At 31.9% G+C, this 115,048-nt stretch overlaps 3 protein-coding genes and 3 long non-coding RNA genes across 14 annotated transcripts in view; 2 read left to right on the forward strand and 4 right to left on the reverse strand.

The window, feature by feature from the left end:
• LOC127700372 (repressor of RNA polymerase III transcription MAF1 homolog) overlaps positions 1–3,756 on the forward strand; it is a 16,289-nt gene extending 12,533 nt beyond the window's left edge. For both annotated transcript variants that reach the window (XM_052203818.1, XM_052203819.1), the window contains one exon: positions 422–3,756. In XM_052203818.1, the coding sequence (XP_052059778.1) occupies positions 422–443 (22 nt within the window). In that variant the 3' untranslated portion in view covers positions 444–3,756. The remainder of the gene's footprint in view (positions 1–421) is intronic.
• Positions 3,757–8,679: 4,923 nt separating this feature from the next.
• On the reverse strand, positions 8,680–55,302 carry LOC127700353 (ubiquitin carboxyl-terminal hydrolase CYLD-like). Its single transcript, XM_052203784.1, has 13 exons — positions 54,757–55,302; positions 48,963–49,256; positions 47,364–47,502; positions 45,406–45,633; positions 38,851–39,092; positions 35,480–35,904; positions 31,746–31,837; positions 30,942–31,008; positions 28,390–28,525; positions 20,666–20,774; positions 20,011–20,126; positions 16,448–16,688; positions 8,680–13,032 (listed from the first exon to the last, which is right to left on the reverse strand). The coding sequence occupies exons 1-13, from the start codon at positions 55,216–55,218 to the stop codon at positions 12,842–12,844; spliced, it is 2,742 nt and encodes a 913-aa protein (XP_052059744.1). The 5' UTR covers positions 55,219–55,302; the 3' UTR covers positions 8,680–12,841.
• An 8,014-nt stretch (positions 55,303–63,316) lies between these two features.
• Positions 63,317–64,639, forward strand: LOC127700382 (uncharacterized). The gene is made up of 3 exons (XR_007981567.1): positions 63,317–63,437; positions 63,894–64,001; positions 64,231–64,639. It is a non-coding gene; the product is annotated as an uncharacterized LOC127700382 (long non-coding RNA).
• Positions 64,640–78,396: 13,757 nt separating this feature from the next.
• On the reverse strand, positions 78,397–93,139 carry LOC127700369 (uncharacterized). Of its 8 annotated transcripts, XR_007981556.1 has the most exons (16): positions 93,022–93,139; positions 92,417–92,434; positions 89,652–89,729; positions 88,504–88,551; positions 88,051–88,074; positions 87,452–87,547; positions 87,000–87,017; positions 86,488–86,592; positions 85,522–85,773; positions 84,111–84,140; positions 83,611–83,637; positions 82,729–82,758; positions 81,246–81,284; positions 80,307–80,348; positions 79,043–79,068; positions 78,397–78,497 (listed from the first exon to the last, which is right to left on the reverse strand). XR_007981556.1 is itself a non-coding variant. In XM_052203814.1 (15 exons), exons 1-15 carry the CDS (start codon positions 93,122–93,124, stop codon positions 78,477–78,479), a joined length of 873 nt encoding a protein of 290 aa, XP_052059774.1. In that variant the 5' UTR covers positions 93,125–93,139; the 3' UTR covers positions 78,397–78,476. The 8 variants fall into 8 exon arrangements, 6 of the variants coding, with proteins under 6 accessions (XP_052059774.1, XP_052059771.1, XP_052059775.1 ...); XR_007981557.1 differs by lacking the exon at positions 84,111–84,140; XM_052203814.1 differs by lacking the exon at positions 81,246–81,284 and having other exon boundaries at positions 86,533–86,592.
• A 1,794-nt stretch (positions 93,140–94,933) lies between these two features.
• Positions 94,934–97,938, reverse strand: LOC127700376 (uncharacterized). The gene is made up of 3 exons (XR_007981558.1): positions 97,846–97,938; positions 95,887–95,901; positions 94,934–94,996 (listed from the first exon to the last, which is right to left on the reverse strand). It is a non-coding gene; the product is annotated as an uncharacterized LOC127700376 (long non-coding RNA).
• Positions 97,939–111,442: 13,504 nt separating this feature from the next.
• LOC127700379 (uncharacterized) lies at positions 111,443–113,174 on the reverse strand. The gene is made up of 2 exons (XR_007981565.1): positions 112,411–113,174; positions 111,443–112,343 (listed from the first exon to the last, which is right to left on the reverse strand). It is a non-coding gene; the product is annotated as an uncharacterized LOC127700379 (long non-coding RNA).
• Positions 113,175–115,048: the final 1,874 nt, after the last annotated feature.

The raw sequence follows: 115,048 nt of genomic DNA on the forward strand, positions 1-115,048 counted from the left end.
TTTAAAATTAACACTTATTCTGTAAAATGAAAATGATTTTACTAGTAAATCTTTCTGTTATTAGATGATACATCGTCCATTTCTGTAATCAGTATTGTATTACATAATTCTTTTATTTTCCACAGTTATTCTTTATACTTTCCACCCCATTATTTTCTATTCTTTATACTTTTTTCTCATTTTTCTATATTCTTTTTTTTTTTTTTGCCTTTATTCTCTATTCTTTAAATCCCATCCAGACCCTTTAATATGGCTATTGGAGTGGGAAATTTTCATTCAAAGCGCAATCTTCTCAATCCTGATGTGTATTTGCAGATTTGGTGACGATATTTGGCATATGATGGTTTGATGAATAGCTATAAATCTCATATGACTTTTCATAAATTTTTTTGAATTATTATTATTGATATTATGATTTCAGGTCTGAGGTGAATATGGATTAAGAATAAACAAACAGAAAAGACACATAAACCAAGCCTCCTAATTCAGTTGATGCATGATCGGAGGAGGCCTTCTACCTCTTACATCATGAATTTTCATCGATTGTTTATGTACATAGATGTTTCAATATTACTATTTTTACATCTAGTGCTGTTATGATTATATAAGTTTTTTTTGTATTTCAAGTTGTTAATTCCTTTTTATTCAGTTATTTTTATTTTATTATGCTTAATGTCAGTCTAAGAAGACAGATACACTATGTAACAAAAAGGAAAGAAAGGATATAAAATGTTTTTTTTTAAATACCGTAAATTCTGAAATTATTGTGATTTTGAAATGACAAACCAAAGTTTGAGATAAGTTATAGCAACTTCAGGAAAAGCTGCATACAGATATTTGTATCTGATATCAAAATGCAAGTTCTTAATATTGAATTATTCACATTAATAAAAAAACATCTCAATAGTTTGATTAATTCTTACTTTAAATGTATTTAAAGTCCCTGTTATTTGTGAAATGATTAAAGAGTATAAATCTGAAACAATTACAAAGAAAATGTAATAGATATAGAATATCAAGACAAACACTAATTGAGTAAAACAGGGTTGGTTCAGAGGGAGTTAATAGTTCTAAAAATTTCACCCCTTTAATGGATTGAAAAATAGTAAGTTTTGTCTTAAATAAGTGAGGAAAATGAAAACCATTTTTGATATGCTATATAGTAGGTGATCTCTAAATGAAATTCCTGTATCACCTCTGTGAGGTGAATTTTGATTCCGGTGTTAATAGTTTGAGGTATGGAATTGATACATATACAGTAAACTATTAAACACAAAATAGTTGTAATTTATTAACCCTTGTTTTAGATTTACCTATACAGGTTTTCTCATAAAAATCAGCAATCTATCAATTTAATGAAGCATACATTCTATAAAATCATAATCATTTATGATAATTATAAAAGGAATGTTTTTTGAAATGTTATGTAGAAAATTCTACTTTGTTCCAGAATGGAAGGCATGGGGGAATGGGAGACACTTTTTTAGACCTCAACCACCCATAAAATAAAATTGTTATTTTATTAAAATTCTAAAACAAATGCAACCACCCACAATAAATTAATTTGAAAGTCTCCCATCCCCAAATGCATTTAAATCTGGAACAGCCCTAGAGAAGTTTATGTTACATTCTTTTGAATAGATTCTACTAGATACTTCAAAAGAAGATATTGTTTCTGAGTAAATCAGTTTTCTTAATGATATGAAAAATCTTGTTTCCATTAGTTTGATGTACATTACATATAATATTAATGCTATTGCATCAAAAATATCTGTTATATTGTCACTACAATTGTGATTGTCAACACTGAGGTTGTGAGTTTGAACCCTTGTGGCAGGTACATTCAACTCTTTATTAACTTGGACTGCCAGTTGTCCTGCCAAAGGTCTCTGGTTCTCTCTGACACTCTGGCTTCCTCCACCAACAAAAACTGGTCGCCAAGAGTGCTGAAAGTGGTGTAAAACACCACCAATGGTGTTATTTCTGAATGAGGATTATGAAGGCTGTGTGTCTTAGAAGATAGTGTTGCTATTTAAGCTGAACATATGTTTTAGTGCATCAAGGTAGATGTTTTTATTACATATGAGGAACATGAAGGACATGTGTCTGTTTAGATGTGAGAAATGTGTAGGCTATGGTTCTATTTCTGTATGAAGAATGTGAAGGCCATTTGCCTTAGAAGATATTTTGCCATTTAGGTTGAACTTATTCTAAGCACATGTTTTTAGAAGTATCTCTAGATATAAAATGTAAAAATGTTCAGAGCTTTTGATGAGATATATTCAGGTTATGTTACTTGATTAAATTTATGTATCAGTGTTAAAGTTAGAGGGAACATAACACTGTGAGTTAGTACACATATGCATAATTGATGGCAGTATGAATTACATTCATAATAGTAAGAGGTCACATTGAAATGAAAGTTTATAGTTTATTATGCAGAGAGGTAAAAGTATAAGGATTCTGTTTTGTAAAATGTAGGCTAATATTTTATGATTTGATGTAATATGTTTTGTTTATGTACCTGTAATACCTATGCTAGATATATATTGAGTTGCTTTGTTTTGCCTTATACCCAGATGGTGTGGCATGTAAATTTATATCTTTTTTGGCAAAACTTCCTTTTTGACCCCCTTCGTGTATGTCTGTGCTTATTCTATCAACAGAGGGGGTTTCAAAGGAAGTCTTTTCCCTTTTTTTTTAATAATCTTAATGTTGGAAAATATTTTAGCATAGTCTTGCATTATTCTTTTATCTAATCTTGTAATGACTTTTTATGTTTTCAGACATGCTGTACAATTTGTTTGAAGTATCTTGTATAATGTATGACAGTTTTTAATATCACAAGTATTCAAAATGAGAACAACAAAAAAACTGTCAGAATTCTGACAGCTTCTTCCTAAGTCTTGAAACTACAAGTGTTTCTTTCAAATATCATAAAAGTGTTTCTATGAAAATAGAAATAAATGTTTTCGTTTGTATTATCTTTGTTTCCATGTTTATAAGGAAGTTATCAAATTAAGTATAAAGCCTAAAGAAACATTATTTTCCTGGTCTTTACTTTTATTTTGCAGCCAAGTTAAACAACTTAAAAAGAAAAGTTTTAAGCAAGGTCAGTTGTTTCAAAGGAATAAGCCACAATACAAACTTTTGATTTTCATCTTTAATATATATTACACAAAATTTTACATCAAATAACTTTAAAAAAATGGAAATACATACATTGTAGATCGGTTATTACTGGTTAAGCTTTGAATTATGCTTATGAATTTTCATTGGACAAAAAAAATCCAGTTTTTAAAGATCTCAGTATTGATGATATTAAGTTTCTATTCCCATTTGTAAGATGTGATTACCACACTTTCAAGACATTTATAATAACCTTTTGTAATACCTGTATACTGGAATGTCACTTTGGTATTGAGAGATTAAAGGCCATGTTGATTTTATATTGTACCAGACTACATTTTACAGTGCCAAGCAGAAATTAATTAACAAATTTTCTCTATTAAACCTACTCGGATCTTAATAAGTTATAGAGAAGTCTGTTCTCTGGATTGAGCATGGCCTTAAAAGAACTGTCTATTATTGTACATAATTGTATATGTTTTATTATTATGTTTAAGTCATGTATATGAGATTTTTAGTTCAGTTATATGTAGTTTTAGTTATCTTCACAAAAAATCCATTCATGTTGTTAATTTTACAGTTTTCTAGATGACACTGTTTTATGTATAATAAATTGTTTTATTTTGACTTACAAACTATCTTAATTTCTTTCTGAACAACTTTGGGCATTACAACATCTGTGTGATGGTATGCTATACTTTGATTGGTCAAAGATGAACAGTTGATAAAAATGTCCCAGGTATAAAAGACAGAAATAAGAAATAACATATCTACATTTGTTGGAGATATAGATACTGTTAATTCAGAAATTATTGCATACATTTATTATTGCGATTTTTATACTCCCGTTTACGGGACGTATTATAGTATACTGTTGTCTGTCTGTCCGTCCATCCTTCGTCAACATGTCGGACATTAACTCAAAAACACTTTAACCAATTTGCATAAAACTTTGGTGAATTGTTTGTATCTATTGACGTGAGCTCCCTTTCATTTTTCATAAATTTTAGATTTTACATTTCCAAGTTATGTGGTTTTATTCATTAAAAAAAGGGTGATTTTCCAGTTTTCATACGCCCGTTTACGGGACGTATTATGGTATACCGTTGACCGTCCGTCTGTCCGTCCGTCCGTCATCAACATGTCGGACATTAACTCAAAAATGCTTTTACCAATATGCATGAAACTTTGGTGAATTGTTTATATTTATTGACGTGAGCTCCCTTTCGTTTTTTATAAATTTCTGATTTACCGTTTCCGAATTTTGGAGTTTTATTCATTAAAAAAGGGGGGATTTTCCAGTTTTCGGACAATAACTCAAAAACAATTTCACCAATTTGCAAGAAACTTTGGTGAATTGTTTAATGCTATCGACATGAGCTCCCTTTTGATTTTTATAAATTTTAGACTATACGTTTCTGATTTATGGGGTTTTATTCGTTACAAAAAGGGGGATTTTCCAGTTTTCGGACAATAACTCAAAAATGCTTTCAGCATTTTTTATGAAACTTTGGTAAATTGTTTATATCTATTGTTGTAAGCTCCCTTTTGATTTTTATAAATTTTAGATTTTATGTTTCCGAGTTACAAGATTTTATTCATAAAAAAGGGGTGATTTTCAAGTTTTTGGACAATATCCTTAAAGTGCTTAGAGCAGTTTTCATTAAACTTTGATGACTGATTTATATCTATTAAGATAACCTCCCTTTAGTTTTTTTTATAAATTTCTAATATAACATTGAGAAGTTATTGAACTTTATTTGTTTATAGTCTGACAACAGATTTACTAGTATTGCGCAACAGCACAGTGTATTGCACAACAGAAAGAAATCTTTAATTGAATATAAATTCAATTCATATAACCAATTTCAAGTTCTTTGATTACATTTATTCAGAAATCTATAATATGTCAAATATTTAATTACAATCCAAATTCAGACCTGTATCAAGCTTGAATATTGTGTCCATTTTTGCCCCAACTGTTCAGGGTTGGACTTCTGCGGGCGTATCCAGCTGCGCTCAGCGAAGCAGTTTATTGGACAATAACTCAAGAATGCTTTCACCAACTTGCAAGAAATTGTGGTGAATTGTATATATCTATTAACATGAGCTCCCTTTCAATTTTTATATATTTTAGATTTTACGTTTCCGAGTTACAGAGTTTTATTCATAAAAAAAGGGGGATTTTCCAGTTTTCGGACAAAAAAATCAAAAATGCTTTCAGCTGTTCTTATGAAACTTTGGTGAATTGTTTATATCTATTGATGTGAGCTCCCTTTCGTTTTTTATAAATTTCAGATTTACCATTTCTGAGTTTTGGGGTTTTATTCATTAAAAAAGGGGGATTTTCCAGTTTGCGGACAATAACTCAAAACAATTTCACCAATTTGCATGAAACTTTTGTGAATTGTTCATATCTATTGACGTGAGCTCCCTTTTGTCTTATATAAATTTCGGATTCACCGTTTCCAAGTTTTGGGGTTTTATTCTTTAAAAAAGGGGGGATTTTCCAGTTTTCAGACAATAACTCAAAACAATTTCACCAATTTGCATGAAACTTTTGTGAATTGTTCATATCTATTGACGTGAGCCTCCTTTTGTTTTTTATAAATTTCGGATTTACCGTTTCCGAGTTTTGGGGTTTTATTCATTAAAAAAGGGGGGATTTTCCAGTTTTCAGACAATAACTCAAAAACAATTTCACCAATTTGCAAGAAACTTTGGTGAATTGTTTATTTCTATTGACATGAGCTCCCTTTTGATTTTTATAAATTTCAGAATATTTATTTATGGGGTTTTATTCATTACAAAAAGGGAGATTTTCCAGTTTTGGGACAATAACTCAAAAATGCTTTCAGCATTTTTTATGAGACTTTGGTAAATTGTTTATATCTATTTTTGTAAGCTCCCTTTTGATTTTTATAAATTTTCGATTTTACATTTCAGAGTTACAAGATTTTATTTGTTTATAGTCTGACAACACATGTACTAAGTATTGCGCAACAGCACAGTGTATTGCACAACAGCAAAAAATCTTTCATATAACCAATTTCAAGTTCTTTGACTACAATTATTCAGAAACCTATAATATATCAAATATTTAATTACAATCCAAATTCAGACCTGTATCAAGCTTGAATATTGTGTCCATTTTTGCCCCAACTGTTCAGGGTTGGACCTCTGCGGGCATATCCAGTTGCGCTCAGCGAAGCAGTTTATTGGACAATAACTCAAAAATGCTGTCAGCAATTCTCATGAAACTTTGGTGAATTGTTTATATCTATTGATGCAAGCTCTCTTTACATTTTCATAAATTTCTAATATGACATTGAGAATTAATTTAACTTTAATTGTTTATAGTCTGACAACAGATTTACTAAGTATTGCGCAACAGCACAGTGTATTGCACAACAGCTTGAATATTGTGTCAATTTTTGCCCCAATTGTTCAGGGTTGGACCTCTACGGGCGTATCCAGCTGCGCTCAGCGAAGCAGTTTATTGAAGAATGGACAAATATGTGAGATTAATTATTGCTTTTTCAGGAAAAGGTGCATACATATATATATGCATTAGATATCATAATGTAAGTTCTTATTATTGCGATACTTACCCAGTCGCATTAATAAAAACCTGTCAATAATTTCAGAATTTACAGTATTTACTTTTTTCAGAACAAAATAAGAACATCTAGATTGTGTTATTTGTATTTACAGTTGTGGTTCTGTTAAGTAATTTGATTTGAATTTTACAAACACAGAACTTTTACAATCGAAGTCTGACAAAGAGATCTTTCAATTTTCTGCCAAGATACAGTAAAAAGACATGATTTCTCCTTGGAATTAATTTCAGCTAAAGCATTTAGAGAAAAAAAAAAACAATGTTTAAGATGGGTAAAATGCATGAAAGTTTTTTGTTGTTTAGAGAATTGATGTTGATGGAAATTCTTAAATACTTTCTATTGAATCTTGGTAGCCTCCTTTCAGTATGGGACAAAATAATATTGTATCATTAAATTTACAATATTATTATCCTCCGAAAAGTCTCCCAATATTTTATTTCCTTAATTGAAATGAACATTTTGCTAATAAGCCTGAATATACGTTAAAAACTTGGTTCTATACAAGAAGAATGAAATACAGCTAAACATCATCTCTAAGTATCCTACAAAATACATGTATGAGAACTACTGGTGTAGGACAACAGATGCCAACTATTAATATAGGTACAAGTGATGTTATGAAACTTAAGGAGAAAAGTGCTACAAACACTACAAATTATTTCTGAGAGTTTCTCATCTTAATATCCATAGTGATGAAACCTTTTTGTCTCACCTGCAAGGAAAAGTCGCAGAATGCGAGACATAGGGATTACAATCCAGCTACAGCGTAAACTATTTGTATAAAGCTTAATATTTTCTAAAGGTAGTAGACTTACATGCTTCATACCTTGTACGCAGAAGCCTTGTGATACGAAGTTTCTGACTGCCATATATGTTCATTGTCCTAGACCTCATTTTCATGGTTCAGTGACTGCTTGAAAAAAATTTATTACTGTAATACCAGTACTCAATTATTAGGAGTTATAGAATAACAATATTTGGTATATGGGATCCTTGCAAGGTCTACATGTTCATCAGACAGGATTCACATGACCTCGACCTCATTTCATTGATTAGTGATAAGTTTTTGTTGTCAAGTCTGTAGCTCAGATACTATAAGCAATAGGACAACTATATTTGATGTGTGGAATAATTGTAAGGTGTATATATCTGTCTGGCAGATTTCATCTGACCTTGACATCATATCCATGGTTCATTAGTCAATGTTAAGTTTTCATAGTTATTTCTGTTTCTCAGATACTTCAAGCAATAGGTCAACTATAATCGGTGTATGGAATGATTGCATGGTGTTCATGTTGTCCGGCAAGATTTATCTGACCGTGACCTCATTTTTATTGTTCATTCATCAATGTTCAATTTTCGTAATTAGGTCTGTTTCACGGATACTATAAGGCATAGTCCTATAGTTTATGTATGGTATGAAATTCAATCATTATAAGTAAAGCAGGTGAGACATTTCAGCAAGTTTACAGTATATATATCTTAAATATTTAAAAAATGTTTGCTTGTTATAAAATCTATATACCAGTAACTTAGTTTAGTACCTTCTGAAGAGTAACAATAGTTAATACTAGCCAATGGGACAGGCTACAAAAGAGTAATTGAAAAACCTGTTTGACCAGTTTTTAAGATTAATATAGAATTTTTAGTTCACCTAACAAACAAGCATAAATTGTGCATGAAGTACACACTCAAATAGTTCAGCTGTAAATAGAATGTTTTAGAATGATCTGATAGATTGGATATCATGAAATTAGAGGAGGGATACCTACACAAGATTCATGCATTCCTGAGATATAATCATATATTATTGCTGTTTTTCTTAAGCCACATATAGTATTCCAGTAATACAGTTGGCATCCTGTATAATACATTACAAAAATATGAGCTCTGAATTGGCTGACAGACTAATGAAAATGACTGGAGATCATAAGATTTATTGCATTTTATTATAAAAAGAATAAACATCAAGTATTTATAAATAAGTTAACAATCAGGCAGACAACACAGCCAATCTAAGCTAATCTATACAGAGTCGTTGGGCAGAAAATAATCACAAATTTTCTATTGGCAAAAAAATCACGATTTCTATAAGGGGTTGAAGAAATACGAACATCACAACTTTAACATGGAAGACACACTGCACATCTTTATACAGAGCAGAAAAAATACAATGTTCTAACAACATTTTGTCAAATATTCTAAAAAATACAAACCAATGCTTGTCAGTGTAATATGTAAGCATGAGAGTTTCAAATCATACCTAAATGAAATGTATGTGTCATGTGTAAGTCAACTTCATACAAGGAAATTGTCCGCCATTTTAAATTATGAAGATGTTGTTAATCTTTCAGTTCAGATATTGTGCTAATTCTTAATTTAATCAACAAACTCTTGGAATTTCTTGGTAACATTGCTCATATAAGGTTGATAAGGTGTGACATTCTGATTACTTTTTATATATAATTGTTGCCAAGCAGTCTCATGTGTATATAAAAATCAGGTTTCATTCTAGCTGTGAACAACAGAAATTTGTATTAAATTTTCAGTTCTTGAATAACTCCTATATAATCTGTTGATAACCCCCACTATCTGGAAATATTTGCACTTCTCAATGAAAAACAAGTGACAAAACCAACCCATGAAAACAACAAGAATTTCAGCATTTTTTTAAGGTTTTTGGTTTGTCAGAGATATATATGTATTTTGGTCATAAATTCACTTACAAATGTGCAATAAAAAACAGTAATGAAGTTTCATACTTTTATAATAAATTCTATTGTTAAGTGGAAAATCAAATGTAGAAATGTTCAAAAGACATTTTTCGGCAATATGTGCTACCTCTAGCCTATTTATAAGTTAAAAAACTCTGTTCAAGGTGTGTTTGGTTTACAAAGTAAACAGTCAATTGCAATTACATCATCTATAAAACAAACAGATTCTAACATAAAACTGGCCACTGAGAAACAAGTTCAACTCTATAACAACAACAATCTATAACTCCCTCTTTGGTCAAACCAAACCTTTCATTTATAACATAACATAAACTGACCACTCTAATACTTAGGCACCACACTAACACATGTACTTTAATACAATCTGGTATTCAGCTGCCATTACAGAAAGACTCATACTAGACTTATGTGATCAACATTTATACTCAGATCACATGTCTTTAAATGTAATTTGTCATGTGATCATCATATCCACATACTCAGATCACATGTTCATATGTAATGTATCATGTGATCATCATACACATACTCAGATCACACAATCTTGTCAGTTTTTGTTGTTGTAAAACAATATATTGGTAAAGATCACCTCAGAAGTTCCCATGCAATTGTATGTTTCTCCATACTGTTAAATAATTTAGTTAACTACAAAACTTGATAAAAATTAAGCAACATTTTTATAAATAAGTGTATTTGCTTCACATGATATTTTACTTGGTTTCCAAATAAGTAATCTCAAGATTTATCAAGAAGACAAATTATGTACAATATCTATTTTTTTGTTCCATCTTTTCCAAGTACAGAAATAAAAAATGTTCCTAATCGCCGGCTATCATTTGGAAAACTAGCAAAAAATCTTGACATTTTTGTGTGGATTAAAACCGACATATGTATGTTTTTTTTCCGGCTAAATATAAAGTTTAAATTATTAAAAAATTAGTATGTCTATGAGAACTTCTGAGATGATCCGTAATTTGCATTTTACTTGTGCTTTCCCACTTAGTCATAGTATACCTTTGTTTTCACTATGAAGTTAAAGTTTTGTAGCTAAGTATACATGTTCTACCCAATAAAAAAAATTAAAACTTTCATCAGAAAATATACATCATAGTGAGATTAAAAAGGTAGAAATTGTTAAATTGCATAGATAAAAGTCATAGATTGACCAAAAAACATCTTACTTTAATAAAAGGAAATATAGTAAATATACATTTTGTACTGCTGTTGAATTTTACATCACTTAATTTGGCTAAACATTCAATACTTATTGCAGTGAAATCTATTTAGACAGAATCTTGTGTAAACTGGGCGCCTGTTTAAAATTAACTCTTGAACAAAAAAAATGTATTTAACTGTTGAGCAGTGTTGATCAAATAAAATCATTAGTCCAAAAGGGGTTTGATATGGGTAGGTTTCACTGTAAAAAGTAAGTAAAAAAAGATCTTTCTAATATTGCTTATATTATATCTAACTGATAAAAAATTTAGACTAAGGTATTTAGCAGATAATGCAATGACAATTAACTACTTTTCATTAAAGGGACTATGCAAATATCCATCTATTCAAAGTCATTCATTCAGAGAAAAATAAAACAATACAATGTGTGATAATAAGAAGAGCAGATATCTCCAAGCTATAACATAGTTTTTTCTTAAAAAATCCAAATTATATAACAGTGTGACTTGATATTATGAAAGGGGACAAACATTTTAATCATACAATCTGCTACAAAAAATGCTCTACTGTCTACACCGACACATTTGCTAATGCAGATTTTCTTTTAATATTGTGATGCTAAGATTTCAGTATAAATATTTCTTTTATGTTCTCTACTACATATTGCTTTCCTTTGGTTTAAAATTTTTAAGACAACTTCATATCTTTTTATACATTAAAGAACTATAGTCATAATTCTTCATACATGTACAAGTAAAATTATTTCAAAAAAACTTTCAAGTGACATAGTCCCTCTCCCTCCACTCTCTCCCAAGAGAACAAGAATGTGTCCATAGTTCACTGATGCCCCACTCGCACTATCATTTTCTATGTTCAGTGGACCATGAAATTGGGGGGTCAAAACTCTAATTTGGCTTTAAAATTAGAAAGATCATATTATAGGGAACATGTGTACTAAGTTTCAAGTTGATTGGACTTCAACTTCATCAAAAACTACCTTGACCAAAAACTTTAACCTGAAGCGGGACAGACGTACGAACTAACGGACGCACAGACCAGAAAACATAATGCCCCTACTACTATCGTAGGTGGGGCATAAAAAAGCTCTTTTAAGAATTGTGACCTTGTAGAATTGTCTTTGTCCTTCAGGCATATCAGGCAATGGACTTCTGAGAATATTTTTTTTAGTGTATATTAATTTTGGTGGTTTGATGAAGAATTGTATTTTTGTGGATACATGATTTTTGTGGTTTTGACAAATTCTGCATTGAAGTCTATAGGAAAAGTATCATGTTGAACATTAAAATTCATAGCTCACCTATACCCACAAAATGAACCACAGTTTTTATGCCAAACATAATTGTAAATCCACAGTAACTGATATAAAATTACTAAAATCATAACATTGTCATTTGTAAATATACATATATAGAAGATGTTGTTTGTCTAGTTTACAATGCCCTTTTAATAAAACCATTACTGGGATAAAAAAATCTTGTTTCTTTCCAAACTATTTCAAAGTGAATAAAAAATATGAGATTACTTCCAATTATTGTCAACATATAGAGGTTACAATATAAATTATAACCCAATAGAAGAGCTGTGTCTGTCCTGTAACTGTTAACAAATGTTTGTTCTGAGTAAGTTAGTTCTATGCAGATTCAATGTCTAAGCTTGTATGACAATGCTTAATTATCTTTTCAACTACAAAATGAAATGGTTCTAAACATGTTACATTAATCAATTCCAGTCAAGAGTAGATATAGTTGTCTACCCAATCATCCCAAAATTTTTTTGATTTTAAAACCCCATTTATCCATTTCATAAGAAAAACAGATTAAACATGGGACTTTGTTTTTATCATATATCTTCACCTTATCTTCATCTTCATTATTACTTATCAATATTTGACAGTTGTAAACAAAATCGCAGGAATGATTATGATTGTGTAATTTTTGAAAGACTTAAAATAAATTTTGTGAAAATACTTGTGATGTTACTTTCCCTAGTTTAACTTAATATTCTTCAATTCTTTTTAAATCTTTAACAAGTTTAAATGTCCTTTTTAGAAATCTGAATATCATATTAACAAATTTCAGAAAAAGTTCACATTTTGAATCTTCTTTTTCTTCTGGACAGTTATAAATATCCGTGACAGAATTGAGAGATATTTTCACAACATTATTTAAACATGGCTACATCACTATATTGATACATGCACATGTAAGCATCACATAGCAGACGTTTGATATTCTCTGGTAAATCTTTGTCGTCTTCACGTTTAATTATCTCTTTGTTGTATTCAGGTGACAACCACTTATTTAAATCAGGACAAAACTGTACCTCTGGAATGTTGTAGCCACTTTGCTCTCCTGTAAAGAAAACATAATAAACCTATATTATCCCTCATTGATGGAATTAATAATTACTCAATTAAAAGTAAAGTAGCTTGAACATTACTTAAAAAAAAACTTTTTGAGCTATTAAACTGAAAACTTCAAAACTGCCGTTAACACCACTTCCATATCAGACTGATCTATCCTTTCCCACTAAATTTTCCGTTTTGAACTTTTGCAAAGGTTTTCTTAGGAATCTGAACCATTGTTTCTCTACTATGTAGTGATTGATATGAATGGACATTATTTGTGGGGAAATTTACCATTTCAGTTTGACATATGTGCCTTCTTGATCATAATTTTTATCTCCTCTAAAACCCCATTAGACCTAATCTTTCTACCTTTAAATTGAATAACAACAAGGATATCTGCTACAAAAATTACTCACTTAGTGATTATTGTTTGGCACAATTGAAAGTAGTGACCACACATATAAAAGTACCCAATAAGCCCTATTGAAAACCTAATTTTCATTTTCTAAAAATAATATACAATCAGAAGCATACATGGCAGAATTTATTTTTTTTTGTAACAAAATTCTTTTATTTAGTCCAACTGCTTAACAAGAGGCTGTCAAAATGACAAACCGCCGGGTTTTTATTACATTTTTTAGTGTCGTTGTTTAATCTACTAAGGGCATCAAACAAATAACAAAACTGAACTACAAAAGTGAAATTTGTCATTATCATCCTGACCTTATATGATATCAACCTGACCTTATATGACATCAACCTGACCTTATATGATATCAGTAACAACATATTAAAATTTAATAACATGCTCCGCAGGGCGCAGCTTGATACGACCACAGCGGTCGAACCCTGAACAGTTGGGGTAAGTATGGACACGACATTCAAGCTTGATACAGCTCTGAATTTGGATTGTGATTAAATATTTGACACAGCATAGGTTTCTGACACAGAATGAATGTGGTCTAAGAACTTTAAAATTTTAAATTGGACATTCACCTATTATGGTCCAATATCCAAAATCTAAATACATGGTTAGATTCAGCATATCAAAGAACCCCAAGAATTCAATTTTTGATGAAATCAAACAAAGTTTAATTTTGGACCCTTTTGACCTCAATGTGGACAAAGTTGATAACGGGGCCCAAAAATCTAAATACATGGTTAGATTCAGCATATCAAAGAACCCCATATATTCAATTTTTGTTGAAATCAAACAAAGTTTAATTTTGGACCCCGATTTGGACCAACTTGAAAACTGGGCCCATAATCAAAAATCTTAATACATGTTTAGATTCAGCATATCAAAGAACCCTAAAAATTCAATTTTTGTTAAAATCAAACTAAGTTTAATTTTGGACCCTTTGGACCTTAATGTAGACCAATTTGAAAACGGAACCAAAAATTAAGAATCTAAGTACACGGTTAGATTTGGCATATCAAAGAACCCCAATAATTCAATTTTTTATGAAATCAAACAAAGTTAAATTTTGGACCCTTTGGACCTCACTGTGGACCAATTTAAAAACGGGGCCCAAAATCCAAAAACTTAATACACGGTTAGATTCAGCATATTAAAGAACCCCAAGAATTCAAGAATAAAACCCCATTGAAATTGATCCAGAAATAAGCAATTTATACGAAGTATCTTCTTTTGCACAATACTGTGCAATTGAATATTTCTTGCTATTGCGCAATACTGTACAATTGACAATTTCTTGCTATTGCGCAATATTGTGCTATTGGATATTTCTTGCTATTGCGCAATACATTGCAATTGAAGATTTCTTGCTATTGCGCAATACTGTGCAATTGAAGATTTCTTGCTATTGTGCAATACTGTGCAATTGAAAATTTCTTGCTATTGCACAATAATTATTATATAATTTACACATCCTGTTTGGTGTGTATCTCCTACCATATCATTATTATTTGCTTTTAAATATAAATCAGAAATAACCAACTTCAAATGGAAAATTTTAAAGAAAAAAAAAAAGGAAAAAAAGAAAAATAAAGAAAAAAAAAAAATCCCCCCCCCCCCCCCCAATTTTTTGAACCCCTTATGATTCATCACCCCCAAACTCAATCCCAGCCTTCCCTTTGTGGTATGGTACCTTGCAGTACAATTTCAGAGAGATCCATACACTTGAACACAAGTTATTGTCTGGAAACTAGAAAAAATGCTTATTTTTGGCCCCTTTTTGGCCCCCAATTCCTAAACGTTTCGGCAATTACCCCCAAACTCAATTCCAGCTTTCCCTTTGTGATATGGAACCTTGTAGTACAATTTCAGAAATATCCAAACACTTACACACAAGTTATTGTCATGAAACTAGAAAAATGCTTGTTTTTTGCCCCTTTTTGGCCCCTAATTCCTAAAATTTTGAGGCAATTACCCCCAAAATCAATTACAGCCTTCCCTTTGTGATATGGAACCTTGTGGTACAATGTCAGAGAGATTCATACACTTACACACAAGTTATTGTCTGGAAGTTACAAAAATGCTTATTTTTGGCCCCTTTTTGGCCCCTAATTCCTTAACTATTGGTACCATAACCCCCAAAATCAATCCCAACCTTCCTTTCATGGTATTGAACCTTATGGTAAAATTTCATGGAGATCCCTTCACTTAAACTAAAGTTAGAGTGCGAAAACCAATGTGTCTTCGGACGACGCCGGACGACGCCAGACGACGACGACGACGACGACGACGCCAACGTCATACCAATATACTTTGAAAATTTTTTTAATTTTTGCGGTCGTATAAAAAGCAGTGGTTAAACAGATCTCAAGTGAATGAACAGAAACCAACATAAAGTGCCCTTTTTCAATCAATCAAGGACAATAACTCTTGAAGAGCAAACCGAAATCAAATGTCTGGTTTCTGTCAGAATAACTGGTTAAAAACGTGACTACCTCAGTTAATTGCCTCTTGTTTGACCAATTTAGATTTTTTTTCTCGTCTCAAATATTAAGGCAGAATAATTTAAAACTTAAAGTGAAAGATAATAAAAAAAATTACAACAAAAATTTTTCTTTACCTCATTCTGTTAGGATATATTCCCATATCACAAAACTGTTAATAATCTAAGTAGGGTAAGTACTGTAAATACAGAAGTTATTGTGATTTTTGAAGAATGGACAAAAATGCGAGATTAATAATTGCGATTTCAGGAAATTCTGCATACAGATGTATGTAATAAATATCAGAGTTTGAGTTCCTTTTATTGCAATACTCACCTAGTTGCATTATTCGAATTAATCAAAATCTCACAATAATTTCTGAATTCACAGTTATAAAATTCCTTAGAGAATTTAGTAATGGAAGCTTTTGCTTTATTTTGACTTTGCAGCATTATTTCCTCTTGTTAAACAAACATGCACAGAACAATGACAATCTCTCCTCCCCCAAATTATCTTACCCATTCTATCAGCCATGGAATCAAAGAATACCCAGGGTGCATCTTTTCCCGGTCCACATTTGACAAACGACACATAATGACTTGTTTGTATACAAACAACAGCAAACAGTTCCATTTTGTCACGACTAATTGATGGATTTTGTCCCGTAATAGTTTTCTGATGACTATGATACTCCAAGTATTCTTCAGGAACACATATTTTCTGGGGTTGATGTCGAGCTCGTAATTTGTGTAGATGATTCTACAATACATTTGTTTTATATTAAATATCACTTAGGTTAAAACAGCTACATATTACAAAGAGTCTTTTTTTGCAGGACCCTTTTGGATGCATCAGTTGTTATAAAAAAAAAAAAAGGTCTAAAGTCCATGAGTAGAAATATTATTTTGCAGGATCTGATATACTGTTAATTCTGAAATTACAACACAAAAAAATTCTACCCAAATAAAACAATGGCAAAGGAAACACCCAGAATAATTCTGTTAAAAACAAAATTGGAGGTGCACAATAGCATCATATAGTAAAGATTGCGGGATAGTTTCAATGAATTGTGCCTCATCATGCTTTAGGTTTATGCTCTTATTATATAATAATAAAATGCTCCGCAGGGCGCAGCTTGATACAACCGCAGAGGTCGAACCCTGAATAGTTGGGGGAAGTATGGACACAACATTCAAGCTTGATACAGCTTTGGATTTGGATTGTGATTAAATATTTGACACAGCATAGGTTTCTAACACAGATTGAATGTGGTCTAAGAACTTAAAAATTTTAAATTGGACATTCACCTATTATGGTCCAATATCCAAAATCTAAATACATGGTTAGATTCAGCATATCAAAGAACCCCAAGAATTCAATTTTTGATGAAATCAAACAAAGTTTAATTTTGGACCCTTTTGACCTCAATGTGGACAAAGTTGATAACGGGGCCCAAAAATCAAAAATCTAAATACATGGTTAGATTCAGCATATCAAAGAACCCCATATATTCAATTTTTGTTGAAATCAAACAAAGTTTAATTTTGGACCCCGATTTGGACCAACTTGAAAACTGGGCCCATAATCAAAAATCTAAATACATGTTTAGATTCAGCATATCAAAGAACCCTAAGAATTCAATTTTGTTAAAATCAAACTAAGTTTAATTTTGGACCCTTTGGACCTTAATGTAGACCAATTTGAAAACGGAACCAAAAATTAAGAATCTAAATACACGGTTAGATTCGGCATATCAAAGAACCCCAATAATTCAATTTTTGATGAAATCAAACAAAGTTTAATTTTGGACCCTTTTGACCTCAATGTGGACAAAGTTGATAACGGGGCCCAAAAATCAAAAATCTAAATACATGGTTAGATTCAGCATATCAAAGAACCCCATATATTCAATTTTTGTTGAAATCAAACAAAGTTTAATTTTGGACCCCGATTTGGACCAACTTGAAAACTGGGCCCATAATCAAAAATCTAAATACATGTTTAGATTCAGCATATCAAAGAACCCTAAGAATTCAATTTTTGTTAAAATCAAACTAAGTTTAATTTTGGACCCTTTGGACCTTAATGTAGAGCAATTTGAAAACGGAACCAAAATTTAAGAATCTAAATACACAGTTAGATTCGGCATATCAAAGAACCCCAATAATTCAATTTTTGATGAAATCAAACAAAGTTTAATTTTGGACCCTTTGGACCTCAATGTGGACCAATTTAAAAACGGGGCCCAAAATCCAAAAACTAAATACACGGTTAGATTCAGCATATTAAAGAACCCCATGAAATCAAGAATAAAACCCCATTGAAATTGGTCAAGAAATAAGCAATTTATAGGAAGTATCTTCTTTTGCACAATCCTGTGCTATTAAATATTTCTTGCTATTGCGCAATACTGTACAATTGACAATTTCTTGCTATTGCGCAATATTGTGCTATTGGATATTTCTTGCTATTGCGCAATACTGTGCAATTGAAGATTTCTTGCTATTGCGCAATACTGTGCAATTGAAGATTTCTTGCTATTGTGCAATACTGTGCAATTGAAAATTTCTTGCTATTGCACAATACTTATTATATAATAATTTACACATCCTGTTTGGTGTGTATCTCCTACCATATCATTATTATTTGATTTTAAATATAAATCAGAAATAACCAACTTAAAATGGAAAATTTTAAAAGAAACAAAAAGGAAAAAAAGAAAAAAAGGAAAAAAAAAAAAATCCCCCCCCAAAATTTTTTGAACCCCCATTATGATTCATCACCCCCAAACTCAATCCCAGCCTTCCCTTTGTGGTATGGTACCTTGCAGTACAATTTCAGAGAGATCCATACACTTGAACACAAGTTATTGTCTGGAAACTAGAAAAAAATGTGTTTTTTGGCCCCTTTTTGGCCCCAAATTCCTAAACGTTTAGGGCAATTACCCCCAAACTCAAACCCAGCTTTCCCTTTGTGATATGGAACCTTGTAGTACAATTTCAGAAAGATCCATACACTTACACACAAGTTATTGTCATGAAACTAGAAAAATGCTTGTTTTTTGCCCCTTTTTTGGCCCCTAATTCCTAAAATTTGGAGGCAATTACCCCCAAAATCAATCCCAGCATTCCTTTAGTGATATTGAACCTTGTGGTACAATGTCAGAGAGATCCATACACTAACACACAAGTTATGTCTGGAAGTTACAAAAATGCTTATTTTTGGCCCCTTTTTGGCCCCTAATTCCTTTACTGTTATTACCATAACCCCCAAAATCAATCCCAACCTTCCTTTTGTGGTATTGAACCTTGTGGTAAAATTTCATAAAGATCCATTCACTTAAACTAAAGTTAGAGTGCGAAAACCAATGTGTCTTCGGACGACGCCAAACGACGCCGGACGACGACGACGACAATGACGACGCCGGACGACGACGACGCCAACGTCATACCAATATACGACCACAAAAATTTTTTTGCGGTCGTATAAAAAGATAATGGAGTGTGTGTCCGAGCGAGAGTTCATTTATATGTTTCAGAGTTTAGCATGACAATGAACAAGTATACATTACTGTTTAGGGGCCAGTTGAAGCCCGCCTCGGTGCGGAATTTTCTCGCAGTGTTGAAGACCCATTGGTGGCCTTGGGCTGTTTTCTGCACTTTGGTTGGGTTGTTGTCTCTTTGACACATTCCCCGTTTCCATTCTCAATTTTAATAACTGGTTTAGGAGAAGTTGCAGATACAAAATGAGTATCCCCCCAAAAAAGTCCATGCTTTGGTAAGGGAAACCCTAAAAATAATTTGGACTATAATCAAAATAGGAGCTGCACAATGGCGTTATATGGTAAAGATTCTGCGGAAGCTTCATCAAATTGTGGATATGGGTAGCCAAGGCTCTGTGTTGAAGGCCGTACTTTGACCTATAATTGTTTACTTTTAACACATTGAGACTTGGATGGAGAGTTGTCTCATTGGCACTCATACCACATCTTCTTATTTCTATAGAAAGAGAAGTGGATATAAATGTCTACCACAATGTACAGATATGGCAATATAAACCTGTGTATCATATGATTACCTACCCTATCTTTACAAGGTTTACAGAAAGCTATCGTATTCAGACCATCACCATGGGTATTATAACATTCTCTACATTCAAAACAGGCTAAATCTCCACATATATTACACTCTCGGGGGGCTGAAAATAAAACAAGACTCTTCTCATTTTCAAAATATAAAGTGTTACCTACCGCAGCACTAAAACCTATAAATAAGAAGACTAGGGCCTTCGGTCATAAAGCTTTACTCAGTACTCAGAGTACAAAATTTGTGCTGGAAACACCAAATCCAGTATTTCTATTGGTTCATTTGAGTTCAAGTACCTGTATGATACTCTTTCTCAAAAGTTTATGACAGCAAGACCAGAAACCCTTAGGTTAATAAAGCCCTGCTCAGCTTTTAATAACACATCTCATGTACACTTATCAGCCTTTAGACAAAGAAACAAATCAGATTATAACATCATGCCGCTTTGTTTACTATATAGTTTTTCTTTTGTGTCATTATCAGCTATTCTAGTGTATGTTAATGTTTATTTCGGTTTCTGACAAAAACTATGAAATGAAGATTTTTTTTTACAAATATGATAAAGAGTTACATTCTTAGCTGGTAAATGTATAAAAACATAGAAAGAAAACTAAATTCTAAATTCAGGCCTGAAAATTGAGAGAAAAGTACCTTTTTCTAATACATCTGTTATATCTAATTCTACACTGGGGACTATTCTTTTATACATCTTAAAATCTTTACCAAATCTTGGCATCTGTATGATGAGACATGAAGGTCGCTACAAAAAAATAATAAAACAATGATATGTATGCCATTGTCAAGTGATAGTTACTGTCATGACTGTAAATAAAGAATTTTTTTGCAAAGATTTTAATCATTGGGAAAATTGCACCAGAAAAGGTATTGCAAAAGCTAAATCTTTAATAGCAATATTTGTAAGGGACATTTAATGAAATAGCAATAGTTAATCTTACATTTTTTTTTTCCATTCATCAAAAATCACAAACTAAAGGCATGCAAAAAATTTCTGCATTCACAGTATTATATAAATAGAAATTCTTGCAAAAATTTTAAGTTCTATTTTCTTCTATAATGTTTGTTGTAAAAATAAACATTATGTTTGAGTCATATCTTCTTAAAAACATTAATATTTATACCGTACAATTCATACATTTATAATGCATCTAATGCTGTAACTTTGGAAGACAGAAGAAAAATACAGGCAGTGTTCACCCCAGGATTTTTGGATAGCACCAGGGCAACACGTGTGGTGAAATGATTCGTACAATCAGTTGTGTTGCCTTGCATCGCTGTGCTATATTTCTGGATAGTTTTTATGTCATTACCTTAAAGCTTTTTGTCTTTTATTTTGTTTTAATACTGTGGTACTGTGTTATGTAGACACTGAGTCAGAAAATTATTTGTGAAAAAAAGAAGTAAATGGTTTATTTACGACTATAATGTAATATATGTTCCCTATTGGAATTTTGAAACAAGAAAAAGAAGTAAATCAATAAACAGTGTTTATACTTTAATATCTTTAAAAAAAATAATAAAACATGATTCATTACAAAATTGACATCTAAAAAAATCTTTTATAAAATCCATGATCAATAAAAATAAAATATTATTCAAACATGTCAAAAGAGAAAAAAAATGTTCAATTTAAAAAAAATTCTAGTTTCTAGATAGTAAATTGTTTCATAATATAAAAGGATTCCTGTCATAAGAAGATATAAAATTTACAAGAACAAACATTGTTTTATTATAAGAACCAGTTTCTATCTTAAATTTAAATAAAATAAATGTGGATTGTGTCCACATGTGGACAAAGATGATGCCCCCGCTTGCATATCATATAGTTATAAAGGGACATAACTGAAGAACGGTAAAAGTGACGCTACCCAAATTTGAACTTGATCCGAGCTTTGTGGTAATAAGCATTGTGTGTAAGTCTCATAACATTTGGTTGAGGCTAACTTAAGTAGAGAACAGAAACGAAAAATTCAGCAATTTTTCTATTTGTAAACACCCATAACTCTAGAACGGTTGTGTATAAGTTTTATAACATTTGGTTGAGACAAACTAAAGTTAGAGAACGGAAACGAAAAATTCAGCAATTTTTATGTTTATAAAGGGACATAACTCAAGAATGGTAAAAGTGACGCCACTGAATTTCGTACTTAATCTGTATTATGTAGTAATAAGCATTGTGTATAAGTTTCATAACATTTGGTTGAGGCAAACTAAAGTTAGAGAACGGAAACAATATTTGTACTTGATCTTAGTTTTGTGGTTATGAGCATTGTGTATAGGTTTCATAATGTTTGGTTGGGGCAAACTTAAGTTAGAGAATGGAAACTAAAAATTTTGCAATTTTTCGATTTATAAAGGGGCATAACTCAATAATGGTTAAAGTAACACTACCCAAATTCAACTTGATCTGTGTTTTATCAGTGGAAGGCAAAATTAAACATTGCATTGTATAAAGCATTGATTGTAGTTGATTTAACTATAATCATGAACAAAGGAAGATAACTCCAATTTTAATAAAATGCTCCGCAGGGCGCAGCTTGATACGACCGCAGAGGTCGAACCCTGAACAGTTGGGGGAAGTATGGACACAACATTCAAGCTTGATACAGCTTTGCATTTGGATTGTGATTAAATATTTGACACAGCATAGGTTTCTGACACAGAATGAATGTGGTCTAAGAACTTAAAAATTTTAAATTGGACATTCACCTATTATGGTCCAATATCCAAAATCTAAATACATGGTTAGATTCAGCATATCAAAGAACCCCAAGAATTCAATTTTTGATGAAATCAAACAAAGTTTAATTTTGGACCCTTTTGACCTCAATGTGGACAAAGTTGAAAACGCGGCCCAAAAATCAAAAATCTAAATACATGGTTAGATTCAGCATATCAAAGAACCCCATATATTCAATTTTTGTTGAAATCAAACAAAGTTGAATTTTGGACCCCGATTTGGACCAACTTGAAAACTGGGCCCATAATCAAAAATCTAAATACATGTTTAGATTCAGCATATCAAAGAACCCTAAGATTTCAATTTTTGTTAAAATCAAACTAAGTTTAATTTTGGACCCTTTGGACCTTAATGTAGACCAATTTGAAAACAGAACCAAAAATTAAGAATCTAAATACATGGTTAGATTCGGCATATCAAAGAACCCCAATAATTCAATTTTTGATGAAATCAAACAAAGTTTAATTTTGGACCCTTTGGACCTCAATTTGGACCAATTAAAAAAACGGGGCCCAAAATCCAAAAACTAAATACACGGTTAGATTCAGCATATTAAAGAAACCCAAGAATTCAAGAATAAAACCCCATTGAAATTGGTCAAGAAATAAGCAATTTATACGAAGTATCTTCTTTTGCACAATACTGTGCAATTAAATATTTCTTGCTATTGCGCAATACTGTACAATTGACAATTTCTTGCTATTGCGCAATATTGTGCTATTGGATATTTCTTGCTATTGCGCAATACTGTGCAATTGAAGATTTCTTGCTATTGCGCAATACTGTGCAATTGAAGATTTCTTGCTATTGTGCAATACTGCGCAATTGAAAATTTCTTGCTATTGCACAATACTTATTATATAATAATTTACACATCCTGTTTGGTGTGTATCTCCTACCATATCATTATTATTTGATTTTAAATATAAATCAGAAATAACCAACTTAAAATGGAAAATTTTAAAAGAAAAAAAAAATGAAAAAAAAAAAAATCCCCCCCCCCACAAATATTTTGAACCCCCTTATGATTCATCACCCCCAAACTCAATCCCAGCCTTCCCTTTGTGGAATGGTACCTTGCAGTACAATTTCAGAGAGATCCATACACTTGAACACAAGTTATTGTCTGGAAACTAGAAAAATGTGTTTTTTGGCCCCTTTTTGGCCCCAAATTCCTAAACGTTTAGGGCAATTACCCCCAAACTCAAACCCAGCTTTCCCTTTGTGATATGGAACCTTGTAGTACAATTTCAGAAAGATCCATACACTTACACACAAGTTATTGTCCTGAAACTAGAAAAATGCTTGTTTTTTGCCCCTTTTTGGCCCCTAATTCCTAAAATATTGAGGCAATTACCCCCATCATCAATCCCAGCCTTCCCTTTGTGGTATGGTACCTCGCAGTACAATTTCAGAGAGATCCATACACTTGAACACAAGTTATTGTCTGGAAACTAGAAAAATGCTTATTTTTGGCCCCTTTTTGGCCCCCAATTCCTAAACGTTTCGGCAATTACCCCCAAACTCAATTCCAGCTTTCCCTTTGTGATATGGAACCTTGTAGTACAATTTCAGAAAGATCCATACACTTACACACAAGTTATTGTTATGAAACTAGAAAAATGCTTGTTTTTTGCCCCTTTTTTGGCCCCTAATTCCTAAAATTTTGAGGCAATTACCCCCAAAATCAATCCCAGAATTCCTTTTGTGATATGGAACCTTGTGGTACAATGTCAGAGAGATCCATACACTAACACACAAGTTATGTCTGGAAGTTACAAAAATGCTTATTTTTGGCCCCTTTTTGGCCTCTAATTCCTTTACTGTTGGTACCATAACCCCCAAAAACAATCCCAACCTTCCTTTTGTGGTATTGAACCTTGTGGTAAAATTTCATAGAGATCCATTCACTTAAACTAAAGTTAGAGTGCGAAAACCAATGTGTCTTCGGACGACGCCGGACGACGCCAGACGACGACGACGACGACGACGACGACGACGCCGGACGACGACGACGCCAACGTCATACCAATATACGACCACAAAAATTTTTTTGCGGTCGTATAAAAATTACTTGAATAATGACATTGATATTTTTTGAAAAAAAATGGAAAAATTGCTGAAAAACTTAGCCGTCAAGGCTAGACAAAAATTTTACAATTTTTCCATTTATAAAGGGGCATAACTCTAGAACGGTTAAAGTTACGCCACCAAAATTCAAACTTGATCTGTGTTTTGTGGTAATAAACATTGTGTATAAGTTTGATAACATTTGGTTGAGGCAAACTTAAATTAGAGAACGGAAACCAATTTTGGGACGTACGGACGGACAAGGGTAAAACTTAATGCCCCCTCGGCTTCGGCAGGGACATAAAAAAAAATTCATAAACATTTTGCTATAAATATAAATTTCATGTAAATATTAACCTTTCTTGTCTTGCGTGATAATCTAACATGGATTTGTACCAGACTGTCTTACTTTTGAGTTTGGAGAAGGGCATGATTCAGTGGTAGTTGTACTATTGTTGGGTTTCCCCAACCGACAGGTGAGGCTGTTGTCAACTATCTTACAAAGTTTTGCATTTGGCTCGGACATTGTGAATTTCGATAATCATATATGTATTACAAGGATAGCTTTACTATGTGCTTCATAAAGAATTGAGAACTTTATAATTGTCAATTATCTGTAATGGGCCAACAATTCATTATGTACAAAGAAATGTTCCAACGTGTGTACAAAAATTGGCACTGTTCGTGTACAAAGTATTTACCGACTTGTCACAGGATTGAACAAGTCGTTTAAAATCTTACTGATTTACGATTTTTTAACTGAAAATTTTAGCACCGTAACCAAAATTATACCACCACGCTAAGACTGATGGAATCACACTAAAAAATTATACCACTGCAGACCCGCGGTCCTTTAAGGGCCTGGGGAAAACACTGTAAAATGATTGCATCAGATTTGCTTCAGTCCATTAATCCATCCAATGTACAGTAAAAAAACATACGACCATTGTAACTAAAATAGTTGTTCAAGCAAAATATATGGATCAAATGTTTTTTCCTGCAAGCTACTCAGATAAAAACCATAGAAGTGATATCTTGGATCATTCTGGAAATATATAATGTTTAGATTTGTGGCACATGTGCAGCAGGATCTGCTAACCCTACTGGAGAACCTGATATCACCGACGGTTTTGGTTCTTTGTTCTATGTATGTTGTGGATTGTTTTGTATTTAGATAGTTTTTTGTTTTCTGCCATGGCATTGTCGGTTTCTCTTCACTTTATGAGTTTTGAATGTTTCCTTGGTATCTCTCGTCTCTTAATTAGTATTGACTAATAGAAGTAATGATTATTCTGGTGATTGGGTATAAAATGCACAAAAATTGTGATGTGAAAAATAGGGTTGATTGGTGTATGTAATCTAAGAAGCTGTTAGGTGTTCTTTGCCAACTAATGAAAATGATAAATTCATGCTCAAATAATGAAGACCAATCATTTTATTAATACATAATTCAGTTTTGGATGTAACATGTCTTCTGATTGGCTGAAAGTTTTTTGTCTATCAGCTCATGGACATAATTTTGTCATTTGACTGTGACGTCATTAACGTTTTTTCATGATTTACTCCTTAAGGTAGATGGGGTGTCTAAATTATAATCCATAGATTTTTTTTAATAATTTGCCAAAATGTAGTTTATATCATGCTTTTTTGGAAAAAATAATAAAAAGAATGGGTCACGGGGCTTATTTTCACGCTACAGGTTGTGCAAAATTGACAGATTTTGTATAGATTATGCATGGAAAACGCAATTTTCTGCCATAAAACGAAAACTGCACCATAGAATTTTGAGATAAAATATGAGAAGATAGCTCTAATATTATACTTTCAGATAAGAAAAAGAAAAAATGGGGTCACCGGGCCCGTTTTCTTGCTACATAATAAAATAGATAAATTCCTAACACATTCTATTGTAAAAGTAACTTTATTTGAATTATCTGCCCTTACATTTGAGTTGCCTCCCCTTATGTGGCAAAGTTGGAAAAAATTGAATCAAACAAAAGTATTCTGTTTTTTGTAAAATACAACCATAAATATAATAAAACATGTCATTTTCTATATTAAAATGTAAATTCTTACACATGAATTACCCACTACTCTCAAAATTTGCACATTTTATTAAAGGTCTAGACCGATTATTTTCTGGTATTTCAAAATCCAAGATGGAGGAAGACACCCTATCTACCTTAAAATGAAATTTAGAATTAAATTATAAGGAATAACTGTAATATTTTTTCTGTCTATTCGAAATAACCTAAAAAATGTGGTGCACACTTTTTAATAACCCGTATGAAATTATAAGGCGTATTACGCCTGGAAATAAGGCGTAAACCAGGCGTAAGTGGTAGTTACGTGTCTAGATCCAGGCGTAAGGGAGCAGGAAACGTAAATTTGTAGTCCTTAAGGGCGTAGAAAAAAGTGGTAAACCTGGCGTAAATTGAAATAAGCAAGGCGTAAATTTTCTTACGGGCGTAAAACTGTTGGTATGGCGTAAATCATAATACCCATAATGCTTTGTTTAAAGGATCATGGGAATTTTTTTCAAAATTTGGCTCTTTGGTTTTAGTTTGCAAGAGTTGGACTTATGGCAGCTTCATACGTTCAGGGATAATTAGCTTGTTTTGTGCTTTTTGGAAGAATTTGAAATTGGAAATATGGAATCAAATTGATTAATAAAAATTGTGAAAAAAATGGAAAGTAAAACATGGTAAATAATAATTATGTGAGTATAACTTAAGTTATTAAGTTTTAAGTTCTAACAGTAATTTTGAAATCCCAAAACCTTTATCCTTGGATAATAACATTAAAATCTTTTACATGAAGTTAAATTGCAGTATTATCATTATATTTTAAAGGACATTAATTTATAAAAAACTTAGTTCATTAAAATGCTTAAGTTTTATTTCAAGAAAAATTAATTGTCATAATTCTTATTTAAACTTTAAACTTATTTGAGCTAGTGTCTGTCTAAAATGTAATTTATTTATATATTAGCTTCTTCAAAGGTAAATATTTCCAGTTTTATGTCAAACAATGAGAAATTAAAGCAACAGTACAGAAGTTTGTATTAAATACACAAAAGTACACAGCTAGGGTAATACACTGATTTGAAATAAGTATAGTATTATGTAAGGATATTACGCCTGGTTTATTTATTGACCAGGCGTACTCATTTGCATATTACGCCTGGTTTTCTCTGGACCAGGCGTACTCATTTAAATATTACGCCTAATTTTACGCCTGGTTTCCGCCTCAGTTACGCTTGGTTTCCGCCTGGTTGACGCCTGGACATGCATTCCTTAAACACTTCAATGATGCCCAGATAAAGTATGATTTGTACACCTGGTTTCCGTGTCATATACGGGCGTCACAGTTCGTACAGGAACCTGCTACGCTACACAGGTTATTCAGTGAGCACCACATTTTTGATGTTATTTCTTAATAGACAGAAAAAATATCACAGTCATTCCTTAAAAAAAAAAAAAAAAATCAATCCGATCCAAATTTCGCATGTTTGGAGAAACTAAAATAACCTATTCCCTGTCATTACCTCTTGTAATTTCAGTCTGTTTTGTAAGAAAGATAATTCAAATAACTGTTGTGTAGTGGGTAATACTAATCGTTCATCTTTCTCCATAAATAACTGGAATAAAAAGGACTGTTGGCTTTCTTCAGCATTCTCAGCTCTGTAAAAATATAAAAGTTGTCCTCATTGGTGAATTAAACAGAAATTATTTCTTCATATAAGTTTTCTATGACCATGACTATTACTTACACATAAACTGTTATCACAGAGATATGTCTCGCCTTTTTGTAATTTTGATAATGCAAATGTTGAAATTAAAATAGCAATACTTTAACATGTAAGTTATGCAAATATTCAAATTCGATGAACCATGACTGAAGGTACATGGCTAAACTATCTCCATGGAATGAGATGTGCCAATGCTAATACAACTGCATACCAAATACCATTGACTTATTATAAGTCGTTCCCTTTAAACAAACCTAAACACAAACATTAACTTGTAAACTATGTAAAAGTTTCAAAGTCAATGAACCATGATCAGGGGTTGGGCTATATAATCTCCATGGAAACGATACTTGCAAATGCCAATAAATTTGCATACCAAATATCATTGACTTAACATTAGCAGTTCATCTGAAACTGATCTAATCACAAACTAATACATGTAAACTAAGCAAAAGTTTCAAAGTAAATAGACCATGACTGAGGGGGCAGGGCTAAATATTCTCCATGGAAATGAGATGTGCTAATGCTTATACAACTGAACACCAATTAACATTGGCCTACCACTAATGGTTCCCCTTCAACTGACCTAATCACAAACTAATACATGTTAACTTAGCAAAATTATCAAAGTCTATAGACCATGACTAAGGGGGCATAGCCAAATAATCTCCATGGAAATGAGATATGCCAATGCTTATACAACTGCATACCAAATATCATTGACCTACCACTAGTGGTTCCCCATAAATTGACCTAATCACAAACTAATACATGTAAACTATGAAAAGTTTCAAAGTCAATAGACCATGACTGAGGGGACGGGGCCAAAAAATCTAAATGGTAATGAGATGTGCCAATGCTAATACAACTGCATACCAAATATCATTGACCTACCACTAGTGGTTCACCATGAACTAGACCTAATCACAAACTAATACATTGTTGATGCCACCGCCGCCGCCGGAAACAGCATACCTATGTCGCACTTTTTGACTCCGTCAAGGCGAGACAATTATTGTTTTGGGCTATCTGTCTAAGCTTAAACAAGTGTCAAATAGAATTTGTTTTACTAAAATGTTCGAGAAAATGGATGAATTAAAGATGCAGTTATATAATTGACTATGCCTACCATAAATGTGTTTCTTATGTTGTTTTTGACATAGGTCAAGCTTTTGGATTTCTATTTTGGATTTTTTTCACATTGTGTCATCCTATGGCCTATTATAGCTTACTACTGTGGATTCTTTATTGTTTGGAAGATACAATTTTTTTCATGAATTTCGTGGGTATAGGTTACCTAAGAATTTACATGTAAATGTTCAACAAAGTTAAATTTTTCTATAGGTTGGTATGCAGACTTTGGAAAATCACAAAAACAAATATCCATGAAAATACAAACTTTCATCAATCCAAGAAAATCAATATCCACAGAAAAAAAAATCAATCCAAGGTATTTGGTTAAGCTTTTGTTCATTGTTGAAGGCTGTAAAGTGAGCTAGTCTTTGATGGATAGTTGTCGTCTCATTGACCATAATACCACGTCCATATTTTTTTTGCCTTAATTATTTCAATGATGATTTTTTTTCAACAAGTCATGTTTTGATGGACTATTCAATGGTACTTATAAACATCAGTGCCTTCACATTATAATCATGACTGAGGAAACTTGGGATACATTTGGATGGTAACCCACAGGTGTCAAATACATAAATTTGAATATTACATATGAATGACAGCAACTGTTCTTACCAACATCAAAGAGATGCTGGTATACTTGTATAAATGAAAATCACCAGTGTGTTAAAATTAAATGTCAGTTTCTTCAGTACATGCTGACATGAATAGATTATATTTCAAGGTGTATGACTCAGTTTTTTTATATACTAGTATACATGGTATAGTACAACATATAAACTATTACAATCATTGACAGGTTAAACTTTTGGAGTCAAATAACTGTACCAGATTTTAAAATCAGGTAAAATTGTTGTTCAGCCTACTACCAAATGTTCCAAGAAAATGTAAATGTGATATGTTCATTATTATTTTGTTAATACTGATTTGAACAATAACCTTTTAATAAATCTCCACCAGCATGTACAAATTCCAATCCACTGTCATGATCTGTCATGATCAGAGTACAAAACTATTATATATAAAATAGTCTCATGAACAGTGCCTGTTTTGGTAGGGGCTATAGCACAAATATACCTAAAATTAATACAAGTAGCCATACAACCCTGCCCCTCTGCAATGGGTTAAAACCTTTTTTTTTATATTTAGAGATAGTAGTTTACAACATTAAATCATTTTCCCGTAGTAAATGATAAACCACTAACATAACTTACTTGATTTGAAGGAATGGGTCTGCTTTGGTTATTTGTCCTAATAATAAGGATAAAAACTCTTCTGGATCTATTAAAAAATAAGCAGATAAATCACAAATAAGTATTCATCAAAATAAAAAAAAACTAATTGTCTTGAATTAACTTTCCAAAATTACATTTGTACTTCTTTTCAAAGTCAAGTTAATAACACTTCAAACTATAATAAAGAAGAAGCTAGATACTTCTTATAGATATAAACAAAAATCCCAACACTTAATTAACTGCATACCATACAATTTGGCTTCAAGTCAGCTTTGTTAAAACTTCTTTTCATGTTATATTATTTTTAGTTGTTTTTAAGTTCTATTGAAGAATTCAAATTGCCAGTGTATTTGAGATAGTTTTCAGATTAAAATATAAATCATAATGGTTTTATTAGTGTTTTTTGTGTTTTTGCAAGAAGAATGCTTTACATGAATGCATTGTTGTTGAAGTTTTATTTCCGATGAGGATCTCATGTATAGCAAAACAAAATGGCCATGGATATTCCCCAGTTGACAGTATCAACATTTGACAATCACCAAAACTGAGAATAGCACATGGCAAAATTTATAGAATGTGTGATCCTTTGTTCAGTGTTAGAACAATACAATAAAGACCTGTGGTGTTGTATTAGTTTTGTATTTTACTTTTATTTCTCGTCTTTTATATAATCACTTAAAGTATTTCTTATTTCAGAATAATGCCCTCTACTATATATTGAAGGCGGGGGGAAAAAAACCTTATTTTTATTTTATACTTAAGAAAAATTAATTTGTGATTTACCTTTTTCTTCACTCATCATCCCTGGTATATTTCCAAGTTTATCCAATAGGTGGCGTAGTTTCATCACTTTATCCGCTCTTACATAGAAATGACTACAAAATTACCAGTAACATTACAAATACTATCATATCCTTACAACAAATAGTAGTTTGTTACTACTAGAACATCATTTGTCATAAAAGTACCATTTTCTTTGATTATGTAGAATTATTCTAATGATATCTGATAATAATGATAATAGAGAATGTCGTTTTTTTGAGTTTTTTTTTAACAGATTCCAATTCTAATTATGTGAATTTATTATTTTTTTTCTGATGCAAAGAAAGTTCACAGTCCATTTATCTTATTTTCTTTCATGTCTTTAATTAACTGCCATTGTAATTTTTCAAAGTAACAATTATACTTTATATTCATTTACAATAAATACATAGGAAATAAAGTCAATTTCATAATCAGATATATCCCCTGGAAATCTGTTTAAGCAGCATCTTCATATGAGAATGGGGTAAAAAAGACCAATATCTGGTCTGGACCTGCATCGCTGCATGCAACTGATTAAGATAACATGTATATAATACAGAAGCATAACTGATCATTCCTTTCCATAGAAGCCACCTAATGTACAGTGATCGAATTCTGTCAAATTGCAAAACTATTAACAAACAGAAAGTGGTTGCACAGCAGATGTATAAAAATTGCTTAGACCCTACAACTCAACATTATCAAGCTTGACCAAATATAGAATCATTCCCTGCCATAGAAGATAAGATTGATTAATGTTTAATGCCACTTTCAGCACTATTGTGCTATTTCATAGCGGTCAGTTTTTATTGGTGGTGGAAGCCAGAGTGCCCGGAGAGAAAGACGACTTTTGGTAGGAAAACTGACAATCCTAGTCAATTATGATTGGAGTCGAGCGCACCTGCCACGATTGGGATTATAACTCACAACCTCAGTGTTGATGGCTTGTGATACAGATGTTGGACTGATTATTTCAATACAACACAACAGAGAAATTTTACCATTATTTGTGGACAACAAAAAAACCTCATGGCTATCTAGCTATAAAATTGCATTTGATCAGAAAGTGTTTTTCTAAAATATCTTTTTTCCATGAATTCTATATAAAGCAGTTTTACAATTTCTGTTGAAGTAATTTGTTTTTTTTAATTAATCACAAAATCGTCTCTCAGGTGGTAATATTTTTGGCAGATATGTTAGGATTTTTCCTACATATGTATCAAGTGCTTGTACATGATGTAGTCAGTCAAATATTGGAACAGTTTCATCAAAACAAAAAAACCTAACAGAAACACTTAAAGCTAATTATGCTAATAAAGTACCAATACAGTGATTTTTCCAAATTTCTAGCCGTCTTTTAAAAATTGTTTGTAATAATGATGGCTTATCGATATGCATTGACATGGATGTTGTTAAAAGATGTGTATCTGTTTATAGAATTAAGGTCCCATGCAATGGTTTTTAGATGGATATTTTTTCAGTGCAGTACTCCTTAGTGTTATCTCACTGAACAGAGAAAACATATTTTTGTTATTACTATTTCCTATTACTATTTCCCATATGACAATGTATGAAAGCTGATAAATGCTTTACATAATCATCTTCTGATTTCCTGTAAAGAAATGCATAATTAACATAATAAACAGCAATGTAAAATGACAGAAATTTGTTTTTTACTTTTTTAAGAAAAACAAGAATGCATGCATTTTCCTGCTCAGCATACCCCTACTCGTAATTTAAATACTGGCAAACAGGGAATTTGTGTCTCTGATCTGACTGATCAGAAAAGGGCACACACATAACAATGCGTCACTACTGAGGTGCTGATTAACTATGAAGTCATACTGTTCAGAAATATTGGGGAAATGTGTGATGAAATTTAGAAAGTTCATTCAACATATTGAATAATTCATAAGTATTGGTCAACATGAAGTAGGTGTCAGACTGATCTGAAAAGTGCTCGCACATTACAACTCATCACTGTCAAGCTGTTGCCAAAATACTAGCTCATTCTGTTCAGTAGTACATTGTACCTGAGAAAATGTGACGGAAATAATCATTGTATGAACGGATGAACGAACAGAAAAATTGAGTGCAATATAGTGCCCACTCCTAGAGTGGAAGTATAATATGATATTTTTGTAAAGACATATGAATATGTGAAAATAAAATTTACCAGGTACATGTAAATGAACACCATTTACAAGAAATCTCATGTTACAATTTTGTAGTTTTTGACACAGTAAATAATGACTGTCATTTTTAAACATTCTAAAAATGTGCTCCGCCTGAAGCAGCTGGATACGACCGCAGAGGTCGAATTTTGAACAGTTGGGGCAAGTATGGACACAATATTCAAGCTTGATACAGCTCTGAATTTGGATAGTGATTAAATATTTGACATGTTATATATAGATTTCTGACACAGAATAAATGTGGTCAGATAACTAAAATATTTGAAATGGGACATTTAATCTACTTAATGGTCCAATATCCAAAATCTAATTCCATGGTTAGATTCAGCATATAAAAAAAAACAACATGAATTCAAACAAAGTTTAATTTTGGACCCTTTGGACCTTAATATGGACTAATTTGAAAACAGGGCCCAACATTAAAAATCTGAATGCACAGTTAGATTCAGCATATCATAGAACCACAAGCAATGACAAGAATTCAGTTTTTGATCAAAAATCAAAAATTTTGCACCCTTTGGACCTCAATGTAGACCTATTTAAAAATGTCCAAATATCCAATATAGTAATACATGGTAAAAACCTCAAACAATTCAAGACTTTAAATTAATCCCCATTGAAATTGGTTAAAAAAAATTGTATTTATTTTCAATTTAAAATTTCTAGCTGTTGTGCAATACTTTGCTGTAGCGCAATACTTAGTAAATCTGTTAACAAACTAAATATAATAATTTACACACCCTGTTTGGTGTGTATCTCCTGCCATATCAGTATTTGTTGTTTCTTTATATAGATCAGAAATAATTTATGTTAGAACCAGCTTAGCCAGTATTAGGAAAGTCTTGTTTTTGGCCCTTATTTGGCCTCACGTTTCTTAACAATTAAAGCCACAACCCACAAAATCAACCCCAACCTTCTGTGTGTGGTATGGAACCTTGTGGTACAATTTCATAGAGATCCATTGACCAATACTTAAGTATTTTATTTGTCCGCGGCCGGAAACCAGAAAAACATTGTTCCTCCCTCCCCCTGTTTTGCCCCTTATTCCTGAACAGTTTGAGCCATAACCCCCAAAGTCAAACCCAACCTTCCCTTTATGGTATGGAACCTTGTGTTTCAATTTCATAGAGATCCATAGACTAATACTTAAGTAATTGTCCGTTAACCAGAAAAACCTTGTTCCCCCTTCCCTTTTTTTGCCCTTCATTCCTGAACAGTTTGGGCCATAACCCCCAGTCAATCCCAACCTTCCCTTTGTGGTATGGAACCTTGTGGTACAATTTCATAGAGATCCATACACTTATACACAAGTTATTGTCTGGAAACTTGAAAAATGCCTTTTTTGGCACCTTTTTGACCCCTAATTCCTAAACAGTTGGGACCATATTGGCATAACCCCCAAAATCAATTCCAACCTTCTTATATGCTATTGAACCTTGTGGTAAAATTTCATAGAGATTCATTAACGCAAATTTTTTGCGGTTGTATAAAAATGCCAAATCATTAACAATTACTTACCATCTTAAAGGATTGACTATTCCTTCCTTCAGAACATTTATAACTTCTTCATATTCTTGATGGTCATCTAAACGTTTAGGTCTATATAATATTCCATCATATACAGTTGTAAAATAAAACATTGCAAACAAAGTAGCATCTAAATAACAAGAGTTATGGTGACCTTGAATTCCTTTTTGTTTCCCACAAATTTTAGTTCCGATTTCACTTTCACTTAATGAATCTGGAGGAGAGATGTTTCCATGAACGTCAGGAGTTTCAAAACTTCCAAAATTATTTCCTAAAGCTCCTCTTCCATGTTGATCAACAAAACGTTTATCTTTACGACACTTATAAAGAGGTACAAAAAATCCTTTTTTATCGGGACATGAGAAATAACGAATTTTCTTAAAAGTTCCATCTGTTCCAGCAGAAATTTCCTCCTCCTGTCAATAAACAATCATGCATTTAAAATGAACACAATACTTCAAAATTAAAATCAGGTATGTACAATTTTACTTTTTAATCAAATTACCGTGGATTCATTATTATTCGTGGAATACCAATTTTTCGTGGATTTCATAAGTGTATTTAAAACAAAAAATTAAGATAATGTAGAAAGTCTTATAACAACAACACTGGAGGGACTGCTGCAGAAAATTTATTGATCGACATGTTTCGGTGCCTAGGGCATTTGTCCAGTGACAAGTACTATACAAAAATCTACTTGCCTGGAACATTTGTCCAGTGACAAGTACAAAAATCTACTTGCATGGAACATTTTTTGACTTTTTTCTATTGGATGTGCTATTACAGAAATTACTTGTCCTGGACAAGTAGTTAGAATTTATTTACTTGGTCGGGAGATTTTTGAACAAGCTGTACAATTATGATGAAACACAATAATGTAGAAAGTCTTATAACAACAACACTGGAGGGACTGCTGCAGAAAATTTATTGATCGACATGTTTCGGTGCCTAAGATGAACAAGGAAGTTTCATTTTTTTTTACAAGGCTTGCATGTAGACTTTTGGTTTCCATAAAACATAAGTGAATCCACATCAGTTCTAGTGTTCAATAAGGAGTGTGGAAATATCAAAATTCTTTACTTGTCCAGTGACAAGTATTATACAAAAATCTACTTACCTGGAGCATTTGTCCAGTGACAAGTACTATACAAAAATCTACTTGCCTGGAACATTTGTCCAATGACAAGTACTATACAAAAATCTACTTGCCTGGAACATTTGTCCAGTAAAAAGTACTATACAAAAATCTACTTGCCTGGAACATTTGTCCAGTGACAAGTACTATACAAATATCTACTTGCCTGGAACATTTGTCCAGTGACAAGTACTATACAAAAATCTACTTGCCTGGAACATTTGTCCAGTGACAAGTACAATGTACTATACAAAAATCTACTTGCCTGGAACATTTGTCCAGTGACAAGTACTATACAAAAATCTACTTGCCTGGAACATTTGTCCAGTGACAAGTACTATACAAAAATCTACTTGCCTGGAACATTTGTCAAGTGACAAGTACTATACAAAAATCTACTTGCCTGGAACATTTGTCCAGTGACAAGTACTATACAAAAATCTACTTGCCTGGATCATTTGTCCAGTGACAAGTACAAAAATCTACTTGCATGGAACATTTTTTGACTTTTTTCTATTGGATGTGCTATTACAGAAATTACTTGTCCTGGACAAGTAGTTAGAATTTATTTACTTGGTCGGGAGATTTTTGAACAAGCTGTACAAGTTGGGCATGTTATTTCCACATCCCTGTAAAAAACTGTTAAAAAGGGGGAGAAGATACCAAGGGATATGTAAATGATTTAATATTATAATCATTCAGGATACCAGGATCACATTTTCTGCAATTTGCATTTTGAAAATATTTGAGACTTAATACATGCTGAATTATTTACATGTGAAGATACACAAAAATTACAGATGTGGTCATTCAATTAGAATCTAACTTTAATTTTAAGCCTAAAGATCTTCTGAATATAAAATATAAAGCATAATCAAACATTAATGCACATTATGTCTTTATAAGCATACATGTTTTGTACTCCCGCTCATAATTCAAAGTACAGGATAACAGGAAGTAAGTTTCTGACAAATCTGTAAAATGCTTAAACACCTTACAACTCATCACTACCATGCTGCTGACTCAATATGAAGTCAAGGAGGTGACAAAAATTTTTTAAGTTCTTTTAACATCTTCAAAAATTTTAAATATCTGCAAGCAGGATGTAAGTGTCCGACAAATCCAGAAAATGCCCGCATGTTACAAGTCATCACTGTTAAGCTGCTGACTTAATTCTGTTAATTGTACCTGAGAAAAATGTGAAGGAAATATTTGTCAGATGAGATGTGTCGATGCTTATACAACTGCATACCAAATATCATTGAAGTATCATAAGTGCTTCCCCTTAAACTGACCTTGTCACATAGTTTTAAAAATTTTGACACTGCCAAGGCTGCTGCCGGAAACAGCAAGCCTAAGTCTTAGCTTTGGACAGAGAAAAGACAAGACAAAATCTATGACAATTGTATATAGAAACCATGAAATTAATTGTTACAGAGGACCATAATCCCACTTAAATTCGGGCAAAACTTTAAAAAGATAATCTATAGCTTCATTTACTATTGATTGTCATCATAAGACACAATTATTCACCTTAAGGAAACTGATAGTATTGTTTTAGTTTTCCTTTAAACATCTAAAAAACTGACAGGAATATCACACTTCCATAGAAACCATGTCAAATGATTTTATTGTTTATAATAAATTCCCATTTTACAGTGTACTTCACAGTTTCAATCAGTTCAGATCGAAACCTTTATGTAAGGTGGGCTAGACTAAGATACTGTAACACTGAAAGATCATTTCATGCTATAACCTTGTAAAATAAGAATTCAGAAAAAAAGTTTCACATAGGTCAATCCAGAATCTAGAGTATAAGGCAAGGCTGTCAAATTTCTGAAGAAATTTCTCATCTTTTAGCCAAATTTCACTGTAATGTTTACTTGTAAAATAGTCAACACTTTCTGAAAAACAAACATCCTTTTATATATAACCTATTTTAAATTAATTAATGCCTTATTTACATTTGGCATGATTTATGGCCAGACATTTTGCATAGGAACTTGTTTATTCTTAATGACCATATGTTGATAAGAAGCTTAAGGTGTTGCTTGTTTTTTTGTTGTTGTTGGGTTGCTCTTTCATTAATGTTTACCCCACATCTTGTTTTACGCATTAAATAAAAGTTTATAAAATATTTTTTTTGTTTACAAGGTATGTAGAACTCAGAATGCAGAGTAATTTCAAAAGTTTCATTGCAGTTATATGGGAAAAGTAGACAACTAACCATTTCTAACCCAGCAATTGGCCTTGTTGGTTCCTTCTGGTCTGGCAGGGAACCAACCCACCTTATCACACCATATAATGGAGGATTCTGCATGACTTCAACCATAGACCCCACTTCTAGATCTGGATCAGCAGGAGGAATGGACTTCATACTTTTACGAGTCCCTGGAGGTTCAATAGACTGACTTCCTGGCTCGGAGGACTGCAGACTCTGCTGAGATTGTTCCTTCTTCAATTTTTGATCTATAAATAGAATATGTCAATTAAATTGTATATTATTTTATCCATTTTACTTAGTAAATTGATGTGTCCTGTTCTCGACTTCCTGGATCTTTTATAAATCAACAAGATGTATTATATACCTATATATATCCGTTTCAATATAAAATCCTAGTACATCACCTGTTGACATTTTTTAAGCATGTGAGTGATTCATTTATAGATCAAGGTTGTTATACCTTCTTTATGCATCCTTAAACCTGGTTACATAATTGTAGGTTACTTAATTTCTCAGATCTGAACTCAGATAGATGTAAAACATAGTCAAGTAGGTAAAAACATATAAGTATATAAAAACCACTGAAGAAATAAAAAAAAAAGTATACAGGTAATGTGAACTTCATTTTAAGGCACATAGTTAGTCTCTCCAATATGCACTTGCATACCAAATTATTGTTGTTAATTTAAAGTCTAGGAGATAATGCTGCGGACAACAAAGACTTGAATGCCAATGTAAGAGTGCTCCAATAGTCCCCTCAACTTTGTAGAGGTGTAATAAAAATGAAGTAGAGAAAAGAAGTTGAACTTCTGCAAATATCATTGATTTTGAAGTATCTTATGAATTTTCAGAAATGTTCGATGAAATTACTTTGAAAGGGGACTTTAATTTTGCACATAAATAATTTGTTGTGTGAAGGTGTAAATTAAATTATGTTACACAATACTGTATAAATTACATTTACATTTTAAGCACTGTCTTAATTGATCTGTTTAAACTTTCATTGATATTTAATTGCTCAATATTCCAAGTCCCTAAGGCAAAGTTGACCTTGGATAAATTTGGCATATGCTTTTTAGGTCCCTTTTGATAATATAGCTCCTTACATTTCTACGTCTTTATACATCCCTGGCTTTCAAATCTTTAGGTTTAAGTGTTCCTGATGGAGGTAAATCGCATGAAATCATAAGGTGTTAGAATAGCGAATGGAAAAAGAGAAAGTGTCAAAGAGACACAACCCGACCAAAGAACAGAATCAGCCCAAGGCCACCAATGAGTCTTAAACGCAGCAAGAAAACCCGCACCCTGAGGCAGGCTTCAGCTGGCCACTAAACAAAAATGTATACTAGTTTAGCGAATGTCATTTTCATTTAGAGTAGACTTCAATCATGCCTCGTAAAACTTACTTACAGTACATAATTTGCTTTGTGAGATGGTAGTCGTAACTTCAGATCTCATTTCTCAAACTGTTGTAACATAAGTATTGTCCATAATTCTATGGTTTCTTAGTTTTACTTCCCACTTAGCAACATGTAAACTGAGAAGACAGGAAAACCCAAAATGGATGACTAGAACATTAGTATTCATAACACAAAAAGATTGTGTTACCTCTTGCTTCAATCAAATATGCTCCTTACACAATACAATCAATCCTTTGTTTATGAGATAGACAGATACTAAAATAATTCAATATAGATATTTCTCAAATTAACCTAGAAGAGGAGAGATAAAAGTACATTTTGCAAATAAAGCAAACATTATTACTTTTAATAGAAGGTTATATTAGGACAATAACTTGATTCAAAACATTTAGAAAATATTAAAAAATAATGGGGCTAGATGTTCTTTTTTTCTTTGTTTATGTATCCAATTACAAAATATACTTATTCTAATATTTACATATACAATGTATACTCCACATTTTTGAAGGTTGAAAAACATATTTATCATCTATAATTAGAGTATTGGAAATACTGTCCTGGTTTAATTATTTTTTTAAATACACAATATTTTATAATACAAATAAAAAAATCATCATATCAAAATTTAAAAATGTAAAAAATGTACTTCCTTAAGGTTCAAAACAATTTAAAGAAATACAACCGGCTTAGAAATAGTAAGCTTTTAAAGTTATGATACATGTAATATACATGTACTATAATTTTCATAAGTTGAAAATAGTCTTCATGCTATAGGTGACTCTATAGAATAAGGATGAATTTTATATATTTTTTTTACATGCATTTATACCAATGCTTTCTCAGTCTAGCAAATATCTTTTCAGTTGTTTTTTTTTGTTGTTTTTTTTTTGTGATCATATTTTAGTAAAGAAGAACTTTGACATGAACTGATGCAATATCAAATGTAAAATTCTTATCATTTCATTCATAAAATACTGTAAATTCAGAAATTAATGTGTGCTTTTCTTATTGTGATTTTTGAAGAATGAACGAAAATGTAAGATTAATATTTGCGATTTCAGGAAAATCTAAACACAGTTCTTATTATTGTGAACCTCACACAGTCGCATTATTTGCATTAATAAAAACTTCACAATAATTTATGAATTTACTGTATTTTTTATTTTATTTTTTGTTTTTGATTAAAGGAAGTTAGTTGAGTTATTTGATTAATTTATCTTCCTTGAGATTAAAAGAAAATAACACTTTTCAAAAATGCATTACCTTTGTGAATGAGTATTTGCAACATCATTTAAACAAAGGTGTTAAAATTTAGTACATGTACAATTTCCACAAATTTGGGAAATTCCACTTATATTGAATTTTAACGATAACAAAGGATTATGTGAATTATTTATTGCATAAATTATTATTAAGTTGAAAATATAGAACTTGAGTTTGGAAAATTTTATTTTTCAGAAAAAAAACAATTTTAGAGTTACACGTATAAATTTATACACACTGTTAGTGATTTACAAGAGGTTGATTAAATTACGGATAAAATGTCAATCATTTATGAATGAAACTAGGAAGTAAACAACAACAAAAATATTTAAACACTCCACTGAAGACTAAAATCTATATCAGGAGAGTAGGGGTTCTTCCTAAGTCAACTTTTCAACGATATATTAAGATGCAAATTTGAGCTGTTGACAATATATGTACAAAATAAAATAGAATTGCATAAACGAAAGAACCTTTAACAAGCAATCTCACATACCCCTTACTCCACATATTTAATATGGGATATTTTTACAAGTCCAACTCCCCCCAAAATGGTCCCCCATTTCATATTTTTCTCACAAAAGAGCTCACTAAAGGGTTTAATGAGTTGAAAATTATAATTATACATATTTGAAAAGGATCTGATCAGATATAAAGCCGCTATCCAAGCAACAAGAAATAATATTGGATATTTCTCCATCTTGCAAAAAAGGATCCTCAATTTATATTTTTTCTGATTAGTGAACTTATTCAAAGTTTTGTCGAGTAAAAGCCTTCATACAAATTCGAAGAGAACCTCTAAAGAAATGAAGGTACTATCCTGGCAACAAGAAATGATATGTGGTATTTTTATAATCCCCCTACTGAAAAAAATTATTCCCCATTTGAGATTTTATAATTATTGAACTCATCTAAATTAAGATTGGCATTAAAGAGGAGGGGTTCTAATTAAAACTCAACCTTTGTATCTAATTGTATGTTGACTATTACAGTTGTCAATCATCATGATCATACTGGTAACTGTTATTACTTACTCAGCCAGCGAATTGACAAAACTAGTGACATATATATACTTGAATAAACTGCTCAAAAGACATAACCCAATTTTTTCACAGTTAATTAGTTTAATTTACATATGTTTTAAGTGAATGCACATTATATTGGTTAACACTGCTACAGCCTGGTTGGTGAGATTGATGCCGTAGGGAAGAATTGGGACTATATACAGTCACTTTCTGAGAAAAAACGAGAAATAATGAAAGCTGAACATATATTTTATAGCCACTGCACCACGACAATGAGGTTTAAGAAAACTGATATATGCCTGATTAAAACACTTGCCAAGAGAAATCTATACAAAAATTTTTTTGGCTCTCCTAGTGTTGAAATATAAATTTCTGTAAAACCAAATTTATGCGCTGAACAAAACGGAATAATATACGTTTTGTATGCCATCAGCAACATTCTTGAGTTGAGTAATAGTGATTGAGAATTTTGGATTCAATGTTTATGGAGTAACAATTGTCCTAAACCTTAACAGTGATCTCAATGTACTTAATGCCTTTAATAACCTTCAATAGTTTTTTAAAGGTTTGTTAGCTCTCTTACGTAACTAACTGATGACATCATAGACACGTGTAGAACAAATTTTCTTCCAGTAACCACATAACAATGACTAACCCATTAAAGGTGGCATTTAAACAACAGTATCAGGGGATACGGAAATCTACTGTTATCATCCGTAACCTATGTCATTGTTAGGTATTCTTAATTGATAACAATGGAAGTGTAGGTGTAGCCAGATATTATATAATATTCTTCCTAGATGGAACTAAATAGTACTTGGTGTTATACAATTTCAATAGACATACTGCATATAGAAAAATCGACCATTAAATATTGAACTTTCTGAACTGTAAAGTCACCATTAAGTAACAAAATATGAATAAAGTCACCATTAAGTAACAAAATAGTTTAGTCTATTGATAGTGTCAAACCAATGGAAAAACGATCAGTATGGTACTGTAAAATAGAGATTTTTAATTGAAGTAAATAAATCATTAACACAGATATATGTCTCATTCCTGTAACCTAATCATTAACTTAAACAATTGTTGATGTCACTGACTTCAGAAATAAGCACACCTAATTCTTGCTTCCGCAATTGTCTTCGCAGGCGAGACAAAAAATTTAGTCACCAAGGTCTTGACACATTTGCATCTACTGCAGCCATATATCTGATTCATTCATTTTCAAAGGTATCTATTTTCATGGATTGAAGAAAAATTGAATTATCAGGGATATTTGATTTCATGGTTTTGCCAAAGTCAGCATACAAGCCTAAAGAAAATTTGTATTTTGTTAAACATTAAAATCACTGTTAATCTAATACCTACGAAATCAATGACAATTGGTATCCCACGAATAATAATGCATCCATGATATTAATGAAAAGATCATACTCACGTAATATGTATGTTTATGAATATATTGTAGTATCTATTTATAAGTGTAGAGGGAAAGATACATGTACCAACACTTTAATGTTGAACATGTAGTAACAATTTCATGTATATAAATCATGATCTAGGGCTCTACACAATGTTATTTTTAAAGTGAATATTGTGAAATACACAACCTGAAAGAATAATCTTGTTGCCAACAAGAAATTAAAACAATTTTAGATAAAAAAATCCTGTGTCCCAGCAGAGAATTTTATATTCAGTATTCATATGTCATACGTATCACTTTGAAAAGAAGTTCATTTTGAACAATAATATAGATAAGTAAAATTCTGTAGATTACTAGGGCTTCTAAAATGGATAAACTTTCAATCTTTTATTTGTTGAATGGGTTCAAGCTGAGTCTCTTTAACATGTTTATTCATTTGGGATACAGACTATTGGTTTCTACTAGGTTCTTTATCAAATGACTTACCCCTTAAGTACTCATTCTATGAGTGCATGCTAAATATTTTATCAGATGACTTGCTCATTTTGTAATCATATTATCTATTCATGCTCATGCTAGGTTCTATATCACACATGACTTACTCATTTGGTACTCATACTAATGAATTTATGCTAGGTTCTCTGTCACATGACCTACTCATTTGTTACTCATATAATGTGTTCATGCAAGAGTATCTATTACACAACTTATATAATTACTAACTTGTAATTCATACAATGGATTTATGCTAGATTTTCTGTCATATGACTTACTCATTTAGTACTCGTAAAATGGCTGTATGCTAGGTTATCTATCACATGACTTACTCATATAAAGGCTGTATGCTAGGTTATCTATCACATGACTTACTCGTATAATAGCTGTATGCTAGGTTATCTATCACATGACTTACTTATTTGTTACTTGTATAATGGGTTTATGCTAGGTTATCTATCACATGACTTACTTATTTGTTACTGGTATAATGGGTTCATGCTAGGCTATCTATCACATGACTTACTTATTTGGTAAACACCTAGGTGGTCTTGTGGTAGCATGTTTCCCTCGAGTGCGGGAGGTCATGGGATTTTAACCCTGACCATGTCAAACCAAAGACTTTAAAATTGGTATTTGCTGCCTCTCCACTGAGCAAGCACCAATAAGGAGTAAGAGCACAGACTTGTCGGCTCGGAGTCAGAATAATGTGTCTGTGGTAAGGTTAAATGTCTTCTTGCGAACCGTTACCTTGTGAACTAGCACGTTAGAAATCCGGGTAAATATTCATATTACATAAACATGTTCTCGTCCTTAATATGTATATTAATTTGCCACTGAATGTTAAGCAGCCATCCATCATCATCATCATCTTATTTGGTACTTGTATATAATGGGTTCATGCTAGGTTATCTATCACATGACTTACTTATTTGGTACTCATATAATGGGTTCATGCTAGGTTCCCTTGATTCTTCAGGATATAGCTTTTGTATTGGTTTGACTGGTGAGACAAACTGAGGTCGGTTCGTTGAGTGAACTTCTACTTCTACCTGTTGTGAATTGGGTATAACTCTCTCAATAGTCTCTGGCACTTTAATGTCTTCAGGAGGTAAGGCTACGACTTCTGGTTGTGGTGATCCATAAGTATAAGTGTCTGACCAAAAGTAAACAATAAATTATTAAAAACATATACAATATCATTAAATTAATAAGAAAAATCCATAAATTTTCATAAGAAAGCTTATGATTAACTACAATTGCCAATGTACCTGAATTGCTGACATATGGTAAAAATATGTCATATATGTCATATCGATATTAACATAAAAATCCAGACCAAAAACGTTATTTACAAAATTTTCTTTTTATTTTAGAGATCTTGTATTGTTGTTTAAAAGTTTTTATCCAACAAAATAGTTTTAAAAAAAAGAGACAAAAATGCTTTAATTTGTAAAAATAAGTTATTTAAGGGCATTAACTCCAAAAAGGAGTGGATTAGTTGTTTGAGCCATTTAAACATTCTTTTAAAGCTTGTATTGCTAATATTTTTTGCTGTTCACAGTTTCTGTGTATCCTTAGTAATTTTAAGGCAAAAACACTAAAATGTGTAAAAAAAATCACTGTAATAAGTTGATAACCAGTTTTGCCTTTTGGTCATTTCTCATTATTTAGATCTTGTATTGCTAATAATTTTTTTCTGTTTCTGGATACACATTTGTATTTATATTAAAGGTTTCAAATTAATAGGCAAAAATGTTAAAATCTTTCAAAAATTATCATTTAAGGGGAACAACTCTAATCAGGGGTTGAAAAATGGTTTCAGTAATATTGCATTGTTTTGAAGATCTTTTGTGCTGGTTATAGTTTCTATCTATCTATTATTGTTTTAAAGAAGATAGGCAAAAATGCTAAAGATGGTAGACAAAAATTTGTCATTTCGGGCAATAACTCTAATATAATAACCCTGAGGGCCTAATACAATAACCCTGATTATTTTGGAAGATCTTGACATTCTGAACATTTTTACCATATCTGATTTTCAGAAAATTACCCCTTTGTTCTATTTATAGCTATTGTGGCCATGTTGGTTTATGGACAATAAAATAATTCACAAAACTATAATGGTTTTCAAAATATTAGACAATTGCCCCATTGTTCTATTTATAGCTAGTGTGGCCAGGTTAGTTTATGGACAATAAAAAAATTCACAAACTATAATCTAGACACCCTAAGGATCAATCACTTGAAGATTGGTTTGAATTGGTTCTGTGGTTTCAAAGAAGATCTTTGAAAAGGTTTATACGACAGACAGAGGACACCAAGTGATGGAAAAGCTGAAATCATCATGGCCCTTATGGCCAAATGAGCTTATAACAGGATAGAAAATGCCAGAAATCCCTATATGCAATGGATTGTGTGTATTTCATTTCATTGTTTTGACAATTTTTTTTTTAACATGCCCTTTGGAAATAAGTATTTTGGTTGAATACCATTTTCAGTGGTTTCACCAAAATGGTAGAGATTAAATTTAAGTGTCAAATTTTGGATCAATTCATAATATTTCACTTTTGCAGTAATGGAATTCATTGTTCAATTTATTTAATTCAATATATAGAATAAATATTGTTTTGACATCTGAAATGAACCAAATCTATAAAGCATCAAAGACAAACACTATTATGATAATATTTAGAAAGATTTATCCATGATAAAGAGCTTATTAATTGGAATAATTCGACCTTAGAAGTGAGGGTAGATATCCATAGAATGATAATCAACAAGGTCTAATGATAATCAACAAGATCTAATGATAATTTACAAGGCCTAATGATAATTTATAAGGTCTAATGATAATTTAGAAGATCTAACATAAATAGTCCTTACCTGTAGTTGGAGCCTGCATGGCTAGATACTCTTCTGCTTTCATTAGTCCCATGATTGGTACCAGAGAAGCATGCTGTGGTTTAGCATGGAACAATCTGTGACTTTTATATTTCCCTGTACCTGACCCAACTGGGTTTACCTAGAAGTATTGACAAAAATTTTACCTAGAAGTATTTTGTTCTAAGTTCCAATCCAATGAGCTTGGTCCACTTGACCTGATTTTTAAGCTTGTTTCATTTTCTTCCAGTTAAATCACTATCTTATTTTAGAGGGTTGAGTACTCACAACAATATTTATATACTTCATGTACTTCATATGCATATATGCATGTCCCAAACTGAAACAAGGATCCTGGTAGTTTGGTGTATGCTGTCTTTGTTTTTTATTTCTTTTTTTGTTTGATGTGACTGTCTCAAACACAGTGTTCAATAACACTGTCATGACTGTAGGCTGTGTCCTTTGAAAGTTCCAATGACACCAAGATTAAAAAATTCGTAAGGGTTCCGCGGAACCCAGTGTCTCGCCTACTTTTTGCTGTTAATCACAGGCTCAACAAAAATGAGGAAAAAAATTAATAAAAATATTCCTCTCTATACTATCTTTTGATTGTAAGTAGCTTCTGTCCAAGTTTGGTAAAAATCCAGGATAGTTTATGAATCTAATAAATGTTTTAAAAACTTAAACTGCAGACTGTATGTAATGTTAACTGGAAGAAAAACTAAGTCCATTTATAAGTAAAATACGGAAAAAAATGGATTTTTTTTTACAAAATTTACTTGTTGATACTATCTTATGATCATAAACACTCAGCTTCTTTCCAAGTTTGGTAGAAATCCAGGATAGTTTAAGAAAGTTATTAAAATTTCAAAAACTTTAACCACAGAGTGAATGTAATGTTTCCTGGCAGAAAAACTAAGTCCATTTATAAGTAAAATACAGAAAAAATGGAATTTTTTTTTAACAAAATTTACTTTTTAATATTACCTTATGATCATAAACAAGCTTCTGTCCAAGTCTGGTAGAAATCCAGGATAGTTTAAGAAAGTTATTAAAATTTCAAAAACTTTAACCACAGAGTGAATGTAATGTTTCCTGGCAGAAAAACTAAGTCTATTTATAAGTAAAATACTGAAAAAATGGAATTTTTTTTTTACAAAATTTACTTTTGAATATTATCTTATGATCATAAACAAGCTTCTGTCCAAGTTTGGTAGAAATCCAGGATAGTTTAAGAAAGTTATTAAAATTTCAAAAACTTTAACCACAGAGTGAATATTTGTGGACGCCGCCGACGACAACAGGACGAAGACGACGACGACGCCGACGGAATGTAGCATCGCTATGTCTCGCTTTTTCGACAAAAGTCGAAGGCTCGACAAAAAAGAAGTGCTGATCTGTTTAATAGGAAAGTTACATATTGATGCCTCCCCTTTTCATTACAAATCATAAATAAAAACAAGTTCTGTCCTTCTTTAAAAATAGATGCCAAGTCAAGTCAAGCTAAGTCTTACTGACACTGATTTGGCCTGTAAGTGACCAGTCCAGTAAACATGAAAAACTGTTATTTAAAAAATGATAAAAAAAAAAAAAAATACTTACAAATTCCACTCCAACAGTAATATCATTTCTGCGCGAATCTGGTAATACCCCGACCCACTTAACCTCTCCATATTCAGGTCCATTGTCACTAAGCCAGACAATCTGGTTACCAATCCTTAAACCACATTCAGCTATTTCCTGTCTTAAACTTGCAGTAGCTGTATTAACAACATGTCTAGATGTTGGGTCAGCTCGAATCTTATGCAGAGGTACAAAAACCCCACAGTTTGGTTCACATGTGAAGAACCGTTTTTTACGGAATACTCCATCACAAGTACCTTTACCTCTATGTTCCTGTAATACACATATATAAAGTCATAGATATTTAAGGTTAACATTTTCTTAAACATACATGTATCAAACAAAGATAAACTGGATCTGACAGAAGCTTTCTTTTTGAGAGGTCTGTGGGTGACCTGTTACAAGGCAAACACTTTTGCCTCCAACCAAGCATACCCTCTTTTTCAAGCCACAACCTGTCTTATGGAAAAATATCTTTGATAATATAAACCTGAGGCAGAATCATGATTTATCCTTGTGTAATGAATATTAGTTGTGTTTTAGTATATAACAGTTCTTCACCATACCAATTAGTTATATTACTAGCAGCATATTAAGTCCAACATTGCAAAATGTCTTTTTGCTGCCTAGAAGAACATCATTGCAGCAATCACTAATGCACAGGTCAATTTACATATGTAATGGTGAAAGCTTTTTCTGCATAATGATACTGTAAAATACCAGCTTCAAGTCACAATATGGAGGTTCCTGATATCCCAGGGATTTTTAGCTAGGTGACAACAGTAAATGTTTCATCTTGGTTGGTGATGTTTTTAGGGATATTAACAGCAGGCTTGGTATATGTTTGTACATTATGTACAGCCCTCAAGATGAACAGATCATCATAATTTTTTTATTACATTAATAATTCAGTTAAGACCTGATATTGTATCTGCCATGCCGAAGATCAACCATTTTTTGGACATAACTGACTAATCATCGTCTGTGTTTGCTGACAAAATGATTGAAGTGTCATTTGTGAATGCAATTAACAGACCATTTCAAATTATCAAGACAAGCAAGCTTAGAAACTATCAGTGTTGAGTGAAAAATAAAATATGAAAATTTGAAACTGCGCATGTCTTACAGACATGTGGAATATATATGTGTTATTTTTTACCAAGCAGACCTTCTGCGCAAGCTTGCACAATATCTGAAAAGGGCCTATCATGCCGATGTAACCTACAGATTTGAAAGTATGCCAAAAAATGACGCCTACATACATTTCAAAACCTTCAAATTTTTAAAAATCAACCACGGAAGTTACAAACAGAAAATCATCCCAATTACATAAATAAAAAAGCAACATTTACCCCATGACATGATGTATCTAACCACTCCTCAAATAGTGGTCTAATTTTAAAAAAAACAACAGATGTGGTTTTCCGTAATAGGTGACTGTAAATGATAACTTTATGTTGTCAAAAAGTAAGAAAACTTCCTTAATTTCTATGTGTCAATAAATTCTGGTAAAACCAGAGTACCCAGGACATATTTCTCAAACGAAAAGTAAAATACTAACAATTCCATCAAGATAAAAATAGAAGTCAACATTCCTGACACAGAAATCAATTTACAAATTTTATGAATGAGAAAACTTCAAACAGTCATGCCCCTGTATGCAGGAAATATAGTTGGTAGTAACAATGATTGGTGATTTATTTTCCAATGCTTTTGAGGTCACTGAGTTAGTCTGATATCCAGAAAATCAATGAAAATAATATCAGAAAGGATCACATTTAAATTCGATAATCAATTTATTTTCTTTAATACTTATATATATATAATTATTATTTGATCATCATAATTATAAACACAAATATCAATATTACATTTTTGTACAAACCAAACTGTAAAAATATCTTCCAATTTAAAACCATATTCAAATCAAATCACCAGAATATGAAATGTGGCAAGCCTATGTTTACATTCATCTAAATATTAAAATTCTAAATTTTTTTGTAAGGGAACATCAGTGATTTGTAGAAATCGGACAAAAAGACTGCAATCCTGAAATCATCTTCTAGTCACTTTTTTTTATGTTCAACAAATTCTATGACCCCACTATTAAAACTGAAATGTATCTAACAGCAGCATATCAATCTTAAACAATAATATCTGTACTAGTTTTGGAGGAATGAAGATTTAAAGATAATTGTAAGAACATTTTTCACCAATTGCAGGTGCATTCTGAGTTAGTCTGATATCCAGAAAATCAATGAAAATAATATCAGAAAGGATCACATTTAAATTTGATAATCAATTTATTTGAATTCTGTATACGTAAATCCATTTAAAATAAATTTTATTCAATCATAATTAAGCAAATACAACAGTTTCAATTTTTAGATATATTCATATTGAAATTGTTCATTTTTTCAAAATCTTTTAAAAGTAAATGGAGAATATGTGTCCATGGGACACAGATGATGCCCCAGCTTGCATATTACATTATAAAGCGACATAACTCAAAAACATAAAAGTGACGCAACCCAAATTTAAACTTGATCTGTGTTTTGTGGTAATAAGCATTTTGTATAAGTTTCATAACATTTGGTTGAGGCAAACTAAAGTTAGAGAACAGAAACAAATTTTGGGACGTAAGGACATACTGAATCAGTATAAAATGCAAAATTAATGACTGCACATACTCTCAATTACAATATGCAAACAATGAATATAAAAACAAAAGAAATGCTTGCTTTAACTTGAAATTTCATGTCTTTAGTATAAACATGCAATTATGAAAATTGAATGCTTATTACCATGATTACAAACCTTTCTAAAATTGTCCGTTAATAAATTTTGAAATTATAAGAAACTAAGGTTTCAACTCCCTCATGTAAAGTTGACCTTAGATAAATTTGGCTATTTTTTTAGGTCCTTTTTGGTCATATATATATATAGCTCTTCAACTGTTTAGTTTATAAAACATTCTTGGTTTTTAAATATTCAGCTTTGAGCATTCCTGATGAAGGTAAATCCAGAAAAGCGCTTCGGACGGACGCATGAAATTTATAACGAGTTGTTTTTATTTTTTTATTTTTATACAATGTCATGAATGTAGTAGTTTTATAGGGTTGTAAAAGAGTTGAACATGCACACATTTTTAGTATGAGTCATTCTTATATGCTGTATACAAAATTTGCTGCAGTTAATGCTTTTATACTCCAATAAAATTAATAAAAAGAGCTTTCAAGTCTTAAATAATTCCTAAGTTATTCATATTGTGCATTTTATTAAATATCAATTGGTTTATTTTATATCTATCCTATCTTCAATACTTGTAACAAATTTTTTTTCAGATGACAGGAAAGCCATTTGTTGCCGCCACAATTTCAGACACCAAAATGCAGGTATCATTGCATAAAAATATTGTGTTCATTTTGAACATATATCATATAATTTTTCTTCCGACATGTCCATGTGCATTTTATTTCTTCAACAATTTTTTCAGCTAAGAGACAGGAAACAAGATTGTATATTTTTTGGGCCTTTTGCCACAGATATGGTTCATTTGTCTAAGCCTCAATTGCTTGATTTTTGGTGTTTAACACACTTTCAACATTCTTCGCTCTATCATGGCTGCCAGTTTTTATTGGTGGAGGAAGCCAGAGAACCTCTAAATAATCTCTTACAATGTACCTTCACAGGAAAACTGGCAATCCCAGTCTATTGGAGTCAAATGTACCTGCCAAGAGCAGGGTTCCAACTCATAACCTACATGGCAATCCCAGTCTATTAAGATTGGAGTCAAATGCACCTGCCAAGAGGAGGGTTCCAACTCATAACCTACATGTGTAAGTGTTGGGAGGCTAGTGACCATGATTGCTGTAGTTGAATTATTTAGACCACTTGACCACCAAGGCTCCTAAGTAGTTAAGTAAACTAAACTTTTTAGACCACTCACCCACAAAGGCCCTACATAGTTATGTAAACTGAACAGTCTACTTATAACTTATGGTTTGTCATTCTTCAGATCAATAAATACTATTTAAAGAATGTTAAAATCTGTTTTTAACATGTTAAACAGTACCTTTATCTTATACATGCATGTCTAAATGTAAGTAAAGATATCCTAAAATAAGAGGTTATTGGCAGAGTTCAACCAATGTGGAAGGGTAGATGGATTGACAAAATCATGATGCCCTAAAGCTTCATGTTAAGTGTACATGTGTGAAAATAATTGAAATATTCATTGAATGGGTTTTTTTTTTCTATCAGAACTTTTAGAAATTTCCAAAAAAGATATCAGTTTCCAAAAGATAAATCCATAAGTTCTGACTGAAAGAAAAGAATGCATGTATTTTAAGGACACACATAAAGCATATAATTTGGTACCTGTTACATTTTTATGTACTTGAATTTGGCCAACAATCATTGACAATTTGCAGTGGTTTGTAGATATTTTCATGAAGTTTGAAATAACTTCAATTGTTTAACAAAGTTATACATAGTACATCTATATTACAAGTAACATGTATCTTTTTTTCAAGAATTTGAATTTCATGACCTTCATTATGCATGACTTTCCTTTACTTTTATTTACACTTGTAAAAATGTATGTTGATACCCTAGCCTGGTTCCATTGTTTTTATTTGTGGAAATTTCCATCCAGGACAATTTATATGATGAATTTTAATTTTAAAGTAGAAAACTGACTGCATGTACTCTGTAAGTAGTTGTTTTGTTATAAATTTTTTTTCATGTAAGTAAAGACGGTTTACATGGTTTACAGAATTAGAAAATGGAGAATGAAATATTCAGGTTCATGTCTTAAATTTCAAGTATTCACCATCCAAAATTTTTAAAATAATATCTACAGTTAAATTTATAACTTAAATAGTCTAATACAATATACTCTTGCATCTTCACCTTATTATATACATTTGCATTAATAATTACATTTTTGTAGATACATGTACATTGTATCATAACAAAATTGTCTGGCGTACCTTTCATTGTCCTACATGTAAAAATCCTTAATTTCAAACAGAAAAAATAACATATGTGTTTGCTCTGTACACATATCAAGTTTAATAAATTGTGAATTCAATTGACAAAACATTTTGCAAAAGGTGACTGCTTTTATGCTTTACGTACATGATTTTAATAGACCTTATCGCTATTTGGGAATCTGCGCTACTAATGTATTGAGAACCAGCGCCACTTGAACTATTTACGTCATATAACAATCACTTTTCCTTTGTCGAGTCAGACATTTTCCATTATGAAGTCAAAATTTTACTGGAACCTTTGTGATGTCCAGTAATGGCGGACAAATAGCGATAAGGAATATAGGTAAATGTACCCGTAATGACATTTTGAATAAGTCCTGCTGACACCTCATATTGCATGTATTACTAAAATAAACTGTATTGTTATAAATGTGATTTCAAAAAAATCAATGTATGTTTGTCTTACCTGTTATTTCCTGACCTCTGACATAATTTAATTCAAACTTTCCATCTTTTATTTTACTTTCTGTTTCTATCTATAATTTTTGTTTTGTTTAAATAACCAAAAATCATTTTGTAAATCTTTCATAATCAAGGAAAGAGTTATGTTACTCACTTCATATGGTTGGAAAACATGTTTGACAGAGAGACATGTGCAGAAAATTAAAAATATTTGTATTTTATATCCCGAAATCCGGATATTATTGTCCGATGCTATTCTGCTTTTAGTATTTTATGATAAACCTCTGAAATATTTTTAGGATAGGGCTCCTTACCGGTGCTAATTCTACTCCAAATTGGATTCCTTTTTGTCCTGGTAGCTCTCCTCTATACCTGAGAAGGCCCTGTAACTCAGGGTGACCTTTTAAATAAACAATAACTCCATCTCCAACCTTTAAATTGAGGCCCTCTTGAAGCCAATTACTGTTCATGTAAACTGCAATCCTTTCACTACATACTGGGATCGGCTGTAATAATTGTAGTTCCAATCGATCAATTTGTTTTATTTCATCGAATACTGGTTTACATTCTACTTCAATATTTTCCGGTTCTAATGTTTCTAAGGTCCAAATTGCAATCCCATTTTCGTCCCTCTCACTATCGCTTACTCTAAGCAGAAGTGTGCCTGCTAGGACTTCCACACGAGAATATGATTTTCTAAGAATTCCTGACTCTTTCTTTTTTCCTATCTTTGTAGTAAGGAGTATATAGTATTCATCTTGAGGATAATCAGACATATCCAGTCCTATTTCATCGACATTTGTTTATATTCGTGGCACCAAACGGGGAATCATTATCGTCCTTTGGGGAAACTCCAAAACGCTAAAAATAGCTTGATACGTCATAATACCACAACAGCAAAAAGAAAACGAACGACATATGATACTGAATCCTTCGTCTATTAAGGTTAAGGTAAAAAGAAAATAACTGTCAAACAAACAATGCATATACACGTATTTATATTTCACTTCATTATAAAATATTTTTACAAAAGCTGTTACAGTACACTGATTTGGAAAAAACATGGTCGAGTAAATCAAGTATGTAACATTCAATGTATGTACACGCTTGATATGAACCGAGACAAATAATTCATGTATATGCCTCTGGTTTATATCCACCCGTAACCATAAATCGGCTACATAAGGCATTTTCTTAATTATTTGCTAAGAAAAAAGATTGAGAAAATTCAAGAGAGAGAAATATTAACAACAATACAAGAAAAATACAAACTCAGTAATGTAGATGAATTGTGGGAAAATTTTAAGATAGACCTCATAAAATCTATAGAAAAAAATGTACCACACAAAATGATCACATACAAACATAGATTACCTTGGGTAACAGACAAACTACGTAAGCTTATAAACAAGAAAAACAAAGCTTATCGAAAAAGGAAGAAAGATCCAGAAAAATACAAAAAGTTGAAACAAACAGTACAAAAAGAACTACGTACAGAATATTGGAAATATATTGAAAAAATGATCTGTGATATACCAATAAACGAACCTGGTCAATATGAAACATCAAAATCAAAACCAAAAAGTTTGTTCAGCTACATCAAAAGCACACGATCTGATAACAGTGGTGTTGCACCTCTGAAAAAAGATGGTAAACTCATTACAGACACTGATGAAAAAGCGAACATTTTAAATCAACAGTTCCAATCAGTATTTACAAACGAAACAGATGATAACATCCCAGACAAAGGCAGAAGCCCCCACCCACAAATGCCAAAGATAACAATCAACGAATCAGGTATTACAAAATTACTGTCGAACCTTAATCCACATAAAGCTTGCGGCCCTGACAATATCAATGGCCGTGTCCTTAAAGAACTAAAGGAACAAATCTCACCAATCCTTACCTTAATATTTAAAAAGTCGCTTGAAACTGGAGAAACACCTAAGGACTGGAAACATGCTAATGTAGCCCCAGCCTTCAAAAAAGGGGAAAAATACAAACCCGTAAATTACAGGCCAATATCTTTAACCTGCATATGTTGTAAGCTCATGGAGCATATCATTACAAGTAGTATCATGTCTCATCTAGAAAAACATCATATATTATACGATCTTCAGCATGGCTTCAGAAAATCAAGGTCGTGTGAAACACAGTTAATAGATTTTATTCAAGAACTAGCACAAACAAATAATAGCAACACACAAACTGACTTAATCATAATGGACTTCGCTAAAGCGTTCGACAAAGTCTCACATCGTCGCCTCCTATACAAGCTCAACTACTATGGTATTGAAAATAACACACTAAATTGGATTCAGGCATTTCTACACGACAGAACACAAACAGTCGTCATCAATGGCATTTCTTCCACCTCAGTACCCGTAACATCTGGTGTACCACAAGGAACAGTATTGGGCCCAATACTGTTCCTCATCTATATAAATGACCTACCTGAATATTTACAACATAGCAAGCTAAGACTCTTTGCAGATGACAGCATAATTTACAGGGAAATAAAAACACAGGATGATTGTCATAAACTGCAACTAGATCTAGACTCAGCATCACGATGGGAGTCAGATTGGCTCATGGCATTTCACCCTGATAAATGTACCAACCTTACCATCTCACAAAAGAAAAATAACTACCGGCATAATTACATCCTCCACAATCACATTCTCGAATCAGTAACATCTGCAAAATACCTCGGCATCACCTTACAATCCAATCTTAAGTGGAACAAGCACATAGACAGTATAGTATCAAATGGGAACAGATCACTTGGTTTTTTAAAAAGAAATTTAAAAGTTACTAACACAGAAATAAAATCAAGAGCATACCAGGCACTAGTAAGACCCAAACTAGAATATAGTTGTAGTGTCTGGGACCCCCATATGAAAGATCAACAGACAAAATTAGAAAATGTGCAGAGACGAGCTGCTCGTTATGTACACAACAACTACGATTACACGAGCAGTGTCACAAACATGCTAAATCAGTTGAAATGGCCACCACTAGCTGAGAGACGCCTAAAAACCAGACTTATTTTATTTTACAAAGTAATACACTGTCTTGTAGCCATTCCATCGCATATTCTTGAACAAACAGACAGCAGAACAAGACAAAACCATACTCAGACATACAGACACATACAAACTTCCAAGGACACATACAAATGGTCGTACTTCCCGCGAACAATTATTCAGTGGAACTTACTACCACAAACTGTTATTGAAACCGCCACTGTTGACAGTATTAGAGATCAGCTAACACCAGCTGTTCTCTCTAGCTTCAGATAAACAAATCCAAACCAAAACATGTACATAAATTGCATATTTTTTAATCACAATCTGTATATACAAACACTTAAATTGTTAGTAAATATTTTTATTAATTCATATAAAAAAAAAAAAATTTTTTTTTGTCAATCACGCATGCGCAACAACATGTATTCTTCAGTATTGAAGCCTTGTTGACCTAAAAGAAGAAGAAGAAGAAGAGAGTTGTACTGATTAAGCCATGATTTATTTATAGAGACTATTCAGCAAAGTTATGAAGATCTACTCTGCAAATAAAAATTACCAGCTTTAAAAATTACCAGCTTTAAAAATTTGAAGAATAAGAGCATTTCCGGCTATTGAAGTTTTCAAAATTATTAATAAAGAATGTCCTGTTTATCTTCATGAATTATATTGCCACTCTTATACTCTTTTAGATACCACTATACAGCAGTCCTAGTAGCTACACACGTGAGAACAACTGCACATGGCCTACAATCTTTTAAGGTATGGGGGTACCAAACTTTGGAATGAGCTGCCAGATGACCCGCATGAGCAATCATCTTTAAATCAATTCAGGAACTTGATAAATTCTTGGTCTGGCATCTCATGCCAATGTTTCGCCTACAAAACCTGTTAATTTCTGCTCATTGTTTTTAGTTAAATGCTTTGTTTTTAGCATGGCAATTTTTTTTCCTTTCAGCATTGCAAATTTTTGTTGTTGACTTGTAGTGCTTCTGCTATTATGTGCTTACTTTAGTTACTTAACTTATCTCTACAAGCTTTTTTATGCTGCAAATTCTTTTACTTTTGCTTTTGTGTTTTACCCCATAAGTGCATGTTTCAGTGTGTGTTTTACGCTGCTCGATAGAACTTTTGTGTTGTATGTATGCAAAATATGAAGCACTACAAGTCAACAACAAAAATTTGCAATGCTGATGCTTTCTATGTTTAATTGTATGTGTGCTTGACTTGATATGTAATATATAAGTGATATGAAATAATTGGCAGTCAGAAGTTAGAAAAAGTATTTGTAACAAAAACCGCCATTATCACACGAAAAGTTACAGATATTTACACTTGTCTGCTAAAATAACTTTTCTAATTATCGCCGAACAAATTGAATGATACACATTATATTTCTCCACTCTGAAATCAGCAGAAATGATGTCACCAACAGCACATACCTCGGAGTGATGGCCTGAAAGCAAAATGGTTGCCGATTTCTGGTAATGAGCGATTTTGAGAGACTGGAAGATACTTATGCAGCATCTTCATCGTGTACAATTCCTCCGAGCCTTATGAAAATAAGGAGACGTGGTGTGCCAATGGGATATATATCCACCAAAAGTCCAAAGGACCAGGATGTAAGCAAATCTTCAAGGAAGGGGTCAAGCACCTAAAATAAAAATAGGCATTCAAGACGTCATAATTATTTCATTATTTGCAAAGATTAATTGGCTTTGACCTCTATAAAATAAATTGGGTTAAATGACCCCATGCCCTACAATGTTCAACTGACAACCTATAAGAATAAGTCTATTCAAAGGACCAACAAGTTTACACGGATCGCACCCAAGTCCACGGATTCCATAAACAATAACACTGCAAAAAGCAGGACATGCCATCCTGTTTGCAACAGCGCATAAACAGGACCAGCCAAACCTCCAAAAACAAACCTTTGCATCAATGAAAGAACCATGTAAAGGTTTCAAGCAACCCGTTGTAGAGAGATCCATGACCCAACAACCTATCAACCACACATATACTACGTTCACTTCAATCCAAAACAACACCAAAGACAATTAAGGAAACAGGGAATGATCAGGGAAACAGGCATACCGCATGAAGGTGCCATAATACCATTGTCGTCCGAAAAAGGAAAACCAAAAATATGGAATGAAAAATTGTCTCCCTTGCCGCAAGCTTTAACAATAGAGATAACTGAGACGATTAGACTGATTTGGATGTTCAGTTTGTGTTAGGTCCAGTTGCTTATGATAAACCAAACATTTAAATATATTTGGCTTACCAAACATTTGATTTTATATGAGACAAGATCAGATAAAAGAAGACGACAAAAGAAGAAAACACTTTTATTTTGATTCTGAAAATACATAAAAACAAGCTATATATATTTACACATATATTACTAACATAAATTACTTTTCCAATGTCAAAAAAATGTCATTTCAAAGGACAAAAGTTAAAATAACTCTGTATTTAAATGTGAAAAATAGTAAATTTGCTTAGTCTATTTAGATATGCATGGACCTATATTCAGATGTCGTGATGCCTTCCTGCAGATCGCACTTAAGTGTGTACCGAAAATAAAACATGCTACACCGTATGCTGGATTTCTCATTGTCAGCATATGTGTGCACCTCTCCTGACCGACCTTTTGTTAATTTCATATGAGTCGGAGTTCCTCCAAACACTTGTAAATACAAGAAGATTATAAAGAATCATTTATCATTTAATTTCACATACAGGTATATTGCTGAAATTCTTTCCATCAACAATCCAAACTTAGATTGGCTCCATTTAATATGTTCTCCTGAACTAGAGATTAAAGAAACCACAGATACAGCTTCCCTGCTTAATTTCTAGACATATACCTTTTTTGACTGCAGCAGTCATCTCATTACCAGAGTTTATGACAAACGAGACGATTTCAATTTTGAAATTGTAAATTTACCTCACCTAAGCAGCAATATACCAATTTCACCCGCGTATGGACTATTCATTTCTCACTTCATACGATATTCAAGAGCTTGCAGCTGCTACTCAGACTTTGTAAAACGCCATCGGGCCTCTGCAAAAAATTACGGAGCCAGGGTTTTGTCAAAGAACGTCTCGTTCTTTTCCTCAAAAAGTTCATCGGAAAGTACCAAAATAAAAATTTAATATTTATATAAATATCTACTTCACAAATAATACAAGTTGGTCTCGAGTTATAGATTCAAGGTGCTGAAGTTGTGTATCATTTTTTTACTTTACAGTTTTCTCTTTATTTGTCTCGTGCTATTATGTTCCTTTTGGTCGTTTGGGTCTCGGCGTGACTCGGTATTTATGTATCCAATTCATTCAATTCAATTCAAAGCTAGATTTAGAGTTGGTACATACATGTATATATAACATTACTAGCATAAGCTCATTAGAGCTTTTAAAACCGATATAGATACTACACATACATACACATTACACACATAAGACAATATATGCACGATATATAGATCAAACATATACATTTCAAAGCCAAAACATATGTCCATAGATAAATGTCATGCACAAGTCATTTCAAGCATTTAAAAGAGATCAAAGTAAAACACGTTTATTGTATGTGTTAAGCTAAAACACTAAAACAATATATTCATGCACTAAACTAATTAAAGCACTAAAACAAAATATCCATGCACTAAGCTGAAGCACTAAAACAATATATGCATGCACTAAGCTAAAGCACCAAGATATTATGCACAAATCTAAAGCAGTAAAAAAGTAATTTGCATGCATTAAGCCCAAGCAGTAAAAAACTAATTTCCATGCATTAAGCTCAAGCAGTAAAAAACTAATTTTGTATGCATTAAGCTCAAGCAGTAAAAAACTAATTTGCTTGCATTAAGCTCAAGCAGTAAAAAAACTGATCTACAAGTATTAAGCACAAGCAGTAAAAAACTACTTTGCATGCATTAAGCTCAAACAGTAAAAAACTATTTTGCATGTATTAAGCTCAAGCAGTAAAAAACTAATTTGCTTGCATTAAGCTCAAGCACTAAAATAATTAAAGCACATTATTTGATTGCATATCACAATAAAACAGTCAAATATTGATTCATGCATTTGGAAAATAAATTTTAACAGCAAGCATTGCAGTGGTACGAGTTGACATTCCATAAGTTTATTAAATTTTTTAACTGGCTTAAATAAGCACTCGTGTAATGTTCTGGTACCTAAAACAATATTTTGTATCTCTAATTTTAATCATGTCACGTAAGTAAGAGAATGGATCCTTGGCCAAGTGATGTTCGTGATCTAAAGTGGTCATACAACTCGTTCCATAATTTAGCAGAAGCATATCGAAATGATTTAAGCCCATGCATTGTCGTTCGTACTGAAGGAATTTCTGTAATGTTCTGGTACCTTAAACAATATTTTGTATCTCTAATTTAAATCATGTCATGTAAGTAAGTATGTTTTGCTAGTTATTTAGTGCTGTTCCGACTTTCACACACTGTTTCCTGTTTGAAAGGTAATTTTCAATCAATTGGAATGCTGATTCGGATACTCCATATGTTTTTGGTTTAAGTAGTAGTAGATTGTGTGGTGAACAGTCAAATGCTTCTAATAGGTCCATTAGTACAACTGCAATGTATTTATTTTATTTTAGTGCTTTTTCCAGTCTTCAATTATAATTATTTTCAATAGTGTTGTGTGGCAACTGTATCCTGATCTGAATGCTGATAAAAATGTGTGGAAATGTTTATTAAAATACTCTGCTAGTTGATTGTAAATGGCTCGCCCAAAAAGTTTAGAAACTAGATATAAATTAGATATGTAGATAGCTTACCATGCTTACCGACCTATAGTTAGTCTTGTCAAGTGCCCTTTTTTCTTGTGTTTTGGGACATACTGTGCTTATTTGAGTCTATCTGAGAAAAACAGAATTTGATATTTTTTATTTATCATGTTTTTTATTGGTTCAGGAATGACTTTTGCTAATTTTAGTTTAGCTGATATTCCATCTCTTCCTGTGGCTTTTTAACACTGTTTCGTTTAAATCATTCAGATATTTCTTTAAATTCAAGATCAGGAGTTTCTTTTTTCTTTTTGTTATAAATGTTATGATAATACGATGGTTATTATCTGCAGCAGTATCATTTCCAATTAATGTTGCCACATTTATATAGAAATCATTTAATAAAACATTCTGCTACTTTATTTTGATTATTTATAATTTCATCTTTTTCACATAAAATTACAATTATTGGTTAAAAAGGTTTTATTGTTGGCTAAAAGTCTTTTAATTTGGGACCGGCTATACATCTTTCATACACTGTAAATATACCGGACGCCTGACGCGTTCAAAATTTGTACACCGAATGTTCAATATTTTAACGTCATATGTTCATGCTTAGAGACGTGTTCAAAGTTTTAACGTTTGTGTTAAAAATATTTTAAACATCTGTGTTCAGACGCAGTGAACACCGGTGTTCAAGTTCTGTTCTAAAAATGAAGATAGTCGTTTGTCCGATTTTCTATCCTTCCAATTGGCAAATTCAAAAAGAAATTCTTTAAAAAATATGAATGTATACGCAGGATGTTGATCGTGTGAATTTTTGGCTAATATTTTAGTAATTGTGAAATATAAAACTTTCAAGCTGGCATATATGTATAGTTTATGAATGTATTACAAGTTTTACTTATAAGTGACATAATTATGCATATCAATGAGGCCTGTTATGATAATATCGTAATAAAAGTGTGTCGATGTTTATCTTACTTCATGATCCGTTCGTTTTATTAACATTACATGTTTAATCAGTGTTCAAATCGCTCGAAATTTTGAACATCTCGTGTTTAAAAAAATATACCAGGATACCAAATACCGGAAACAGATATCGGCTGGCGATTTAGTCGGTTAAAAGAAGAATAGATACACATGAAGAAGAGAACTGGAGAACGGACTTCTATCCCACATGAAAACGAAAGAAGTGAGTAATTTAGAATAATCTCCATATATAGTTCGATGGCTTCCTTGTTATTTTCTCATGCCATATATATATATATATATATATATATATATATATATATATGTGTGTGTGTAAAATATTCATAACTGTTATATCCAAAATTTCAATATTCAACATAAAAGACGAATTAAAGAACGGGCTTTAGATATAAACGTAAATAACTGTCAGCTTTGTTCTGATGATTTCCTAAACAGATGAATAACCAGTCTGTCTGTTATACAGAATAACTGATGATTTTCGACAACCTCAATAATTAGTTGAACACTAAGTGTTAAGAACTCTAACATCAAGTGTTCAAAAATGAAACACAAATGCATTAAAAACTGAACACCACACATTCAATTGGTGAACACTGTTGTAAACATTTGGAACACCATTTTTGACTTAGAAAATGCATTCGTTTTATTTTATTTGCAGGAATCGTTAGATTGAAATGTTTGAATTAGGAACCGGTAGCCAATAATACCAAGAAGGTAATTTCTGCATGCTACAAAGTGGTGGAAAAATAGAAACATGTCAAAAAAGGTATGACAATATATGTATATTAATAGCTTATTTGGGTGTATCATTTCTATCTGTTCACCTTAGGTCAAGTTATCGACTTTTGTAATTTTTAATTCAAAACTTGCATTTCATTGCCATAGAATATCAATTTGTACTCTATTATATATCAACATTAAAGCATAACAAGCATTGCATAATTTGATGCTTTATGAAAAACTCTCTTCTATTAATTTTAAATTTTATTTTGCAGGACATATAGGCTCATATACATTCCTTGTTGTGGATGATTTTGACATTGGAAAATGATAATAACACATAAAATGCCACCCAGTTGATAGCTTTAAGAGAAGATGCACCGAAAAGTTGAAGTTGCTATTGTACATGTTGTACAAGAACTGTTGGAATTTGTATTTTTGAAACTTTCGTTGTGAAAAATATTTATATTATAAACTGTTCACCTATCACATTAACATGCTTTTTTTGGTTAGGATACAGAGGATGTAGTAACGATCTAATAATGCAGGGAAAATCATTATTTGTAATATATTTAAGTCTGTTTTTTTTCAAAATGTATGTGATTTCACGGACTGTTATACTTATATCATAAGGTATATAATGTACTTTTCATTCATATATGCTCATTTGATTACATAAAAAAATACTCGTTAAAAGATGTATTTATTGTTATATTTTGCCTAAATTGAATATAGTTTTTATAACAGTTTAAGTTGAGTACTTACGGAAAATTATGTACGCTTGAAAATAGAACATGTTCCACATTTAAACACCATCACTTTGAACACTTTAGTCAACTGTTCTGAAAGTGAACATCTGGTGTTCTGAATCTTAACACTTTTGTTCTTGAACCTGTTCTATGTGTTCAAAAAGTGTTACAGGGCTGTTGAACCCGTCGACGTGTTAAGATTTTGAACATTCGGAGACGTTAAATCGTTGAACATTGAGTGTTAAGAACTCTAACATCAAGTGTTCAAAAATGAAACACAAAGGCATTAAAAACTGAACACCACACATTCAATTGATGAACACTAGTGTAAACATTTGGAACACCATTACACGTTCAAAAAGTGTTACAAAAATGCGTTCAAGTAGTGTTCTGTTTATTAACACTTAGATTTACAGTGTAGAAATAAGTTTTAATAGATTTTTTCTTAATTTTAGTTACCAGATTTTTTTGTTGTCTATAGTTTTCCTAATTACTTTTTATTTTTATTATATAGTTGTCTTTTTTATAAACTTCTTCTTAGTTCCTTATCTATGAATGCTGATTGGTGTTGACATGGCTTTGTTTTTCATAGGGGTATGATTGTCAACAGTCTACGTGAATTTATCTTCAAAATCTGAGTACATTTTGTTAACATCATCATGATAAGTAAAATCATAAAGGAGTAGGCCCGGTAAGATCCCTTTTTGGCCCTAAAATATAGCAATTTTACAAATTTGTTAAAATGTAAACTTTTAGCTATTTATTGGAAAGAAGAATACTTCTGTTCCATAAATATGGGCAGTTTTTGACAATACAATGCACATGCATCAGGTAATAGCATCATAAATTCATGCAATATTACTGAAATCTTCACAATTTTAGCATTTGTGCTCATTTTAAGACGGTTTTTGTCTAAAATGGAAGTGGCCACATTTGTGTTCAGTCTTAATATTTAAATATATGTTGTATTTGATGATAATACATGACATATATAAAGACGCTCAAATTCAAGCTTAAATATGAAAAATCTATCAAATATGCCATAAAACGTCACTTTTCAATTGGTTTTTGTCTAAAATGTACCGTAAGTGGCCGCATTCGTGTTCAGTCTCAACCTTTAGATCACAAACATCATTTGGCCATTTTTATAACTTCTTAAGCATTTTAATTCTTGATTGTTTGTTGGTACTTTACATTTCATTTGTATGGATATAATATTGTGTACATCACTTATTCCACAATAATAATTGTCCAGCTATCGGGTCCAGAGGTACAATTCGGACGCCAGAGGTTTCTAATGTGTTATTATCATTTTGTTTACTCTTGTATTTATATTTAACTGAATTTGTATATTATCGAGAAAGTGTGCATGTATATTAAATACTGTATGTACATCAACTACAAACACGTTCTTGTTGGCGTCTTTGTCAAATTTATTTCTATGCTTGATTGAATTTTTAGTCAGTTGTGTTGTATGTTTGTGATGTATGTTTACAAAGTTTTTCAGAGACAAGCGTTGTATTTAGTTATATTTTTTTTCTAAAAAACAAATGCCTGTAAATAAAATGCCATTGGATGTGGTGTGAATGCCTGGATAAGATGGTAACCCCAAAGTAAAACTCGCTAAAATAAATATTTATATTGTATTTGTCATGTTCATGGAAGGGCTATTACTACTAATGGAGACACTATTCAATATGGCATTAACAAGGGATACAAAATTATAAATAACTGCTTTCATCCAACATCAAATTTTATATGCACACAAGCTCAGGTTGAGAACTTTTCTGCTACAATTAATATATGTTACAGGCATTTTCTAAATTTAAGCATTTTGTAAAAGGACTGAATTTTCAGACAATTTATAAAAAGGCATTATATAAAATGACAAAAAATACCTATTCAATCTGTAAAATGACAAAATTCAGCAAATTGCCTGTTAAGTTTTAGGTAATTTATAGCAAAAAGGAAACCATTGAGATACATATGACCACAATATCTTGCAAAAAAAAACCTACTAATGATTAGTATGTGGAGCTAAAAATGAATGTTTTTTGTTTGACTGATTGCTGTTTGTTTGCGCTCAGTAGCAAATATTTCATGCATATTTAGGACAAGAACAAATTGATAATAAATCAAAACGGTAAGTTTTGCAATGGATTGAGGCGGATAAAGGGCAGGAATTTCGAACACCACTTGAAATGAAGGTATGTTGGATAGGGACCAGAGAGTTTCCAACAGACCACGGAACAGTCAGAGTTCTTAGCGTGCAGAGATCGCGACACTCTCCTGTCACAAGGCATCATATTAACATCTATATCATGGTTTTCACCATACAATGCCGTGTTTGGTTGAGATACAAATATACAAAATCAATCAAGAAGAAACAAGTTAAGGTAACACACTTAACCTGAAGGAATCGTATAAACTCCACAAGAAGCAATATCGAGTGCGTCGACAGGGTAAGCGTCTTCTGTTTTGCATGCATCACCCGCCATGCAAAGATCTGCTTGAGCCTGTTGGTAAGCTGGTTCTCAACTGACTACAACACTTTGTTAATAGACGTTTGAGTGTAGCGTAATACAAGCGCTTAGACTGTTGGATGCTCCGAATGCTCTGATAAGCCAACAGCTGACATGTTAGTCTACCTAATCGTGTTAATGTTACTTACATTAGTAACACGACGGATGACACATGTGGAGTAGGATCTGCTTACCCTTTTGGAGCACCTGAGATCACCCCTCGGGTTTTGGTGGGGTTCATGTTGCTCAGTCCTTAGTTTTTTATGTTGTGTTTTGTGTACTGTTGTTTGTCTTTTCGTCGTTTTTTTGTTTTTTGCCATGGCATTATCAGTCTGTTTTCGTCTTATGAGTTTGAATATCCCTTGGTATCTTTTGCCTTTATTTTTGAATCTTTTGGGAACACATGGAAAAGAAGACATTCATGTGTATGATGTTTGCGAAACCTATTAAACTATGGGTTTTTTTCTAACGTTAAGTAGTTTTGTCAGAAAATGTATTGACAGAGCTGAATGTGTCAGATATCGAAATATCCAAATATATGATCAGGTTTCACCAAATGTGGTTGTAGTGCTAACACCAGATTTAACGTCAAATGATGTTTTTGCAAAAAAAATCAGGACACATTTATAACAGATCTTGTTATCCAAATATTTTATAAAATAACAAATAATTGTCGAGTTCAGTGCTTGTGGGAAATTAATTACTTCAATGGAATTTATTTTAAATTATAAAAATGCAAGCGTTAAAATTCCTTGTAAAATGAGTAGTTTCCAGATATATACAAACACATTTGGATATCACATGATCTCTAAAATTGAGTTGCACTTGCGGCGTCGACAGTGCCAAAGGCAAATACCCCTTTTTTTTTTTTAAAGAGAACTCTGATTCAAAGAGAAAGTTTCTTAACACGTCTTGATTTTGTTTTATTAAACAAATATTTGTTTCGTTTGGTGGACGTGTTTTAAACAGACAGCGTCTAAAATTTAAAAATTCACCAAAGATACAAGGTTTAATATTGTTCGCCAGATACACGTTTCGTCTACATATACCGCTACATTCTGTAGGTGCCTGTCACATGTCATGGGGGTAAATTCAGTTCATGTCGTTTGTTGCTGTATAGCATATTTGTTTTTCGTTTATTGTTTGGCAAATAAATCATGCCGTTAGTTTGCTTGTTTGAATTGTTTTGCATATGTAATTACAAGAACTTTTATAGGTGACTATGAGTTTTCCTCATTGTTGAAGGCCTTACGGTGACCTATAGTTGTCAACTTCTATGTCATATGGTCTCTGGTGGAGAGTTGTCTAATTGGCAATCATACCACATCTTCTTATTTTCATATTTATAATATGTTCTTAATCCAACAAACTTTCTGCAGGTACGAAGTCTAGGTTTCTTTTTAAACGGCCAATGTAATTGAGGAAAAGGGTCCCTTGAACTAAATTTGTTATATATATATTTTATGTATTTTGTATTCTGTTTGTCATAAACTGTCCTCATGTTTTTTTATGAAATTAACGATTATAGTTATAAGCGGGTCAAAGGTGTCCACTATTGTCCATTTGCCGCAAATTTGCAGATTTAACATCGTTGTGCTGATATTTAGAGTAGTTATGTATATATACCTATTGACATGATTCATTTTACATCATAATCATACTGATTAAGGATATCTGATATCTGAAGTATTTATAGATACTTACATTTATTGTTTCCTTTTTTTGATATTGGTTTTGTTTTGTACACTTTTTAGGCGTTTATATAATTTATTTATTGTGTACATGTATCGTTACTCGTATCGATCCAGCGCCCTCGTAAGAAAGATCGTTGACTAATATCTTGACGTGTTATATATATATATATAGATGGATTTGTCGTAGAGTTGTCACTTGTTTAGACGTACTTATCAAAATAATTATTTCTGTGACTGCATCTTACTATCCTTTACGATAGATATTTAGCTAATCTGCAATCAATTCCATCTTCATGCCTAATATATCATGTACTGTGTTACAACTCTAGATTCTACTGACGAGGAAAGGTAACACTAGGCCACCGAGATCTGAATTATTTTCAGTCTAGGTGGCCGAGTGTTTTAGAGCGATGGACGCAGTGCAGGCGGTGCTGTCTCGATATCCCAATAGCATGAGTTCGAATCCCGGCGAGGGAAGAACAAAAATTTTCTTTCGAAAATTTGCAGATGTAACATTGTTGTGCTGATATTTAGAGTAGTTATGTATATATATATATATATATATAGACTTGTTTATATTTTTTCGTTTTGAGCTTGTATTATATTTGCCTTCGGGTTTATATGATCCGTTCATCCTATTTCAACTCTTCAAAATTCAAGAGTCTATCCTGAATTGAGGTAAATTATATGGCCTTCCAAATACCGTTTCGATTCCTAACATTACTGAAGAGACATTAATTGTTCGAAATCCGGATATGGTGTACTAATTTTTGCACCTTTTGTTTGCGGTATACCATCTTTTCCGCAAGTTTATTGTTTTCTGTTTGGTATTAAATTAAAAGTTAATATCCATTTTGTTACATCTGGTGATCCGTTTATTTGGCAATCGCCAATGGCAGTCAGCAGGGTTTAAGAACATCCGTTGTATGATATACAAGTCTTAATTGAAAACAACGTTCAAACCTATGATTGCGTTGTATAAAAACCGCAATTTTTATACGTGTGCATGCAAAACAAATGTCTTGGTAGAGGAATCTAAAAAAAAGACCAAAAACGTGAAAAAAGTATATTTTAACAAAACGCATTTGACTAGCAGGACCGTCGAACAACGGATGTTCTTAAACCCTGCTGACTGCCATTGGCGATTGCCAAATAAACGGATCACCAGATGTAACAAAATGGATATTAACTATTAATTTTCGACAATTAATGTCTCTTCAGTGATGTTAGGAATCGAAACGGTATTTGGAAGGCCATATAATTTACCTCAATTTAGGATAGATATATATATATATAAGTCGATTTATAATTGTAACCTGGTCATATCACTGACCGGGACACCTTCTCGTTGGATATGACGCCTGATGCCTTAAGAACAATTCTCTGTAACCACCAACCATTTTATATAGGGGTGTCGGCACGCATAGTCACCGATTTTCCTGAAACTTGGCCGAAACATGTGATCATGTGAAAAAGTAAGAAAAATGACCACCCAAAGGTTGCAAGGCTACGGTTGCCATGGCAACTAAGTGAATGAGATTTCCCGTACATTTTGAGGAATTTAGCATCGAAAAAACAACTACTTTGCAGTCATTCGTAATCAAAACCAGGTTTTATTTAATGATATTTGTAAATAATTTTCAGAAGCATGAAACATAACAAACAAAATAGCAATGTCATATAAAAAAATATTTTTGCTGAATAGTGTCACAACCGCAGAAGCAGAGGTTATTTTTCATTGTAGTTGAGTAGACACATTTTACACATTTTGCATGAAAAAAATAGACATTTTTGCATCCACCTCCATTTAAGCTGTGGTTATAAATGAAAAGTATCAATGTTTCTAGTCAATAAATTATAACAAAATGTTTGGGATATTGAGTTCTACGATGGTTGCTATGTAAACAAAAATGTGTCATTTTTGCCGTTTTACCTCTGAAATGTGGCCGTTATTAAGATAATTCACAAAATGTAATAATTATTGAATGACTATGATGTGCAAACTATTGGCAATTAAATTACAATAAATTTGACCGAGGTCAAATGTCATTGATGACCTTGACCTTTGACCTTGTGTATATTAATTGAATTTTGAAAGGAAATGTAATAGAAAGAGGCATACTATACATGGACGTTTTAAGCCACTATTTTATTAACATACGAACAATAAAGAGTCAAGGTCATGTCAAAAGTGCATAGCAACCATGATCATTTGATAAAAAATACCTAGCAACTATACATGATTTGATTCAGGACTATATAAACTATTACATAGACCTAACTTAAAAGGTCTAGGGGGGTTGTCATCACATAAGTTTTAAATAATCATTCATTTAAAGTGAAAAAATGCCTAGCAACCATTTTATTTATATTAGAAAAGTGGTTAGCAACTATCTATTTATATTGAAAAAGTGCCTAGCAACCATTTAGTCATATAGATAAACAGCGCAGCAGCAATATGCCTAGCAACCATTTTATTTATATTAGAAAAGTGGTTAGCAACTATCTACTTATATTGAAAAAGTGTCTAGCAACCATTAAGTCATATAGATAAACAGCGCAGCAGCAATATACCTTTAGGTCTCATTGGGACAAAAATCAGAAAAAAAATATTAAACATGCAGTTTTCTTTAAGAACACATGTATAATCCAGAATAATAAATTATATGGCAAATTCAATTTCATGAGACTGATTACACATTCAAATACAATAATTAAAAGATGTCGTCCGATGAGACAACTCTCCACAAGACACCAAATATTATTTTTAAGACAGGTTCTTTGACTCTACAAGAAGAAGAGAAAAGGAATATAACTGCTAAGAGAATGACCAGTTTATTTCTTTTGTCTGGATTGGCCTTTCAGGCAAGAGGTTATACATATATAAAAAAATGAAGATGTGGCATGATTGCCAATGAGACAACTCTCCACAAGAGACCAAATGACACATAAATTAACAACTATAAGTCACCGTACGGCCTTCAACAATGAGAAAACCCCATACAGCATAGTCAACTATAAAAGGCCCCGAAATGACAAATGTAAAACAATTCAAACGAGAAAACTAACGGCCTAATTTATGTACAAAAAAATGAACGAAAAACAAATATTGCACACATCAACAAACGGCAACCACTGAATAACAGGATCCTGACTTGGGACAGGCACATACATGGTATACAGAATGTGGCGGGGCTAAACATGTTAGCGGGATTCCAACCGTCCCCCTGACCTGTGACAGAAGAATCATTTTCACTCGTTATAAGGGTTGATTACTTATTTCATATTTTTTCGTCGAAACATTATTTTTCATTGTGTACACACCTTTTTTGTATTTTAAATCGTTTGTGCCTGATGTGCATCTGAATGTACAGAAAACCTTTTCAGCATGTTTTGTGCAATATTATTGATCTTAAGTTCAAGACACCATCACATTCATTTCATTAAGCATCCATTAATTAAGAAACACAATTACTGTTTTTAAAAGAAATTTGATAGTCTAATTGGAAGAATGAATTACAACTTTAGAATTTTTACCTAAAGCAACAATACAATGATGGTTGCTAGGCATTTTCTAATTATAGGAGAATGGCTGGTAAAGTCTATGTTGCCAATATTGACCCCTTAACTTTTTTAATTAGGATCTATATCATAGTTCGTAATAATCTGAACCCAACTATGCATGGTTGCTAGGTACTTGTATATCAAGTAAGTGTTGTTGCTAAGAACTTAAGACATGACCTTGACCTCTGGAATTTTGCTTTGGGTTTATTTGTTACAATTTCATAACAAAATTTAATAAAAAAAAGACTAAAGGTCAATGTCAAGGTCATCAATAACCTTTGACCTTTAGGTCAACTTTCAGGTCATTGAATGCACAACATGTTTCACGTGATTTTTATTTTGTATCTTTCACTGTTTTCAAGCTATTTTAATAACAATGTCAAAATTCTTTTACAAAATACCAAAAAATGACACTTTTACGTTTCCATAGCAACCACCCTAGCAACCTATTTCCCAAACCTTTAGTGATAAATTATTCCTAGGCAACAGTGATAGTTTACATTTATTACCTTAGTACAATTGGTTGTGGATGCAAAAGTGTAAAATTATGTCATGCAAAATGCCTATAATTTGCCTTCTTGAATACATTGAAAACCTCACTATTTAAATCAGTGCTGCCCCCTTCTTCCCTTTCTGTGAGAATTAATTTTTATCTTTCATCTTACTCATTAAGTGTTATATTTTAATGAACAAAAGTCAAAATATTCATCAAAATTGAAATGTGTGCATGATAACTGCTTAAAATGGGTCATTTTTGTTCGTCAAAATATGCATTTATGAGGCTAAATCAATATTCATGAAGAAGGTAAGTAGATTTTTGTCTAATGTGATGGCAATAGGTTCTGCTCCTAGCAGGGTATAGACAGCCATGTTTGCTGTATTATTTGGGAACCTTGAATTTGTCGGAGGATTTTTCTCTCTGCCAGTTCTAGCATATCCTTTTCTTTTGCAAATAAGTTCATCACCTCAAGTCCGTAGATGCTTCTTGGTACTGCATATGTTCTCCATAGCTTGTATGCGACCATGGGTGAGAATCCCCTTCTGACATGTAAACCGGCTCCGAGAAGGCTGTATATTGTTGCCCTGCCGGTTCTTATTCTTTCAGAGATATTTGCCCGGTTTTGCTCGTTTCTTTTGATACCTAGATGTTTGGTTTCATTGGTTATATTGATGTCATCGTCTTCGAATTGCAGTGTTGTTATGTTTGAGCCTTTTGCATTATATAAAACCGCTTCAGATTTAGTTGGATTGATTTTAAATAGATCTCTGCTTGTATGGTGCTGTACTATGTCTAATATTCCTTGTGCGTCTGCAGTACTATTTGCCAGGACAGCAATGTCATGTTCCTGACTTGGTATTGACATTTTCCGGAGAAATGGTGGTTTATACCTGGTTTTATGGTTAGCTAAAAGTCCCACTTGTATGATAGTTGACTATAGTTCAATTATATTGACGAAAATAGTGTGAGCAACACGCACAAACATAATTGGTTAGCGTGACTATAATTCGAATCCAGTAGCCAAAATTATGCGTACATACATTATAGAATTAGATTAAATAGAAACAACAAACAAAAAAAATCGTCAAGGACTTCTTCAGACGCATCAAATCTATAGAGTGTTAATATCTCTAGCTAGTGAATTGAAATTAAAAAAAAATGAATGATTGTATGTATTATTGTACAAAAAGAAAGTGCAGAGGGACAAGGATAACACAAGTTCCATGTAACATAAACCTAGGTTCATAGGAGTTAACTGTCATTGTAGTACTTTTACAAATTTTAAAATTTCGACTTGAAGGAAACTTAAATTACTATCTTTTACGATAATTCATTTAGCGTAACTCCGAAATGGTAAGGTGAAACTCCGATACAATAGAAAAACAAAGGATATGGTGTATCCTTCCATGGCACAGAATCAGTACATGCACAGCAAAAACACATTAAAAGCAAAGGAACAGCGCTTTTATTGTTGTCCTTCGTCTCAAAGTAACAGTGAGGCCTTCACCACGGAGCATAACAACTCTCAACTCAAGTTTCAGACGGCGCCTAGTACTGGCTTGTTCGAAATTATTGCAAAAATAATTCGGATAGACTTTGTAAGATATAACATCACCAAATCGGGTCCGGTCAAAAAGAGCATACTGGAAATTAGTACATATTTAAAACAAAGTAGTTCCTACGCATAGGTGTAAATATCAAACTTTGAAGAATATATTTTGGTAATTTAGGTATCAAATGAAAGGTGAAGGACTGGTGATCCTTGTAGAACACATTTTGACTGATAATTTTGAATAATAAATAAATGTATGAATGAATGAATTCTAAAATGGAGGGCATTTATTGGCTGTTTCTCAGATATGATGCTACATTTTATAGTACGAAATAATGTCGCAAAAAAGCAAGGACTTTATCTGAAAGAGAACTGAAATCAAAATACGAAGAAAATTTCTACCATTTTAAGAGAAATCCATGGGCATAACTCTGAAAAGTAATTGAATTTTGGAAAATGGAATTAACCATGGACATCGAACTTTATCATTATTTCATGGTCGGCAGTACTGTTGCAAAACTTTAAGATCCCTACTCCAAAGCATGTCAGCCTTTTTACCATGAATTTTGGGATGGTTCAACAGTAGGAAGGTGACGTTGAAAAATCAAAATATGTAAGTCTATATGCATTGTTTCAAATGTTTTATCTTACTAAGAAGAAAAACTAAACACTTTGCGTTAGAAGACTCCATTCACAACTTCAAAAAGTGGATCATCAAAACATGGTGCATTTGATAACAATTTTGTTATTTGTCAGTAAAAATTACGACAAAGTATATTTATCACAACTATGAAAAACGCTATCACAAGTTGGTTGACCGTTATGAAATATCTGTTTCACAAATGACGACGGATATGCTGCTATTGTCGTAACCATAATTCCGTTTTCTTTTCCCCCGAAGCGACCTACTGAATTAGACTCATCACCGGGTTTATACTTACAGGAGCAACACGACGGGTGGCACATATGGAGTTGGATCTGCTTACCTTCCGGAGCACCTGAGATCACCCCATGTTTTGGTGGGGTTTGTGTTGCTCAGTCTTTAGTTTTCTATGTTGTGTTTTGTGTACTGTTGTTTGTCTTTTTGTCGTTTTCATTTTTTGCCATGGCATCGTCAGTTTATTTTCGACTTGTAAGTTTGAATGTTCCTTTGGTATCTTTTATATATACTAGAAATATTAGATTGCCGCATAATGATCTGTTACAGAAGATGATTCTGGTTTAACAGATTATGTTGAAAAAATCTTGTGTTGTATAGAAAGGCTACCAAATTAAATAAGTTACTCTCTTTGTTTCCATTCCACTCATAAGAAGAATCGTTTTTAATTGTTCACGAACCTCAGAAGAATTCACTCCATCGTCAGTTTAAAACATAGCTGCACTCTTCTATATTTGGTCCATAAGTTAACTACACCGAATTTGAGGGTTAGTCACTTGGGTACTATTATATCAATTGTAAATCGAGGCCGAGTTTTTCGGATACCCGATTTTATTGAACACTATATAAATAAAATGAATATCTAGAAAACAGAATTGAACGTTGTATTACTTAGAAGTCACGTGATGCTGTGATGAAGCTGAGACTACTATATGTGTTATAGTAGTCTCAGGATGAAGAGAAACAATCATGACAGCGAAATCAAGCAAATGTTACATGATATTTACAGCTCTTTTCATAATGCTAGCAAGGCAAAGGTTTGTTTGACTTGCTTGCTTTGTTTGTATAAATGTTTGCTTAAGCATTGTAATTAAGATTAACAGCTGCAAACAATATAAGTAGGCGGAGTTAAATCTGTGTATAGGTAAATTTGATTATTTGATAATGTCCAATCAAATTTAAATATAATGTATAAAAGTTTAAATCCGCCTTTTTATGTTGTTTTCATATGTCAATCTTAATTACAATGCTTGAGCAAACATTGACGCAAACAAAGCAAGCAAGCCAAACAATTCTTTGTCTTGCTAGCATTATGAAAAGAGCTGTAATATGAATGCGATATTTTGTGAATGTCTGTTTATTTGAGGGAAAAAAAGAATTTGTCATGCATGCATTTTATTTGATTTTCATAAAAAAAATATATCTGCATTAATCGTTCTTGAAAATCATTTTAAACATCATATCTTTACTGCATGTACCCTTTTCTTTCAGTTTACCATTCTCAACATCTGGATCAGATCCATTAAATACATCTCCCCAACGCGTAAATACGGTTTAGGTGCGTACCAATCTGAATAACATCCGAAAATACTTGCGTCCGAAATACTTTTCGGGATTTACCTTCATCGGGAGGTCACCTCCTAAACATTTGAAAGCCATGGGTGTATAAATATGTATAAACTGTGTGTTGTATGACAGCAACGGACATAATAAGAATAGCCAAATTCATCTAGGTCAACTTTGCCTAGGGAGTTGGAACCTTATAGTTTCTTAATAATTTCTAATTTCTAAACACAGAATTTTAGAAATTATGATATCAATTATGTCAACATCACAGTTTGACTAAAACTATGCTGGTGATACCCTTAGGGACAAACAGTCCACTAGTAGTGGTATCGACCCAGTCACGCTAGTAAATGTACATCTTTGCCTTTGGTTATGTCATTGTAATCAAATCATTTTATTGGTGTAAAATCCAAATATTGGGTTGTTACCAAGACAAACATGACAATATTTAAAAAACATATAATATTTAAATTTAAGCAACATTTATATTATATAAGTATCTCATATATTTAGATATATTTTAGGAGGTGGTACTTTTGCAAATTTGAAAGTAAAAGAACAATATTCTTAATGCTATTGTTATAAAATATAACATAATAAATATATATGAAAAATAGAAAATAATCACAAATTTGTATTACAAAGTTAGTTTTTCTTGCCAGCTAGGCTATTTCTTAGTACATATAAATCATTAACCCCGTTAAAAATAATTTTAGTGATGTCATACTCATTAAATGAAGATATAAATATAAATTTTTCCTCATTAGACATTTTGTTGAAAGCTAAAACTATACTCTCTACTTCCTGAAAAAAATGTTTGCCTACGTTTTTCTAAAATTTGACATTTAAAGAAAATGATATTCATCTTCAACCCCATTTTTACAGAAGAGATATAATCTTTTTCCAGAGGTAATTTACGGTGTTTACCCTGTTCAATATTTATATTCCTATTGCTTAATCTTATTTTAATAAAATTAGATATCATGTATAGGTTTAATAAATCTATTAACAAAACAAAATCTAGTTTATAATCATTTTTTAATTATCTGTATGTTCTTAGTTTGTTTCCATTAGGGTTATTTTGTTCATTTAAAGACTGTTTTTCCAGAAATCTGTATATCTTTCAGCTAATTTGTTGCCTACAGCATTAATCAGGCATTTTTTGAGAAAGTATTTTGATTTTCCCATACATGATTGAACCCTATTTTTGAAAGAACATTTTTCAATTTGGCTGCAAAACCATTACGTAAATTTCAACTACATTTATAGGCATTTGAAGCATAACTTTCTTTTTTTGCATTTATCAAATGGCACCAAAACCCTACAGAAGCCTTTAAAGCATCAATAGCAATAGGTAACGTTCCTATTTCTGCTAAAACTACTGTGTTAACTGCAACTTTATTTACACCAACACGATATTTAGCAAATTTTATTTGAAATTTGGATGGCAAAAATGATAAATATCTACATTCAAGACTTGAATTGTCTTTAACTATCATATTAAGTGCCCATAACACTGCAATAAAGTAGTATGTCATTGTATGTCGTTGTTAACATTTGCGTTTACTCTTCCCCTTTTCTTTGTATTTTCTAGTTTCTTTTGCAAAAAAAAAAAAAACAACAACAGATGCCACATAATCATTTTAACCAATTTATTAAAATTAAACAATGAATTTGAGATTGTAACGGTCTTGTGATGAAATTCTTCATGTGCGTCTTACACCTTTTTACCACCAGCCTATGAAAAGAAATAAAACATCATAGGAATAGTGCACACTGAATTGAATTCAATATGTAAATTTAATTTGCAAAAATGTTGTAATATGAATATTATGCCGTAGGTAAAATTTACATAAATTAATGGATTGGTGTGTTGATGTGTTTGTAAAGCAATGTCTCACTGCAAATTTTTTCCCGTTTGAGCAAGAAAATTAAAACAACTAGCTATAGAAAAGGTTTCGCTTATTTCATGTGCTCCATTTTCTAGATGATCAGTCATTTCTTGAGAAACTTCTAACAGGCTGAAACTTTACTTTTGATTCTTGGCATGTATAGAAGGGACATCATAGGGTCAAATATGGGTGGAGTAACAGCTTGCATTTGTCGTATAAGGGATAATGCTATGATAGAATAGGTTTTCTGTCGATGACTTCAAAATCTGAGAATTGCTATTAACTTTGTTTCTCGGTGTTATACTTCAATTTAGTGCTGATGTATTTTAATGTTGCTTTTAATAGCCTTCCAGCATTCTTTAACATGATAAAATTACCATAAAATACTTACAAGAGAATTTAGTCCGCCATCAAGAACTGAAAAATAAGTATACATACATGTTAATCATAAAACGTTCTTTTGTAGTATTTGTTATCATCCCGTGATTTTGCAGTTATCCGTTTTTTTAACTATCAAAACATGGGTTTTACATTTTAATAAAACAACCTTTGTAATGATGCTAGAGAAAAGGGAAAGAAACAATGCAGATTCAATATTTTATGGCAAAAAAAAATCCTGGAAGATTTCACTTGAGAATGGGACATGAGAAGTCATTTAGTCTACTGCACTTTGTTTATTTCTAAGGTTATTTACCGTAACGTTTTATTTTATAAATTAATTGCAAACGAGAAAGTTATGGTTAGTAATTGTCACAAGTTTGAACATGCATTAATCAGGAACAAAAAGCATTAAGTATGGACATGCAAAACTGCAATTAACATACCATTAATGAGTGCTTATATATGCTTTTATCTAGTGCATGACTGTTTGACTATTTATTTGCTTTTAGTTTTTAGTTTCTTAGAAATATACCAAACAAATAATAGTTTTGCATTTTTTGTTTAAGATAATTACACATTATTCTAAGAAATTAAAGTCCTCCCCTGCTGTGAGTTAATATTGATGGATAATCATAATTCCGTGCAAACTTTATATAATACTTTTATTTTAAAAATATATTATTGAGAATTAATTCGCGAACATCTTCTAGTTGCCATTTGCAATAGATCTGTTATAAGAAGCTGGTCTGTTTTTCATACCCGAAGGAGACACATATATCAGAGGTTAAAACAATTTCTAATAGCTTCTGCTTTCATTTTAAGCTATTTATCTGTCTCTGAACTTCCATTAAAGAAGGAAAATACTGCTGTTTTAATTCCACCGTTTTGAAATATCATTATTCCACATTTTCAGTTACTCTTGCCATCTCAGATCACTCCCTGGGTTTTTATACACCTGTTACTCGGTTGCTTAATTTTCATTAGAGTATGTGGCAATTACTGGGATATCAATTCTCTCTTTAGTACATACTTTATCGTAATTATGTTCATGAAATTAGATTGCGGCATTCAAATGATGAACTTATTTCTATCTTTTCATACGAAATTTGATTTTTTTCACGTTCATGTCTTTCTTTTTTTTCTATTTCCACGTTCAAGAATATATCTATGAGAATTAACAGAGACTATAATTTCTGAAAATGTGATATACCATTTTAATTCGTATATTGGTACATCATGATTTAACATAACATTCTGGTATTATGTAAAATTACCTGGGTTTAGTCCCCATAAATCTTGTTTAATTGTTCCACCAACTAAAATGAATAAAGGTGGAATTAAGAGGTTAGTTTTTTAGTTACTTAAAAGGTTAAAAGTAACTTTGATAATTGTTAGTTGTAAGAGTAAAATCATGAGCGATGGAACGGGTGGAGGGGTAAGGTCTTCCCAATTACTCTCAAAGTTACTTTTTGGTTTAAATTTTATTTACAAACAAATTGCTTTTCTTTTTTCTTGTAGGAAAAAAAAATGTTTTCTCTTTAAAAACATCCCGACGCCTCTGGACAACAAGTAACATCAGATCAACGATGAAAATATAAAACATGTCCCAAATAACAGGTTGTATTGCAAAAACCATGGAATAATACGAAAATTAATACAAACATATTTTAAACATAGAAGCTTTTGCAAAGCTTTTAAATTCAGATAAAGATATATAGGTCAAATAGGATTGCTATGTCAATGTTAAAATTAAATATACAACTTCCTTTTTTTTTCATATTTACCGAATTTTTGTCGCGATAAGATAATAATATATGACAGCTTAAGTGCAAATATATGAGACAATATTAATACCGATGTTCAAATCTTGTCAATCCATTTTATGTATACACAGCAAGTGAAAACTAATAGATTCGCATGGACTCAATCAGGAGCCATACTCCTGCTATAAATACGTTTCCGCAATGCGAGTTCAGACTCAATCGAAAGTTCAAAAGGGAATAGGAAATAGTCCCTAAATTTATAGACGACAATCTGGTAAATTGGCTTAAATGCATATCAAATTCATAGTATAAACGCTACACGTAAATTAAATTGGTGGCCTGAATAAACAGTTCGGAAACAAATATTTTTGATTACCACCCAAAAAATCCCAATTTAGTCAAATCATATTCATTTCGTCAATGAATATGCTGGCCTTCTTGTTATATTACCTCCTGCTCAAACTCCCCATTGTGGAACAATTCCACCAGCTAAAATAAACAAATGCCTCAGACTTACTATTATTTTTTTTCAATTTGCTAATTTCATTACATAATATTATGGCAAATGATTACTTCCTAGAGATTGTAAAATTGCTTTGATATTGTTTATTTTATTTTCATAGTAATATTGATATTTAGTTTACCATCCATTTTAGTGACTTTTTTTTAAATTTAAAAATGTATTGTAAGTATATCAACGAAAGTAATAACTTCAGAAATCTAGTGACAGATGAGTAAAACACACATTATTTTTTTTTTCAAACAAAGATGGTATGAAAAGGTCATTGTTGGTGGGCTTTAATATCATCAACCTATTAGGTAATATCTTTCTAATGTTTTAAAGACATTGGTCTGATTACTATCCGCCACAGATAATATCATTGAATTTTACCTCAGTATAAGTTAGCTTCTTTCAAACTTCTTGAGAGTTTAGAAAAAACTGAAAACTTGAGTTAAATTGCCTCTATCAACTTATAATTAGCTATAAATTCAATCTCAGTCAAACAAGAACCTAATACTTTTGTTAATTTAGATGAAATATCTTTTCATATATGGCTGTTAATCATGATTGATTAACCAATGCTTAAAATCGCAATTTTTAAAATAAAACATGGTCTTGTCTGTGACAGAAACATTACAAATATCATTTCTGCATATTAGTGACCAGACTTTTCAATCTTACATCAAAAGCAACATGCAAATATGGATGGATTCGAACATTTGATTTCTGCTTTATCTCATACCTCCTCCTTTAAACGGGCAACTGGTAAAATAATTTTCATTTTGAAAAGGCCATTTTGTTCTAAACATCATCTGTATAATCTGCACCTAAACACATTGTCTTGTTAAGAGATTTAGTGATTTTTTAGATTTTTTCTTATTGTTAATCAGCACTGCTCAGGCTTCTCGTTTGTAGTTAATTCAATAATGTTCAGTAGCTTATCAGACAATTTATTATTTTGTTGATGTGCATAGTTAAATAACAACAACTGAACAGTCTGAAAGTAGATTGAACATATTTTAATTGACTGCAAGCGATGTGTCTGATCAGGACTGAATAGTGTAAAAGAATGAAAATTGACTGATAGACTGACAATGGCTTATCAATTTATTGTCCAATCGTGTTAGACCTGTGCAATTCAAAATGGCCGTTTCAGTTCAAAATCAATTTACTAGCATGCTAGTCAAAAATGTTATGCTCATGTTAATACCAATACACCAAATCAATTTGCAAATTTTCTTGTTTCTATAGTACATGTTTCATACATTTCTATATTCATTTAGTAACAAAATGCTATCTCATGTATAAATCAATGCCAGCCGTGGTAAAATAAATACATAAACACTAAAATCAATTTATAGAAACAAGAAATTTGCAATGTTAGAAGTGGATAATTTACAGATTATATGATACATCTGACAAGTGACCTACCTCCACCTGCTCCCAAAAAGTCAGCTCCACCTTAAAAATAAATAATTCGTAAATAAATGGAAATAAGTAAAATATGTGTTGGGTGCACGTCAGTCAATCCCCTCAGGCAATGATGGCCCTAAATGGATCTGGCTATTATTTTAGGTCCCTCAAGGTCATACAGCACCTAACGTTTCTACGTATTTATACATCATTACCTTTCAAATGGTTAGGTTTTAGTGTTCCAGATGGAGGTAAATACAGAAAAGCACATCGGACACACGAAATGAAAGTATTCTTTTCAATTATTCATTGAGATGGCATAGAATAGATGATCTATAGAAGTCGACATAAATACGGATTTCAAAAGTGTCTTTATCACTTGCCAAGCTCTAAACTGGCTCGAGACTAATCAACTTTAAAATAAATTATAAAATGTATATAATATACGATATTGTTTTCAAACTTATCGGCGGCCATAGTCCATTTCCACGTAATTCTTTCAATAAAATGAAGATTGCAGAAAATCACTGGATACATTGCTTCGCTGAATATCAATTGCACCATCGAGTGTGTTCTTTTTTGATCATATAGCTCTTCAACTGTTTAGGTTATTATACATTCATGGCTTTCAAATATTCGGCTTTGAGCGTTCCTGGTGAAGGTAAATCCAGAAAAGCGCTTCGGACGCATGGCATTTATAACGTGTTGTTTTCAATTTTTTGGCCCCATCGAGTGTGTTCAATGTGACATTGATTTCAGAAATTACCAACCAATATCTTTTCAAAAACTCAACAAATTATAAATCCTCAATCCATCAGTTCAGAATAACATTTAAGAGAGTATAATAATATGTTTTACAAGAAAGAGAATAGAATCAAATTTATCAAAATATTTACTAACCTCCTTGGGCAAATGGATCAGGTCCAACTGAAAAATAGTATTTTGATATTATTTAACACTTTAATGAATAAGTCACCATAATGTCATTATTAGAAACAGTTACTGTTGCTGTTTGAAATATCTTCGAAACTGTATAATTTGTTGATAAGACACGTGAATATTAATTTTTAAAATACATTTATCAACAAATAACGCATATATTCAGTAATTAAACAAAATTTCCAAATTGCAAAAATAAATATCATGAAAAGTTGATTTGCAAAATTGTAAATACTGTTTGAAAATCATTTATTAGGAAAAATAAATTGAAACATTTTTTACTTTTATCTGTGTATAACTACATGCTAAAAACTAACAAGTTCAACATGATTAAAATGTTCCACATGGAAATTCATACTTGGCTATCTTTCTGTCTGACATACATGCTAGCTACCCCTTGATGCTCTAAATATTTATTTTTGATTTGCATGCATTAATAATTTTGGTGTAACTTTACTCACAATTAACTGACCCCATATCACCCCTTTTTGCTGTTATTAAAATAAAACCAATATGAATTTACTCTTTTCATAAACTGATGGTTCGCTATTGGATGTGACGGGGAAGGAAGTTTATGTCTGACTCTAGTTCATCAGCATTTAATTGTCATAATAATATTTCCATTCTTTTTGTATTATGAACAAATGTAGAGTGGGTGGCGCATATTCGCCTTGGACACATTTTCGCCGTTTTGCTATTTTTTCTGTAAAATGTGTGTGGCTTTACCCAATACTTGCCTAAATAGATGGTTAAGGCTGTTTGTAATGTTACAACTGTTGATATTCCTCTTTACCCCCATTTCCAAGGTAATTCGCACATATTGAGAAATACGCAGGTGTTTTAAATGATTTTGGCAATTATGTAAGATTTATATGGCAATCATGCGCAGTCTTAAAGTAAATATTTGTGAGAAAAATCGTATAGTAATGATCTCTCAAGCTAATTCATGTAATTGCAATCATTCGTTTTTATAATATACCAGGATAATGAGGATGGTCATATCATACATTGCGGCGAAAATGTGTCCCCCATGGCACACGAACAACTTGATTTCCTCTTGAGTTTGCGTTCGTTTTTAGAACAATTAACCAATGTTTTGAAGATAATTTCTTTATCAAACATTTTTTTCATATAGTTAAATATCTGAAACCTTCATAAAAAGTTCCAAATATTCGAATGTAGGTCGGATGTAAGTGGAAATGAACGAATTATGCGGCGAATATGGGTCTCTCACTCTATCTATTTTCTTTTCAATTTATTTCAAAGTGTGAACTTTTATAAAATTTCTATCACGTTAATTTTTAAGTTTTCGTTCGGTTTTTTTCAGAAAGATTTCCGTTACTGATATATCTGAGAGTTTTAACTTTATAAACGTGGTTGTTCATGATTTTGTTCATAAAAATGTCAGTAAGAAGATGGTTTGTTTTTATAAGTACTAGATTTTACTAAAACTGTTGATGGATTTTGATGCCCACTTTTGAAACTACATTTGAAACAAAATTTTCTCTTCCACTTTGCTAGTTTAAAATAGAAATTTAACTGAAAAGCATGATTATTTAATAAACAAAAAGAATGTACACTATCATTCTACAATAATAATAATTTCAATTTTGCAATATCAAATATATAAAAATATAAAACCAAATAATTATAAAAATACCATTTGTGAAAAGGGGAAGGATGATTTCCTCTAAATCTATTTCATAACATGGCCATTTTCATCTTGGATTAATTTAGCGATATCAGTGTTTCACGTGTGTACTTCGAGGTTTTTACAACGTAATGTCGCATTTCTGATCATATTTCAGATGTTTCATTCACCAAAGACGCTTCTCGCTATTAAGTTTTTTAATATGACATTTCTTTACTTACGTCCAAAATCCTGTCCACCTGCTCCTAATCCCTGATCCCATTGTCCGCCAGCTCCGCCTCCTAGTCCCTGATCCCAATGTCCGCCAGCTCCGCCTCCTAGTCCCTGATCCCATTGTCCGCCAGCTCCGCCTCCTAATCCCTGACCCCATTGTCCACCAGCTCCGCCTCCTAGTCCCTGATCCCATTGTCCGCCGCCTCCAGCTCCATGACCACCACCTCCACCTCCACCTTGGTGACCACCAAATCCTTGTTCTGGAATGTTCAATAGAACAGTAGATTAAGAGAGTTTATTTAATCGAAGGTTATTTAAAAAAAACATTCATTGGAATACTGTTAGATTAAAAGCATACTTTTATTGTATGCATAATATCCTACCAAACAAAAAACAATTTAGATTGACGAACTATAACAAGGCACTTTATATGCATCGTGAATGCGAATTTCACCAAATATTTTCTTCGTTTAGTATCCTGTATCAAAATTCTTAAACGGGGGATGTACAAAATCATATGAAAAATGCGGCAAAAATTTTCATCCTAATGAGAGAATAAAAACTATAATTATTTACAAACGTATGTAAACAGTTAAGGTAGAATGGAAACGTTTTGGTAAATTAAATGCACCTTAAGAAGTATGGTCTAACACCTCTGAATTTTTCAAATCAGTTATCTTTTCTCAGCCTTTCAATCGTTGCTTTTAGTCATAGTATCGCAGCTCCATATGTGTAATTTGAAGTTAAAACAATGTTAAGGCTTATTTTTAAAGAGATCACCAAACTATAAACGACCCAAGATAGATCAAAATCGGATATAGACTCGTTAATACTAATATTCCAGTAGCATTTGACAACTTTTAGATTTTGACCTTGTGAATGAAACAAATACATGGGAAAATGGACTTACGTTTTCATACCCATACAGGGTACCCATACAGGGTAACCGATATTAGTTATACAGAAACACTTACCAATAACTTGTGTACCCAAATCTACAGTTATACAGAAACACTTACCAATAACTTGTGTACCCAAATCTACAGGAGCAGTGTTCACTGTCTGAGGAAAAACTGGTACTGAAATTAAATAATGATAAGCCTAATGTATATATATACATATAGTGTCTCATAAGCCAGCTTTGGCTGGGTATTTGTCTTTTTTTTACCACTTTACAAAGTATATTATATAATTTGTATATAACTTTGTACACAAATATGTGATACTATAATAAAATAAATCATTTTCATATTTTATTTTCCTAATAAATATTTGAAACATTCGTTGAACGTTTTTGATCTTTTCTTTCTGTTTGTTTTTTGTGTCTGCATGGTTATATCTTTACTATTTTTTTTGTCCATTTTTCTCTATTCTTTATTTTTTTCGACCATTATTCTCAACTCTGTTAACCCCATCTAGACACTCGTATACTCATGCAGGACTCTTGTCAGCGGCTTTTGACAGTGAGGGAGTTAAAGATTCTTACCTGGGTCTGGAACTGGAACTGAAACGATAACAATCAAACATTACATTTTACATTTGCAACGCTTTTCATTCTTATACATTATATATTTGATGTGTAAAAGTAAATTGTGTGCTCCTCTAAATTATTTCAATAACGGTTAAGCTACCAGTCATTATGCAAAAGGGGCATCTCAACAAGAAATTCAAAAATTAGGGCGATGGAAGTCAGACACATTTTAGCGATATATTCTTTAAATAACAGAAATATTTCAATATTACTTTCATTTAATTAATTCCATATTTTTCTAACTTTATAATTATAATAGTGGGACAACCTGAATGGCATTTTTATTTTTGTGTACTTTTCTTTGTTACGATGAGATCTCAGTTGTTTGCTAACAGAAATTCACCAAGGAAATATTTTTAAAAATTTGCATATCTATGACAAATTCCCAGAGAATACTATATCTATACCTGCTTGTGGTACTGCGAAAGGTACTCCTACTTCCTTTGGTACAATTTTTTCTACAACTTTGGTTTGAACAACTGGGAAGGGTTGTGGTACTTTAACTGAAAGATTGGTGAATATCGCATGGTAATAAAACATTATTGTATGCATATGTATATACATTGTACTATGGACTATTTTTGAAAAAAAGAACGACACTGACGAAACATTTGTCTTTTTGTTTGATTTAATTTCATTTTTTTCATATATATATTTTATCATTATCGATTCAGAATTCTATGTTTTTGTATTTTTTTTCCTGTCTGTAGAAAATGTCAATTCTGTAGCAAATGTTTGTTCTTCCTGCAGCGGGATGAAATTTTACCAACAATGTTAGATATGCAAAATTGCAAAAATGCAGTAGAAAATTATTGTTCTTCTCTCAGCGGGTTAATAGTTACAGTTGTAAATAATATTTTACTTATGAAACTGAGACTATAAACGACATATCCATTGTATGAATTACATTCTTCACCTTATATTCCTTTTTCGAAACTATTTATTTGTATTTTCAGAAAGGCGTCATTATCATATTCATCAAGATAAATCAGTTTATTTAACTTACCAAGATGAGGTCTAGGTACTTCAACTAAAATGAAATAAAACAAACAAATTAATTTAAATGTCATGTTGGCAGTTGGTATATGTAATTGATAATATTATGCAGCGTGCACATTTAGGTTTCACGAATATCTATCACTTTACGATATCTGGAAAGCCTGACCTTGCCCCAATGACAACTGCCGAGGAAAATTCGACTTTGGAAAACATTATACAATTTTCAGAACCACGAATTCAGACTTCGGAATGATCGCTGCAGTTTTCTATAAATAAATCAATTTGGTTTCTTTGTTTCTTTATAGACAAAAGTGCATTCGCTTGAATTGAAAGTCAGTTCAACAATAATATTAGATATGTTGAAATGATTTCAAACTCTATTTAATTATCCTATATGTGAAGCTGAAACCAACAAACATTACAAAATTAATATCTACATAATATCATTATTTGCCTTTACCTTCTTTTGTTACATATCTGATGACTTCTTTTGGTACATACACAGGGACTGAAAGAAAAAATATATCAAGATAAAAAATATAAAGGGGGTTTACCGGCACCGAGGTAAAAAATATCAAGGCGGTACATCGATTATATCAAGGTTAAACAAATTTAAGTGGTATACCGATATCAAGGTAAAGAATGTCAGGGTGGTATGCCGATATCAAGGTAAAAACATACCAAGGTGGTTTACCGATATCAAAGTAAATAACAAAGTGAAAATAGTCGGAATAGCTTTTTCTCAAAATGAAGTAAGATCAGACGTCTCCACGGAGTACGCATCTCCTGCTTAGCATTTACTAGTAGCAAGTGTCACAGCCAGGGAAAACCGCATTATATTGCTAGATGGACCATAATTAGCATGTGGTATCAATTGTAAAGTAACATATCCAACTTAAGATTGCAAAGTTTAAAACCAGGTTCAACCCACCATTTTTTCTTAAAATGTCCTAATATGGCAGTTGTTATCAAATAGTTCGTTTCTATGTATGTTGGCGTTTGTATTTGTTGCACCTCAGTGTTCCTGTTGTTCCTTTGTTTTCCTCTTATAGTTGATGTGTTTCCCTCGGTTTTAGTTTGTAACCCGGATTTGTTTTCTCTCAATCGATTTATGACTTTTGAACACCGGTATACTACTGTTACCTTTATTTATTACACACTGTTACGATTCGGTGTTATGTTGTTCTTTCTAATATCCTTACTTGTGTATAGTATATTTGATATGCTATTTTTCAATGGATTTAACTTGTAATGAGCAACGACACGGGTAGTACTATTGATGTTAAATTGCTTAACCCTCCGGAACACCTTGGTTCGCCCATATTTTGATTGATCTTAATCTTTTGTATTCTGTGTAATTTTTTTTTCTTTCTGTCAGGGTATTATCTGTTCTTCTTATACTTATATTTTTTGTTTGCTCCCTTGATATCTTCACACTTTTGTTAATTTCATCGACATATACTCGGGGATCGGAAAGAAAGGAACGAAGTTTAAAATAAAAAAACTTTGCATACAATGGGTCTTACTTTTTTTCTGTACTTTTTATATCTTGAGTCACTAAATATTTTATAAACACACCTTACTATTTTATGATGGCCTAATACTTACATGGTTTTGGTACTGGAACTTTTTCTTTAACAACTACAGTTTTAAACATTGGTACCTTTTTAACAATTGGTACTGGCCCTGTAAAAAACGTTCAAGTATCGTCAGTAAGATCTTCAGAGGGAAGAATGAAAAAAAAAAGATCAGCATATTTCATAACGGAAAATAATGCAAATTATTGTTTCGGAATTTGATATGTCATTTTGACATGTCGATGCCTTATATAGCTGGCAATACTGCATGGGTTTTGCTCATTGTTGAAGGCCGCGCGTTGGTCTCTAGTTCATTACACCTACATCGTTTGGACTCATTCATTAGGTCTGGCTAGTGTAGGTTAATTATACGTAGTATACATATGTAACATAAAAAGCGTTTTGTTTCAAACTTCATTTCAATCATAAATATAGATCACATACATACACTAACGTATAAACGTTTATTAATTGTATTTTGAGTTAATTCCTTTTTTGAGTAAAAAGTTTCTTATATTTATTGACTGGATAACATAATATTCATTAAACATTTTGCAACATATGTGAATCTATTTTTTTCTAATAATTTAGATGTTTAAAACAAAAGTTTTCAGTGTATTGTTTCTAAATAAACGATCTTCTACAATAATTAACGTGTGATCGGACAAATGAAATGGCAGGACTAGCTCAAATGAAATCGTTTACATTAAAAGTACATTGTAATTATGACTTGATACCCGCTTGCAGCCTAATTGTGAAATCGGTACGTGTCTGTGAATGTAACAGGTGACACAGATGCGAAATCTGATGTATTCGATTGCTAAATCCATTATATTGCATAGGCAATCGGAACGACACGATAGCAAAAACAATTGTTTTGAATGGCAATCAGGAACACAGATCGTAGATAGGCGTATGCTCCAGGTCTGCAGGCATTACAATAGTTTTAAGTCACAAATGATATCAACATTCAAAGAGAAAATATATTTCTTAATATGAAATTGGAATAGGAATCGATATTTCGTATATCCATTGACTTGTTATTTATATATCTTTCTAAGCAATCCTGGATGGTTATAAATGGTAGCAGAAGTCCATTACTAGTCTAGTAATGGACTTCTGATGGTAGCCATAAAACATGAGTCATCATCTGAGAACATATCCTTTAAACACAGCCCAAGGGATACCATATGTTAATTTCACAATAAATCTTGATATATTCGTCAAAATAGAAATAATTATCGTTATTTTATTTTGTTTTTATTGGCAATAGGTCAAAAATTTGTACTTTTTTTTTACTGTAAATAGATTTGAATATGTCTAATTGGTATATGAAATGATGATATATATGCATGATCTGTCTAATAATTTGACGCCTTGTTCTTGCTCACGTACACATTATTTATCAATTATGGACTTTTACGAGGTCAATACGTTATTTATGGACCTGTTCAGAATATATTGACCGAGGACGAAGTCCGAGGTTCAATATAATCTAATAGGTACATATATAGCGTATTGACTGAGTGAAAGTCCTTAATTTATATATTACATATGTAAATAGTGTAAGTTTGAAAATGATATTGACTCGATGTTACTATTTTTAGTAATATGGAGTCTATAACAATTCTAAATATAGTAACATAGAGCTGGGACTATTATACTAACAATATATTATGTCCCAGCGTCGAGTCAATATGTCAAAATAGTGAAAACATACAAAATATATATTGGGAAACACGTGACAAAATAAACGAATGAAAAACAAGAAAAATCCAACCACATGTAACTTATAAAATAATAATGCATTCAAGGCCATGTCCTATATTATTTTATTTAGAGATATTCCAAATTTGCTTAACTTTTGTGGTAAATTTGAAGCTTATTTATAAACTGCTGTGCGTATAATATGTTTCGAAAAGGACATTATTTGGACCTTGTCGGAAGTTAGCCGACACCTTTATATGATACGGATAATATTTGTAGAGTCGTTTATGAATATATGCAAATTGTATTAAATTTTGCTTAATGAATATTTTGAACATAAAAAATGCGGGTTAATAGAAATTTTGATGAACATTAAAACAAAATTTGTTTCAATTGAGCCTTAGAGCTGATTATTTTTTTCGCAAGAAATTGTCAATACTGGAGTCAAATAACCAAATTCTTGGTAATGTTCTTACTTAATTTTGGTCGTCCCGAATATACGTGAAAGATTTGCGACTTAACGTTAAGCAAACAACAATCAATCATTAATGCAAATTAATTGTTTGACGTTTCCTGATTGACTCTGATGGATAACATTATCAAAAACGTTACTATGAAGTAGAAACTTACATGCAAGTAATATAAAAAAATAAGGAGATGTGGTATGAATACTAACGAGACAACTGTCCACCAAAGTTCAAATGAAGTGTCATTTTAATTGATTTGATTTCGGTAAGGTACTCCTTCATTGTGTGTACCTGACAAAACTAGAAATAAAGACTGCTTTATCAAAACTAAAAAAATATGGATTTGGCTTTTAATTTTTTTTTTTGGGGTAAAGGGAGGGGGTATTTTTAGGTCAGATAGCTCCTGACATGTCTAAGAAGAATTTATCACCCCTAGTTTTTAAGTTTGGGATTTGAGCGTTCCTGATGAAGGTAAATCCAGAAAACGCTTTAGACGAACGAAAAAAAATAGTATTATTTTCTTCATCTCAGTAAAGGGCATGAACAAAAATCATCTGATAAAATGTGAATACTGTTCTGTACAGATGAAGCATACAGTTATATATTACATGAGACTACTTACATTTCTTGTAAACATAAACTGAAAATGACAGAGACGAAAATTAATATTAAAATGACAATGTAAGTTCAAATCAAACACTAGCTGAATCGTTATTTAATCGAAATCTAAACGACGAAGTAGGACAAAAGCTTATCTTATATATATTTATGTTTGATGATATTTCTTTCTCTTTTCTTTTTTGCTGATTGGAGCTTTTATTACAAAAAATCTATAGTTTTGTTTGCAGTCATTTGTCTTCTCCTGGTGCATACCTGTCTTTGTGCGTGTGTGTGCGTATGTGTGCGCGGATGTCTGTCTGTGTGAGTTTAATTAACTAGTGTGGTATATTTTTTTAGCAATTGTTTCTATATTGTCTCTTGACAAAGAATTAAAAATGTGTTGGGGGACAATTAATTCAATAGAACCGATAGATTTAGAAACTTTTGCTGCTCTTTTTTCCTTTAATCGATTTATAACGACACAGACTATCATGTAACATGTTAAATGATTAAAATTTGGTAAACGCGACTCATCGTCATTATATAAACCGATTATAAGTATTAAAGTTTGTATCAAGACACTCTATATCATTATTATTAATATCATTATTATAATAGTATACTTACAAGGTCTTGGGATATATTTTGGAATGAAGTGTGCTGTAAAGAAAGAAGAACAATATAATGATAATATGATATATGTTCCTGTGATAACTGCTGCTCTGCACATTTCAAAGACGTGACATATCCTCCGTTCTCCTTAAATATCGTTACATCAGAATTTGAAATGAATATTCGTAACTTGAAAATTCAAGTTGCAGAAACAAAGTTATTATGAAGAAGCAAAATGTCAGTACAAAATATTAAAATGAAATGAAAAACAATATTCACAAATATCGTTAGTTATTCTTAAACATTTTAAAAAGTATAGAAACGCATATATATATAGTAAAAGAAATACACGATCAAAAGGTTAATAATAACACAAACATGTTTAATATATTTAAGCCGGTCGATAGCTTATATTTACTTCATGTACATTGTTTAACTTTGAATGAAAAGTCATGAGCAGATTAAAGATAGAAATACTTACGAACTGGGACTACAATAAAAAAAAGAGTTTTTAAATATAAATTCATAAATTTCCTTTACTGATTGTATCTAAAGCTATACAAATGCTCGTCTTTTCCACCTCAATGTTTTTCTCAAATTTGACAGCTGAGTGTAAATTTTGGTTTGTATTTACACGAGCAACACAACGGGTACCACGTGTGTAACAGGATCTGCTTTCCCTTCCTGAGCACCTGAGATCACCCTCGGTTTTTGGTGGGGTTCATGTTGCTCAGTCTTTAGTTTTTCTATGTTGTGTTTTGTGTACTGTTGTTTGTCTTTTGAAGATTTTTCGTTATTTTGCCATTGTATTGTCAGATTATTTTCGACTTATGAGTTTGAATATCCTTTTGGTATCGTTTGCCTCTCTTTTACAACAGAAGGGTTGTAATCTATATTTATAGATAAAGAGTGAAATTTCTGTAAAAGTTAATGTTTCGTTTACACATCACCAGTCCGGCATTGTTCTTAAACTTTTCTTGTATTTCTCTGTAACAAAACGTACACACACTGAATATTTTTATGCATTTCTAATTTCATTGATTATCAAAGTAGTGTATACTTCTGTTTTCAACCTTACCCTTTGATATTCTGGGGCCTGGTTTTCGAAAGTATCTTATAACTAAGACATGTCTTACGAATGTCTTAGGACATGTCAAAGTCTTAAGATAAGTGTCTCGAGTCACGATATGTCATAAATCTTATTGTTAAATATTATATTCATATGATTGTCATAAGATTTGTCCTAAGATATAACTTATTACACATCTTAGGATACTCACAAAAACCAGGCTCCTGAGTATTGGCTACATTCATTGATATTACCATATTGTTTGGTTTATTTTGTAATGAATTAAAGTTTTTCTTTAGAGCGAACCTCATTTTTATTGTGGACAATTGATAATATACTGAGTATTGTAAGTATTCCTCAGAATAACAGGCATTTTAGTCTTAGATGCATGATTTTTTTTATTAGTTGGTATTGGCTTTGAACTAACTGCCAGTAACTGTGAGTACTCTCAGGTCTGTACTTAGTGTCTTTTTGTTGTGGGGATGTATAAGTACCCTGCCAAGTCCACTCTGTGTTTTTGTTAGATGTATTTCTTTTTGTATCCATCTGATGAGTTAAGCCTTTTTCAACTGATTTTTATAGTTTGTTCTTTTGTTGTACTGTTACACCATTTTTCGTTCATTATTTTGTACATAAAATAAGCCGTAAGTTTTCTCGTTTGAATTGTTTAACATTTGTCATTTCAGGGCCTTTTATAGATGACTATGCGGTATGGGCTTTGCTAATTGTTGAAGGCCATACGGTGACCTATAGTTGTTAATTTCTGTGTCATTTGGTCTCTAGTGGAGATTTGTCTCATTGACAATCATACCACATCTTCTTATTTTTATATATATACATCATTCTTTTTTTTCTCACCTTTCTTAATGAATGTTGTGTGTCCAAACTTTGGGCCAAATCTTGGACCAAACCATGGTCCTCCTGAAAATTAAAAAAAAGAAAAAGTTTGTCATTGTTTGCACCAGTCTTATAATTAAATTACGTTATTCTAAATAGGTTTGTTATAATGGGAGAGTTGTGTATTTAACACAAACTGCATATATAACACTCTAACGGAATTACAATATAAAAATTAAAAAAGATAGAATTAATAATTTGGAAGAAAATTTTTTTTGTGGAAATATGCACACATTGAAATCTCCCCCTGTTAATGCAGTGCCGCCTAAAACAGCACTTTTTTTTATGAAAATGTGCACACGTTGAAATTTCCGGCATGTTAATGCAATGCGTTTTTTTTCTAACTAATAACAAAACAAAGCATTTTTTTTAAACTTCCATTCTTATTTTATCTTTCATGGTAACATCCACCATAATGCTGACTCAAAGTTATCACAATTTTATTTTGGTACCTATCCACACCTATAAGTTTGCTTATTCAACGTTTATTTCTGATGAAATAAATCAGTTATTTGTGAACTAAAATAAGTAATGGAGAAATTATACAGATATAAAACAAAACAGGTCACTTACACTACATCAATGTCATTATAAAGAGTGTCCAGTATAACATGCCATAAATATAAAATCATGCATATATTATGTTGACATACTGACCTTTACATCTACAATTCTTCATTTTATATTACCTTATCTATTACACTTTTACTAGATCGATTTTACTGGACCCGCTTATTTTTCCCCCAAAAAAAGTTCTAAATAATCTAACTTCCTCGGCAAACCTGGTCGTGCATGCGCATTTTAATCGGTATCAAATGTTTGATTGCCGTTTAAAAACGAAGATAGAGAAAGAAAAGAAAAGAAAAACTAATAAAAAGGAAAATTGAAAAGACTGCTATTTGATATATACTCACTTGCTTCTGTTGCAACTGAAAAAGAGAGAAAGAAGACTTTATATTTAATTTTGAAATACAAAAGAATAAATAAAGGTGATAGTAGTTTACCAATGTTCAAATCTAGTAAATCGATTAGGAAGAGATACATCAGGGTAACAAACACAAACTGAGGGAATCGCACAAACTTCAAAGGAGCAAGACCGGGTGCGTCTTCTGTTATGTGTGCATCATCCCCCTTGCGCATTCAAACTCAGTAAAAATGTTACAATCGTAAAATGAACACAATCGGTAAAATTACAGATCAGATCAAAAGATCTATAACTGCGAAAACATGTCGCTAGTGATTTCAGACGCCGACACATCGTATCGGTCAATCAATTCGTGAAAGTGACCGTAAAACTAAGGCAGTGAATTTCAGTTACTGAGATGTATGAATCAACAGACTTCGTGTTTTATGCATTAACATCAAACAAGAGGATTTTGAAACTTGATTGGAAAATTAAAAAAGATGAAATATTAAAAATGTTATAGTTTTGTTCGTAAAATAACCGGTAAGATCATAAGCCCCGCAACTTTGATGAGGGCAAATCTTTATTGTGACATTTTTTTTTAAATATCTTTGTCATAATGCACGCTATTTCTAATTTGTAAGGGTATCTCGGTTTCTTCAATGTTTTTTAATACAGTAAATGAAACGCGTATGTCACAATATTACATCTGCCACAGAACATTTATAGTTCCCGAAGTAATCATTAAACTGGTTTGAGCTCAGAATTTTTTTACCGACATAAATTTCAATTTGACAAAATTGATTTTATGTCTCTGATCCCGTAGCTTACATTTGTCATTTCGGGGCCTTTTATAGCTGACTATGCGGTGTGGGCTTTGCTCATCGTTGAAGGCCGTACTGTTACTTATAGTTTTCAATTTCTATGTCATTTGGTCTCTTGTGGAGAGTTGTCTCATTGTAATCATACCACATCTTCTTATTTTTATATTTAATTTATATTTGTCTTTTCCCGTTGTTTGGTCTCTTAACTGTTCGTTTTTGTTTCGACTTTCAAAATATTATTCCTTCGAACATCACCGAAGTGAAATTATTTTTTCGAAACGTAAAGCTGGAACATATTGAATTGATACTGTGATATGTTACTAAGTACTCTATTAAAAAATGCCAATAAAACATATTTTGGCTACGAGAAAAATCATGTAGTTTATTCCATAGAAAATCACATATTTGGAATAATAAAGTTATTTCACAATTGATTGTTGAATTAAAACGATACATGTGTCTCGTTGTATCTTGTTTGTTTTTTTACGTGAAACAAGCTTACGAAATATTGAGCGTAGTACTGGGTTCGCGTTGTCCCTCTGGTATTGTAGTAAGTAATATTAAATGTACCCTGTGCTAATTGTTTTCCTCAATATTGCAAAACTAGACATGTGCGAATATAACTAAATGTAGTGTATTTAAATTTAATATTTCAAACTACTGTAAGATAAATTTATAATTAAATTAAAGTGAAATGTATAATAAATCTATTGAAATCTTGAATACACACATAACACACGAGCTAATATAAGTGACAATATCATGTACGAAACCTCTATCTCGCAGTTAACCATATTATTAGGGGTGTTTAAAATAAGATTATGCAGTTTTGCATCTTTATTTTCCCAAAAGAAATCTGCAATAGTTTGGTATTAATGTGCTGATACGAAAAAAATAAATATAGAAAATGATTTTTAAAAAAATAATTTATAGAATATCTATATTCTTTGAAGAAATCAATGAAGAATTTGTATAAAAAATTTGGGTGTTCCATGTAATATCACATCAGCTACAATAATAAAACATCGTATTAAAATAATTCTGTAAAAACACAAAATAATGTTTTACATTATCATAATAAGAATGATCTTTATCAAATTAAATTCCATATTTCATTAAATTAAACAGTTATAATAAGCACTCACCAAAGGCAACAACGGCCAAAAGCAATAATTTAGAAATCATTATTAGTCCCAGTCCACGGACGAAATGTACAATTTTTGTAGACCTAAATTTACTTTATATGGGAACGGTCCATTAATTACAGTTAGATTTTATGATCGGTCGTAGGAAAATCATAACCCTTGACAGTTTTCCTTTTATGTATTTATTATGAATGATCTGTCTTAAATCGTCATGTACAAAACCGACCAAAGTTATTAAATTATTCAGTTGTCATAAATCTGACAAGAAGTACAATACATGTATTTCAAATGTTGCGGGCACCTGCTATCGTTAACCTGTAAAGGTATGTGGCACCGGATATGGTAACAGTTTGATTGTAACGGGTACAGATTGAAATTTTATATCGAATGATTAGCATTCACCTATACAAGTCTAAAAAAAGATTAACCAGCCATTTTAATGTGTCCCGGATCGACTAGAATAGACGATACTGCGCAGATAAGGAAAAATATATAAAAGTCTAAATATTTGCCCAACGGTACTAATATATGATGGTAATATACGAAGATGATTTTATAAAATATATTATATAAGTATATAAAGTAAGGCCTACAATTATTCCGACAACTGATTTTCGGATGCCAGTTTCAAACTTGATATTAACATAATGTTTTTATTTTGATAAAATGTTATGTAGCAATGAACTTTTTAAAAATATTATGACTTTATTGAAACGCATGAGTCATTCTGAAAACTTATTCAAGTTAATAGGTGTTTTATGGCAAGCCGTTTTGCTATTTATTCTAACTTCAAGATTTCTCATATACTATATAAGATATCTTATATAATCTAGTTTTTATAAGATATCTTATAAACTTTATAAGATATCTTATATACTTTATAAGATATCTTATATACTTTATTATAAGATATCTTATAAATTTGATAAGACATCTTATATACTTTATAAGATATGTACTAAAGTTTATTAGATATCTTCTAAAGTTTATAAGATATCTTCTAAAGTTTATAAGATATCTTATAAAGTATATAAGATATCTTGAAGTTAGAATGAATAGTAAAACGGCTTGCTATAGAGTTTACTTACCATTATATTGTAATAAATAGAAATATGCATCACTGGCTTTCAAATGACTAGGTTTTGTCGTTTCAGAGACATATATATATATGTTTATATGTCTCTGGTCGTTTCTGATGAAAGTAGATCCAGAAAAGTGCTATTTCCATTTACTAGCATTTGGTCGATACCACTGCTTGTGGACTGTTAGTCCCTAGTGTCTCAATAGTCTTTGGTTCGATGCTGACATGATTTGTAACAATCTTTTCTTATATTCCCTGTTGATAAATTAAGAAATAACTAAGAAACTAAGGTTCCGTCTCTATCAGGCAATGTTGAGCTTACATGAATTTGGTTAATCTTTTTCGGTTCCTTTTGGTTATATAGCACATAACGTTTTTTATACATTCTTCGTTTTCAAAAGTTTAGATTTGAACGTTCCTGATGAAGGCGAAACCCGAAAAGCGTTTTGGACGCACGAAACTGATAAAGTGATATTTCCATTACGATTGAGGACCGTGATCAATCGGAAATTTTCATAATTTTAAGGTACTTAAAAGTCGGTCAAAGAGCATCGAAATTCGTCGACATTACCTTTCTACCTTGGTTACATTCATTAGCAGTTTAATCTAAACCACAAGTTTTCTTTTAAGTAGAATAACAATTTTTACAGCAGCTCCCAATAATTAATGGTAAATAAATATTCTTCAAGAAAGACCAAATTACTGGATTTTAAAATTAAACGATTAAAGTTTTTTTTTCTACATATTTAGCTGATGGACCAATGAAGGGAAACAAATGAATTGATTCGAATGAATGGAAAAGTACTATAACCTGTTAACGTCACTCTACCGGTTTTATGGTAATTTTTATTTGCCAAATCAAGTTTCTAAAGTTTGATTAAATCATATACCTCTTCTAGTGTAAGATTCATTTTGGTAATTGAAGAAAATATACATAAACAATTGCCATTCTGCAAAGAGACCTAACAGATGTTTCGGTACTTGACGAAAAATATACATGCAGACAATATAAACAAATAAGTTTAATATTACAGTACATAACATTTCAACACTTTATTCAAACTAATACGTATCATATATATATCGGAGTATAAAACACAAATTTTAATGCTGTTTCAATAAAAAATCAGCAACATAAAATAAATATTAAAAAAATCAACATGAAAAAGAAAACTCAGCCATGATGTGCCAAATCTTAAATTTTCACAGAAAATACAAAATATGTTCCCAAAATGTATATACAGTGTTATAAGGTATAAATAAGAACTGTGATATGATTGTCTGTGAAACAACTATCCGCCAGAAACCAAAGACGTAAACATCTGAATTACAGGTTCCCGACTTGGCCGGAAGGTACATAAATATTGGCGGGGGTAAACGTTTTTGTGAGCGCTTAATCCTCCTCTAACAGCGGTGTTTTAGTACAACATGAGATCAAACTATAAAATCAGTTGGAAAAATCTTGACTCATCAGATCGGTGCTAAGCACACAGACAACCATAAAAAGACAAACAAAAGTTACCAATTAAAAAGTAATCATAGATCCAAGTTAATTCCAAGTAATAGATAAACCCTGTTTTCCCTCACTAAAATCTCGATCAGTACACAACAAAAGGAATAAGTTTAAAGACGTCATAAACAGTCTGAGAAAAGCATGGCATTGTGCAATGCAAAAATTAAAGTAGCGACAGGATATAGGATCAGAAATGTTCGTAACTGTATAGCCATACATGTTTAATACCAATGAAAAACATATTAACAATTTATTGATAACCTTTCAGAATAAGTTTAATAAAAGGATCAAGGATTTTAATACAGGTATAAAATCTAAATTTACGTGCTCTATAGATAACATCAACGTTAGTAGTAGGGTGTGATATCCTGTTTGTACAGCCAATCCCTCAAACCAAATCTTTGTATCTATGAACGAATTTTATATAGGTTTGAAGTAATATGTGGTAACGAAATTCCTGACTTAGCAATTATATCTTTGACTGAGTTTATGTTTTACAAGTTATACAAAGATTACCTTCATTGAAATCTAAAAAGTCACTTCAGAAAGCGAACGAGTTGAGAAATATACACACAATAAGAAGGACCCTAAGAACGTCACCGTCCAAAAAAGGTAAAAGTAAAAGTAACAATTAAAAACGACGAATCGTCTCTTGTATCGTAAATTTCGCGTCTGAAACTGAAATATCCAAAATCTAGAAAAGGATGATTGTTGGTGTGTTTATAATATTCTTTATAAAGCACACAAATGTCAGTATTCACCTCTGAAGCTAACAAAACCTTTAAATAGACTTATTAAGAAGGGATATAGTTACGATACTGTTGTCAGGTCATTAAAGATTGCATATTTTGGCGTTAATATTGATTCACTTATAGGGTCTTTGCATCGGAACTAAACACATTTATTTAAAAACCAGTTGTTGGCATGACACGGGTTATGTTCTTCTCATATATGTTATGATGGTATGATACTAAACCCCTAACGGGAAGGATTGTGCCTGATATTCATATGATGAAGACATAATCTTTCAATCAGTTTAATTGAAGTCTGGAGCTGGCATGTCAGTTAACTGCTGTTGTTATTTATGTATCATTGTCATTTTGTTTATTTTCTTTGGTTACATCTTCTGACATCAGACTCGGACTTCTCTTGAACTGAATTTTAATGTGCGTATTGTTATGCGTTTACTTTTCTACATTGGCTAGAGGTATAGGGGGAGGGTTGAGATCTCATAAACATGTTTAACCCCGCCGCATTTTTGCGCCTGTCCCAAGTCAGGAGCCTCTAGTCTTTGTTAGTCTTGTATTATTTTTAATTTTAGTTTCTTGTGTACAATTTGGAGTTTAGTATGGCGTTCATTATCACTGAACTAGTATATATATTTGTTTAGGGGCCAGCTGAAGGACGCCTCCGGGTGCGGGAATTTCTCGCTGCATTGAAGACCTGTTGGTGACCTTCTGCTGTTGTCTGTTCTATGGTCGGGTTGTTGTCTCTTTGACACATTCCCCATTTCCATTCTCAATTTTATTATGTAAGTTTTATTTAAAATCAGTTCCTTAGTGGGTAAATTTCTGTAGCATAATTAGAGAATTCTTGATTATTCAAAGCAAACATATCTTCAAGGTAGCACTTAGTGTTACAATAAAAATTTTATGACATGGAATTTAGACGAATCTTTTCTGAGTTTGGTCATAAACTGTGATTCATAACAGTACAGGAACAAGTTTTGTAATGTAAATAGATGTTTTGAAGCAGAAAGTTAACAGTTTGAGCGTTCCTGTTGAAAATTAATCCAGGAAAGTGCTTCCGACACACGAAAAAGTTATCAAGTGTTATATTCATTTAATCATCCCATCACAGTGAATGTATCTAGCATACTAGTGTTTACCCTATTCATTACAGAAGACGGCTTTGTATGATTTGCAGCAAATACATTTGCTATCAGATTTTCGGAGGAACATTTGATTAATCAAGAGACGTTCTGTTTGATATGATTATGACTATTATGTAGAGAGTCAAAATGTCATAACCATCAACCGATTGGAATGACCATCAAACACACGTAAAAATTGAAAATAAGTTCTTTAACTCCAGTGAGGAAACTACTCAAAAAGGACAGACAGAGTAGTTGTAGTTATGTATGGTACTTATATTTCCCTGTTTCAATCCTAACTGGGGCAACACCAGATCTATATTATCAATTACTCTTCTAATTATACAGACCAAAAACCCAGCAAATACAAAACATAAGGGAAGCGTTAAAAATAATCAAATCTAAAAAGAAAGTCAAGAAGTACGACTGAAGAAACAGACAAGACTGGGAGGTTGGAACCAGTAAATTGAAGTTATAAAAAGCTTAAGAATCCCAAATCGTCAAATATATTCAAAGGACAACGCAAGTTAGAACTGTAGAATTTAGCTAATCAGTGATAGGACACGAACAAATCACGATCAGCAAATTCAAAGGACACGAAAATGTTTTGATGACACTAATTTATACTTGAAAAAATAATAAAATACAATAGATGTACATTAATTGAAAGAATATAAAACAAATCATTACTACTTAAAACGAACTCTGTTTTTATTCCGCATGATTTTTTTTTTATTCATATCTGAAAGAATCCGAACATGTTTTTTGTCTGAAGATTTTCATGCGACTTGTCTTATTTGTTTCTATTCTCCTAAACTGATCACAACCTTCTGTGATAAGATGTCCGAGTGTTGCACGGTAAGGAGATGGTGTATAAAGTCATGAGACAAACTCGATATACGAACTTAACGAAACCAAAGCAAAGAAAGAGCATTTTTACTGCCGTTCTTCGTCTTGAAGGCACAATGATCCTTCAACGCGAAACAAAAGCTGAAACTTCAATGCAAGTTTAAAAGGCGAAGAACAGCAGATTATTTCTACTCGATTAATTGTTAGTCGCCGTAAGTGAGTAAATTCACATCTTGCATTCACTTAATTTTCTAGGCAAAAAAAAAAGAATCCTTATTTTCAGTGTCGGAATATCTATTTGAAGTAAATCGTCCAACAATCAATAAGGTCTTCAACCATTCAGAAAGTGGGACGAAGGTCTATAGGCCAACATTTGCGATTTCAAAATATTTCTTGAAAGACGAAAATTGGGAGGTAGATGTAGAAAGGTCTCTACTTTTAATCAACTACATACTGAATGTGCGTTTTATCATTTCGATAACTCATAAGCAGTATTAACTTATGCTACAAAATAGGTGATCGAATGGCCCATAACCAAATATAGTTCTTTATCGTCTTTACAATAGGGAGTCAAGGCCCCAGCTTCCTAAGTGGCACACATTTGGTACTTCAGTTTACAGTCCTTATTTTAAAAAAAGCAAAATTTATATGATTTCGGAAATGTTTCGTAGCCCTCGGAGTCCCCTCCCACTGTTTGGAAAACCCACTGAATCCGGCCCTTAGAATTTTCATACACAGTTACACACAACGTCTAGGCTTAAAACTGAAATCAACTTTCTATTTTACATCAAACTTTCGTAGACTCCTTGCTCACCACGGGTTCCCTTCTAAGCTGCTGCCTTGGATTAAAGTTTCAAGGTTGCATCATCCCTGGCGGTATTACGTCTGAATTTTCATCCACCATATCTCAATAAATTACATCACTTTACTCTACATGTTCATAGATATTTTTTAAGATGTAATTAATATACGGAACTTGCGAGCGTATTACAAAGGAAAACCAAAAAATAGCATTGCATATTGTTGAAGGTTATCCTATACTCCCAAGGCATTCGACACCCTTTTTATTGTCTTGAAGTCAGGTCAACGAGTGGTCAAATTTAATTATGTGTCAAATTATGTGGACACTTTTGTCATACCTGCTTGATGTATGTTTAATTGTATGGTCGGAAAGACGCTGGTACACTTTTTAAGAGATTTACCCAATAACCACTGCCAATTTTTTATTATAGGTTACACAAGCCATTAGTTTGTTAATATAGTTTTTTAGTCTACAGAATATAATAGTTATGAACAAATGAAATCCATTTAAAATTTAATTGCTATATTTGCATGTAAACATAATTCGAAAGCAATGCAAATACATCACCAACCAAAAAAATAAATCCATTATTGCATAGAAACAATCTAGTTTGTTCGAAAATACGCCGACCAAATTCTACAAACATCTTATTACTCAAGTACTATTACAATATCAAAGCTGATGCCACTGTTTATTTGAATCAATGTTGGTTTTTTTTTTCTTCTTCTGGAAACAAAAATAACAGGCTTCTTCTTCATGCCTTGAATTATATAGTTGAGCTGTTATTAACGATCCCTTTTACAGATTTGAAAGCTTTCAATAAACACTTAAAAACACAGAGATACAATTTTAGGAGTTCTAAGAGAAAACAAAACAGACAGCAACATATCAAAAAAGACGTTTCAAAGAAAACAATAAAATGTATTCAATGTCAACTGCTGTTCATTGTCTATCAACAATACTGTCGGTTGAAGAAAGTGTTCTTTTACTGATAGTGGGCGTGTCAATTAAGCATCCCAATTTAGACCTGATGAGGCTGCGTATGTATACATCTCTCACTCTCAGAGCTAACTGATGGTTGTGATTTAATACGGAAAAATTGGCCCCATGCATAGTCCAAATTTTGTTTGTATAAAAACATGTATCTTAAATCTTTTGATCACAAAATGTGTTACGGTTAGAAAGTACGACCACTGTTTCAATTACAAAAAAAGATCATTCTTGAAACACCATATAAATGCTTATACTAATATTTTAATACTGCAATTTAGTATACTAGTAGGTATATATTACAAATATTTCCAAATTTCTATCTGCCTTTGGCAGCAGAAGTATATAATAGCTGTCAATAATATCTGATAGGCGCAAATAAGCAATCTTCCATAGGAAAAAGACAACTTGATCTGAACGGTTTATTTTTACTGAGCAGCATACCTATATCATTGAATTAAGTGGGATTATCCGATAACTGTCGCAAATGCTCATTATATTTTCTACGATTTGTTATCATCACACTACTCGAATAACTAGTCAGACTTTTCTACATGTAAAGTCGTTTACTGCCCGATGACGAAGCAGTGTGATGTCAGTAACTATCACAAGTCTAGATCAAGATATACGGAGAACGACTTCAAACTACATATATGATTGTGTGGCTCACGATCTCTGAAAAAGTGAATAATTCTTTTAAACATAATTCTTAAAATGTACATATTAGATACAGGAGTACACATTTGGTCCATGTTGTTAACATTTTCACCAAGTTTATCCCTTTCAATAGCTAAAAGACCGTCCCCTTGAATAATGTGTATGTTACTGCGGTGAACCCTACAAAACACAGGTTTTCCAGATGGAATCGTTGGTTTTCTGTGTAATGTTTTGTTATTGTTGTTTATTTATTCTTCATTCTAATTTTGACCATGATGTCGTCTGTTTTATTATTTTTATATTTATTTGGACTTATGATTTATATTACCCATCTGGCATCTTCTCTCTCTTTTCGTTTTCTTGAAACTAGTGGTGCAAATAAGTTAAACGTCACCACCAAAGCATACGCAAAGACTAATTAAAACTCACAATCTGTGAGCCTCTTTTGAGTTTTAAATAGACGTTTTTAACTCCAACCCTGTCATAAACTTTCTTTTCCAAAAACACTGAGTTTAGGTAATTTGGTTACACTTTTGAGTTGACTGGGCAATTGTGATGTCTGGACTGAACACATGATTTAAAAAGAACTTGTTCTGCCCAAGGAGGTTGTATGTAACCTCCTTGTTCTGCCTATATTGGTGTCGTATAATCATCAGATTCTCAATCATTCAATAACTGCTTTAAAAATACAGACAAAAACAAATGTCACAATGTATAAATCATTCAAATGTAACCACTACCAGTGTATCTATATATTTTAAATAACTCGGAAAGATAAAAGATTTCCCTTTGTAGTATAGTATTTCTCACAGAAAAATAATCAAAATTTTCTAAAAACAACGATACTTTCAAAACAGTTCATTACAAAAATGTATAAACAGATAGTTAACAAATGGATAACAAGAGGCGAGGATTTAGTAGAAAATTGTAGTAAGGACCTCCTGAAATATTTATTTGGCGCGGATAATAAAAACATAAGAATAGAGCTATAACTGAGATACGGGGGTCTAGGGAGAAGAAAACTACTTGTTACGAAATAAGAGTAATCTCTATTGGAGCATGGAAGATGTTCAATATAGATTGTCAATATGATACTTCAATGATTGAAGCAACCACAATTGTAATTATTATCATTGAATTAGTAATAGAATCAAAACTAGCAAAAATAAAACATGGATACAGAAAAATAGTTAGTTTTTCGTTTCGTGGAACCATGAAACATGATATACCCCACGGTGATAGTGGCGTTACGGGAGGACCATTTGATATTCGGTGGAATGGGGTTAATATTCTTGCCTGTACCGACGGAAAAAACCTCGCCAAAATCAGGATGAAAATAAATAGTTGTACCAACAAAATGCAGTAAATAAATGTGTACAAAAGTGAAAATAAAATTTAGCAAAGTTAATTAGCGAGAAAATGGGCAATTTAAGCTGTATTTGAATATTCCGTGACAAATTTTGTTTTCTTCCGCCCAAAATAAATCAATCAATCTAGTTTCAGACTTAATTTAAACTTTAGATTATTTCCACTTGTAGAAAAAAAAGCTATTGCAGGATAATTGTGGGTGGAGAGGAACTACATCTCATAAAAGAGGAAATGTCAAAGTTAATATTGTGTACAAGCTGTATACTGATTGATTTGGAAACAAAGGAGATGATCGTTCGTCATTGATAGTTAACCAAGGAAACAATTAAGTTAAAAATTACAATTAATTATGACAATGTAAAAGCACATCCTCAGGGTTTCCCGTACAACCATAAAACTAAAAAACATTATATAAGTAATAATTCTATAGGTAATTAAATTGTTTACGTCTATATATATGGTGATTTTATTAGGAAGGAAGTTTACAATTGATACATTGTTTGTTTATACTCTTATATTAAAAATATTTTACTTTCTAAAACACATTGCAAATGATATTTATTTTGTTGTGAATTTTATTTTGCATGATAGTTGATGGTGAATTAAAAAGAATATATAATTGGTTTTATAATTAATAAAAGATATGTAATAATAAAATGAATAATGTATAATATAAATCCTTGGTGGTAGGTACAAATTACGAATGAAGGATTTTGATAGTGTAATAATCAGGAGATGTGATAGCAAGAATGTTAATATTCATAGTTTAAAATTATTCCTTGTTGGTGGGTACAAATGAAAAAAATGTAGACTACCAACATTTTTGTACTAGCAAAGACCAAAATAAAAATGAACAGAAAATAATTATTATTTAAAATAAATGGCCTATTATCTATTAATGTGTTTTATTTTTTCTAATTATTTGTGAGTATAAATCATGATCAGACAACTCTTAGCTCCTTGTAAAGTATTACAGTTCTATCAACCTTCAATTAGTAGGTCAAATTTAATAACCCATTGGAATCCCACAAAAACAACCAAAACAAAAAGTTTTGTTGTTTATACATGTTCAGTTACTAATTAAAAATGGGAAGTTGACAATAAGAAAACTGAAGTTATTGCGTTACTAATAAACACTACCTGTTACAGTTTTCATTTGCCCACCGGCAGTAATTTCAAGGAAAATATGAAAATATGAGGCTGATTATTTTGCTTCTCGTTCCTTTATTTATACGAGGTAGATTTTAATTTAATTTTCCCATTCTAAACTGACTTTCAGTTCTTACGTAGCTAGCAGCATTCCAGCAACACATGCATATTGAATATTCATCTTCCTTTTGATACAATATTGCAAAGCATAATGTCTTTTTTTAATTAAATTTCCTTGATATAGTTACTTTTAACAATGAAGCTACTGAAACAATGACTCTTTGAACGATCAAGTTAAATGCATCCTTCCTTAACGGACATCATCACGAATGTGTTGACTGTTATGGAATATCCGTCACAGAGGAACACGGATGTGTTCCGTTTTGTGGAAGTCATATTGCCATCACTATTCTTCATTAACTTGTCATTGGGTACGAGGACAAGGAGGCTGCTTACCTTTCCATAACACCTAAGTTTACGCCTGGTTTTTCATTGCATTGCTGTGTGAAATATAATAGCCGACTGTAGAAAGACATTATATAAAGTTGGCTTAAGTAATTGAGACCGTTCTTTGATATATAGAATCGTTTAAGTTAATTGTGCCCTATAATACTGTAAGAATCGAATTATGTGCATCTCTGGTTTAAGTCTTATCGTGTTTCCACAAATGTGATTTGTTCTTCCATTGTTTGAGATAAAAGTGAGATACGGTACCAATCAGGTATTTGAACCTGTCGAGAGTCAAGATTTCTTCAGTATATATTCGTCTTGTTTTATGTTTATGAAGATATTCATATCGGTCTCCAAAAACGCAAAAAAGAAATGATAAAAATCGTTTTTGAAGGCCAATAATTTAAATTAGGAATCGACTACTGATTTCAGCCATGTTGACTTATTTGTATATTTGATTATTATTGCTGTTAAAATTTTCTCTACCTATTAAAGCTTTCAAGATTATAGCAGTAAACAAGAAATGGGTAAACATTCGTCATTTAAAAAGAGAGGCGAAAGATATCAAAGGGACATTCAAACTCATAAGTAGAAAATAAACTGACAACGCCATGGCTAAAAAAAGAAAAAAGACAAACAGACAAACAACAGTACACAAAACACAACATAGAAAACTAAAGACTGAGCAACACGAACCCCACCAAAAACTGGGGGTGATCTCAGGTGCTCCGGAAGGGTATCCAGATCCTGCGCCACGTGTGGCACCCGTCGTGTTGCTCATGTTAGTACAAACACCGTAATAAGTCTTAATTCGGTAGGTCACATTCGGGGAAAGGGGGACGGGATTGTAGTTACGACAATTGGAACATATCCGCTGTCATCTGTGAAACGGATATTCCATAACGGTCAACCAACTCGTGATGGCGTCCGTAAAATTAAGTGCCAATAATTCGTGTAAAGATTCGACTGATGATTTAAGTCACGTGTTTCTCTCCATCAAATTTCATCCAGAAAAGGAAAGATGGTGGGTAAAATTCTCATTAATAGGCAACAATCACAATAAGGAGTCGACTAATGCTTTCTGCCATTGTTGACTTATTTGTAGATCTTGTCTGACTGAGAATGTTTTATACAGTGTCTCTCTATTTATCATAGTTTTAAGTAAATAGTGAGAAACGCAAAACAATGTGAACATTGTCAATTAAGGACAATTACTCCTGTAAGGAATCATCTCACGATTGTGGTCATGTTAATTAAATGTAATAGTAGATCTCGTCTTGCTGATCATGTTTTGCTTTTCAAGCTTCACTATATATATATTATAGTTTTCAAAGATAATAGCCAAAACACAAAAATCAGTAAAAATCGTCAATTAACAGCAATAACTCCTATCATTTGAAGTTGTTGTCTTTCTGATCAGTTTTCATTCAAAGTAATTATAATTTTCAAGATAATAGCCAACAAGAAATGAGCGGCCAAATTGACAGCAAACCGGGTTTTCGGTATTTCGGAGGAAACCACCAATTGTTGTACTTAAGGTTGACTGGGTGTCTTTTTCTGTGCAGCCTTTTTGGACATGTTGTAAAAATACTTTTTGGTTCAATAATATTTTATCAAGTAGCATTAAATATACAACAGAAACATCTAACACTTGAAATTTAAAGATTAAACTATAAAAAAAAAATTAAGTGTTGTGAAGTGCATTTAAAATTTTCAGAAAAAAATCCGGACAATATGTGTTTTTTTGATTTTTCAAAAATATAGGGCCTGTGGCTGTGACCCCCTATTCTTATTTGATATTTTGGAAGTATTATGAAAAGCAGTTCTTTCATTGAATTTTAACCAAATCTGTTGTTTAATGTTTCCTCAATAGGAAAAAATAAGTTTCCACTATATAACCCATATAAAATAACTGCGATTTGGTTAATTTCAATGTATTATAACGAAAAAACAAGGTCCTTGACCCCCCAGTATTTATGTTGAAACTTAAAAGGACATTGATCTAGAAGTCTTTGATGTATGAGGCTTTCAAGATTGTTTGACCTGCCACGTTCTCTGCCTATTTTTCAGTCTATCAACGATCATTTGTTCTAAACGGCAAAAATGAAAATCGTTTATATCAAACTTGAACCCCACTTTTCTAATCAGTAACAACATATTAAAACAACATATTAAAATTTGAAAAGCATTGGTTGAACGGTTCATAAAGTATTGCACAGAAACAACATAAAGTGCCATTTTCCAATGTATCAATCGTCAATACCAAAACTGACATCAATTTTGTCATCAATAACAACATAACAAAATTTGAAAAGCGTTACTTTAACGGTTCATAACTTATTGCACAGAAACCGATGGCAGCCACTTGCCCACCATACTTACAAAATCCTGGTCAAAACACAAAAAAGGTCATTTAAGGGCAATAAGTCTTTTAAGAAGTCGTCTGACCATTTTAATCGAAAAAGACACAAGGTAGATCTCGACTTTCTGAACATTTTTGCCTCAGTAGATTTTATCTATTCACAACAGTTTTCTAGATAGTAGACACTACTTGCAATTTACCCTCATGTTCTTTTTTAGCCATGGTGGCTATGTTGATTGGCTGGCAGATTCCGTTGACAAAACTAGATACTGTTAGGATTATTGTAGCCAAGCTGCAATTGGACTGGTAGCTTCAGAAATGAAGATTGTTGTTAAACTGAAGACAGAAAAGAGATGATGGACAGCAAGCGATGAGATAAGCTCTCACTGACCCAAAAGGTCAGGTGAACTTATAATTTCAATATCAGACAAACTGTTGATATATTCTAGTACATATATATCAAAAGCCAAAGAATTCAAGTCAACTAAAATATAAGCACAACATTTCAGCATACTTTATTTACCTTAAAATTTGAATTTTCTGATGTAAAATAAACATCAATTTTAACAGTACATGAAATTGCAAATCTACTGTGAACAAAAGGATTCATAATAACATTTTAGTTTGTTGCAGTAACATGAATACAAAGTATGGCATTGTTTGATATTGTTTACAATAAAATAATTACCTTTCAGATAATATCAAAACATGTAAAATTCAGCTGAAAAAAATTTGTACACAATATGATCAGATATTTTTTTACCCAATGCAGGTCATGTATTTTCATTTTCACAGATTGACGGTATGGAGTTTATGAGTTTGAATCTAAGATGATGTGAGTCAATGAGAAAGCAACCCAAAGACAACTATCTGTCTTCAAAAATAGACAAGTCTTTATTCCATATTTTATTCAAAGACATATAGAGGAAGTTCAAATAACAGTCTTTAACAAGAGACAAGTCTTTATTCCATATTTTTTTCAGACATATAGAGGGAGTTCATAATCTTTAACAAGAGACAAGTCTTTATTCCATATTTTTATCAGACATATAGCGGGAGTTCAACTAACAGTCTTTAACAAGAGACAAGTCTTTATTCCATATTTTTTTCAGACATATAGAGGGAGTTCAACTAACAATCTTTAACAAGAGACAAGTCTTTATTCCATATTTTTTTCAGACATATAGGGGGAGTTCAACTATCTGTCTTCAAAAATAGACAAGTCTTTATTCCATATTTTATTCAAAGACATATAGAGGAAGTTCAAATAACAGTCTTTAACAAGAGACAAGTCTTTATTCCATTTTGTTTTTCAAAGACATATTGAGAGAGTTCAACTAACAGTCTTTAACAAGAGACAAGTCTTTATTCCATATTTTTTTCAGACATATAGAGGGAGTTCAACTAAGAGTCTTTAACAAGAGACGAGTCTTTATTCCATATTTTTTTCAGACATATAGAGGGAGTTCACAATCTTTAACAAGAGACAAGTCTTTATTCCATATTTTTTTCAGACATATAGAGGGAGTTCAACTAACAGTCTTTAACAATAGACAAGTCTTTATTCCATATTTTTTTCAGACATATAGAGGGAGTTCAACTAACTGTCTTCAACAATAGACAAGTCTTCATTCCATATTGTTTTTCAAAGAAATAAAGAGGGAGTTCAACTAACAGTCTTTAACAAGAGACAAGTCTTTATTCAATTTTGTTTTTCAAAGACATATTGAGAGAGTTCAACTAACAGTCTTTAACAAGAGACAAGTCTTTATTCCATTTTCTTTTTCAAATGCATATTGAGAGAGTTCAACTAACAGTCTTTAACAAGAGACAAGTCTTTATTCCATTTTGTTTTTCAAAGAAATATAGAGGGATTTCAACTAACAGTCTTTAACAAGAGACAAGTCTTCATTCCATATTGTTTTTCAAAGAAATAAAGAGGGAGTTCAACTAACAGTCTTTAACAAGAGACAAGTCTTTATTCCATTTTGTTTTTCAAAGACATATTGAGAGTTCAACTAATAGTCTTTAACAAGAGACAAGTCTTTATTCCATTTTGTTTTTCAAAGAAATATAGAGGGAGTTCAACTAACAGTCTTTAACAAGAGACAAGTCTTCATTCCATATTGTTTTTCAAAGAAACAAAGAGGGAGTTCAACTAACAGTCTTTAACAAGAGACAAGTCTTTATTTCATTTTTTTTCAAAGACATATAGAGGGAGTTCAACTAACAATCTTTAACAAGAGATAAGTCTTTAAATAGACTTATTAAGAAGGGATATAGTTACGATACTGTTGTCAGGTCATTAAAGATTGCATATTTTGGCGTTAATATTGATTCACTTATAGGGTCTTTGCATCGGCACTAAACACATTTATTTAAAAACCAGTTGTTGGCATGACACGGGTTATGTTCTTCTCATATATGTTATGATGGTATGATACTAAACCCCTAACGGGAAGGATTGTGCCTGATATTCATATGATGACGACATAATCTTTCAATCAGTTTAATTGAAGTCTGGAGCTGGCATGTCAGTTAACTGCTAGTAGTCTGTTGTTATTTATGTATTATTGTCATTTTGTTTATTTTCTTTGGTTACATCTTCTGACATCAGACTCGGACTTCTCTTGAACTGAATTTTAATGTGCGTATTGTTATGCGTTTACTTTTCTACATTGGCTAGAGGTATAGGGGGAGGGTTGAGATCTCATAAACATGTTTAACCCCGCCGCATTTTTGCGCCTGTCCCAAGTCAGGAGCCTCTAGCCTTTGTTAGTCTTGTATTATTTTTAATTTTAGTTTCTTGTGTACAATTTGGAGTTTAGTATGGCGTTCATTATCACTGAACTAGTATATATATTTGTTTAGGGGCCAGCTGAAGGACGCCTCCGGGTGCGGGAATTTCTCGCTGCATTGAAGACCTGTTGGTGACCTTCTGCTGTTGTCTGTTCTATGGTCGGGTTGTTGTCTCTTTGACACATTCCCCATTTCCATTCTCAATTTTATCTTCATTCCATATTTTTTTTCAAAGAAATATAGAGGGAGTTCAACTAACAATCTTTAACAAGAGACAAGTCTTCATTCCATATTTTTTTCCAAAGAAATAAAGAGGGAGTTCAACTAACAGTCTTTAACAAGAGACAAGTCTTTATTTCATTTTTTTTCAAAGACATATAGAGGGAGTTCAACTAACAATCTTTAACAAGAGACAAGTCTTCATTCCATATTTTTTTTCAAAGAAATATAGAGGGAGTTCAACTAACAATCTTTAACAAGAGACAAGTCTTCATTCCATATTTTTTTTCAAAGAAATAAAGAGGGAGTTCAACTAACAGTCTTTAACAAGAGACAAGTCTTTATTTCATTTTTTTTTCAAAGACATATAGAGGGAGTTCAACTAACAGTCTTTAACAAATAGACAAATCTTTATTCCATATGTGTTTCAAAGACATAAAAAGATCTAGAGATGTCAACAAACAGTCTTCAACAATAGACAAGTCTTTATTCCATATTTTTTTTTACATTAACAGTCAAAACAAAATTCATTACAAAACTGATGTTACGGAGGATATTAAATGCCAGAAAGTGATTCTATACTGTAGTGGTTAAGATTTCCTTGTAGAAAATGTATATATTTCCTATTTGAAAGTATGTCATATTTAAAACTTTTTGTATCATACTTTTCATTATACCAAAATTAACATTACAAAAAGACAGGAAATTCAATGAAAAAGTTAACAATGACTGAATTGACTTCCTTTATTAGAAGGTTAATGGTATTTTTAACCAAAATGAGACAGCATTTATGTATTTCAATGTATTCTGAAATCGATTTAACATCATAAAGGAAATGTTTATTCACTTAATCTGTCAATTGTAGAATTGTAGTGGCCTTCGTGGCTGAGTAGTCTAAGTAAGTCATCTACGTGATCACTAGCTTGTCAACACTTGATGTTGTGAATCCTGCATGTGGCAAGGTGTATTAGACTCTGATCTTAATTGACTAGGATTGCCAGTTTTCCTATCAAAGGTTGTTGGTTCTCTCCAAGCACAATAACCTCCTCCACAAAATAAAAATGACTGCCATGAAGTTCCCAAGAGTGCTG

The sequence above is a fragment of the Mytilus californianus genome, unplaced genomic scaffold (genome assembly GCF_021869535.1).
Source record: "Mytilus californianus isolate M0D057914Y unplaced genomic scaffold, xbMytCali1.0.p SCAF_5, whole genome shotgun sequence".
NCBI lineage: Eukaryota > Metazoa > Mollusca > Bivalvia > Mytilida > Mytilidae > Mytilus > Mytilus californianus.

Bases quoted from the DNA above. Each gene is read 5' to 3' on its own strand.
- LOC127700353 (XM_052203784.1), bottom strand. From the start codon at position 55,218: ATGTCTGATTATCCTCAAGATGAATACTATATACTCCTTACTACAAAG. The intron at 31,009-31,745 runs GTAAATCACAAA...ATTTTTTAATAG, and splicing joins GATGATGAGTGAAGAAAAAG to ATCCAGAAGAGTTTTTATCC. The intron at 28,526-30,941 runs GTAAGTTATGTT...ATATTTTTACAG, and splicing joins GACCCATTCCTTCAAATCAA to AGCTGAGAATGCTGAAGAAA.
- LOC127700369 (XM_052203811.1), bottom strand. From the start codon at position 93,124: ATGTGCAGAGCAGCAGTTATCACAGGAACATATATCATATTATCATTA. The intron at 88,075-88,503 runs GTAAAGGCAAAT...ATTTCATTTTAG, and splicing joins CAGATATGTAACAAAAGAAG to TTGAAGTACCTAGACCTCAT. The intron at 87,548-88,050 runs GTAAGTTAAATA...CCAATCTTTCAG, and splicing joins AGTACCTAGACCTCATCTTG to TTAAAGTACCACAACCCTTC.